The sequence below is a fragment of the Musa acuminata genome, chromosome BXJ1-6 (genome assembly GCF_036884655.1).
Source record: "Musa acuminata AAA Group cultivar baxijiao chromosome BXJ1-6, Cavendish_Baxijiao_AAA, whole genome shotgun sequence".
NCBI lineage: Eukaryota > Viridiplantae > Streptophyta > Magnoliopsida > Zingiberales > Musaceae > Musa > Musa acuminata.
Window position 1 is genome coordinate 43,509,125 of NC_088332.1, and position 121,519 is coordinate 43,630,643.

Consider the following 121,519-nt stretch of genomic DNA (forward strand, 5'->3'; position numbering starts at 1 on the left):
CCTTCCCCAGAAGATGCGTTCGCTGGTGCTGTGGCATATTCCAAAGCCTATGCGAGCAGCTTCTGTCGCTTGTCCCTGTGGAAGGGGATGCGCTCCAGTTGAGCTACTTGACTTAACCCTCCAACGGCCACATCGGAGCCGTCCACCGTGAGACTCGTCCATCACCGGTGGGTCCAGCCGCCGCACGATGACTCATAGCGGAGGTGGGGCAACGTTGTTAACGTGACAGTGGATCGGATTCGGGGCAAGTATTTTGTCAGTGAAAGAGAGTTCTGATGAATGTGTTTTTGTTGTGCATTGCATGCCTACTAGTGATGATGCGGGGAAAGCCCAGGTTGATGAGCAAGCTTTAAGACCAGGTGCATGCATCACCGCATGGCACGATGTTTGTGCTTTTAGGATGGAGCATTAGTTTGAGGAACAAAGGAGTATGTTTGGATGTTCATCCCACACACCGCATGGCAAAGAAACTGTACATTGAAAATTAGAAGGTCTCCAGTGGAGAGTCTCAATCATTGGATTAGTCTAGGATGGTTTAGAACTGACAGACTACGATGAATCAAGCGCTATACGATTGAATGTAATCTAACGTGCTAAATGTGCAATGTTCTCAACAATATCTAGCTCGCTAAGAAAATATGAGACAACTGAAAAAAATGCGTATAAAATCTCATTCAACTGCATGAAAAATTGAATATGAGAATTCAGCATGCAAATCTATAAATTGCAGTCCTACATCTTTTTTTTTTTTTTATTGAGTTACAACTGTAAGCCAATTAATCGAATGCAAAATTGTGATTACGGGATCCCTTGCTGCAGCTTAACCTTCGTTCATAACCACCAGGCTCGATGGATGCTTTGATATCCCACAGGCAAAACCACCACACCATGGAGTAGAATGCTTCAGTGTGGAATCTTTGTTGTAGCTGCAATAGCGGAAAGTAGATTGACCTTTATGGTGACGATGCAACTTCAATGGCGCTACCGAGGGGCCATGCTGCCTCAACAACCGCATCGGCATATTTGACCTTCTTTACCAGTGTAATATCGTGATCTGGATCTACATCTGCCATTACATGAAAGGATGAATCAATATCAGTCGTAGAACTAGCAGAATAACGACTCCTGGTACTACTTGATAAATTGCACGTACCAAACCCATCTACCAGCAAAGTGTACTGGTACACGAGATCCATGCACAAATAGGGAAGGTTATCATCTTGGACAAGAGGATATTTGGTCTTAGCTTCCTCAACACTCAATTGGCAAGCCAGCTTTGCAGCCTTCTTGAAATATGCAGGTTTAACCTTAGCAGTTGGCTTCTCGCTATCTACAAACCCAGCCTGACAATGATCCAGAATGAGCTTTCAGTGGCAATACCACGATGTGGAAACAATATAAATCTGCTGAAACACAAAAATAGACATCTGGGTCTCAAAGAAGTCACCATTCAGCAATATTACCTCGGCAGCTCTGTCAAAGAAAAAGGATGCCACAAATAGATGTTTCTGCCCATCTCCACCTCCGCCATTCCAGATGCCACCAAATGTACACTTCATGTGAGCGCATGCTGGTTCATCAACTTTGAGAGCCTTAATTGCATCATCCCTGCATTTGGAAAAGCTGGCACCAGATGGTGATGCTGATGCTTTGTATGCCTTGCCACCGTACTTGTATGACCCTTGATAGTAAAGGAATGAAAATGTTTAGAAGCAGCAATTACATCATATAAAGCTATTCGTGATATACATGACAGGCAGATTAAAAATTTTAACTTGAAAATATGACGCGGGAAAAAGAGGGCATAGACTATTGTTGAGACCTTTTTTTTTTTCTAAATGTCAAGATGAGATGCAAAGATATATGATTATGTGAAATCTCCTCAAGTGAAAGCTATTGGTGATACCAACCATCAGTGTATATAGGTAATCCATCATTATCAATGGTTTCTACAATGATACAATTTTCAACTGCCATGTAAAAGACCAGAGAAGAAACTCCATCACCAAATTAATTATATTAAATACGAGATTGATCTAACTGTATGAGTCGACTCTTTTATTCCAACATAGTTTTTCCAGTGGTTTTGGAATATTACACGAGTTTCAAAGACCAAAGAAATTCAACTTATTGACCATTTAGCCGGTCGTATAAGAGATACATATGGTTAAGCACAAAATTGGGCTTGATTCCAGTGTCTGGCTGAGTTCTTTACGTGAAACTTTGGTTTTGGTTTTAAGGTGAAATGCTAATAAACATCAAATGAGATCACACTGTCCAGACTTGTGAGCTTATATTGTCCTGTGTCATCTAATCACAATATACACTCTGGCAATCCAGCAGAATGCTGGAAGATACAATGAAGCACCCAATCCATTAGTTCTTCCTAAAGGATGACTCAAAATCACCCAAGGGGCCCAAAAATATCATGGCACAGAATGCTTTTTATGATTTACTGGTAAAAGAAACTTGTCCTGGGCATGCAATACAATTCCATTGACCTCAGATTGGCAACTGGTTTTCTCAGTGGAAAAAATAGAGAGCAAAGGAAGCAAGCAATATTATTAAAGAGACATGTAGTTGTCCAAGTTACATGTACTAAAAGATTCTGAAAATTAACATCTACTCTCTGATAATAAGTCCAGAGTAAAACAAAGAAGAAGCTATGGTAAAGATCTGGAGGGTTAATTGTGTGCATGAAGCATACCATCGTAGCCACCCAAAATGCAGTTGCTGCGATCCTCCGTGATCTTCAGAATCTCTGCACGAGCAGCCAATAGACCATAGTGCAAGTAACTACGAGGGAGACCACAAGTCAGTTTACAATCATTACCAATTGAATTCCAAATTAACAACAAAAAATGAGGATTTCAAAAGCAGAAAAGATGCCAAACCTGTGGACGTATAAGTAATATCTAGTTCCCTTCAGAAACAATTCCTGAACATATGAATCCTGTCCATCTGACACTTTCGGAGCATTTGCAGCATCTTTTTCCGAGATGGCATAAGCCATTTGAACAGATCCACCCCCCAAGTCAACTACTCCAACAGTCTTTGCATAAGACTTTCCAAGTTTTCCTAATAGATAGTTAATAGTGACCTACATGCACATGCCCCTTTGTTAGACTAGAAAAAAAAAAAAACAAATCAACTAAGAAAACTATCTTAGACAGAATTCATGGTCTCAAGGTGTAGAATGTGATTGGTAACAAGCTTGTAGGAATAGATAGATCTGGCATGCCATAATGTAAAATTATAAGAAAGTTGACACTAATGGAATGCGATAAAGTCAAACATCTAGCAGCTAAAATGTACGAACAACTTCATACTATATCTCAGATTTGATTAAGAAAAAACTTCTAGAGAACATGAAAGTGGTCAAATATTACATTGATGAGCTACTAGCTAACCAAGTAATTGTTTAAGCATTAATCTTCCAAAAGTAAGAAAATGGGAATCAGCTTGCACTTAGAGCTTATGCCCTTCCATACCTCAACAAATTGTAGCTTAAGGGTGCAGCTTAGGATTTCCAAAGATGAAGCTGAAAATCCTATATAACTTTTGGATTACAGAAAAGGGACATGGATGTCATTTAATATCGGTTTGGTCTGTTCACTATGTTCTCTTTTTTCAAGCATGTCAGATTCTATTACCATGTTGAATTATAACATTCTTTAGAGTCTCCTACCTATATGACACTAGATTTAATGACTCTACCATGCATTAAACTTGTAGTATCTTGAATGGGCTCATGTGGGGCAGTACATCATCCATTACCTTTCCAAGATCTAGTTCGTGACCAATTAAAAGTAGCTACTGTGTACATAAAATTCTCAAAGTAGTTTTCTTCACAGGAACCCTGTGAAATCCAATATTCAATTAACAAATAAATTGCTTAGCAAGCATGACACACCAATTTCACAAAAGTCTTTAACGGTAAGTCATCAAGTTCACCATTAAGCATAATAAGGCTCCGGAAGCCAACATAGAAAGTTGTATTCAAAGAGCTGATGCTTCTTGATCTCTCTGCTAAGTACAAAGTTATTTAAACTAAACTAATTGAAAGACAACTGGTGATAGTATGTTCTCATATAACATTCAATATATTATTAAAGTTCAAGTTGTATACCCATTGGAAAGCACCTTCCTGAGTTCCATCAAGGACAGTCACCCAATCTGGATTGAACTTCAGCGAGCTCTTGCGTTGAAGGAGATCTCTTACCTGTGTAAATGATCCCCCCCAAAAAATTTATATCACATCAGTGTTATGGTAAGAATTGTAAATGTGGAAATAAACCTCAACTTGATCAGGATATCATATTAGAAGTTTAGAACATCTTTCCAAATAAGCATTAACATTATTAAGGAATATGGAAGGATTTCTACCGCTTGCAAAATTTTTTCAGATGTTTCAGCTCCCAAAGCTCGCAGACCTGCAGTAGCCTGCATAAGCATCACACTTAGACAATGAGGCTCAGCACATGCAATGTTACATAAAACAAGTTTGCGTATGCCTAGGGACAGCCACCAGTCCAAAGTAGTATAGTTTACCCCAACTCTGACAGGTGTTTTCTGTCGCAATTCCACTGGAACAACACTTTCAGCTTTCTCCAACAGAGGAACAAGAGAATTTGCAGCCTCCTGAGGATCATTAGCATAGAAGCTCAAGCCTGGTTTTTTCTGCATGCAAAAGAAGATACAGGTAACCAAGAAAGTTGCAGATTGGATGTTTTAGCACACTTGAAATTCATTTTTATTAGATAGATGATTAATATGTCAAGGTGCCTGGTTATAGGGTACACAATTAGATGAAGATGATTCTGAATATTATCACAAATGGTGAAACAAGCTATTGTTTAGGAATCCATCAAATGCATGCTTCTTGTTTAAAATTAACAGAATTCTGGAATATCATTCAGTTACCCCATTAGGTAATCAACAACTAAGCATACGATGTTTTATCTGACATCCCTGGTGTCTACTTGTTGTATCTCAGTATTTTAGCTTAATTTAGAAGATCACTCCAACATACAACTGGATGCTTATAGTTATGCACCACTGGCAAGTAATCAAGTCTGTCCAACCATTAGGAAGTTCCAATTAGGTATAATATATAGAATCTTCATGCCTGTCAGCATTGTTCCAAGTGACAAACTAGTGACTAGACATTACAGCACACAACCTGTACTGTCTTCACCTGAAAAGGTAACAAGAGACAATAGAACATCCCAGCGACCTATATTCCATGAGTGCTGATTCATGTCATGACCTAAGATGATTCAAGGCAGTCAAGGCACCGAAAGCAAAATGAAGCACATAACAGGGGTGAGACTTGATGCTGTGCTTTTGAATGTGCTTGCCACTTGAGTCTTTTGGGTCTTGAGTTGTGGCTGAATTGCGACAGTCATATACAATTATGTCAAATATAATGGCAGCACCCCTCCCAATTTAATAATCTCGCTTAAACTCTATGGTCAATATTTACTTCAATAACTTCTTTTCTATTGTATCACAGATCCAGGACACATGGAACTTGTATGTGGTGACTTTTTGTCTGTCAATTTCAATTATGGTTGCATATTGCCAATATTTTGTGCTTCATATGTTCAGTCTCTAGACTCTAAGTTTCATTTTATAATTCTTAGTGTATAATTTAGCTCTAAATCTCCATCTTAAAGCTTACCTCTGCTCAACCATAATTATGTCATCAATAAAATACATATACCACAAATTCATCTTGAATGCTCTTTATTACTTTTCCACTATGGGTGCAAAGGTTTAGAACTTAAAGTTGATTCCTCAAATATCCCTATGATGATAAGGAACTTCTAGTTTCATATGTATTGCAATACAAAAGTAGCTAATTCAACATATATTCCCTTAATTAGATCACTACATCTACTGAAGCTCCATTTCTTTTCTAAAATCTATCACATTGTATCTATTTAGAATGTTCCCCTTTAATTCAATAAAAACCGTGAACATGCTTTTTATTTTTCTCTATAAATCGAAACAACAAAGTCCATCACATATTCATTAGTTGTAGAATAAATTTCCAGCTTATTGTATTCCTCTTATTACTTATATATGTAATCAATGTTGAGCAAGTATCAAACGTTAAAATAATGAACCTTTGGATCTATCCGATTTAACTGGATATCAATTGAGAAACAACCAGATAATAATAAAACATATCCAGTACTAAAAACGCAAAGCCACTGATGAAATTACAGTAAGTTCAAGAAATATCAACAGTTGTACGCTCACCTGTATAAAGAGCTCCAACTCCATCCCTATGTGGAGAAGATCCAAGTTCTCATCAAAGCAGTAGACGTGAACCCTGCTCCCCGAACTCCCCGCGTCAAAGATAACAGCATAACTCTTAGATCTCGGCTCGCCGCCGCCGGGCATCGCCTTCCTTCCGGCGATGGAGATCGTCGCCGGAGATCGGGGCATAAGGAAGAGGACGAAGGAAATGAGGAGGAGGGGGACAGCGACGACGAGGATGACGCCGCGGAAGCGCTGGATCTTGTCCGGGAAGGACTCCTGGCGCGCCCGTTTCATCTTGGCTTCGAGCTCGGCCGGGGCGCGGCTGAGCTCCGGGGCGGACGGCGACCGATAACGGATCAGGCCGTTGGACGACGACGACGGTGTCGGCGTCGGTGGCTTCAACGGCGTCTCTTGCGACGGATCCAGCTTACTTGTAGAGAATTGAGTTCGAGATCGAGAGAAGGGTTCGAAGGCGACAGAACGCAGTGCGATCTCCCCCAAGACCTTCCTCTCTCTCGATCCTCTCTCCCTCCTCGATCGCAAGAGGGGAAATTAGAGGCGAAGGGAAACAGCCGGTAACTGTATATAAAATGACAATCCTACAGATACACTAGGAACGTGTACGGAATCACGTGACGAAAAATCGACCAGCAGCCGTTCTGCCGAAGCCTCATGCGGTGTTTCGTTTTAAATGGTGGGTAACAAACCGGGTACTTTCCCAGATGAGGCTTTCAATTTAAGTTGTCGTTCTGTGCTTAGCTGTCACGGGAGTGGTTCCGTCGGTTACCGAAGTTAACCCTCACGGGTGACGTCGTGAGGGGCAGGCCGCAAGTGGGACCCACAGTGTGCTCGAAGCAGGAGGTTTACGGTGTGGGGCCCGGGGTTTTGTTCCAGTGGGTCGGTGGTTGTTTTGGTGCGGTTTGTGAAGAGGGTTTGCTCGAGTGATCCAACGTTTGCAGACCCGTTTTTGGGCAAATTTGGAAGGCGTCGACTTGGAAACTGATGCTGCCAAATCGGAGAAGTTGATGTGGATATTTGGGTCTGCAACGGCAGTTAGGCAGTGAGGAAAGGAGGAACGATCTCGGTCTCGTGCCTGCCTAATTGGCTCGCAAAAAGACGGAACAACTCGTCGATCATCTTGTTACTTTTATGCAACCGCTTCATCCATCTGGTCCTGAGATGGTTACCTGTAGGATTCGGGTTTGGATCTCGGGTGGATCCGACCCGATTATTCCGTTGCCAGGCTTCATTCGATTTAATTCGTGTGTTAAGCCCTTACCAATGGCGTCCCGCTCCAAGTCGCTTCATCGCATCTCGCCCACCGTCATCGCTCGGAAACCTCAAGAAACCGACCGCCGAGGAATCTCGTCGCCGGCACGGTGATTCCCACCATCTCGTCCGCACTATCAGACGGAGCTCTTCCCTTCGTTGGGCCTTCCTAGGAGCTCGCCGTTCTTGGACGCGGCGGACCGTGAAATCTCCGGAAACCTCAAGAAAACCATCGCCGACGAATCGCGTCGAGTTCACGGGGATCCCACCATCTTGCCGGCGATATCATGCGGAGCCCTCCCCTTCGCCGGACTTTCATAGGAGCTCGCCGTTGTTGGATGCGGCGGAACGTGAAATCTCCGGAAACCTCAAGAAAACCATTGCCGAGGAATGGCGTCGGCGTCACGGCGGATCCCACCATATCACTGGCACTATCCGGTGGAGCCCTTCTTTTCGTCGGACTTTCTTAGTAGCTCGCCGTTCTTGGACGCGGCGGACCGTGAAATCTCCGGAATCCTCTGCGTCGGAGTACGGCGGATCACACCATATCACTGGCACTATCCGGCGGAGCCCTCCTTTTCGTCGGACTTTCTTAGGAGCTCGCCGTTCTTGGACGCGGCGTTCCGTGAAATCTTCGGAAACCGCAAGAAAATCACCGCAGAGGGATCGCATCGCCGTCAAGGTGGATCCCACCATCTCGTCGGCGATATCAGAGGGAGCCCTTCTCTTCCGGACATTCTTAGGAGCTCGAGTTTCTTGGATCCGGCGGATCGTGAATTATCCTGAAACGTCAGGAACCCACCGCCAAGGAATCGCGGTGGCAGATCCCACCATCTCGCCGGCGATATCAGACGGAGCCATCCCGCCGCCAAGGAATTGCGTCGCCGTCACCGCGGATCCATCATTTCACCGGTGCTATCATCTTGAGCCGATCCGTACGGGTTTCTAGCCCATGGTCGGATGTGGATGTTGAAACGCTTCTTGAAGTGCACAGATGGGGATCCGGTGAACAGGGCATTGGGCTCAATGTTAGATTGCAATCGCTGATATGTTGAAGGCAATGATGAGAAATTTGATTTCGCTGAATCCGAAAACGTAAGTGACATTCTAACAATCTTTAGGTCATCTTGGAGTTTGTTTGGTTCTCAACACAATCTGTGCCATGAGTGATGTTATTTGTGTATTTTACGCAGTGATCCGTCGCCTAGTTTTCCTGTGGAAGGCCTTTGTGTTCAGATGGATCTGACTTAGTTGGCTGGCATGAGATGCATAGATACCAGAAGGTCTACCCTATGGAGAGTTGTCATAACAAGGTGAATTTATCATTTGTTTCTAAATTTCTCATCTTCATTTATGCTTGATTTCGATTTAATTTGCTACAATGGTACTTCGTTATCACAAATGCATTGATACTCATTGAGATCCGGTTCTTCGGGAGCCCCTACTTTATTTATGTATATTATGTTATAGCGGGGTCTATGAGGAACTGGTAAACTATGTGATAGACTGTAGGATTTTGCAGTCTATTTTGGTGGGCTTACACATTTCCTGTTCCTTGTATCTTTGTTTCATAGACTGATGTGCATAGCTTCGAATACATGTCAATTTTGTTTGAAGTTATATAAATTACAGTGAAAGGCATGAGGGTGAATGGTAAGGATGTTCGCTTGTGAACTATCCTCCTCTTATTTTGCATTGGTGGATCCTTATGCATTGTGATCAACTCTTTTTGCTATGTCAGGCACCCTTGTTGGAGACAATATCATTTTGAGTGCAGGTCTTTCTTTGCATGCATGGTCTTAGGACCTGGGTTCTTACGAGGTCTATTGGGAAGGAGTTGAACTTTACAATGTTTTATGTTGAGCATGTGGCGTCAGCTTGATACTGATCTAGAAATCCAGATTTTCATGTGAAACTGATGTCAATTGTCAGGCATTACCTCACAGCTATAGGCTAGTTGCTTTTAGCAAGAAAAAAAGCTTTTTATGTTTTGCTATACTTATTAATTGAATTTTTTAAGCTACCTTATGCATTTTAATTTCTTGTACATTAGCAAAGCCACATATTTCTATAACTGATTAAACTATGTTTTTTTCTAAAATAATTTTATCATAGAAACAAAATCATAATGGGGAATCTGAAACTTTACTCCAATATTCATTTGTATAGGATGTTGTCCGTTTAGTAAAATATATGCCATTTTTATGTTTATTTGCTTTTATCCAACATATGGCACACTCTTTGTTCTATCATTTTAGAGGTAATAAGATATCTGCTGTCTTTTGGAAACAAAATTATTGTTATGGTGTCCTGCATTTACTCAAACCCTAAAGTATTGAAGATCGAGTTTCTTAGTCGGCCTAGCTTTGGGAGGCGAAGGGTTTTAAAGGACATTGATAAGATACAAATCCTTTGGAACTCCATTTAATACGTGTTGCTACATTGTGATTCTGTTCAGTTTAGAAAACATGGTGTCACTTGCCTTACTAAAAGGGCTACAATACATACATACATACACACACACACACACAAACACACACACACACACACACACACACACACATTATGTGTGTGTGTGTGTGTCCAGGTGTGTGTGTGTGTGTGTGTCCGGTGTCCGGTGATAAAGATTGGGCTCAACAAGGATGGGTCAAGTTTGGGTTCAACAAGGATGGGTCTTGTGGGAAGGGGCAGTGTTGGTCTATCAAAATAGTCTCAGTTTAGTGTTAGCTGGATTCATTGGTCTATCAAAATAGTTTCAAAATAGTCTCAGTTTAGTGTTTTGAGGACTGAGCTGGATTCATTAGTCCATGCCAATGCTGATTAACATCGGTATAAAGTGTTATCATCATTATAACATTGATCTTCACCTCGGATGCCATTGTCGAACTAGCAATGAGCGTTTTTCCAGTTTGCATTGCCTCAAAGTTTTTTCTTGTTACCCCAAAAAAATGGTCCCTATAATTTATTTCTGTTTGATGCATTTTGTATTTTATGCAAATTTTCCGATTGTGTGGTGAGGTTATCCTATTTCTGCTACTTCAGAGCAACTAATGTCTGCCTTTTTCTTTTCTTATGAATTTTTATTGCTGAATTGTAATATGGTTACCAATCTCTCTCTTGCTTTTCTTTACCACTATATGCAAGTTTCAGTATCCATATCTTGGCTTCTTTTTTTTTTCCATTGAACCAGATCATAAGCTAGAAAAAGATCTGCTGAAGCAGTAGTTTCTTTTCATAAATTGATAGTAGCTGTTGAAACTACTGTTCCCATCATTTAATGAATTTTTTGGTTTGGTACTTTAGCTTACACATTATGCTACTCCATTTCCTTTTTGCCTGTCATTGACTCCCGTAATTATAATTATTTACATTTCATCAAAGGATTTTACTATCTTCGGAACAATTATAATCTGCTTTGTGCATGGATTTTTTCATTATCTACTGACCGACTCAAATTAGAAGAGCATGCAAACAATTATAACCAGTTTTTGTCTAAGTTCCTTAGATTGATCCTATTTACAGTCAAGGGGCACCATTGGGTACAGAAATGAGTTTCAAAATGTAAGTTGCATTATTGCTAATAGCCTGACTGTTGTTGAGGAGCATTGATTATTTGCCAAAATAGGCCCTTGAACATAAATTCTGTCTGTTGTCGAGGAGCCATTTGATGCAGAGAATTGGGATGAGCCATCTGATACAAAGATTCAGGATGCAAAATATGGCACACTGTTGCATAACAGTTATATGGGTACTGAATTATATCATTGTTAGGTAGCTTCAAAAGTATGCTGTAGCACTCTTTGTCGGCTGGATCCTTTTTTTTTTTTTTTTTTCGGGCACCACTTGTGTGTATCAGATCCTGCTTGGCAGAAAGATCTAGTCACTGAGCACCAAAATGGTAATGGGCACACAAGGTGCCAACCTAGCGACAGTTCGAACCTTCAACCTTTGAGAATGAGATCCAAAGACACACTTAACTGGTTGAATGTGTTTGTCAACTGGATCTTGATGCAGGGTTGTTGAAGATAAAATCAACAGTCTCTACTCTTTAGTATTAATTATGATAGCTAAGGTAAAAGACACGTTTTGGATTGAGAATTTGCAACCAAGTGTTGATTGTAAATGATGGGACTATTGAACTACATGTTTGGGCGTTGTTGAGGTTGTTTTTCTTAAGTTCTTCTTTAACCCTTTGATAATGGAGCTTGGCAGTCTTTAGTAACAGTGTCAGATGGGCCAAGACAATGATGATATTAATGGACTAGTCCTTTGGTTTTGTAAGCCTAGTGTTTGCCAATTGAAAGTGTCGAACCTCGTAAAACAATAAAAGCTGGGTATGAGATTAATAGGATATAGATAAGCTGTAACTTTAAGTAGCCGCAATTAATAGGAGCTAAAACATTTCTCTTAGTTGGAAGAGAATTAGGAGACAAAAGATGACTCATGAACAAAATGTGGAACGTCACAAAGAAACTAAATTTTATTGTAAGTAATCAGTGGAGAGTAGGACACACAGCCGCTTGGAAACTGATTGGACTGCCTTCGGGGAAAATAATTTTATCCCATTGCTGTCCATTTCTTGTCACTGCCAAAAAACACTTATGGCTTTGGGTTCTCTGTTGGCTTTGAATCCATTATTCAGTCCCTTAAATCATTGGAAGAAATGTCTTTTATATGTCTCCGGTAGTTTGTTACCCCATTCACATGACGGTGTCCTCGTCCTTGCCTTCATGACTTTCTTCTCTTCTCCTAATCTTGTAAAGCTCCCTGCCTTCATTTCCCTTCTTCTTCACCTAATGGATTGGTAAAGGTAGGGATGGCCCTGCAACCGTAGGGATGTGAGCAGTACTATAAAGCAGTAATCTCTTCTACTCAACTGTTCACGAGTGTGGTATAATAGATAGGATTTTTTTAAAAAATTAATAGATAGGATTTTGATTCCTACCAATAAGCAGGTGTCTGGAAGCATATATCACTCATGTCATGGCACATCTCCTTAGAAATTATGATCAAAGAGGGCATCTTTGTAAGGCCTCGAAAACATTAACCTACAACTTATAAGTGGGATTACAAGGGTTTTTGCTTTTTTGGAACCTTAGTTTCATTGTTTACTAATGGAGGAGATTTAGGACATTAGATATAGTCAGTGCAGCTTTTTGTACAGGGATGATTACCTTAAAAATGAGGAGGCACACTAACAAATAGGCGGATGGAATCATAAGCTGAAAAGCTAATAAAGTGGGAATTATGTATACGGAAAAAGCAAATCACAATATTAGCTAGCACTAACCACCATAGGCTGGCCAATCTTTGTTAGAGATTTAATTAAGCTGCAAAAGCTGGGAATATGAGCACTTTTTGATAGTCATATCAAAGGTGAACCATAGTAAGACACGGCGGCCCCACAGACCAATGGGCATCATATTTGTATTGACTTTGGCCGTTTATGATCTGATGATTCTGTTCTGATTTAATTGTCCAGTTACAGAGAGAACTCTAATGGACAATAAACCAATTGGAGCCACCAGAAGATGGATACAAGTTGTTTGCACAAAAGCAGTGTTTTCAAGTAGCAGAGCTTTGTAGGTTTCTTCAACCCATCCACCCCCTCCCTCCCTGCAGGAGAAAGGTGAACAAGAGATAAGGGAGAAAATCAATACCTATTTTCACCGTAAAGTTGGGGTGTGATTTAGAATCTAGCTGATGCCTAAATGAGGAGGTAAGTTTGGCTCCCTTCCCCTCCTAGAAAGCACTTTTCTCACCTTGATGTTGTGCTCTGGCCCCTAAAAGATGTTTTGATGGATGGTAACCTGTTCAAGGAATCAACAAGAGAATTATTACACGTGTGTTTGATTTATTGAACTTCAGACTCCTTGCTTAGGTTACTTTTGAGTTTCTAATGAACGATTACGTCACCCAAAAGAATCACTACCCATCTTCTTGAAGATCATTTAGCTCAATTGAAAAGTTTCTTTCGGTTGCTTGCTTGATGATTACACTGTTTTGAAGTAATTGTCCAACATATAAATGTTGCAGAGAAAGATGATAGACTCATTTATATGAGAGGACTAGGAGACGATCCAGAAAGGTGAGTAGAGTAATGGGGTTGGCCTTAGAAAATTTGTTTGGTTTTCAATATTAAAATGACTGAAGGGTTTAGTTCCATCAATTGTTTTGTTTGGCCGTGGGTTTTAAGAATATTTACGTTGGGTGTACGTAGTCTCTTCGATATCATTTTATTTTAAGAAAGTGGGCCTTTTCTTTAGTGTTTGGACAAATGACATGTTATATATACTCTGTGCCGTGTGCGTCTCTTGGCATTTGTAAATCACTTATAAATGCTAGATCGGGCATAGTGCAGCTTCTCTTCGCGTTCACTTCTATGATTGCTCCAATTACTTATGAGTGTGGTAGAGTTGTTGTGAAGGACAGACACTGACATTGTCGCATGGAGCTAAATCGGTGGAGAGTCTTTGGTGGGGTTTGGGAGATACAGTTTAATCATAACATCCCTAGTATATCTATATATCCACTGCTTGTCGATAAATTATGATAGGATATGAATTATGAAATTCCCACTAGGAAAAGAACTTCTCATGCACATCAGGACTGGGAATAGGGAGTCCTTTTGGAGGACCTGGAAAACTTTTTTTTAAATCTTTTTTCTTTCATTAGAGTTTGATTCGAGAAAAGTGAGGGATTGAAAAAGGCAGCCACAGTGATACTAGATAGTAAAAAGTGATGCCAGATGCCAGTCATGTCAGTTCTTTATTTTCTTCGAGTCCTGACCAAGACATTGTCCGTGCCACTAAAAAATGACCGCTACCATTAGCTGTGAGCCCACCCACCAGGACAGACAGCTGCTTGGCCCCCCAGAAGGTAGATAGATACACAGGGGTGACAATAATTACTGAAAGCAAGATAGCTTCTTATGACGATTTTGGAGTTCACTAATTATAAGTAGGCTGCTGCTCCACTGTTTCCCTTTAGTTCTGTGACAAATTTACACTGAAGGCACACTCTGGAACACCATCTGTTGGTGTTATTTAGCAGTGCAAGCACAAATCCTTGTAGTCCTCTTTTACCAGTCAGTAGCTTTTCTTCGTTGGCCCTATTCCACCGCCCCATGTTGTCATGCGCTGGCAAGCAGCAATAGGGGGTGACCAACCACCTAAAAGGGGATCGAGGATTGTACTTGTTCATCATCAATTTCATTTTCTTTTGAACTTGAAAAGAAAATGAAACCTTCCGTCCATATTTCTTTTGGATCGAAGACATCCATATTTCCTATCTTTCAACCTTCCGTCCTTCAAGCCTTCTCTTGCAACAGTTAATTGATACGTGCCCCCACTTAACTGACATGTGAGAATTAGATGAAGAATATAACTTTTGAACGCTGTAAGTAATATCCTATGAAATCAATTTTTTTTTTCTTGGTGGTGAACTGGAATTTTTTTTACTCATTATTGTTTCTCTCTCTCTCTCTCTCCTCTTCGTTATTATTATTTTCTAATTTTACTAATTCACTTTTATATCATTCTTTAGAGAGAGGATCGATGAGTGGCTCTGGTGTGACGAGGACATATGGGCTTTACAAAAGGATTGCTCTCGACTGCTTCCAGAAAGAAAACCACAACCACAGCAATAATAGCAACATCTGGTCTTCAAAAGTTGGCCGACTTTTCACTCTCTCGACATTGCAACAGTTGCGGTTGGCCCCAAGCAATAGCATTTCCTCGTCACATTTGTGAAGATTACTACATCGACGCCGCCTTGTGTTTCCATGTCTCTCTCTATATAAACCCGGGAGAGGAGTCGCAGATTCTACCACGAGCTGTTTGTTACTAGGAGCAGATAAGCTCGTGATGTTGGAAGCATTATCTCCAAGGTCTCACGTAAAAGACACGAGGTATTCCGGTCTGACGATTCCATCACTAGCCATAGTCCTGATCAGACAGCTTTGTCTCTCTGCTCGGTTCACAGAGTGCCAGTTATTGTTTTCGACAGGGATAAATGCATTGTCATTGCTGCTGTTCCTGAAACACTGGGTCTGCTGCACTGGGCCATTTACCACGCTGCACCTATGTCCACAGCCTGCAGGCGCAATAACTACAGACAAGGTACGATGGTACCTGCAAGTTGCCACGGTGCCGTCTGATGATGGGCTACAAGTGATGCATGAGAGTTCAGTCCCAGCGAGCTTTCATCACTTTTTGACAGAAGGGAGATCTCGGTAGGTCACAAGTCGTGTATAGCCAGCCTTAGATCGGAAACATACATCTTTTTCTTGGAAACGTATAGTGCATGCATGCTTCTTTCATCCCACTCCAATCATATAGGTTGGATGCTTGACAGGCTAAACACAACTTGGGATACAGGTCGTACTAACAAAATTACCAAACTGGGGCGATCCGGTGGCGCGCACTCAACTTGCTAGCCGTGGGGGGGTCACGAGGAGAAAGCTTATTTTGCGGAACAGTGATTGCAGCCTTGGATTCCAGCGGTTTGGTCTGAAACGGGAACAGCTCAGTGATCTGCTTCGGTCTCCTGAAGATGACTCACCTCGTTGCTCGCTCCCCATACGCCACGATATTTTCCCTGGTATCTCTCTCTCTCTCTCGCGTTATACTTTTAAAGATTGCCAGAGGCTTGACAACTCACACGTGCCGAAGCCATGGGCACGTGAGAGTGCACACGGGATAAATAGATGGCGTCCGTGTGGGTTGGGGGATCTTTGGGGTAGGTGACCAGGCTGACACGTCCCTTGTGTCGGCCCCCGCCGGCCCCACATGCACGAACATGGATCCAGTAGTAGGGATCTGTGAAGTCCAAGTCTCACCCTGCTTCAGAAATACATGACGGGCTAAAAGGAGAGATCGAACCACAGCGTAGACAGGCTCTGCGTGGGTTTATCATAGTCGAATGCTGGTGAATGAGCTGGAGTATATTCTTCATCATCATCATCATCATCATCATCATCATCATAACAAGGCAGCTGTGGCTTGGGAGTTCCTCATCTGCTTGTCTTAAAAAACTGATTAGGAAACAAGTATCATGTTATCGGGGTGCGTGAGCTCCTGCTGCGGAATATCTATATGAAAAAACACCATATGGTCGTCTCAGTGAAAGTTGGCGGAAAATGACAACCAAAGACCAGCCATAAAGCAGGTGGAGGGGGAGTGACCGGTGTGGAACACCATATGATGATGGCCGTATAGCAGGTGGAAGACGGCCGTAAAGCAGTTGAGGAGCGATGAGAGAGAGAAGAAGAAGAAGAAGAAATAGGACTCATCCATGCTCTCACCACCATTCTCCTCTGTGACAAAAGCATGGGAGAGAAGTGTGGCGAGGGGAGAATCGAGGACCAATCGTTAAACGGTGCCAAGCGATGCTAGGCGGTGTCATACGTTGCAGAGAGTGGCGTTGCAGCCGAAGAGGGGCTCGGCAGGATGAAAAAGGCTGTTCTCGTCTTCTGCCGGGAGCTTAAGTCCATTTAGAGCTTAAGTCCATTTAGAAAAAGAGGGTTCAAACCTCTTAAAAGAGTAGGTGGCCGAGTAGTACTAATTTCGAAGAGGGTGGCGCGGGGCTCTCCTTTTGCGTTTGCACTTCATTTCTTTCTGGTTTCGTTTAATGGCAGCTCCACCGAGTTAGCATCGGCTTTTAAATGTGCGCCCGCCCCACCCTCTCTCTTTTTCTAACTGGTACTTGTTTCTTTGCAGTGGTGTGTTGCTGCTATAAGCGGAGAAGCCAAGGGGTGGCATTACTCCAATCGATAAGTTCAATCATGGACGCCAACGAGGCGACGAGGATGGTGTTCTCCAAGATACAGAATCTGGACCCGGAGAACGCCCCCAGGATTATGGGCCTTCTCTTGCTGCAGGATGACGCCGAGAAGGAGGTCATTCGCTTGGCCTTCGGCCACGAAGCCCTCCTCCACGCCGTGGTGGTGAAGGCCAAGGAGGAGCTTGGCCTCGCTCCGCCACCCTCTGCCGGCGGCTCCGCAGCTCCCCCCTACCTCCTCCGTCTGAACTCCGCCAAGCGCCTGCTCGCCGTCTCCTCCCCTTCCTCGGGGGCCCCGAACTCTGTGTTCTCCCGCTCCGGCAGCAGTCTCGGTGACATTGGTTTGGATGGATCGTTGGAGCAACTCCAGAACTCCGACGAGCTCATTAGCCCCAGCAATTTCAGCTCGTCCCCATTCCATGGCAGCGGCGGCGACCACGTTCCGGACCAGTTATCCTTCCTCGGCGGCCCCGCCGCGGCCCCTAATTCCAGGTCATCGAAGCCCAGCAGCGGTGGTGACGTGATCCACCCGGACGTCGGGTTCTGGAGCCCGCGAGGGAACGGTGACGGTTCGCTCTTCCCTTATGGGTTGGGATGGGGACTCGACGGCTACCAGCATCAGCGGAGCTGCTCCGCCGATGACGACCTCTTCCTCGGTGCCGCCCCCACACTGGAGTTCGGTTGGGATCCGTGCCTCTACTTCGCGAGAGGCTACTGCAAAAACGGGACAGCGTGTCGGTTCCTCCACGGGCTACCGGAGGAGGCCGCGGCGACCGCTGTCACCGGCGCCAAGTTGGATGCGGTGATGCAGCAGCGCCAGGAGCTTCTAATGAGATCAAAAAGCCAGAGGATGGGCGGCGCTTCGCATCTCATGGCCGCCGGGTTCCCAGACTCGCCGACGGGTTCGGTGCGGACTTCTCCGTCATCCACCTCGAGCAAATTCCTGAGCTTCTTGCTTCAGCAGCAACAAAACGAGAGCCAAAGGTACCATCTTTCGTCCATCACGATGCTTGGAACCTCCTCCAATGTAGTGAAGCATGTATCTCAAATTGCCACAGGGCGGCAGCTGCGGCGGCGCTGATGCTGGGCGGGGACGAGGCAAATAAGTTGATGGGCGGATCAAGAATAGAAAGAAGCGATTTGCTGGGAAATCATGGTTCCAGGCAGATCTACTTGACCTTCCCCGCTGACAGCACGTTTCGGGAAGAGGACGTGTCCAACTACTTCCGGTAGGAGTTCACACTTATGGCACCGCCCTACTTTCCCCGCTTAAAGAATCTTTGATATCTGGCTAATGATTCTTGGTAGCATCTACGGGCCAGTGCAAGACGTGAGGATCCCCTACCAGCAGAAGAGGATGTTCGGCTTCGTGACCTTCGTCTACCCGGAGACCGTGAGGCTGATCTTGGCTAAGGGAAACCCACACTTCGTCTGCGATTCCCGGGTTCTCGTCAAGCCATATAAGGAGAAGGCAAAACTCGTCCCCGACAAGTACAACAGGCATTCCTCCGCCTCATGCCCTTGACCAGAAGATCCTTTTTCTTTTCTGACTTCGTGTGTGCGCCAATGATCTCTTTTGCCCTCCACCACTGACTACAGGAAGCAGCAGCAGCAGCAGCAGGAGGCTGAGAGGTGTACGACTTCTGCAGCCCTGGATGCTAGAGAAGCCTATGACCTTCACCAGCTTGGTTAGATCCTTGTTGCCATCTTCTGCTCTTTTGTCCTCCGTCTTCATCATTCAGTTGGCAGGTGCAAAGATGTTGTACAGCAGCACCAGCGCGGAGCTGCTGTGGAGAAGAAAGCTAGAAGAGCAGCAGCAAGCAGCGGAGCTGCAGCGGGCCATTGAGCTACAGGGGAGGCGATTCATGGGCCTCCAAATCCTTGACCTCAACAACCAAAGCTTCCCCACCTCAGCCACATCATCCTCCATCGACTCCCTCATCATCACCTCCGCTCAACCAATCAGTAATCTGGACAGAAGCAGTAGTCGGGTAGCGTCGCCAACCGAGGGTAAGCCATGATCGTTTACTTAGGTGTTTGGTCGAGCCTTCCGGCTGATTTTAACTTGACTGGTCGTGTAGCTGAGAGCCTCAGCATTGCAGAACCTGAAGAGAAGGTTAATAGCTCCCCTGGATCTTTACTCCAGCAGCAGCACGAATCTGCCGATGAAGATGGTGACTCCCGTGGGAGGTAATTCGACAAACATAGGATTCGAATGTGCCGTCTGTTCATATAATTTTGCACATAACGTGCTCATGACATGGCTGCAGGGCGGATCCTAACTTGCCCGACAGCCCATTTGCTTCACCCACCAAATCTTCCTCCATGCTCGACTCGTTCTCCACCGGCGAAGACATGACTACTTGCTGCATCGCAAACAATGGCAGCAGCGGCAACAACAGCTTCGTCACTTGACGTCCCCACCTCCGGTTCATACTTCTTCCAAACGCCGAGGTAAAAAAGCACCCCACCCGTCACTGAAAAAAGAAGCTTAGGGGACATAATGAGCCAAGTGTAAGCCTCATTGCCCGCCCCTTTTTTTTTTTTGGTCACTTTCAAACTTTTGCCATGCCTCTTTTTTTGGTTTTTGAAACAGCAAAAGCATAGTGATACGCAGGGCAGGGTGAAGTGGATTCCATGGATGGCCCGAAAGTCTATGGTTTCTTCCTTCTTTTCTTCTTATAGTTTTCCAGTGTAAGCTTTACAGGAAAATCTTCCCTTGCCATCGCTGATTTCGCCTGTACCCCGGTTGCCATGACATCGTGTCAGTAAGGAATGCGTACCATGGGAATGCAGCTGGAACAATGGGGACTACGGCTCAATATAACTGGAAGTTCAATGTCATGCAGGTCCATTTCCACCAACATCAACACCAATATATCTGCAGATGTTGAAGCTATCGTTACGTCAAGACAGAAAGCCGGAACTGGTTTTGTCATGCAGGTCCATTTCCACCAACATCAACACCAATGTCATGTTTTGATATAGATTACTTTTCTGAATAACCTATAGATTACTTTTCTCCTTGTGGTGACGTTTGTTAGTCACCAGTACTAGTTTTACAAACTGATGGCAACTGAAATGTGAAACTAAAGGTCTTATCGAACTTTGGGTATATATATATACTTCCAGGACAAAGGAAGCAGAGGAACTGCCACAACACTTTTGTACCAAGTTGGTTTCTTATATTTCTCACTATTGATGCAACAACAAAAAAACAAAACACTCGACCATTGCTGTTATCATATCACCAGAAAAAGTAATGCAGATAGGTGCAGATCATGTTGGTACTGAATTGTGCAGATCATGTTGAGACAAAAAAAGAATATAGTAAATGTATAGAAAAAAAAAGATCAGAGAGATTGTGCACCATTATTAAGCAAAAGAAAAAGCAGAACGAAATGAATTGCAATAATCATCATTAGCATTTTGGTACTACATGCAGGAAAAATAGATCAGGAATGATATGCAAAAGAATTGGAGACAGACCAAACAATTCTTCAATTCAGACCAAACGGTGTATAACTCCAAAAAATTTCCAGCAGTACACACAACTAGAATAACATTTCAAGTGGCATATATCCAAAACATTCAGATAGGATTGGAGACAGAAGGTAATAGCATAACTTAATTAAGCGCAAAATCCACCTAAAACAACAAACTGTAAGATCCCAGCTATTTGGCTTGAGTCCCTCTTTCCACCATTTCTTCCCAAACCAGAGTTTATTTTTTACCCTTTACAATAGTGGTTAGATAAGATATGCACAAGCATGCAGTTTTGTAAGGGGTGCATACACAGTACACAAAATAAGCAGCAAAGTTTAAAAACTGTGCCAATGTAATTGTCAGGCTGACTACAACCATACTATTCTATAACCTGTAATAGGAATTAACCACCCCCATAGTAAGAAAAAGACATGCAGTTTAATTTGCTTAATCTGATACACCATATTAGAACAGTCCACACAACAACATAAAGGTAGTGACACTTCTTTTCTTTTATGGTTGTCCTCCCAACGCCTGTATGAATGCTGTAAAACCTACTACACGTTTCAATTAAGAAAAAACACTCCCAATGTCAGTGAGCTTCAAGTACAGGAGGTGAATTCATATCCTACCTATATGAGTCAAGTCCTACATCTAAACATTCGGCTGCAAGGAAAACTGTGACCGAGTTGGTAAAAACTGGGAACACTGACTGCTATGTATAAAAATGAATAGATTGGATCAATTTATTCTAACAGTAACAAGATATGTTTTACATAGGCAAACTTTTAGGCTAGGTGAGGGCGATCAGAAGGAAGTATGGGTTTCTTCTCGACAGCCTCATAGTGCAAAACAAAGTTCTCCTGCAACCCAACAAGAAGAGACACTCAGTAATTGACAACAATAACAACAGAATGCTTGATTGGATTGTTTCAAACCTTCAGAATTGTTCCCCATGTGTTAGGATCAAAACAAACGTAGGTTCCTCTTTCATATGTGAGAGTCTTAACAAGAGGTTCCACATTTGGAACTCTTGTGAACCACAACTGATGCTCTTTGTGGTACAGCCATCCACGAGCATATCTGCAAAGAAATTCTAATGAGACACTTTAAAGACAATTAAACGCACATCAAGGCAAACATAAAATTTAATAAAATTCCCAAGTCAAATGGAATCACAAGAAAACAAGCTGGAGATTGTATATTCATTTTAGCAGAAGGAAAACACATAAACAGCAAGACAGGCACTGCATAAACATAATCACTCAAGATCCTGCATGATTTGTTTGATAAGAAACAGTTAGCTTTATTTTCTTTTCTTTTTCTTTGTACATAGAAACAACCTCAAAAGACAACTGCATAACACCATCTGGTTCCTTCATGATAAAATGGTGCCAAATTAGCCACAGAGGGACCAATGTTCAAGAATAAACTTGGAAGATCAATTTTGGGAATGTCAACACAAATAATAGGGCTAGTTTCAGCAACTTTACAAAAAAATTAAAAAAAAAATACTTAGTTTGACTACCAAACCCAAAGGCAAAACCAGCAAGAAAGGCAGGCAACAGTGCTACCTAAATTGTACAAATATATAGAAAAAGACTCGACAACCTTCCAAACTGACACACACATGGAGCAAGGGACAGAGAGATTACAGTTCAGAAGCCGCATAGAGTTGAGCTTCATCCTTTGGCATACTGGAAGATGACAAAAAAGGGCCTTAAGCAACAGCGACTGTAAAGAAATACACACTAACAAAGAAGATGAAATACATACCTATAAAAGATGTAAAACAGTGTTGATACCTGAAATTTTGAAAAATGCCCTTGCTACATCCACAGTAACAGATCTAATAAGATGATATACTCAGTCTGTACATTCATATCTCACAAGAAAATAAAAGCTTACATGTAGAAGGGGTGGTGGTTTGGAATAATAACAAGTTGGAATGCAATAGTCAGGCTCTCCCTTGGCAGGCTCATCGGACCATGGAGAACCAAATGTTTTATAAAGATCCTCTGAAGAGTTTAAATTTAGTCCTAATGTAGTTAAATCAATTCCCAATGCAAGAGATGTCAGATCTGGATCATACATCCTAATAACACTCAACAAACCCTGCAAACCAAACCGATCAGGAGCTACTTGTGACCCTGTAGAGGACTTCAAGTTCTGATCTCTATATGACTGACTAACATCTGACATTGGCAGCCGAAAATGAGATTGACTTTGTGGATGCTGATACTGCTGAATGAGCTGCTCATATGCTGCTCCAACACCAGAAGCTGGAGTTGGAGAGCTCAGGGTTCTCAAACCAATGCTAGGGGCTCCACTGTTTTGAATCTGAACAAAGTCCATGGGAAACCTTTTTGTCAAGGACATTCACTTGAGAAATCCAAAGATTAAATGGTCTACTAGATAAATGCAATAGTCAGTAATAAACCTGTGAATGATACGTTCCATGAGAAGAAAAGAAGTCAGAGTCATGTAATCGAAGAAGATCTTGATTATTTCCAGGTGTAAAAGGTAAACCACCACCACCGGCTGAAGTAGAATGTTGTTGTTGCTGACGATTAGGTAGATAAGTTCCTCCCAAGCTAAACCCAACAGATCTTGACATCTACTTGATCACATACCAATACTCGATCTTGTCAAATTATTAAGGACATGTAAATCAAATAAATTCACCATGACTCGACTTACAGGTAAATTTTGTGGCTGCATTGTGGAAATATTTTCATGAAGTTGTTCCTTTTGATGCAAGTCCACGGAAAAGTCCGAACTACCACCTAAACAGGAACAAAAATGATACTAATTTAGCTAAGCCTCTAAGGTATTATTATTATTCTTTCTAAGGCCATGAAATATGAATAATCAAAGTCCAGAATAAATTTCAATCAAATAATTCAACTTTGATTGAAATCCTCTCGCTTCTTTACAGTACTAAAGCCAAAGGATTTGAAATAACATCAAAAGCTGTTACATCATAGTGAGTGACGATCAGACCCAGATGGATTATATTTCATTTATAAATAGATCGAAGTAAACATTTTAGAAATTCATCAAAGAACATGTTCTACCAGAATGACAATCAGATAAGATATAAAAACAGATTAAAGAAGTAAAAATTGCTAAAAAGAGAAAACAAAGAAAGCAGAAAACAATGCAGAGAAAGTCCAGATGAAAAGAATCAGAACCTTTACTTCCTGGCAAAGCTGGAAAATCTTCATTTTGTATACTAAATTCTTGACTTTGCTGGACAATGGAGCTAACACCTCCTTGCTTCCGTGTTGTACCTAAGAATTTACATATCACCTGATGCTCCATTCTAACAGACAAAATTTGGAGAAAATAAGCATGTCTATGAGACTCATTTACCTACCCAATTGCCCTTGTGGACCGCCGGCTGAACTTGGTCGTGAATTTAATTGAGGAAAATCACTCATATCAAAAGGAGAACTGTCAGCAACATTTAGATCGTTCAACACTCCCATAGAGCTTAATGGGTTATTCCCACCTGGACTTTGAGATAACTGTCCTCCAGATGTAGGATAAGAATTCCCAAGCATACCAATCATTTGTGGTGCTGATAATGATGTCAATGAAAACAATCATACAGTTATTTTACAACTATAAATAGAAGCATGAATTTTGATGAGCAATTCATAATATTAAACATATAGTCCAAATCACAAAATGCATATGCATATACTCTAGTGCTACAGAAAAAAGACATTAGTTAAAATTCAGGACAAAAGGTTGCATAACTACAATTGATACAATCATTACAAGATGAATCAATAAACTAAAAGTACTTGTAAGACCAGTAACTGAAAATACAAATTCTGTGGTTCCTAGTAATGTCAATTAATCTTAGATTTGGATAGGATTTTTCTTCTAAGATAGGACTTTCCTGCACAAATTTCACTCTCACAAGCATGATTCATTTCCCATGCATGAAGCAATGAAACAAGAAAGCTTCATGATCACTTCACAGCATGGTAAGCAAGCTACCACAAAGGATATTCAAGTGCTGCTGATGTTTCCTAATGTCTAAGCAAGAAACAAGAAAGCTTCCTGATCACTTCGCGGCATGACAACAGAAACATTGCTCTCACAAAAAGCTGTCTATTGGTGACAGAAACCTTAGATGCATTGGAAGTATGAACTGCAATAGTTAGAACTTTTACCTAGAGAACAGTAAACATTCATGTAACTTGCCACCAAATGATACTCAAACTGCAAAGAAGTTTTTCTTCCAAAATAGACAACACTAGTAGTCTAGTAGTGCACTAAGATAAGATTTTTAAATCATGCAAGGTCAAAGAGATTCAAGGAAATAATAAGAGCTACCCTGCTGAAGCATGCCACTGATCAGTCTGTTGGGTCCTTGTACACTGAGGCTTCCTGCTCCACTATTGGAAGTTAAGTTTATACGTGAAGCTAGTCCCGGAATGGATATTCCTCCAGAGCTAATGCTTCTTCCCATGTTACCAGCGCCAACAATGTTTCCCATAGAGTTTGGAATTCTTGGGCCTACATTACCCAATACTGGAGAAACTCCCAAGCCAGGGACCGAATTACGGTTGCTAGTAGCAGAATTTGAGGAAATACCAGTTATTGACCCACCAACTCCGTTCATGCTATTACCAAAAGCATGATTTCCAACAACATTGATACCCCCTCTATTTGTGACACCAGAACCATGAGACATCTGCATAAAAAATGGGAATATAAGGATCAACTGCAGATTGACATAAAGAAAAAAGTTAAAAGGAAATATCTTTAGACTAAAGAGTAAGTTTTAATATGTCACTAGTTGCAGCAAGAGATATGCATCTAGTGAAGCAAACTTTTACCATACGTAATGCAACCAAAAGATTGTTTAAAAAAATGAAACAATAAGAGTTAAAAATAAATAGATCCCAGACCTGAGATAACGCAACCAAAAGATTATTTGATGCAAACCGTCCACTAGAAATACTTCCCCCTGGTTGCTGAACACCTCCTGATGGGACACCACTCATTGCTGCATTTCTTGATGCAAATGAGCCCGGCATGTTTGGCAAGTTAAAACTTCCATGAATGTTATGAAGTCCTTGCAAACCACCTACTACCATTTTAGTTAGCAATTAAGAAATTTCACATGTATCTGTTCAAGAAAATTAATCGAGAAACAGACTGGTTACCAGAATGATGAAATCCAGGAGATGTAGCAGACTGAGCAGAGAACGACGTGTAGGGTCGACCTGTCGAGTCCGTGAGATTTGATGCTGAACCATTAAGGGTTGTCTGAAACCAAAAGCTCTAGTTATCAAGAAAAGCAAGACACGCATCCATCCACATGCATACTGGTGTAGAATAAACCAAAAGAGAAGGCACAAGCACATAGCCTCATTCAGTTGCCTCAATACAAACTGCCAATGAGCACAGCATAATAACAAACAATCATTTCCAAAAGGATTACCAATCTGACCAGAATTCAAATCCTTTCCAGAAAAGAAATAATAATGGACTTTGCCAATCAACAGAGTTAACACTATATATAACTAGAGGCGAAGAAGGTGCCTCAGAAAAGTTGGTCAAAATTACATGATCCACCATTAACTAAGAGTTAACCCCAGAAACTGATCTAAAATTCCTACCCACGTAAATTTAAAAAAGAATGGGAGTTAAATGACAAAAATAAAAGACCATTTTGCAGACAGAAAGATCTACCTTAATGATCACAAATAAGGCTTACAGAAATTATTTACTGAAGTGGCAACATTTACAGCAAAGTGATCTGTGATTGACTAGAAAATGATGATTCCTTCAATCTGGCAAAATAACCAAGAGAAAAACACAAAGATTTGCAGGTTGCTAAGTTTGAGTCAGAAAATGTGATGTACTAGCATAGTGTTCCATTCCCTTCATGAATTGCTATATAGGACTTAAGAAAATATGCACTTGGCATCACTAAGAAAGATGAGAAAAGGTAAAACAGAAATGGAATCTTTAAATACAAATATACACAGCAAGATATCCATAATATAAGCAAACACATACTACAGTTACATAAATATTGCCCTTCAAAATACATGTCTAAGCAATGTACAGCTTGCAACAAGTATTTGTAATGCATAACATTAAGCTGCAGATAGCTTGGGAAAACACAAAGTTTCTAGTTTCTACAATACCCATACAAGCAAGCAATAACCAATTTATGTTTCTACAATAGTTCCATCTGCCACATAAACAAAATCTTCCACATAAACAGACATATAAAGATATCAGCACAGGAGTCTGCTACCCATCAAGGAAAAAATTGTATCAAATGCAATTTAACCAAAATAAAAAAGGCTAAGACCTTTCAGAATTTTGACATGCAACTAGGCAGCATACAAAGTTTCAAGCATTATAAGGATCAATATAATGGGAACTGAAAAAAATCATGTGAATTACAAAGTGCATAGAGTACTGAAACATTCTATATGAATAGATGTATGTGACAGATAAAGGGTTTTCGACTGAAATGGCTATGCTTCAGAATTTATAAGGTCACACTGTCACATCAGGGGTCAAAACTCATATACAGAGGTATGAGAGGATTGGCTGGCATATATCTAGAATCTTGAAAGAATATCAACAGAAAAAACCTGCAAAGCATTGTAATTTACTTAATAAAACTTGACAAAACCAAAAAAATAGAATTCGGAGTCAAAACATTATAGCTATGTTTAATGTGAGCAGAAAAATTGTCAAGCATCACAGGTGGATGAACAATAGTGCATATTAGTAGTCCTTTGTGAATACCAGAAATTAGTGTGCCTCATTAGGTAAATGACAAAAAGAAAGGCCAACAGGTGAGCTGGACACCAAGGATTCAAATAGCAGTCAAACCAATACACTCCAAAATGACAAGAAAATAGGCCATCAGGCAAGCTTCATGCCAAGGTTTCAAGTACCAATTGGACCAATACATATCAACCGGTATCTACTGGTTCATCCAATAATCAACATCAGTCCATATTTATTATTTTCAGTGATATTGGCCCATCCATGTCAGTATACCACCTGGTTGTCAGTACCATATTGATCCAATAAAGAATTGAAATTGATACCACGCTGAGATTTTCAACCTTGCTTGACACTACACAGCTTTAAAAAACGCATGAATTAGACAAACATGTACGAAAGCAAATGCTTCTCATGGTACATTGTCCATGTGCTTGAAACACAAGATAAATATAGCTTAACTTATCAAAGTCATGTCAAATAGAAAATGACGAGGAGCAAATTAATTAAGCAAGAACTGTAAATATTAGTGCAAAGTGTGACTTGGTATATAGAAACAAGAGGCAACTAACAGAATTGAAGATTATGATTAAAGGCCATCTGAACTTTCACTATTAAACCATGCAAACAAGTCATGTAATGCAAGTAATATGTACTGGCAAAGTCAAAATATGTAGAAATTACATTAAGTAGCCCAGACATTGAAGATTTTGTTAGAAGCACTCAAGGTGAACTCAATTCCAGATGTAGCTATGCTTCATTATGCTAAACATTGATTAAAAGCTTCCCAGATTTCTAATTCTTGTTGCCTGCTATCCTTGTCTGGAGCTGAAAAATTAAAGCAATTTTTAATTAGGAAATTAGAAATGAAACCCCATGAAGCAATTTGAACAAGCAATATCATTGTAAGGAATGGTGACAGTTTACAAAAGCTCCAAATTTACAGAATTAAAAATTTAAGTATCTCAAGTAATAATGACTGAAATTTACAACTACAGAATTAAAAACTACTGCAATCAGCAAGAACTTCTGTGGTTAGTTTTATAACTAATATGTTAGTTGTTCAGGTACATTTCCTCTTCTTTTTCTTCCAAAAGAAAATTAAACATAAATGCAGGAAAGACAGGTGATTTTCCACAAAACACTTTTGTCCATTCCATCAATCTCACATTTCTTCAAACAAATATAGGATGCATTTTCCAAGATGCCTCATTAGAACCTTTTTTCTTTTGATCAGTCAAATCATAAAAGAAATCCATAAAATCAAGACTTGAACAACCCAGAAACAAGACCAGGAACCTTTAACCAACAACAAATCTCTATGGTCTACACGGATCTTTCCCTATCATTAAGATCTGCGGAGAACAATATCACTAATTAGATTAGATTAAGCATTGTATTTCTATTAAAGTTCTCTGAAATCTCTCTATCTTTGCAATAGAGTACTAATAGTCCTACTTGATTCATCTTATTTAACTAGGACATTTATACGTCTCATTTGAACATGCTCTTAGGATTTAAATGATTTTTCTTCTACATTCCTTGTACCAATTTACTTTCATAAATATAAAGATATCAATATAATTTTTAAAGTGTAAAGATCAAAATTCTAAACATAACTAATTACATGTGATAATATTTTTCATATGTAATTACCCCTACCTTTAGTCATGCCTACCTCTCAATCTCCTCAACTGTAATCGCACTCCTTATCTTTCATCATATTCACCATTCCTCTCCTCGACGACTACTATCGGTTCATTTACAACCTCCTTTTTTCTTCTTTTTTTTCTCAGTTAATCTCACAATCTCACCTCCCCCTCTCCTCAGCCATCGCCTCCTTTGTTAGGAACGAGTCAGCACTAAGAGGGGGGGAGTGAATTAGTGTAGTGGTAAGTAAAAATTACGTCGGTTCAAAATCTCGTTGCGATTAAACTCGTTTCGGAAGATGTTAACTTGAAAGCATATGAAAGAGTGTAGTGGATGTAAAGCAAGTAAAGAAAGGTAGTTTGTAGTAAATGTAAATTGCAAGAAGTAAATACAAACCGAGTTATAGTGGTTCGGTCGTCGTGACCTACATCCACTCCACCGATTCCTCTTTCGTCGAGGCCATCGGCATCCACTAACTATTTTCCTTTAATAGACGAAGAACAACCTCCTTCTTACAACTTTATTCTCCTTTTGCAGGCTCAGAAGAGAACCTTTATACCCTCTTTTTACAAAGCTTCCCTCACACTCTCCCTTAGAACGATTTCTAAATTTTAGGAGGAGGAACTCTATACTTTACAAGGGTTTTCAACTCTAGAAACATAGAGTTTTTGTTCACTTTTCTTACTACTCCATGCAGGAATAGTTGGGGTATTTATAGACCCCAAATGACTTCAAATCTTCGAGCCAAAATTCAAATCCCCAAAATTTCGGAGTACCGGCGATACCACCGCCTGCACTGGGCGATACCACCGCCTAACACAGTTTACCTTGCATTTGTCTTATAGTCTAAAGGCACATGATGATCACACAAAACTCTCAATAACCAGACCCATTTTAATTATACTATTTTAACTTTATGAAAAATATCTTAATTGATATCGCCTTCCATCAAACCTTTACTTCCACAAACTTTCTAGTCATCCATCTTAACTGCGCCTCAATTATTCTCTTAATATTGCTAGAATTGCATTTCATATATTTCTTAGTCCTATTTAATTTAAGAACTTTATTTTCTAACATTATTCTAAAATAATATCATCAACAAATTAATATGCACCATGAAGCACCAGGAAGGTTTATCTTGTACATTGCTGGTATCTTCATCCTTTAAAAATATAAAAAGATAAGGACAGTGTTGGTGTCACCTTATTATTACAGGCAATTTGCTACTTACATTACTACAGTCCTAATAATAATAATAATAATTAATATGCTATAAATATTATTAATAGTATTAATATAATCACTGGATACTGGTTATCCAAAACCTACTGTACTAAATCTTTAGAAACTCTATTATAACCATTTCTGAAAACAATAAAAATATATGCAAATCTTCCTTATTCTCTCTATATTTTTCCATTAACAGTCTCAATAAATAAACAGCTTCTATAATTGCTGTTTGAAGCATAAAATCAAATTAGTTCCCGGATATACCCTTCAATCGCTCTTTCTTGAACTTTCAACATACATCTGAAATTGACAGATAATGAAGATTCGACATTCGCTTCCCAACATAAATCTTACTCTAGGTTCATGGGATATCAGCTTTCAGCGCCAACGAGCCGGTTCAGATGCGTCGCTCGAAATAACCTTCTGCCGGAATATTTCATTAAGAATCTGTTTACCTTTCATGGTGGTTGGATAAACATACGTGAAAGACTGATCAAAATCAAAAAACGAGTACAAAGATCCGGAACTTTCCAATGCCTACATCTCTCAAATGGGGAAAAGAACGCGAATCACGACCGACCGAGGGCCAACTTCTTACCTCACGAAGCATCCCGAAAAGATTCAACGCGTGCAGGACCACTCTCGATCAAAACCCTAGAGCAAGATCCATCCACAAAGAACCATCTAACCGCCAAGAAAGAAAGAAAGATACAGAGGAACACGGAGAAGAATCGATTCATACCCAAGAACGCAAAGAAGAGTAGCGAGCGCCTCGACGAAGGAGGCGAAGACGAAATGGGAGTGCCGCGGCAGATCGACGGGCAACCGCCTCTCTCTCTCTCTCTGTCTCTCTCTCTCTCTCTCTCTCTCTCTCGTCAACAAAGGAACGAAAGGTCGTTTAAAGGAAACCCCCTTCTTTAAAGACCCGGCCCAAGATCTGTCCCGGTTGCTAGCCTAGACCAGCCCATTCACGGCTGATACTGGGCCGGCTCGATCGGCACCCAACCCAGCCCAACTACACCTGAGCCGTGCTGTTGTGTCACGTATTATAACATAGGAACACAACAACTGTTACAGACGTTATAAAGAAGGTTATGTCAATCGCAAGCTATATAACTGCTGCTTTCGTCGATCTTGTTGGGCTGACAGCCCATATTAAGCTTTAATAGTCGATAACTTATCTCTCTTTTAATCTAAATCTAGATCTAATAAAGGGGGTGTTCTCATCTTATGTTACATCAGATCTATTGGTGAACTGATGCGTCGTGGCTAATGAGTCAGCACGGTCTAGTCCATGGGTCGATTTCAGGAGTCTTCGATCGACTGAGCTGGTTGCCAAGGTCGGTCAAGCCCTCGGAACCAGGGTGTCAACGTCGGAATGTTGATCAGTGTCTCTCGGCCTGGACGTCGGTTGGCGGCTCGTCGTCGGGATGCTGGTCGATGGCTCCCAGGTCGGAATGCTTGTGGCTTGGGGGTGGCCACTTTTCTGCAAGGATGGCCTTCGTCGAGTAATTATCGACTTTAGCCCCTCCGACGAGCGTCAGTGGGGGTGTTCCTCTTGTTGACTTGGCTGTAGCGTTGCAGGGCATTGACCATGATGTGGCCTAAACCCAAAATATGCCTTATCAAAATCTACAGTAGATTCTTGCTGTGATTACTTGGGGAGATTTTGGATATTATGCATAGTGATATAATCCTTATATCCCAATTAATTTTGAAAGAGAGACTCTAAGATTTATATATTTATCCCAACAAAACTTGCCATCATGGGTTTATGTTTTGATAATAGTAGGAAAATTAGTGTAAACAAATCATGATTGGAGGGAAACAATTGATTTATTTAAACAAAAGTAGATGATTGACAAAGCTTAGCGGAAGCAGTCATGATTGGCACCTCTGATACGATTCAATTGACGGCCAAAATAACAGTGTGGTATAATCAGTTGAAGTCGACACACACATCCTTCTTTGCCAAACACCAATTGGCCACATACTCACAAGTAGACCGATTTCTCGGTAAATTCAATCCCACAATGAAGAAATGCCTGAAAAAAGCAACTATCATTTCCTTGAAGACAAAATACTACAAGTTTTGACATTGCTTTCAGATGTAACGAAGAACTAAAGGAATAAACTAATTGCATCCGTTGAAATTTCACACACATTATTACATCTGTAAACACAAAAAAATGAAGTTGTATTGCGGACGAAAAAGAAATAGGCGCTGCGTTCCATTTGTGAATTTGTGGCACGAGGAAATGGTACTTGCGGCACAAGGCTTTGTCTTTGCTCTCCATGTCGTTGGATCTTCCATATAATTGTGATCGTGGCATGCCGATAACTGCTGTCTTCTTGCTCATGGTTTCCACGGTGCTGGAGGTGGTGGCGGAGTGGGAAACATCGGTGGAACCGCAGAGAATATAGTGTTCTTGTCCACTCCATTGCCCTCACCAGACAAAGCCACCAGGGCAGCAACTAAGCCGGCATTGCCTGCGATCGTTGGCTCGGTGTAATTGTAGTTAGTGCGAACATCTCGGAAGCCATCATGTCTATCAGGGCCAGCGACCATCGCACCGACGATTGTGTTGGGATTTGGCTTTTTGGTATCCCTCCACTTCCATCCACCTTTGCAATTATACTTTACCCCGTTCTTAGGGATGGATGCACCTCGGTGATGAACATGCTTAGGATAACGTGCTCCAAATCCAACAACGTAACTCATTTTTTGAGGATTTTTTCCCAATATATAGTCAATCTGCCACATACAGAGAAAAGCTTATTGTATGTGATGCAGAGCAGAAGACTATATATGGTTGAAAGGAACGTACCTGGGTCCTAGCAAAATCACGCAGAACCCCCGTAGAGAAGAAATTTGGGCCACAATACCATCCTGGAGTATCAGCAGCTTCAAGATAATCACTGTAGATGGCCGCAAGAAAAGCTGCATTGACTGCGTACTGAAGGGGCTGCGGTCTTCCGTGGTTGAGCTGTATCAAACCCCCTGCCCGAATATTTTCATGAATAGGTTTGTCGGAGAAGATAGAATGTAAATGTGCACACGCATCATCGCAAACCTCGTGTCCTGTTGAAAGTGGTAAAAACTGGAAGATACGAGCACATGATGATTCCAGTCTGATTGTGAAAGGTTCTCAATATTTCTTCGTAAGGATAGCCTGGACTCAGGAACAGCCTCAGTCTGCTGAGAAGCACCTGGATGGAGAATAATAGGAATGTGAGAACGCTGAAGATGGTCACATGAAACTTCACGCGATGTTGAAGCTTTCGCAGAATTCGATCGAGTTATCCTTAGACAACAGCATTTTCTTGATGGAGCAAAAACTTCAGGCATTGCATAGCAGACCACAAAACTCAAAAACAAGATTAAAGAACAGAAAAATGTACAAGTTCATGCTTACTTGAGCACCGGTGAGCTTGTTGTCCCAGCTGAAGACTCCATAATCTGGACCACCCCAGAATGCACCTGCATGCTTTGCGAGGGTCGGATGAGTAGCTAGTTTAAGGTAAGTGGCATTGCCCGTCGCAAGGTACATCCATGCTCCACCCCACACGAACTCGTCCCAATAACTAGTGGAATTGTAGAAGAATGATGCATCAGAGCCACCGGAGGTGTACCGCCCCCTCTGATCCCTCGAAAACTTGAAGAGCGTCGTGGCACCGTGGACAAGCTTCTTTGAGTAGGTCTTGCTGTCCTTGAACACAATGGATGCTGCCGCCAGAGCAGCCGCCATCTCGGCGGCGAGATCCGAGCAACTGTGGCACTCGTAGACTGGCCTCGGGTAGTCCATGTCCTCTGGTCTCATCCAGCAGTAATGGTCGTTCGGCGTTGTGCCTCCCGAAGTATCCCCCTCACCAACCTGTCATAAATTTTCCATGCATTTATCAGATTTACTCAGACTTTCTTTTCGTCAGATTAAACCATGTATTTGCCTAGTACCATTTACAGAATTCGATCGCAAAAGCTTCTGCTTTTTTGCTACCTGGGCAGCGATCCGGTCGATTGTGTCCGCGGAGGCATTGAAGGTCTTGAGGAGGTAGTCTGCGCCCCACTTGATGATTTCCTTCACATGGCCGAGTTCTCCGGCGGCCTCGTACTTGGCACTGTACTCGATCACGCTCCAGCTGAGCATGGTCATGGCGAAAGAGGCTGGGAAGTTGAACTTGATGGCGTCGCCCGCATCATAGTATCCGCCCACCAGGCTCTTCCCATAGGACGGATCGGAGAGGCCATCCCTCATCCCGGAATTTCCCCTCCACGACACATTGTTGTGCTTGGGGATTGGGCCGGCTACAAAGAAAAGCGTAATATATCGCATCAGAGTTTGATCTTTTGTTGACATAGCACATCAAGATACGATCTTTGGGAGAGATCACTGCACGCATTGGGGGGAGGAGGGATGTGGGTCGGGTCCTCACATCTCTGCGCGTTGAAGAACATGAGCGCCTTGTGGAGGGCGAGCGTGTAGTTGTCCGGGGGCGGGCGGGGCCGGTGGTGGCGGGGGATGGTCTTGACGATGAGGGTGATGAACCCGGCCAGCACGGCGGTGGCGACGACGGTGCCGACGGTCCAAAGAAAGAGCTTGCGGCTAACGATGAGGCACCCCAGGTCCACGTACTTGTTCTTCTTCTTCGTCCCCTGGTCCCCGGGCGCGGCGAGGAGCCAGCTCTGCTGCGTCTCATCCAGCTGCCGCGACGTGGTCGACATCGCCGCCCGGTCCGAGTCCAGGTTCCGGCTCCGATCGTCATCGGTGGCGGAGTCGGCGTGCGAGATCTCCAGTGGCCCGCCCCATGGATCACGGCCGTACATACTCATCCTTCCCCTGCCCTCCCTTCTTCGCACCTCAAAATGGCAACTTTTCTGCTCCCTCGTCTTCCCTTCTCCCCCTCTTTAAACGTTCGACACCAGACGTTTGTTGGGTAAGAGAATGAGGAGAAGACGATTGAAAGCAACGCAACCTGAAACAAAGATCTCTCCCTACTCCGAGAATGAAGTCAGTGACGAGATCAATAGATATCTGGTGGGATGGGGTGGGTGTAAGGGAGCTTTCGCTCCGCAGTTTGGATATCGAATGGGAACGGCGACACCAGGCAACAGAAGGAGCAGTGACAGAGCAACAGTCAGTAGTATTACGTAGAAGAAAAGGAAGACATGGATTGGGACAGGGGCTCTCGGGGGGGTCAACGACGGGTAAACGCCGTGGAAGGCTTGACGTGAGGATGTTTGGCGTGCCGTGGAGTGCAAGAGAGAGCTGAGGGGTGCGGTGGTAAGGGGACCAGCGGTGGAGATCACATGGGAATGGGGCAATCTTGGGAGGGAATGGGAGTTCGTTAGTCTACATAATATTATTTATTTATTATATTAAATTTAAATATAAAAATGTTCTTTATATGGATTAACAAATGTATTAGGCACCACAATTAAGATATAGTTAGAACTCAATAAACTCCAAGGAAACAATGTAATGTGATGTACAAAATTGACAAAAGAAATAAAGGGATTTTTTGAGTTAATCAAGGGTTGTCATATGGTAGGATACGAACACAATACATAGTAGAACAGAAAGAGAAAAATGGTGCAACAAAATGCGGGTCACACAAAAGATGCACCACCGGATAAATGTTGGTAATTTTATTGTTTTATCTTTTTTTTTTATTTGGTACTAAAGACCATACTCTTTTTGGAAGTGAATTTAAAGTCCGATCCGAATTTAAAGTCCGATCCGATTTCTAATTTCTAATTTTATTGCATTTGGATTCTATTTCTAATCCCATCCGATTTATCTTATATTTTTACTTAATTGATGGGAACGATTGATGTTGTCTCCGTTAGCTCGACTCGATCCTGGGTCATTGCGTAGGTGCTTAAGAATGTCCGAGAGATTGGTTCGAGCACTTATATGCTTGCTTGACAATCGACCTATAAGAAGATCAAACCCCGATAGGGGTGCTTGGTTCGGTCACTCCTATACTCAAATTAGGATCAAGGTGGGAAAAAGTTCATGTAGTCTTGTGTAATAATAAATAGACTAGCCATTGTGATAAGCCAAGCCTAAGGAACTATTATGCCATGTAAGCCAAATATCCTCTTATGGGTTTATAACCATTGCTAGGTTTAGGTAATCGCCATATCACCCGAGTCACGTCGAGTGGTGAGTTATGATTAAGGGATAGATATTCTTCTTCCCATCATTTGCTCAAAGAAAATTGATGAGCTGCACTTGGCTATGCTCCTCGAATGTTGATCCGATCCAACTTGGCTTAGTCCGATAGCATCTCTTGGAGTGACTCAACCAGCTCAATGTGAGGGATCAACTTAGGTCGTTTTCTATGGTCCATCAATATTGACTCAATGTATAACTTATTTTGTAGAGACATTATCGTGAGGTAGCATTGTTGAGACTCTCTCATATTATCTCTCAATTCCCCACCTCTCGACCTTGTGGGAACTTCATGAACATGTGATAAGTGGATACTATTGCCCATAGCTCATTTAGTATCGACAAACCGATGATTATGTTATGTCGCATACTAAGAGAATGTCAACCACCGTAAACTTGATCAACACTGTCTTAGAGTGAAGTTTAACTCAAAAGGTTAACGATGCCGAGGGTGGCGATGGTATTGGTAGTGAATCCCGAGAGGGAGGAGGACATGGGAATCAAGTTGTTAATAACAAGACCCAACTCTCTATTTGCTCCTTCAGATCATGTCAGTCATTATTATGGACAAGATCTTCATAGAAACTACAATACTTGGATTTGACTCTTCTTGAAATTGGCCTTAGAGGTCAAGAATCTTAGAACATCCCTTTTTTTCTAATCCAAAGGATAACTTATTTCCGAGACATGTTGATGGGGTGAGGTCGATCCTCGATCGACATAATCTCACCTAATATTTTATGCGACATTGAGGAGATCTAGTTACAGTTGAATAGGAGGGGCACTCCTGTATTCACTTACCAGATTCATCCCACCTCTTCGTTACTAACGTCTTAAGGATAATATATTGGTTGATCTTTTGTAACATCTCAAGCATAGTTAGTGATCGAGAGGAAGAGACTAATATACACATGTAATGGTGTTTGAAGTGCAAAAAAAAAAAGAAAAATCACCATAAAAATAGGCTTTACAAACAGAGCCTCTTTGGTGTCTAAAATGATGAATATATACGTATGTCATTACCAATTAAATCGACGATGTTTCTCGTTACTAAATCAATCGCAGATATGTGTTTGTTTGTGATGAGGAATCATTTACCATATCGAATCGCAGTTCCAGTAGCCATGACCGTCAAAGGATTTCTTCTTCGAAAGAGCCGAAATGCCGAAAGAATCTCTGCACCTAATCACCAAAGCGGAAGCAAAAGAGAAGAAACAAAGAAGTCTAACGGAGATCAAAGCAGAAGCAGATCAAGAGATGGAGAGGAGATCGGTGGAGCGGGGCAAGAACCTACCGCGACAGGGCTTCTCCCAGATTTCTTGATCGCAATAGCGAGAGCACCGAAGACTCGAGTTTTCTTTCCGCTGCGGGAGCGATCGCCAGGAGGAGAGGCACAGCCGTCGGCATCGAGGCCGAAAGGGAAGGAGAGATTCCCGCCCATTCCCTCCGCCTCGGAGAATTTGAACGACCCCCCTTCCTTTAAAGACGACGGAATCGGCCCATGATGAGTCCGGGGGTGCCAAATCACCCTTGAAAATGTCAGGAGTGATTCAGTCTAGCTGCGAACATAGCTTTGTCTCAATCAACACTACACAGTCACCCCTTCAAATATGTCAACTGACGTGTACTCTAGATATTATTTTATTTGGCAATTTACTCTTCGCAGACACGTAAGCTGGGCGCCACATAGGCAGGCTTGTGAGAGACGACCGACCCCTTTAATGCCTCAGGGGTGATTCATTCCGGCCATGCAGTGGAGCAGTCGGCCACAAAGGCAAATGCGGTGAGTAAACACGGTGGACGGTCGTCGTCTTCCACCTCATTTCAACAAACAGCTTTCGGTCCACGATATCCTGACGCTCTCCCTGTCAAGCCAGGGCAAATCATCCCCTCAACGCCATCGACGTCGAAGCCGCCGACGCTGCTTCCCGGCGTGCGTTGACACCGCTTCGGTCGATGCGGTGCAGCCGACGACCCAATCAGCTCACCGCTGAACGCGAATCTCCCCATCAAGCCTCGATGTTCATGCGACCGCGCCTCTGTTGAGAAGTTCCCCTGTTTCACGTGGAAGAGAAGAGATGAGCACGACATGTACTGAGGAAGAGATGAGTACGTTAGGTATTGAGATGGCTGCTTTTGACGGTAGTGTTCTTCTATATCGTACGTGAGACAATCGTCTACGTAAATGTCTTGAGAATCTTAATGTTCTGTGAACAGATAATAAAATCTTTACCTTTGAGCGGAGGCCACAGTCGAGTCCATATTAAAGTCAAACGAAACCTTACAGCTGTGTGACTTATGATGATTCAAGAGCAACATCTGCCTTTCTTCTTATCACCTCTCTCTAAAGTTCTCGCTTCTGTCATTGGACCAGAGAGCTCGAGTCCTTCACTGCACCTCCCCATCTCATTCAGCCTTTAGTCCTCGCAAGCTGCGCGGTGACATGCTCCTGCAGCTCAGTCTGTCCACTCTACCATCTTCTCCACTCGATCCTCCCCATTCCCTGTAAAATAAGGTCCAAAATGCTGAGGCAGAGTTGTCCACACGATACGATAAAAGGAGACAAGAGTGTTGGATCATCAATCCAACTCCATTGGTGTTTTCCTGCGCCTGGAATCAAAAAGTCTCCCATCGAAGAATGGATCATTCGGTCAGTACGATCTTTTCTCCTGAACCAACAAGACGTGCTTCATTTGCCGTCCACTTCGTTGCCGCTGCCCATGTGTTCTCTGAACCATACGCCTACAAGCTCGGCCCCTCGACAACAATGGCCATGTTTGAATCAGATGAACCAATGCGGTGATGGAGCACTGAGTTGTGGAAGCGGGTATCTGAAATCTAGTTCACTCATTCTCTTCTTTCCCATCTGCAATTATTCGAGGTGCGGTTGTGACGTCCATGAAATCCTTTCCAGGCCTTGAAAAGGTTGTACATGTGTTGGCAATTGAAAGCTCGCTAGCGATTGGTTCCTTCCACAAACACAGTCAATGGTGTTAGCTCCTCAGCCTGTGATGCCGACAAAATCTACATGACTTGGTAGTGCTGACAAGTTATCTGGTCAAGCAAGTCGGTGACAGATTCTGCAACAAGATGTTGTCTGCGTTAGATATTTTTCCTCATCATTTTACTCTCCATCGGATTATAAGATCCATTGATGCACAACAAGGAAAGAACGACCAAAATCAATCACCTAAATGTCTTCTAGTCGTTTGCATCTCTCTCTCTCTCGCTCATGAAGAGAACATGTCACCTCAATCCATCCATTTCACCAAATATTCGCAAGTGAACATAATTTCTGCTGTATCATATATCAGAGGGATCCCAGCCATGGGATTGTGAGACCATCTCGATCTTGAGCATGCTTCCATTAGGCTTCTTTTGTTTCTGCTTCCTTTGGCAAAAGTTGGAATCCACCTCTCCTTTTCCGTCTTTCCCTGCCTTGGAATATGGCCTGCATTATTACATTGCCTGCCTCCTTTTCCGAGGGACATGGTAGAGACTCGAGCTTGGGCGTGGGACGGGTCCTGTTAGGGTCTCTATCCCAATCCAATATGCGGCAATATATAACTCTATCTCTTTCACATGTTTATCTAAAAAAAAAATGGACTAATTAATTATGTATTATCTTTATAATTAATTATTTTGATATTAATTTTATAAAAATAAAATATTTGAACCCGTTACTCCAACAAATCATTCATTCTTTTCATTTTTTAACTCTCTCTCTCTCTCTCTCTATCTCTTACTCGTATTTATCTTTAAAAAAAATTAATTATATATTATCCTCTATAATTAGTTATTTTTTATCATTTCGATTCGTATATTTTCAAAAATTACATCAAGATCTATATACTTACGAAATAAATTATTTAACTTCTTTTCTCTTTTGTTTTTTTAATTCTATAAATTATTTTTTTAACTGTATCTCAATATGTTTAACTCCGAATCATAATATAACTTTTAAAAGTGTAAACATCGAAATATTAAAAATAACTAATTATACGAATAATATATATACTTAATCTCATTAAAATACTAAAAATATCATATTCATTCATTTAAATTATAATTTATCGAATATGAATCATCAACATTATATTACTGTTCTTTATAATTAATAGTTAGGGGAAGGATTGGACTTTGTTGCTTGGGGGAATGGGGTGCAAGTCGATCAAAGTCAAATTTTGAAGTAATCAAACTTTCTAAAGCATGGAGATCAGAGTGTAGCGTAGCCATGTTAGGTTGGGAGCAATGAATTGTAATTCGTGCATTTTGCAGGATATGGATGAAGATCTTTGTTTATATCGGTCGAACATATCCTTTACGGTCAACGCTTCTAAGTATCAACGATGAATTGCTCCACATACAGCCTAATTCAGTACGGCCTCATTAAATTAGTCCATCGTGACATCACAAAATAATTAAAGTATTATTAGAACGATTGATAAGACAAATGACTGAATCAAAGAAAAGACCTCTCATCGTTTGTTAATTGTATTTCTCGTCCGACATATCTCGATTTTTTGCGATAAAAAAATCTCTCAATTTTAGTTAAACACCGACCCGTTGAAGCCATCCACTGTCATTAGCACTAAATAATCTGCCACGTGGCTTCCTAAGAGCCACGACTCCCGATTACGGTCGAATCCATGGAAGGCTAAACGCCGCAATTACTCTAATCGGGTTCTAATACCCCGTCGACGTCACGGCAGCTGCAGCGCACGTGCGGAGATGAATTCTCTAGACTGCCCTCCGTGGGCTTTTTTGGCGGACGACGCTATAAGTAGAGACCGCGGCTTCCTCCTGCGGCTGCCCAGTCCTCGCTTCGGATCCCGGCGATGACGAAGGTCCACCCGAACGCGTCCTCCGGCGGATGCGAGGCGGCGGCGCTGACGGTTTGGCGGAAGTCGCTCCTCTTCCACGGCGACGGGTTCACCGTCTTCGACGCGAAGGGGAATCTTGTGTTTCGAGTCGACAACTATGCCTCCGGGAATAAAGGGGAGATCGTCCTCATGGAGGCCGACGGGAAGCCCCTGTTAACGATTCGAAGGAAGGTAGATCGCTCTTGCTTTCGTTTTGATCTAGTCTGAGAAGAAGAAGAAGAAGAAGAAGAAGAAGAAGAAGAAGAAGAAGAAGAAGATCCGATCTTTGTTGTTCGAGCATAAAAAAGATTCGATTTTTCTGCGTATTGTCTCTGTTCTTCGTCTGATCGCTCGTTCTGCGCGCAGAAGCTTAGTCTGGGAGAACACTGGCTGATCTACCAAGGGGAGGAGGTGGCCAACCCGCGGTTTGCGGTCAAGAAGCAAGTAAACCTCATCAGTTCCAGGTCGGTGGTGCATGTGACCCCGTGTTCCTCCCGCGCCAAGTCCTGCCGCGCCTACGAGGTCGAGGGCTCCTACTCGCGGCGATGCTGCGCCGTCTACGACGACGGGCGGCGGCAGCTGGCGCAGATCAAGCGAAAGGAGCCGGTCGGCGGTGTCGCCTTCGGCGCCGACGTGTTCCGCCTCATCGTCGAGCCGGGGTTCGACGCCACCCTCGCAATGGCCATCGTCATACTGCTCGACCAAATGTTCGGGTCTCGTGGATCGCTTCTGAGAGTCTGAGTCTCTTCTGCTGTGTCTTCTTCTATGGCTTGTGTGCATGTAGTGGTCCGTAGAATGGCTGTAAAAAGGATAGCAAATCATGTAAAAGAAGAAAAGGGAAGGAGAGATGAGAGGGTAAGGAAACAAAACTCTCTTTTTTGATGCTTCGTTTGGCAGATGTTGTCCAAGGTAGCAGTTTGAGAGACTGTTTTAATCATTTCAACATGTTGTAGTGTAATGAAATGATGGATTTGCTTCCCATCTCCTCCATCCTCGGGTGAAATTATGCAACACTTGATTTTTTGTAACATCATGTTTGATGTTAGATCTGAGTTGACTTTTATGCCAACTCCACGTTTTATTTTGTGAATTTGCTGGATATTTTATGCAGTAAGGTAATTGCATGGCCTAAGTAAATGGATTCATGGCCAAATTTGATCATGAAAATTAATGAATGGGTGTTTGACAGGGCATATTTTGGTATTTATTCACTCGTCACATCAGAACTATACGAGATGGTCGATTGCGCCTGCATCGCCCGAGGCTATACAGGGCGCCGTCGTATAGTGTAGAGTCGTTTGGGAAGGCGCAAAGCCATGTAGGTCGGTTAGTGCTTACGTAGAGTATATGAGCCCGTTGCCTGGAGCGTCGACGAGCATCAACGAACCAAGTATGATCGATCCTCGACCGCGGATATAAAAGTCAGTCGCCCGACCAACCCAGGGGGTCGAAACTCGGATACTTAAAGCCACCCCATCATCACTATGCTAACTTAAGCTTCGGAGGGATTGAGTCGGGATTCCCCCTTCTGACTTCGACTTGTGTGTAGGAGCCCAACGATAAAGGAACAACAACCCCTAGCTCTACCTCAGATTGGCTCGGTAGACGATGTCCCAACCTGATATGATGTCGACTCTCCCGTTAGGAAACCGTGTTGACGATTTTGCACACTCGGATTGAATCAAGCCATGTTGACGACTCAGCAATGAAATCATAGAAGTCATGGAACACGTGTTTTAGTTTTCCCGATCATCTGTGCGAAGTAAAATTATTTCTCATTTTTTCAATAGCTTTTGTCAACAAAAAGGAATTATCTCTCAAATCTGAATGAAAATATCACATTATTCTTTGCACCAGAATTGCACAAGTAGGAGAACTGCAGAAGCTAATTAATAGGAACAATTCAATCATCTGTTGGTGTCTGACGCCATCAAGTTCACCAAGGACAAAAGTTCTGCTAAAAAAGATTAAGCACAAAATTGATGATGGATGTTTCTGAAGAGAGAGAGAGAGAGAGAGAGAGAGAGAGAGAAGGAGGTGCGTTGAGACTTCTGCTAAGAGAAAGAAATATCTGTTGACCACTTGCGCAACATAACCAGTATATAGATGTATATGTATAGAGAGAGAGAGATGAGATCAGGTAATGCCTTCCAAACTCCCGTAGTACAGATAATGGTGGCGTATGAGGGTTTTAACTGAGAGAAGAACAGAAGTGAGAGGCATTTAGTGGCTGTAAAATGTTCTTGAGCTTTGATGCATACAATTACTTTTACCCACTTTACCTAAACAACTTGTAAACCCAAGTAAAACAAGTATATTTTGATTGAAATATATATATATATATATATATATATATATATATATATATATATATATATATATATATATATATATATATATATATATATATATATATATATATATAATCAGGTTAGGCGAGTCATCATGTCATGCCTTCTTCACCATGAGCTTCACTCCGAACTCAGGCTCTACAATCAATCTCAAGGATGGGGAGTGGAAGTAGTTCGGTGACAATGAGAAGCTGAACCTAAGGAGGATGAGGGAGAGGATGACCTTCAACTCGATCATGGCGAAGTTCTGGCCCAGACACGTCCGTGGCCCGGCCCCGAAGGGCAAGTACGTCTGTGGGAGCTGACACGCCCCCATGATGCCCCGGGAGAACCTCTCGGGCTTGAACTCCAGCACGTCTGCACCCCAGATGGTGGCGTCGTGGTGCAAGGTGGAGACGGGCACGTAGATGTTGACGCCTTTGGGGATGTGAATCCCCCCAAACTCCATCTCCTGTAGTGCCTCTCTCGCCACGAATGCTCCGGGAGGGTACAGTCGCAGCGTCTCCTGGATCACCATGGTTAACTGCAGCCCCAGTAGGTGAGATCAAGTGCAAGGGGAAAGTAGTGTTGCTGCTGCTGCAATGAAGAAGAGGATTCAGTGCTCACCGTCTTCATCTTTTGGAGTGCGTGGGCGTCCAGCGACCGGCCGCCGCAGACCTCCGCCGCCTCGGCGCGAGCGCGAGCTTGCCACTCCGGGTGCAGGGCGAGCAACATGAGGCACCACGTCGTGGCCACGGCAGTGGCCTCGTGGCCGGCGAAGTATATGTTCTTGCAGTTGTCCACTATGAAGCTGTCGGAGGCGTGGGTGTAGGTCAGGCCGTTGTTGGCGCTGCGGAGGATGGCATGCAGCAGGCTGTGCTGCGACGTGCGGTTCTCCCTTCCCTCGCCCTCCTCCTTCACCGTCTTCAGGATGAGGGAATTCACTTCCTTGTTCAGCCTCCTCACCTCTCGGCCTCTTTTCGTGGGAAGACATCTGTCAGGACGCCAGCATACTTGGCATCTCAGAAGCAACAGAGACGGCGGGGGGGATGAAAGGGGGATCATATATAGATAGCAGCAGCACCTTAATCCGGTGATTTCAGCGAAGAGATTGGGTCTTGAAACAGCCTTTTGCAGCGCTCTCAGCTTCTGAAAGATCTCTTTCCCCCTGATGTAGTTGCTCCCGAAACATGTTCTGGAGATCACATCTGCAGAGTAGCACCTTAAATCCTCATCAACCTTTATTTCTGCAGTTCCTCCTCCGAGCTCCACTGTTTCCTCCCACGACTTCAGCACAGGGATGGCAGAGTCCACCATCAAATCCACCATGCCCTGCATGCATTTTCCACACACATGCCAGCCGGTGTGAGTCCCCGGTCCGATGAACCGAAAATGGTGTGTATTCAAGGAAGGAAGCTGCGTTGACTACCTTAACCTTGTCGGAGAAGAACTCGGGTGCTATAATCTTCCTTTGGTGAGACCAAGACACCCCATTGGATTTCAGAATGCCTTCACCGAACAGAGGCTCATGGGTCTTCTTCAAGTAGGTGGCCTTTCCCAGGTCCAGAGATGAACAGAGGCTGATTTCCTTCACAAGATCCGGATGGCTCACGTGCAAGGCGACTACATTGCCCATCGAATACGAGAACACTGGACCTGCATGAATCGAAACGATGCATCATCATCATCATCATCATCAAACACTGGATCTTTCTCTTCTGTTCCACCCTATTGTATCTAATTAGTTATTGTTGTTGTTCCTCTAAGTTGATGCGGTAAGCTCAAGCTCGGTGAATTTGGCTTTGTCATGGTTCCTGATGTGACCACCTGTGGAATCTTTACGGTGGCCGTCTTTAATTGGACATGCCATCGGCGATGTGTATCGGACACCAAACACGACTGGATGGAGATCTGATCTTAGGCTGTGCGTCACACTGCCACTGTTCTGAGCCACAGATTCATTTCCTCGAACGCGTTCATCACAAGAATCTTATGGGAATTCTAAGCTTCATCAGGCGGAAGACATCACCAACACCACTTTCTGCAGAGACGTGTGGAGATCATGCTCCGAAAACTGCGTCAGTCAGACAATGTCTCCATGAGGATCCTTCTTCCTGTCTCCTCCCCATCCTTTTCATATCTGCCTCACTCTTTAACCTTGGGTCTCTTTCCATAAAGCACAACCTCTCCTTCTCGTTTCTCCTCGCAGCGGCTTTACCAGGCGAAGGCGAAGGCGAAAGGGAGAGGCAGCAATCATGTAAGTCCTCGCCTCTGGGCCCAGTTTGAACTCCCACTGTCCGCTTGCATGAACAAGGAACGCAAGGCAAGTGGTGCAGGCGAGACACGACCAGTCACGAGAGGAATCCCAGCTCATTTCAAAGCGGATTCACCGATGCGAAAGAGGAGGAGGAGGAGGAGGAGCATAAACAAAGCGTGCAATCGGATCGTACCGTAGTGTTTCCTCCACCGCTCGAAGTAAGGAAACACGAGGGGGGTGTAGTCGTGCTTTATCTCCACGCCTCGCCCGCCTCGAGATCGCTCCGCCATGACGAGCTTCTTCATCTCGAGGGAGTTCCCGTAGAGGAAGGACGACGGAGGGCCGGTGATGCCTTGCTGCCGCAGCTTGTTTCGGATGCTCTCCGGCCGCAGCCAAGCGACGGAGTAGAAGTAGATCAGAAGCAAGCCGCAGACGCCGACCGCCCACAAGGAAAGCCAGACCTCCATCTCCATCTCCACCTCCACCTCCACCTCCACCGCACTCTCGCTGCTATTTATATGACATGTACATGATTCCTTCTCCCTCACCCTAACAAGAGTCGAGTTGCATGGGAACAAGAAAAGGAGATGGAATCCATGCTAGATTACAAGACCACTCCCAGCAACCGGGCTCTCACTCTTCCCCACCCCCTCCATCCCACTAAAAGCTGTTCCGAGTTACTATAATTTCCTGGGATGGACCACTTGTACAACAACAACTCACATGAATTCGTGGACTCCCGCAATTATCGTTATCGTCTTCTTACCTGCTCGCCATTAGTGTATTCTTTGATCAGGACTGGTTTGTCTCCACGCAGCAAAGAATCTCTTCTGCCCGCTTCGGGGGGATTATGCTCGCCGAGACCCAGTTATCCGGCGGGATGCAGAGCAGCAGCAGATCCCCCGGTACAATGTGTAGCTAGACTCTCTCTTAATCATGGCTATGTACCTCATAGGTATATGTGCCGTCAAGGGTTGTCCATGTCATACAGTTGTCTTGTAAGCTTGGTCTCGACGCGAGTACTCTGAGGAGGGAGGGAGGGAGGCGTTCCCGAAGTCCATGTGAAGCTGCTGCTCGTTGTAGCTGAATAAAGCTGATTCCAGAATTGAGACAGCCTTGCCACCCAGTGGCCCATGGCAGGTTCAGATCACTGCCACTCGTTCTACTTCTTACACATCCAACCAATAACAACTTACCTAAATCCGCGTCTGGAACGCTTCAGCTCAAATTCAAAGCAACCGTGCCAGGAACAGTCATTACAGCTCAACTCTCCTCTGCTGAAGAAACAGAGACAAGAGACTGAGACTGCCCCAACTCAGCAGTGTCCGCTGGGCGGACGGTCCATGGCATTTGTCCAATACGAAGGCCCCTGCAGTCACATCAATCTTCACTAAATCCGTTTGGTGGCAGAGACTATGATGAAGGGTGATGCTTCTTCCAACAAAAATACAGGGGATGTGGGAGGACGGACAGAGGAGACGACAAGTCCCCTCCTCTCTCTCGCTCTCTCTCTCTGTCTCTCTCTCCCTGTGTTGCTGCATTCAGACAAGAAGCAGTGATTGGTGCAGGCATCGTGTCGTTTGCACATAGCCAGCTGTTTTGGTACTGCTTTTGTGTAACGCCTACGGCCAAGGCCATGGCTTGCTTGCCTGCCTTTTTCCATGCCATGGTTACAGTGGGAGCAGCTCCACCTCACACCAACCTCCACCCATCTGTGTGCCACAGGAGGAACACTTTCGCTTCTTATCATGCTGTCTGCGACTGCGCTGCACACCAAAAGCCAGACTTGAGGCGCACGTAAAGCCGACCTTGGAAAGAGGAACAACCCACTGAGCTCTTCCTCTCTGCAAAGCCTGCATTGAAATGCTGGCTTTCTGCGAGACGAAGAGTTAAGGACTGCTGTCGAATGAACTTTTCTGACGTTGAAAACAAGGATTGGAGTGTTCTTAAACACGCAGAACCAAAGATGAGCTCCATCTTAAATGTGACAGATTGAGACCTGTGTCTTGCTAGCCTTCATCTTAAGATTCTCAAAGTTCACTCTCAAGTCTTTGCTTGCATCAAGATCACATTATTTTTTTACAAACTTATAGAACCCTTGAAGGTTTATCGAAGTTGGAAAATTTCAGATGCTCTGATTCCCCATTACAGCAATCATGATAAAATAGCAAGATCATCATGTTGATGCATGCAAAACAACTACACTTACCCAATATTGATGTCACTGAACTGAAGATTATATGTATATATGAAAATTAGCATTTTAAAGACCTTCTAGCATTTAATATAGAAAAACAAAACCCTATTTACCAGATAGTTTTCTCTTCACAAGGACTCTTTTTCATTCTTTATTTACTGAGACTACCAAAACTTTATATGATTGCATCTTTGATGACAATTACTAACCTTTATTGGGTGCTGATATTTTTATCTACAAATCAGGCACCATGCGGAAGTTTGATTGGTTGTCCGCATGACCGAATGCCCGACTTGATCATCGTCTCTGATCGACAATGACCATCAACTAACTCAATGAAAAATATATGCTGCGGACATTTTATTGACAATAATGTGAGGTAGATGCGTATTTATACTGTAAATGCCGTCAAACTTCTCTTGCTTCTGTTTCATGATATTCCATACTGGGCATATATAGATTGGTTACAGCAATCAACTCGAGCAGCGGTGACATTTACAGAAAGCTTCAGCTGCTGTCAGAACACCGTAACATATACACCACAATGCGGTAAGAAGCCTGCTTGCTAATTCCTGGCCATAATGCTGTATCCCAGGCTCAGTATATGTAGCTGATGACCTGAACTAGAACAGCTGAAAGAACAAGCTCGTGGAACCATCACCAAATGACCGGAGATCTGCAGGTTTGACCAGTGCCCTGCACAGAGGACACGTCCTTTCTCTCTCAAACCTGAAAAAGGGCGACATCCAAATATTTAATAAGCAACTTGTGGAAGCTTCTTCCCATACAAGCACATGAAAGAGAGAATTTACCACTCAGAGACACAGTCCTCACAGAAGATGTGTTTACAATGAAGTAAGATGGGAGCGTGCATTTTCTCTTGGCAAATGGCACAAAGATCACCAGCTGCAATCACCTGTATCAATTCCACGACATGTGAATGCATCGCATGACAGAAACCTTCTTAGTTATAATTTTGCTGCGAGAGATTCCATTCATGTTGCTCTAGGTACAAAATCAAGCATAAAGATGTAGACACAAATGAAGAAAATTCTAAGTGCAAAGTGGTTAATGCTCGCACCAAAACCACTGGGACTAGTTCCATAGTTTTACGCTCCAAAAATTGAGACAAACTAAGTACTGCTCTTTTTCTACGCGTCCACATTGTTTTGCTATCTTCCTTCAGTGATCATCATGTAGTAAATCAAGTTCTTGAGGACGTTTCCTTTTTTCTGAAGATTTCTTGCAGGCTCATTTGTCCCACAGGATCATCAGAAAATCAATTTCTTTTCCCGTTCTAGTTGCCATGGTAAGGCCAGTTGCTTTGAGTTTGAAACATATGTCGTCAACTAGATAAAAAAACATTTGAATGCCTCAATCAAATAAATTTTAGTAGAAAAGAATGTATCTTAATTTCATTGCATTTGCCATGCAAATTCCTTAGTATAGAGAAGATCCTATTCAATGTTAAATAAATTCAAAGTTATATTTTAGTCTCATTGCCGCTACAACTGTTTGGAAATTTCTTTCTCACATCTGTTTGTCATGATTCCATAAAAGATTTCTGTGGTATTTTTGAATGAATACCAAGTGTAAGGATTCTATACCATGCTGACCTACATGGTATGCACATGAGCATTTTTGAAACTATCAGGTTCACGACTTCCAAGGTAGGATTTTTGTTCATTTCTTCACAAAGCTGATATGCCTTTTTCCTTTAAAGTGAACCAGTTCCAATGTTTTCTAATATTGGCTGTTTCACAAAATTCCTATAATTAGATTAATTAGAAATAAAATCAATTAGAAACCAAATATAACCACTACGTTTAAGTTTGGTTTTGTTTCCCAACCAAAATGGATTGGCTTGCTTTAAGTAATTTCCAAGCTGGAGTTTACCAGTTTGGTTTGTTCTCATCTATAAACCAGAACCAAAGATTCATGTGTGGAACTAGCAATTTCTTCCTCTGAAAACCAAGAGATCGACTTCCCAAAATCTATATTTTACTAGAATGATGTCTCACCAGTTGAGAAAAATATTCTTCCAAATCCATGAGAAGGGCTAAACATCTTCCTTGTTGCAACGGAAGGAACTGCTTGAAATGAAATCCTAACAGAAAGAGGACATCAAAATCCAACTTGAGAATAAGAGGAAAAAGATCCATGCTTGATGCTTGATGTCACTGGTATTGGTAGCCCACTTGTTTAGTTTTACAGTAGACTGTCGATTAGTTTAATATGTGCTTTCTCCCTTGAGTGTTAGAGTAAGCATCAGTCTTATGTTTCGATAATTAATGTTAATGGAGAACAAGTTATAACATGATATCTTGACAGATAGTCATTTTGACTACTCATTCTATTTTAATTCTCTATTTCTTACTTGTAACTCCTTTGCTTCCTCCTCTTTTCTCTCAATTCTGTCACTTTTGGCTGAAAACAGAAATCCAGGAGTAGGCTGTCTAAACCCTAATGTGACTCATGTTCATACCATTATCAGTATACCCAATGAACAAGGTTACATCTTAATTAATTTTGATGTGATATTTCATGAGAAGAAAAGCAAGGAAAACGAGCTAAAGATACAAGAATTTACTCAATTGATTACCCTTTAACAAAGCATTGGTGGTACAAGTACTAAGATTTTACCTGTTCTGTGGTTGCATAAGACCCATAATGTACCTTCCGTGATAGCGCCTTCAATGCAGAAAAAAACGATTGAACCTGGAATCACAGGTTTGCTAGTGTCAAAGAACTGTGGTTCAAACTTTAGGAAAGGCCAAACTTGCATCTAGCATGCTAGAAATTCCAGCTTGTTAAGATTTGTTATCACACTCTAGAAAAGGTAACCTTGTACTATGAAATTTCAGTTTGTTAGTACTTCCAAGATTAAGGAGAACAGATGCTTGCTAGCAGAGAAGAGACGAGTGACATACTTTCTCCACCACTGATGTCAGCTTGAAAGTAAGGTATAGCCCTGTAGTGAGGGATGAAAAGAGGCTTCCATATTCCTTGTTCAGGAAGAACCGGTACCAAACAGGAGTTGGCAACAAAGCTCGGTACAAAAGAAGGAAGTATTCAACAAGCGTCAACATTTGTCCCTAAAAAGAAATATTGGAAAATTAATGTTTAGTTTACTGATAACCTGTACCTTTCTGTAGATAGCATTTATGATGACAAACAATATTCGTATGGTTTTCTAAACCACTAAATACTGGTTTGAGCTTAAAGAAGTTAGAAACATCCACAAGCATACAGAGAAGACATCATGAAAGAAGCTATAGCAGTTAATGATAAGCCTTTGCCCTTTAATCATGCCAACCATATGGTTGTCAAGATCACAATTCCCAGTGTTGCTGCAAAATCTAAGCATGACCGATTGATTGTAATCCAGTGATTTTGCTGCAAAATCTAAGCATGACTGATTGATTGTGTAATCCAGTGATTTAAAAAGCGTTAGGCGTCAAAAGATGCTAAGATCCAAAAACGCCCAAGGCACTCATCCGAACGAAGCGAGGCGCTAAAATATAAAAATATATAATATAATTAATAAATATAATTATTTAAAATTTTAAATAAAAATATGCTATTAAATTAAGAAAAATTAATAATATTAAAATCAAAATAATATATTATTAATCTAATAAATACAAATACTATTATTAGTATACTGTTAACAGTATACAGAAGGAGAAGAAGGAAAAGGAGTGTAAGGGGGTGCTGACTGAGAAAAGAGGAAGCGGCAACGGCAACGGGAGTGTAAGGAGGCAGTGGGAGCGGGAGCGATGACAGCGGCTAGTAGCGGGAGTAGGAGCGACGAGCGGCAGCAGCAACGGCAGCGGCAGCGGCAGCAGCACCGACAGCAATAGCGAGAGTGGGGACGGGAGCAGGAGCGACAAACAGCGGGAGCGGCGAGCGACAGCGGTAGTGAGTAGCGACAGCGGCGAGCAGTGGGAGCGGGAGCGACAGCGGCAACGAGCAGGGTTAGGGTTGGGCAGCGACAGCTGATATCAGTTTTAGTTGGTTCGATCGAACCAACTAAAGCACCAGAGACCGAACCAGACCTAAAATCCTAGTTCGGTTGCTTGGTTTAACCCAGGCGCTCGCCCGAAGCGCCCAGTGCCTGGGCTCGGGCGAGCGCCCAGGCGGTGCCTCTTTGAAGCGCGCCACCTGGAAGTGAAGCAAGGCGCTCGGGCCTCGCCTCGCCTCGCCCGAGCATCTTTTTAAATCACTATTGTAATCAATAAGAAAGGCACCTTTATTTAATATCTGCTACATGTTTTTATATTCTCTTTATTCGCCATATCTTCTCTCCCGACATTCACATTAGATCACCATCAGAGCCTCAAGAAGTGCAGTCAAATGAGTATGGATCAGATGACAAAATATATCTATATTGAACCTTACTCTAAGTTGTACATGTTACACTTCAACTGGATAAGTTCCTCAGTCATTATGGTGGTATCTTATCTAAATTCTGATTGAAAACATAAAATTAAATATACTTAACTGAGACTAGTGGAAAATGAAACGAGCTGGATTACCTGCTTTCGATAGTTGTGTCCCCTACTGTTTTTGTAGTACATCAATAGAAAACACTTAACAACCATAGCTGCCTGGCGCACCATAGTATCTGTAAAGTACACATAACAATAGACCATCCATAAGCTGTGACACCAGGAACTCTTAAACTATCATATTATGAAGAAGATATGAAAGGATATACAAAATATTAAAAATCTACAAATAATTTCATAATCTGTAACTAGATTTTAGTAAAAGGATGTATTAAGCTTGAAAAACTCGAAGACCAAAAAGACACGGAACAGATTCTGGAAAATTGGTATAACACAAATTTCTTTGAAGTCATCCTAAAAATCTTAAAAAAGAAAGGGAGGGCACGAAAGCTGAAACTGAACAAGCATGAAAAATCCTAATGCTTAGAAAGATATCTCTATACGTCAAGTAATTTGCTTATGAAAGTGTGAAGCAAATTCTAGATTTACAAATATTAACAAAAATCTAGACAAAATAGAGCAGGCTACACAGCTGGAGGAAAATGGATGCGTATGGCTTTAGCAAAACTAAAAGGTTCTAGAGATGGAATGTTAGATGACAGATTTATACTAGTGTATGACAGGAATGAAGGGTCATACAAGCCGTAATAACTGAAGATATTAATCATAAAGCAAATACCATTGACCATGATGATAAAAATGGCATGCCAAAATGGCAGTATTTCCTTTGGGGGAAGCATGACCAGAGGGTATAGAAGATCATCGTTCCTGTACCACCAGTAGACTCCAAATACATGAATCATGAAGACTAGTGTGATTGCAATGAGGACAGATATTTTTCTCTCACCCTGCAGAGACCAAAACTAGCAAAATTATAGAAGGTTCCATCCGTAACAGAAAAAAAGTGCTAATTGCTCAGCAAAAAACCAAGTACCTACAAGACACTAACGACGAGAAAACCTAGCCAGATGCTTCCAATATCTCATGAAATTGCATTAAAGTCTAAGATATGAAAAATATTTGCCCTTACTTGTTCTGATCTTGAACCATTGTTCAGAAGTGTGTGATAAATGAATGGTGAAGGAATTAATTTGCATTATTAACTTTGTAGAAAATAATTCCAGAGGTTACACGGATCATTGGAGCATAACATATTTGTGCATGATGTACTCGGATAGCAATGTCTGATTACACAAATTATTGGGGCGCAAAATATTTGTGCATAAGTAGTTGGATAGCATGTCTGGCTACCTTATAAGACCAAGAATCAAAAATTTTGTGCACTCGACCTAAATATTGCTCTGAATTGGTTGACACACTCGACATATCGATCCTACCTTTGTGAATGCTATTTTCAGTATTCTAGTTTGAACTAGATAATGTTAGTCGTTATTTAATACAACAATCAAGTACTTGCAATTATTATGCAAGCACTGCTTATCATGATCCCCTTAAGTGATAAAGCTATAGCAGGAGAAATTAGATCAACATCTCAAGGCACTCATCATGTGCTGGATTAAAAACAAAACCCAAATACACAGAGGAATAGATTGCATGGTATATTTGTATCATGCCTAAGCAAAATGTAGCATTGTTAATTTTAACAAGACTTAAAGGTAATCTTAACACATTTGGAAGGATATAATTGTATTAAAGTGTAGCATTGTTATTCAGCAAGAAGTTTCACAAGATCCAGAGTAAATTGCATCTTTAAAAGTGTCATAAAGTAGAACAATAACAAACCTTTAAAGCAGTCTGCTTCCTCAAAATATCATTGGACTTAAACATCACTGCTGCAATCCAAATAGTGACAAAGAAGCCTGTGTATGTAAAGGTTGCACACAAAAGAAACATATGATAAAGTTAAAAAAGATAAAATGACAAAGGAACCAGAAAAAATTTTCTTAGACTAATGGTTCAGAAGCAAAAAAAAAAAAAAAAAAAGGTGACATCAGAACAAGTAAAAGTTATTGATTCTACATATCTACTTCAAAGATTATCTGCTTATCATTACTGCCAAAGTTTTACAAAAATAACATAAATGACAATGGCTACAATTTGGAAGAACCAATTCTGAGAGAGCTTACCTTGCAAATGTTGCCTGATGAAGACTACCAGTAGCAACAACGAGAACGGTAGTATCTGTTCGATCCACCTTGCTATTTGCTGTATATCATATCTCTGGTAGGTTGAATCTCTATTATTGCCTCCTGTGATGTTTGAGTCTCCATCCATGCTCCTACTACCAACAGGCGGTACAGATGCCGACGCAGAAGAAGATGACGAAGCTGACTCACCAACCATAGTATCACTCCCTCCATCTCCTCCTCGCCTCTCCGAAAAAGTAGCAATGGGCTCACCTGAGACGCCAGAAACATTAGAACCTCCCTCTCTTCCAGACCCCACTACCAGAGGATGTGGCTGGGTCGATCCCACCCGCAGACTCTCCTGATCGCCCACTCCAATAATCCGTATAGACACTTCCCCACCGCTGCCGGTAGAGGCCGCAGACCCACCAATCCGACCGGAAGCATGGACGCGAGACTCACCACCGACCAAGCCCTCGGCCTCCGCGTGACTCGCCCTGGGTCGCAAGACCCCAAAGTGGTCCAAAACGTCGGAAAGACGCGACCGGATGAAATTGGACGCCAACAGCTGCACCCGATACCACCTGGAAGAACCGCTGCCGGAGGAGGCGGACTGGCTTCGGTAGGGATTCGAGCTTCTGCCGGAGGCTTCCATCATCGGACCGCAAATCGGAGCAAGAGAAAGCTTAAAGAAGGGCAATCGATCGATCGGACCTAGTCGGACGGAGAATAGGGTTTCGATCGATGCGGAAAGAGTTCTCGAAAACCCTAAGTAACCCGATCGACCGCAGAAGAAGAAGAAGAAGAAGAAACCGGCATAGATGATGAGCGCTGGGAGTCGCTTTCTCTATCCGCCCAGCTGCCGAAGGGAAGAGATCGGGGGACAACAGTGCAGCGGTAGGCAACCTTACTTACGATTAATAATAAATAAGTAAGCTTGAAAATAACTAAGTTTACTTATCCGCATTATTATGTTTAAAATTTAATTGATATTGCTATATACATACGAATGATTATAACTTTTTAGTAAATTTAAATTGTTCGAATGATTATAATTAATAGTTTGACTTATAAAGCTCCTTTTTCTTTTTTTCTCTTTTTCTCGTGTCCTTATCATGATAGCTTTTATGAGTGGAAAAAGAGCATTATAGTACAAGACACAACGCACGATCATGGAAAAAGAGCATTGCTGACCCAGAATATGGAGAACCCTTTTACTTGATGAATGAAGAAGAGTAACATACCGAAGCCAAGAGATGGATACCACGGTGAAATAATGCTCATAATTATCAAGAAAACATGGAACGACGAGGTTGATGAGAATATACCGTTCCTACCAAAGCCATCCGAAAAGCGGTACCACCATACATTAATGAGAATAACGTTGTTTCAAATAAAATATCAACTACATAAAAATCCATCTGGCTTCTAACTAGCATTAGATACATGGTGAGATAATAGAATGAAAAATTACCACTATTAATGATACATGGTGAGACACCAGCTAAAAAACCAAGAATTTTCTGATATTGTATCCCTGGGATAAGATGAAGAATGCAGTCAATGCCATTGTACGCCATTAAGTAAACTTTTGTGTTTCCTCACAAAAGGAAAATAAACATTACTTATTATACACAGCATGACCAAACCAAAAACAAATAATTTCCACACACAAGTTCTAAAATGTGCAAATTTTCAGTTGTTTGCCGAAGCAAATGACATACTTATTTAGACACAAAATACTGGACCCAAGGCACAATGAAGACCACCGCCCGAGAGGGAGAGAAAAGGACAACACCAACAATGTCTGATCTTTAACAATAAATATATGCTATCAGCGTGGGATAATCGTAGGCATGGCACCACTAAGAAGGTTACTGCCTGAGACATCAGATGACACATAGGGGTTCCTAGAGTCTGAGGATGATGATGGGGGTGTCGCCTTCATACCGGAATCTGTGGCTGTGGATTCTGATGCTGTGGTATCAGCTTCAGGTGTCATTCGCCATATGGTCTCAAGCTCCCTGACTACCTCTGTCATTGAAGGTCTTGCATCTGTCTCATCCAGACAACATCTAAGTGCCAATGAGACAAACTTCTCGATGCACTCAGATGGATAGGAGCCCATACGGTTATCAATGATTGAGAACACCATACTGGACTGACATGCCATGGTCACCTGGTCAAGGAAAACAAGGACACAAAAAAACAACATTTGTTCATCATTACCTCAAAATAAAATGCATGATTAATTGACAAATTTTATTTAAATAGCTGGAAACTATTTCTAATCAAGCGAATGGGGCTGGTAAATTCTACTATGCTTTCCAATCATAATGAATACAGATAATATTGGTTTCCAATATTATTTCCAATCATAATCAAATTACAAACACAAAAGGGAGAGAATTCCAGTATGCTTTCCAATCAAATTACAAATAAGTATATAGTAACATACCCAGTCATGGGAAAACTAGCTATTAATATTGGTTTGACAGGCTCAGACCCACAGAAAATATATGGGTAATAACCAGCAAATATATCATAATGAATAATGTCTTCACAAAAAAAGCAAAGATTCATGAGAATGGCATAAAGACACGCAGTAAGGTGCTCACCTCTCGGACTATGTTTTTTCCATGAGAAATAGGTTGCATCCCCGTCAATATCTCTAAAAGCACAACTCCAAGACTATATACGTCACTTTTATCAGTCAGCTTATGAGTCAAAAAATATTCCGGATCAAGATAACCCTGCAAGAAAAGGTGCATTTTTGTGAAAGAAAATATCGATGGCAGGAGAGCAATTGAATTGGGCTTATATGCCCAAGAGATTGTAGAAGATTCGTTGTAGCATAACTATTTATAGCACTAATATTAAATCATCTCAAAAAGCAATCCATTTTTCTTAGAGAACAATGTCAGGCAATGCTATGCCTCATCCCTTCATGCATCACCTTTCAAGCCATTTCTCAATTTAGAGATACTGCATACAATAATTTTGACTTTAACCACAATTACAAGTGTAATATTTAGCCCAAATAGGCCTCTTGATGTCCATCATGTTGATGTGACCCAAATTATTCTAACCAATCCAACAACAATGACAAGCTGTAATGGCCCAAATATTTGAGGTCGACTAGATGGATCAAGAGAGTTTAAATATTTATTTATAATTTCTAATCAGATTAGGTCTCTCATTACTTTTTATTTTATCATTAACACTAATTGTCTCAACTCTTCTAACTACAACATCCATAAACCTCCTCAGCACATGTCATCTGATTCTCTTATTTTATTCTCTATCTAAATTATCTAAATGTTTACAAAAAAATTACTCTCTTCTGTTTCTTATTAACTCCACATTCATCTCAACAATACAATATTTTTATATATATTTGTTCTTAATCGCCCAACACTTAAATCTATAGGCATTAACAGTCTGACAACTGTCTTACAAGTTCCCATAAATGGGTCATTCTCATGTATTAATCTCAATTAACACTCCCCTAAATTGCATTAGTATCCCCCTAAACATGCATACTTTACCAATTTTGACAATCAAATTAAAATTGTTTATCCAAGCTCTATGCTGACTTCAATTGATTGCATCAATTTCAATTGACCAGTTATCATAGCAACTGACCAACCTTTAACATATTGCAGATTCTCATGTCTTTGTTGCAATCAAATGCTGATAGTAACTTTCTGCTTCAGAACTTCACCGGGCAAGTTCATTTTCATTAACATGAAATTATGGTGGAAAACAGGTTCAGCTGTTCAAAGGATTCAGAAGTTTATGATAGCAAAGTATATTGGGCACTTAAATCCCTAAAATTGATTGACAAGTTTATTATACTAAGTTGATCCATGAAAAGTATCACCAAGATTGGTCAACTAAATGACATCCTCAAGAAATTCTTCAATCCAATAAAGTAAAAAAAAATGGATGAGACCACGAGAGATTGAAAGTTGAGAGATAAAGGTATACATTAGGATGACCATAGTTAATAGAACAAGCCATTATCCTCTTTCTACACCAATAAAATATTGACTTGAATGTTCTGGGCACCAGTATTAATCTTCGGTATCATAGGAAGCCATCAAAGGTTGTCTCAGCTTTAGAACTTTGCACTCAAATAAAGTTAAGCAGGCCACCATCATAAAATTAATATAACAATTTAGTTGAGATATGATACTTGATATCGTCAAGCAACTTAGGTTTAAGAATATTTCCTATGACCGGATTTCACGAGAGTGTGGCTTAAATATAACCTTACGAAGCTGTTAGTACTTTTCACAGCAAACACTGGACAAACAAAGTCTCTCAGACTATCATTTGAGCACTTTTCAAAGCAAAACAATCCTCATTGGACAAACAGAATCTCTCAGACTATCATTTGAATACTTTCTAAAGCAATACAATTCTCATTGGACAAACGTGGTCCCACATACTATCATTTGACAGGCATTACTAGATTTCAGATACTAGGCACGTGATCCAAACATCAAAATGTACCATGTTTAATACAGATTCTGCTTAGTTACAAAATGGATGCTCAAATAGTTAGGTTTACTCCTAATATCAAAGTTTAGATGGCAGTCTGCAACTCTGCATGACCACTTCCCTATCAAAAGCCAATTAATATATAGGTTGTAAAAGAAGCTCATACAGGAGAAATTATTTGAATCGAGCAGGACTCACCGGTGTGCCCTTCACCACAGTTGACACATGACCAGGTGCAGTACCTTCAGACTCTGGAACTGGTGCAAGGCGGGAAAGTCCAAAATCAGCAACTTTAGCAGTAAACCTGGAGTCCAGTAAGATGTTGCTGGCTTTTATATCTCGATGAAATATAGGAGGATCAGCTTCAGTATGTAAATAGAGTATGCCCCTGGCAGCACCTAGAGCAATGCGCAACCTCGTAGGAAAGTTTAGAGGTTCTTTGGATCTAGCTGTTACATTACAAATTCAACAATAAGATCTCAACAAACCTACTGGAAAAGAGTCATGACACATAACAACAGCAAAGAAATCAATAACATTTTAAATATATAAGGAGCAAGTTGTGACATAGAAGATGAACATGGCCATGAATAGTAAGCAGTTGATCATCAACTGTATAAGTTGTCAGCTGTTTCAAATGAAGTACATCTTAAAGTTCAACATTGGATACACATATGTTTGATACGCAGTTCAACAGGCATATATCAAATTATTTTCCTGGATATACAAGTCTTTTGATTTGCTGACACGAATGACAGACTGAACAGATCTCTTTTTATCTTTTATTTCCTTCATGATTCTTGTGGATATTGTACAACGTTTCATGTATTTTTCTTTTTTTAATAAACTTTATTTAAACATGGACATAGATGTAAGCAAAATATTGTAAACTTATATTACCCGGTAAACATCCAAAATGTTGATAGATCTATCAAAAACAAGTTCTAAAGTAACCAATTCTTTTCTGATTTTTCATTTCATCCATATTAGCCTTGGGTCTTTAGCAATTATAATTATTTCAATTTAGAACTGACAATCATGGATTTAGATGTCAGTCCCATACTCAGAAGTGTTGGCTGAGATAATGTTGACACAGACTTGCACTTTGCTGAGGACATACATATGCTGTGTCGGTGTGGGCAGCATTCTTGTTAGCTAGCATGAAATCACGCTGGCTTGTGCCAGTCAGCATATACCACGCTGGTAAACCAACCCATTGTGTAGACCATATTTTGGAGTTTGGATCATGGAGTTTTGACGCCAAAGAATTTATCTATTACAAAAGGCTAAAACAAACAAAGAAAAAGATAAATACAAATATTAAAAAAAATCTAAATTCTAGATGTGTTGTTTCAAGTCAACTGAAAAGATCAATAGAAAGGGGGATGATAAAGACACAAATCAATATTCAAATATTTGTCTCCCTCATGAGTTTTGTACACATTTAATTTTGAAGGGTTATTTGAGTTGTTACTCCAGTTAGTGATGTGGTAACCGATAATAACTAAACATGTTGCTCAACAGATTAAAAATTGTTGGAATTTGTCTGATGGCAATGACTTTGCTGGCCTCCTACCAGTGAAGACAGATCAAATGCTGCCTGTCCTTTAAAATCACCACAATATCATTGTGACAGCACCAGCATGTGACATAAGCAAGGTATACAGTTTCGAACAATACTGTTCGTACCGGGCGGTACATACCAGTCCGTCAGCTGACCGGTACACGGACCGCCCGTTATCGGATGGTATATATATATAAACGAGGCGACATCGCCTTGACGACGTCACCCCGGCCTGGGGAAGAGGGGGAAGAGAGAGGCGACGTCGCTTCGGCGACATCACCGAATTATATATATATATATGTCGAAGGTTTGAAATATCGTACCGCACCGAGCGAATGTCGAAACGACGGTATGATACGATATTTCAAACCTTGGACATAAGTGCTTCCTGTTAGTAAATAAAGTTCCATAGCATATGTGCTACATATCCTGTTGCTCATGTTACCAACATGTGGCCATATTTTGCATGCCAAGGTGTGCGAATGACACAAAAATAAGGTTTTAATGCATCAACATACTATGTGGGCCTAGAAATGGCATGCAATGCAATGTGAACAAAGGCAAAATGCCAAACTTACACTCATGCTAAGGCCAAAACTTATAAAGCAAAAGCCCACTATGCAACCACAGACACGCAGAAAAAATGTAAGTTACAGAAAAATTAAAAGACACTAAAACAAACACCAAACATCATCATATTTTTCTTGTAGAAGATGATTTCAATCTACCGGTAATAAGGCCCATAAAAAAGAAACACAACATAAACAAAACAATCAAAAAATCTAAACAACCAAGTACCAAATTATGTCTTTAATCCTATTTATTTGAGGTTAAACTTGAATGAGGTGTATGCATACTTTGTCGCATCAAATGCTTTAGTCTCCTTTGCGGTCATGTTACAGAAAGGAACATGTCTTGCAATTAATGTCACTGCTAATAGCTAAATGAAATCAGAACTATTACTGACCAGAAAGGTGATCGCGTAGTGTACCATTAGGCATGAATTCATATACTAGCATCTGCAAGACAAAGACAATTGTAGATTTACCACAAGGTATATACATTACTGGTAGAAAATGTAAGTATTCGACAAGATGCAAATATATACAGTACAACATCCAAATGGCAAACAAGTAAATTTGCACGTTACAGGATTTTATATTGTGCATGTAGTAATGCTTGTTATTTCCTGTTTCATCTAATCTTTTCCAGAGTGCATAAAGTAAAGACAATTAGTTGCATGAGCTAAATTTGCAATCAATAAGGTAGAAAATTCTACCAAAAACTCGGCCTTCAGGTTTTCAGGCAAGTCCAAATGAGCCTTGGAGCCAGATAATAAGGATGTTCCTAATACAACCTAGAACAGAAAAAATAAAAAAATAAAAATCTCATTCGCCTCGTCTGGGCAAGGCCAGGCTAATTGATTCTAGCAGGTGCCTTCAATTGGGCAGTAAGTGGTCCAGGCAGGTGCCTTCAACTGGGCATGGCCCAGGCACGCACCTGAGCCAAATCGGATTTGGGTCGAGCCTAATTGAAGTTGGTTCGTTGATTCCGGTTCGATCAGACCAGTTCAACATATCGGCCACTCCTCCTCCCTTCTTATTTCTTCTTCTTTTTCCTTCTTTCTTTCCCACCTCATCTCTCCCCGAGCAAAAACGGTATCATGATACATACTAGTATATCGTGTGTTGATCAGATTAAACCCATAGCAGTCTGGCCATCAATCTGTATGGGTCTGGCATCCGAAATATCATTCCTTGATTTCAAAAGGATATCAACGTACATTCTGACCCATACCTTTCTCTCATGGTACATTCTGACCCATACATGACAATCAATCAGTTCAGAAATGCATTATGGCATGCATACTAACATAATATACCTTGCATCCTAAGTACTAACAAGTCTATGCAAAATTTACTAGAGAACATTTTCTTCCGAGGTCATTTCTCATAATTGTGTTTGTAATGCTTCAAGCACAATGGTCTTTTACAGATCGAACTTGATAATTAGGCATGCCGGTAGTTAATTTGAGTCACAAATTTTCTAATTCTGCTTAGATTGACTAGAAAAACCTCTTAAACAGATAAAGAAAATGCAAAGCAAAAAACAATAAACCATCTTTTTCCAAGAGGAGTTCTAAGCAAATGAATGAAATCAAACATTACCACTTCTCAGCATCCTACCTTACATTACATAATAAGAACATAATATTCTTAAGTGTATATGAGATTTTCATTTAGTTGTAGGCAGCCAGCTTGTGATTCATGATGACATAAAACAGGAGATAAGAAAAGCATCAATGGGTCATAACCATACAACTTAAAGTCCAAACTATTCTAACAAGTCCATGATATAAGAAGTCATCTAGAGACCATGTTCACATCAAAATTGCTCTATCTGCAAGTTCAAACCTGTTCATCTTCTTCATCACAGTAACCAACCAAAGATACGAGATTTCGATGATGCAACCTTGACAATAATTCTATCTCCGTGAAGAATTCTTTTGAGCCCTGCAAAGAATCTTGTTGTGCACGTTTTACAGCCACAATTGTTCCATCAGCTAAAATGCCTCTGTAAACTTTTCCATATCCTCCTTGTCCAACTTGAGTAGAACTGCTGAATTTGTGTGTTGCCAGTTCCATTTCTTCATAAGTAAAGTCCTTTACTCCATCAATTTTAATTGGAATCTTTGATGCTGTTAATATGAACAATAAAAAAATTCACAATAATATAATTTAAATTGCAGAATGAATTGCTTCGAGTTAGTAAACAGGTCACATGGAATTCATAATGGCTCAAACAACTACAGATAAGGAATTGTAGAGGTCATGATATATCATTAAAAGTTCAAGAGTGTAACCATTTTCAACAATACCCAAAAAATTTGTAAATGAATAATATGTAAAGTGTCTGAAGAATCATTATATTGGTACATAACCTACATAATATGAAATTACCATATAAACAATATGAATTATTTATGTGAAGAAAACAAAGTCAACTATAATTTGTTTTCAATTTTCAAGCACATAACTTATATCTTCATTAAACATGGAGACTCAAAATATAACACCCCGATTAGTTCCACATCGAAAGTGGGCAAGATTAAGATTGACTTATAAAGATCTGATGAGTGTACTACTATCAAATTCAGTTTAAGCATTTTGGCCAATGGCTTGAGCCAAACAAAATTGATAGATAAGTTAGTCCATCAGGCCCGAGTCATAACATTTGGTATCAGAGTCAACCTAGTATTTGGGCATGATGAAGGGGCTCGAGTAAGAAAGGGCTACCCGTAGATGGAGTCAGAAGACTCGTCACGACATGAAACCACCATTGGGCTACGCCTCGTGTGTAACATGCTAGGATTTTATTTGGGCTATGCTGGGCCTTAACGAGGACGTTAGACCCTTGAGTGGAAAAAATTGTAATACCCCAATTAGTCCCACATCGAAAGTGAAAAATATTAAGATTGACTTATAGAGGTATGATGAGTGTACTACTATCAACTTCAACTTAAGCATTTTTACTAGTGGTTTGAGCCAAACGAAATTGATAGGTCAGTTAGTCCATCAGGCTCGGGTCGTGACATAAAACCTCACAACAAAATAATAGAAGTTTGTTTTTTTACACCACAATCGTCCAAGGAAAAAGAATCTCATATAATCTCCACAAATGGTGACTCCTTGCATAAACTAGAAATGACCTGTGTTTATAGTTCTTCAACAAAAATGAAAGGAAGAAAGAAAAAGTATTTAAAATCTACACCTTGATACAATCATGAGATGTGGATTTGCCTAACCTAAGTGTCCAATTGTCTTGCTACCCTCTAAAATCTAGGACTCTTGCAAAATTAGCCCCATAACAATTGGAGTTAGCTTAGAGAATATAACCATGGTTTATGGGTACGTTGTGACCAAGCGTCACAAAGAAGTTAAATGCCCTTAATATCATCCAATAATGATTAAAAGAAGTGGGACGCTAAAATTAACTAGCACCTCATGAAGTACTATTTTAGCAAACAATAAAAAAACTTAGTGATGCTCATTAACAGTTGTGTTTACAATAAATTGATCATAAGGCACATTTGGAAGCAATTTTTCATTGAAAAAAAATATTTGGAAGCAATTAACGCATGAAAATTGTTGCAAGGATTCTAAATTTTAAAGGGTAATAGGATAGAATGAAACTGAGAGTTGCAAATCCAATTTTGTTACGTTAACTAATGTAAAAAAGAAAAGAAGAAAGAAAAAGTTCTAATCCAACTATTTTGCATGGATGCATCATGTTTGGCATTAGATTAAATTAAACCACATCAACATTGATTATCTAATACGTCAATGGTAATAGTTATAACAAATTTATTGCCTAAAAAAAAAGATATAAATTTTTTCTGAGAACTTTATCACTTGATATATTTACACAATCAATTTCATGATAATCATACTGAGAAGTTCCAAAAAGAGTATTAATTTAACTATCTCATAAAAAGAATTTTCAGTTAATGTAATGCATCATCAATATATTTAATTACTTCATATAAAGCATGAAAAAGATTTAAACGACCACCATAGGATTGAGCATATTAGATTATTTCAAAATATCACATAAGAGCGACCAAGAAGATAAAGCATATCCCATGTTCAAAAAAGGCCATCTTAAAAAATGAAGGTAGATCTTCTAGTTTGTGTAAGGTCTGAGAGCCTCTCGTCGACATGAGAACTGCCCCCTACCAGGCGGTACCAAATTTTTGGCCCCGTATTGCCCTATCGGGCAGTAATAATCAAAATTTCGACCATTACCAATCTATACTGGGCGGTACCGATCGATTTCGATCGTTACCGACCTGTACCCGACGATAACGGTCGATTTCAACCATTACCGACCTTTTAGCTATTTTAGCTACAATAGCCGAAATAGCTAAAAACACTAATATAATATATATTAGTGTTTTCAACTATTTTAGACATATCGCTTGGTACGCCCAGGCTATCGTCGATACGCCTCGGTACGCTAGTACAAACCAAAATTGCGAACCTTGGGTAAGATAATAAGACACACTGTCATTTTCCCACTCAATTGATAAAATCATTAACCACAGAAATTTACCTACTATACAATTCTTACAATGGTTCAAGGACTTACACAGGCGTTTTTTGGAAACCATCTGACTTTTAGAATGCCTTCTCATTATAAGAATTGTAACAACCGCGGATAAAATAGCAGCAACAGCAACTGCCCCTAAAATAATGCCAACCACGGCACCCGTGCTTAACTTGGATGATGAAGGATTTAAAAGCTCTGCAGCAGACAAGTCAATTGACAGTCACTACTAAGATACTGAATTAAAAAATAGCCAGCACAAATTTGAACATGTATGTGAATACAAAATTGTTGCTTTTGTGAAAGCTTTGAAGTTTGAAGGTTATCTGCAAACACACAAATAACTTTTGGAAAACAAACTCCCACAAGGTAGGTTAGATTGAATAGGTTGATAAAATTCAATTCAGCAAATGTAGAAAAATATTTAATGAGAAAATGTTTTTTTCATCTTTTCAAAGTGAAAGTAAGCAAAAATGTTGATTAGTCCAGTTAATTAACCTTCAGTCGAAACCCTGGGGTGATTATTTAAGAAACACTCAGAATTGCTGCATCGAGAAATAATCACAGTTGAGAACATTAAAAATTATTGTGTTCAAAAGCTGATCCTTAGAAATTAAAATCCTGACTAATTTGCATCTGTTGATACCATCATTGTGTTCAAAACCCGATACCATCTGTTGTCACAATACAGAGAAGGAAAGTGGAATATACTCTCAAACAATAATTTGCATCTTTTTAGATGCAGTTGTTGGTAAAGAAAGAGTATTTTATAATTGTTGAAAGAACTTTTGTTTCCACATTTTTACAGCTTTCATGTGCAAACTGAATTTCAAGGTCCTCCACAGGTTCTAGATAAATGTGTCTGCCAACGAGGTTGATGAACTCTATTAACACTAAACATATGCATGGATTAAAAAAAGGTACCATCACTGATAACAATTGCCCATGCAAAGAGAGAGAGGATAACAAATGTTGCTTGCACTACAAAGTTATTTTTCAAACAAAACACATCACAGTTGCCAATGCAAAAGGAGGATAACAAATGTTCCTGGATTACAAAGTTATTTTTCAAACAAAACACATTCATTCCAAAATAGACAACAACCAAAGATTAGAGAAGATAAACAGAACATTATGGTGCGGTTAAAAAAATATCATAAAGAAAATATATATTCTGTTCTTAACAGTATTACATATATGGTAAATAATGTGGTGCACATGATATACCATTGTTTCCATAGTGTCCCAGCTCAAAGTCAAGAAGTTCATAAGGTCCAAAAATATCAGAATCCGGTATCTCCCACCCAGTGAACATGTTTCTGATTCGCAGAACCTCACTTGAATTGAATATTGTACTATCTGTAGGAAATAATCTCAGTTCCATCTTTAACCTTGGACCTTCTTCCCAAACAAAGGAGATAATGTTTAGTTGAGATAGAAACAAGCGAAGGCCATTTGTTAAGTAATGCTCAAAATCATAATAGTATGGTTGGAAATATGAGAACCCTGGACTCTTTAGCCGATATTCAACATTAAGTGTATAGGCACAGAAACATGGAAGAGGAGATAACGGATTATATTCATAACCCATAGGACATGTACAGATTTTTCCTGTATTTGTTGCAGTATCATTCATCTGTACACTCTGAACCTGACAGAACCGATCAATCTGGAGTTGATTAGCATTTTCACATACAGGATTCCCGGTTAACCTGAATATAATGTGACAAGAAAATTAAAATTGTTAAAAATATTTTTTTTAAAAAAGAATTAGCTTAATTTTCAAAATCCTCATGAATTAAAATTACCAAAAATAACACATACAAAGACTTAAAAAAAATCAAGGTTCAACACTCTTGCCATTCTTTTTACAAAATTTATGAATGAACCAGATGAGCTACAAATTGAAGTAATGCTACAGCATAAAAATGTCTTAAAATAATTGTGTTGGTAATACACTTCTTTGTGTCCATGTGCCTGAAGGACTAAGGCTAATAAACAGATGTATTTGGAAGATGTGAACAGGGCATCCGCATTAACAAAATATTGTTTAAGTTATTCCAAACTTCATGATTGATCAAATGCACCAAAAGTTCAAAGCACATATGGTGACATGAGATTATGGTCCTAGTATGAGTCTCAAGCAAAATGAAAATAACAGGAAAATATTCCAAGAAAAAACAGTCACCAAAAATTGATGCTCGATGCAGTAGTGCACCATCCAGGTTGATTGGCCATAAATGTATCCCATGTACTTCAAGCAAATCATATCACACAAGACATTCAAAAAGTTTGGGCATTTTCACTTGTTCAAAGTACATGTTTATAATAACACAAAAGTTCATTATGTTAATAAAAGGTTACTCAACTCAACCATATTTGATTGAGAATCAATCAAACCACAGAGTTGTTCAAGATTTTTGCTTCAAAAATTCATCATTTCAACCAAACCATGAAGTAGTTTGGAGTTTTAGTTCAGAAATTCAATTTTTGATACCCTCATTAATGGTATATGAGTTACGATGAAATATACACAATAACTAAACATTCCTAAAGGGCACTTTGGAAATCCAACTCCCATCGAGTCCATATCATGACAAATATGGTATAATGCAGACCTAAGACCAGAGATTTATAAATTGTCAATCCAAATGGGAAGAGCTGCCAGTGAGACAACGAAAGAGAGCATCGCATAGTGATACCATCAATGTAGCATCAGATGTCCCACATAATGCAAACTAGGTGGTGAATCTATGATATATGTGAATCTTAACAAAATTGACAAAAACTTGAGCAAGATTGTAATATTCTCAATTAATTCACATATGATCTTAGTATGTAAATATTATAACCACAGTGCAGTATCCAAGTGCTCTTTTTGCAGACAAGTTGACAGGTTTCATATCTGGGTTGCAACACTGAGATTTTAGACATTATAAAGAACACGGAGCTTCACTATTCAGTTTGACAATAATTAAAGAAAATGATTGGGGATCAGATAAAACATCATCACTGTATAGTTCATCTGTTCAAATGCCTTAGCGTATTATTACAAATTATGGGACACTATGTTCAACATGCAAAACAAATATATGATGAAAAAGTAAATTGTGCAAAAATTAGAAATAAATATATATGATGAAAAGGTAAATCAGCTGTCTTATTTGTAACTATTATTCAAATGACAAAAGATTAGGAATAAAGCACAAAATAAAAACCTACAAGATAGTGACATTTGCAGGAGGGTTAAGAGTATCCGACAGATTTGTGAGATTATTAAACCGAAAATCCCTGCAAAATTAAAGCAGGAAGCTTCAGATAAAATAAAAAATTATCAACATAGAACAATCATCTACCTTTTAATAATATCTTACAAGATTAGACTTTTGTTTCCTGTAAAATTCATGTTTTGCCAAATGTTGGATGGAACAGAACCACTTAGATTATTATTCTCAAGCAACCTGCAAAATGGAACAAAATGGATAATATAGTGTTTGTTAAAGCACAGCGTGTCGCTAACTTGCAGCTCTGACTTTGCAAGATCTTAAACCGGTGATTAGGAACATAGCAACTAAATGAAATCATGAAAGAAAATCCAGTAACTACAACCATATATGTGACAAGGACTATGACTCTTACAGTTTTTGAAGATTAGGAAGGCCTGAGAAGTTTGAAGGAATGGTTCCACTAAGATGGTTGTTTGACAAATCACTGCATTCATTCCAACATATCAGATATAGGAGACTGTTCTCATGACAAACAGATCAAAAGAAGAGTTCATAACAAGACACTATAAACCTTAAGCTACATTTTTTATTCAAGGAAAGAATTCCCCATACATGTTAGTTATATTATTGGAAAGCCTGTTAGATGGTATATTTCCAGTCAAATTATTCCCGCTAAGATCTCTGCAAAATAGCAAGTTTGTTAGATTTCATCGGCAGCAGATGGACACCAACTTAAACACAAAATCTTACAAATATCCAAGTTGAGGTATTTGACTGAAATCAGGAACAGGTCCTTGCAAGCTACAGTTCCTAAGACTCCTGGTAAACCATAATAAATCTACATAAGTTCATATGCAACAAGAGCTTGACAAATTATAACAATCCAACTAGAAGCAACAAAATAAAACAACAACAATGTGCATGCCCTATTATGTAGAACCTAAAATATACAAACACTGTAAAAAGTAAAAACCATATTGAGCTGGCATAGAATTTATTAGTTAATCATGCATCAAGCGTTTTCAATAAAATTTACTATGAATATAACAGCCAGGCAACAAAAACTACAATGTCAATGAACGAGTGATACAACAAGTCAACAACTACAACAAACCGTACGATCCCAACTATTTCAGATCAGCTACATTGACTGTTTGCCATCATTGTGCTCTGTCAAGAGCAATATTTCTATTCAAACTAAGAGCCATCGAATGTATGAGTTTAAATAAGTTGGTCACAAGAGAAACTGAAAGTATAAAAAATAATTCTTATGGAAACAAAAACAAGATGTTAAGGAGGATAATCTTTGGCAAACTGAATTTTGTTCACATGACCAAGGATCACGTGATAATAAGATTGTTATCATAAAGAATTGATACCAATACTGCTATTGGAGATGTCATGAGGGACAACTTTTCTAGATTAATAAACAAGAGGCTACTTTCACCATTTCATGTCTAATTTTTAGTGCGATGCTAGCTCCTGGATTTGAATACTTTAAAACTTCAATGCAAAGAAATATTTGTTCCTTGTTTACACTGCATATAGACTTTACATTGAAAAACCAATTGAATATAACTCTTCTGATAAAAGCAGCACTGTTGATAGACTTTGGTTCCTCGAAAGCACTGTGCGAATTGGAAACTTAGTTTGTTGGAGCTCCTAGACCAGCCTGTCATAGAATTATTGTAATCTCCTCCCATACTGACACTAAACTTGCACATTAAGCCTCTCCCACAATGTCATTCAGAAATTTAGTTCCTTGGCTATTACTCTCTTTACATGTTTTTCCTTTCAATTTTAGCTGTTACACAGGCCCTCTTTGGCTCCTGTGTTTACAGCAGATGATTACGTATGTTGATCAGTTGCTTTTGGTTGGACAGATAACTGCATAACGCAGGTGAGTACCTGCACTCTAACAGCGTGAATCCCCACAAATATAGAGGTGTTTATCACATTTTTTGGGTGTGTGCCAGGCTATATAGCATGATACATTTTCAGAGGAACTTTATAGTTCCCAAGAAAAAAGAATAGTATAGAACTGGATTTTCTTATTGTCAACAAAATATAGGGAAGGATGGTACTACATTTTCAAAATAAAATATGTTCTAAAATTTGTGAGAAAACACTTAAAGCAAATACAACTATATCCCTAAGCAATAACTTGCATCGCTTTTTTAAGAGCAGGCATTTCACCAATTAGCTTCAAAAACAGCAGCAATTACTTCTATTTCACATAAAGGAAAAAAGGAGAACCGAGTTGATTATGTGCCTTTAGGTAAAAATATAAATTGTAAATGAGAATTTGTCACATTTGACTTATATAAGCCTATCAAAATGCAATTAAAACCAAGTTAGTTTTCAGTTAAATGGCTTTTTCCAACAGCAAGAAGAGCTTACTAAGATTCAGGACAAGATGTTATTTAGTTTCTACTTTCTACAATAACCATTCATGAAATGTTGTAGAGCCATCAGAACCAACCATTTTGTATTAAAGCTATGTACAAAAAGTTCCTCAAAAGCTTGCAAATAAGAAGAAAATGCACTTACAACTTTAACAGTTTAGACATGTTGACATAAGAATCTGGAATTGATGTCCCATTGAAGTTATTATTGTCCAGTTGACTGAGACATAAAAGAAAAAAATTACTTGATAGATAATTCACATCCAAAGGTGTCAAATCTACAAAAATAAAATTGAGAAAGGTTATAAATAAACATTTGGCGAGATTTATGTGACTATCAATAGTTTGTGATGAGTTCCAACTACAGACAAGTGATCAATTCAAGATTTGCAAAAAGTATTCAGTTACCAAAACATGCCTAAGAAGTCGACACGACAATTCAACAAGGTATATATACAGTCGGAAAGATTCATCAAATGAGATGCGTGAAAATAAAGAATGTTAAATTATTCATTCTACACCATCTCATTTTTATGCCAATCCATCTAGGATGTTCTCTTTTTAATGTTATTTAAATGCAGATATCACAGCCAACTGAACTTAGATAAGAAAGGGGAAAAGAAACTTTACCTTCCATCTGTGATGGTGTGGAGTTATTTAACTTTGCAGAATCATATTGCAACAAAGGAAGATCATGGCTTTGTCTCAAGAAACAAGTGCATAAAGAGAAAAACACTATGCAATTATAATTTTGGCATGTCCATTTAATACAAATATAGTATTGATACCTACAGGATTAACAATTCAGGAAGGCTGGAAAATTCTGGAGGAAGATGTCCAGTGAGGTTGTTGTTGTCCAGCAAACTGCAGTACAGTTCGTTAATGATAAAAAAAAAGTTCACAGTCATTGAAAAAAGATCTAGGTCCACTTCAATACGGAAATTGCTGTAGAAGTGTCTAACAGATGGTAAGATGAGAAGGAAAAAACCAACGTAACTTACAAATGCACAAGTTTTGGTAATCTGGCCAATTCTGCTGGAATCTGTCCGCTTATTGAGTTGTTGTTCATGTGGCTAAGGAAAAAAGATTCCAAGAAAATATATGAAAATAATATAAAGCCAACTAAATGGAGGACATCGAAGCCTACTCACAAATGCTTTGTTTTGTTCAAGTTTGCAAATGATTTTGGAATTTCTCCTGATATATGGTTTTGATCAATTTGTATTCTGTCTAAGTTTGGGAGGTAACCGATCTCTTCAGGTAAAGAACCAGATAGTCGGTTACCATTCAAGAGCCTGCAAGAACATAACAACATGTGAAAATTTATTGTATAGATTATTAAAAAGGTGACATATATGTTCGATTTGTGGAGATGGCATTTTGAAATGTAACGCCAGAATTAATAGTTAAACGTGATTAATGAAAGATGCTTATGATAGTATAAAAGTTATGTATAAAGGTCTAAAAAGAAGATAGAGAGATTTGCTTCAACTCCAAACAAAAATGACCATTATATAAAAATGATGAAACATTATCAACATATTTTTACAAATTAGTCATACTAATCATCAGGTTCACAAGGAAAACTGCATCTTTGCTTAGACCTTAAGTATAACCAAAGTTTCCAAACAGCACATACTTGCAAATTAATGCAACTTGGTGAGTAGGATGATACATGGACCCAAGGATTCAGTTTGTTTCTTCAGTCAACTCTAGATGGCAACCTGAATCAATAATTGCCTATGGAACATTTAAACGGCATGAAAGACCGAATTATAAATATATGCTCTACTTCTCCTAAGGAATTTCATTTCTTATACATGACCAGTATACTATGCATGAGCTGTTAATGTATAGCTTGGCCATTGATGCACTAACAGTTCATTTGAAATACAGAACTACATAATGGTATATGCTCCATTACCACTAGATGCATAAGAATAAAGCAGTAGATGTTCTTATCAACAAATTCAAGCTCTGGTCCAAGATACTCAGGTGATAACTATGTACTAACACATCTAAAATTTGCATTAGCATCAGTAAGAATAAACACATAACAGAACTATTTAAGTCAGTGTTGCTAAGAATATGTGGGTACCAAATATGTGTATCAGCTCCGCGGATCCATTTCAGCCATTATATCTATTTATTCCATATCCTCTATTACTCTCCTTAATAAATCTATTTATTCTTCCTCTTTCTTTCCTCACCATTGTGTCTTTAAGTGATTGAGTCCTTCCTGGTGCATGACTATGCTGAACATATAGAAGACCACCTTAGGTGATTTTTTCCTTTCGTTGATGCACACAAAAGATGGTTCACCTTTAGATGATTTCAAGACTAATTGTACCTAATTAACTCTAGAATATGGTCCCATGTTGAAAAATACCGAGGCAACCAACGGTACCAACCTGTCCACGAGGCCTTGAGTTGAACTTAAGTATTAGGGTCATGTTGGCAAATTACTGGATACAAAAGTTCATGAGTAGGATTTTTCAATTGAGCCTCACTACCTCAAGAAGTCAGTTTACTAGCAATCTATTTGAATTATAACCTCGCCAACTTGTAGTATTCCAAACCAGCCGACTAAAAGACCACAGTCGATGACTAGATCTGATGGCCTAAATGAAACCTTTCTCTACTCTCACAAACCCCGCTTGAGCATATGCTGATCATTCTTAGGTTATGTCCATGCCAGTGGAACAGAAAAAACATTATTCCAGTCAATACTTTTTCAAAATCTGATCCGATAATTCAATCCTCATCAAAAATATGCATCCACAGTTAAATTGGCAAATCAGGCAGTCCATGTCCCAATACATAACCATAACGGTGGTGAGCAACATTACATCCCTGATTCAAGCAAAAATTACTAAAATCTAATTAGTAAATACAACTTCTAGAATGATACTGGATTTTGTAGATGAGAATGTCTAGCAGAAATGTCTTGCAGATATGTGTTACATCCATTCTTGGTTTGTCATTCAACAACTTGACTAACTCTACGAAATTTATCTTGTTTCTCATTAAATTATTCGATTAGATTCATCAAAAGAAAATCTCTAAATAATGAATGTATTTTTATAACGTAAATTAAAATTTTATTTGAACCACCAAAAAAATATACAGCTACAGGTGTAATCACAAAACTAAGATAACCTCGATCAGTCACGCTAACCTGACGAAACCAGTCATAACAACATGCTTAGCATATAATAATTTCATGAACAAATTCAAAAAGGCAGGAAATATAGAAAGCATCTATTCATAGGAGAAAATAATTAAGAACTCACAAATGTTTCATAGATCTAATCAGAGTTTTGTTCATACTACATGACTTACAAGAGTTTCAAAGAAGTAATGTTGCCTATCTCCTTGGGGATACTGCCATTTATGTTGTTCCACATAAAGTCCCTTCAGAAGTATATACAAAAGATTTAGTTGGTGCTTATCAAAAGAAACATTTCGGAAACAACGCACCATTACAGTGCAAAATCTAAAGCACATACTGAAAAAACTTCATGTGAAAAAGATATCTTGTTGACTCACAATATCGTCATACGTGAAAGGCGGCCAAGCTCAGGAGCTAAAGTTCCAGATAAATTTCTTCTAAAAAGCTGCCTGTAAGAAGAACAAATCAGCTCACAGGTGTGAATGTTCAAATCCATCTTATTTAGATCTGAAACATATATATATATATATATATATATATATATATATCATAACCAGATGACAAAGTTCATATATCATCAAATTTTAAGGGTTCTTTTAATAAGCATGCCATAAAATTAATGGTTGATACCAATGCACTAGTCCACTGTATTACAAATTTACAATGGTTTTAAAAAGAAATTTGTTTCTAAATACAGATCCTTTTCATAATTTCCTTTTTATATCCTCTATCATGGTATTGCCACTAATGCAATCACACCGCCATGCTACATTTCATTACTAATGTAGTGGAAGAAAGGAAACCATGTTTTGCTTGGACCCTAAACAATTTAGCTTCAACCATGTTGATGGTCTCACATTATTGGTTGACAGGGAATCAAAGTGGATTTACCAATAAGCCACAAAGTGCTATGGTTCTTACATATGATTTCTAAATTTATTCAGAAGTAATTCGCCGAGACAGTGCACCTTTTTTCCAATTTCTTCTATAGATACCATAAATAAAGTGCACATAGATGGATCAACCTATTCTTGAAATATGAAAATAAGCATTTGCGAGAACTGTTACAATTCTGTCTCAACATTTAACCATGGACAGCTGGTAGAATGAAGATGGATTGAATAATCAACTTATCACTGAGCAACTCCTGCTAACAACTTGGTGCAGTGAAATGCATTATAAGTAACAGAGTACTTGCTTTTCACTTGCAGATTTAATATAAAGAAAATCTATAATACCATATGCAAAATAGATCTCACAACAAAATTACACTCAAAGCTTATCATAACTAATATTTCATGCCAAACATAGTCATTTGTACTTGGAATAAAAAACTCAATAAAAGAACAAAGAACAATCCTTGGTCATACAACTCTATGACATGTAGATATCCATCGCTTAATGTCAAATTATAACATATCACCCCTGTCCAATTTGATGTGCAAGGATCTCCAACTTCCCAATTGTTTAGTTTGCCCAGAGGATCAATCAAACGACTCCTAATAGCCTTCAAAGCATTAACTGCAGATCAAGATAAAACAAGTAAATCAAATTATATTCTAGGCAAGTACAAGCAACTCTTAATCTACAATCAAATTACTCTAAGATAATGTGCACATGGATAATATAATTAAATATATTTAATTCTTGAAATAATTTTCGTTGTTGTATAAATCACTAGGAAATACTTTCAATTTAAATTTTAAACAAACAATGATGACATTATGGGCTTTCAGCACAGCAGTTCCACATGATCCATGATCCTAAAGTACTAGCTAAAAGTTAAAGATATGCACAATAGGTAAAACAAAAGATAATAATAAGAATTATAATAATTATATAAAATGATATAAAATATACTGTTGTGTCATAATCAAGAAATATCAACAAAAAATTAGATGCATACGAGACAAGTCCTATTAAATGTATAATACTGATTTCTTAAATATAGAAATATAAGGACCATTATATTAAACAAATAGCAAGGAATTACTGAAGATATATTTACAATTTGTTATAGATAACTCAGATATATACAAAATAAATGCTGAAGCTCAAATAAAAATTACCTTAGTTTTCAACACTTTGACAGTTTATAAATATAGTTATGAATCTCCTATGTTCCCTATATCAATGATGGTTGGTGAATTGTTCGGAGATATACATTTTAAGTGTGAGTTGGATAATTTTTAACACAGGACCTTCCACTTGATATCATAAATTTATGATCAATGTCATTGTGTCTAAAAGCTTAAGCCTGTAGATGAGACTTGATCTGATTTATATTCTTAAATCTTATCACAGAAGGAAAAAAAAAAACAAACTTTAGGTAACTATGGTAGAAGATCCACAACCAACTTTTGAGGTTAGAATCCTAGTTCAGTAAGCAATATCTCATAAGAACAAGCTAGAAGCCTAAACCCAAACCAACAAAATCTAACGAGGAATCAAATTTCTTTGAACTAGCAAGCAGAAGTAAATCAGGGAGCACTCTTCATGAACCCCAAACACACGTTGGTCATGTGGCAAATCAAGGTTTCCATCTTCAACAAGAGTGTCACTTCTACAATTGTGAGGAACGTCAATTAAGTACCATGCATAATTATTCATGCTAGTTAGTTTACAGGCTCTACTGTGCTGGAAGTTTGTTGATAACATTGACCAATTCAACTTAATTTTCCAATGGCAAACTGATATAAATTAATCATGCCTGTATACACAAACCAAATTTGTATTTAAGAACAATTAAAAACTATTACTTAAATTTAGTATAGGTATTGATATTCTGCAAATAATAACTTTAAGGCTTTCAAGAAAAAAGAAAAAAATTATTTTCAAATTCTTCAATTCAATCCCCCAAAACAAAGTCAAGAACATGGAACTCTTAGTACCGTGGTACATAACGGCATATCGTGCCTCGATATGTCGGTATGGACCAAACTTGTATCAGTCTGATACCCAAATCTGTAATCATCGTTCAAGATATAAAAATTCTTTCATAGAGAATGTTTCAATTTTCAACATACCAATCCAGCACGACTATTTTACAATTATAAGAAAAAAATAGCCTTTCTAACCGAGTTATTGCACCCGAAAAAAAAATAGTTATTGCACTGACATAATCAATTAATGAAGTATTAAAAATGACATTCATAATAATAAGATTATACACGCATCTTTGAATCACCAGGACATGGATTCACCTTCTGATGGATCAGTGAGTTGTGCTCCTGTAAGTTGCAGAAACTTAAAAGATAAAGCAGCCAAGGCAGCCACAAAGAAGAAATATTTAGTGGTAGACATCTTAATGCTTCCTAGAAGAAGTTTTGAATTCCCCAGAAATCAGGTTCATCTGCAATATGTAAAGATGTTGCAAATTAGTCTGGCAGATACTAAGCTACATCTTTTATTCGAGTACACTCCACTTTACTGAACAAGTCAATAGGACAAGAAGGCCAAAAAATAAAATTTTGAAACTCACAGCATAAAGTGTAATTGATTAAAACACTATTAACAGTAAAAATTAGGACTACGATTAATTAAATTGATGCAAACAGTGCATAAAAACAATTTGTAACAAGATGTTAATATTTACAATCTACTTCAAATATAGTATGCAGAGGGTGGATCTTGGTACAACAATAAGGTTACTCCTAGGAATCAAGTCATGGAAATAACATCTCTAAATATATTTTGGAGGTAAGGTCCATTGACTCTCACCAAACCTCATATTAGCGGGAGCCTCATGCAATAGGTATGTCCTTTTACTTAAAATGTACTATGGGTATTTAAAACTATTTGATGTTTATAGCAAAGGGAAGAGCAAGAGGGTTTTAATAACTAATTGATGTTTCCTTCAAAGGGTAGAAGAAGATGGATGTCGTACCGCTTCAAGACTTCAACATGTTACAACATAAGATATCTACACACTGGACTTGTATTAAACCATAGTCAAGACTTCATATAACAGAAGGAAAACCATAATCAAGACAAGTCATCAATGACTTCCAACAAGACGTCAAGACCAATTAGCAGCCTGTGTAAATTTTAACACTCAAAGCTAGATAATGATCTGGATCATCATCCTCTTGAGAACTGTCCCTGATTGCACCTCTAGATGTAAGTGCCAACAGTGAACAGAATGCGGTGTTTTAGAGACCATTGGCAATGTTAAGAAACTTTATCATTATACAGGGTGTGTCATATTGGTAAATTAAGGAGTCGTTGTAATTGAGAATGACTTTTAATGTAAATTTTCAAATTAAACTTAAAATTACATAAAATATAACTACTTTTAGTGTGTGTGTGTGTGTGTGTGTGTGTGTGTGTGTGTGTGTGTGTGTGTGTGTGTATATGTATATGTATATGTATACATATACATACATATATATATATACATATATGTATGTATCTGTATACATACATACATACATATATATATATATACACACATATATACACACATACATATATATATATATATATATATATATATATATATATATATATATATATATATATATATATATACATATATATATACTTGTATGTGTATGTGTATGTGTATGTATATGTATGAGTATATATATATATACATATATATATATATATATATATATATATATAACTTTTTAATATAGGAACATTAACCTAAACTTATATAAGCCCTATTTTTAGGCATAATTAAAATTTCCACCAAGGCACTATGCATTTATGTACTTTATTTTAGCATATATCACACATAACACATATATTATAAGTTATATATTATATATTATATTTAGAAAAAGTTCTTCCAAAGCTTTCTTTTTTGGAAGGTAGGACAACTTCCTCTTCTCATCTAGGTTTCCATCCATGCAAATTTGGTGGTGGCCATAGAGGAGAGGTGGCATCGATCCCGATGCAACCGGCAAAGGGTACAGCAACATAGAAGGCAAGCCCTCCTACTATGCTTCTCTCCTCTCCACTTCTCTCTTCTTCCTAGGATCACCGAAATCAAAATTGGCAGGAAAATTAATGATACAGCCAATTTCCAGCTAATTCAGATTAATTCCCTTCGTACACCCGATTTCATGAAAAAAATTGGATCAGTCAACATCAATTCCTGGTATACTCATGATTTCTACAGGAAACTATTTATTTTAGTAATCACTTCCAGAGTTAAATTTGCATCATCTAATTCAAATAACTATTTACAATACTAATCAATAATTATGCAGCAACGAGTTGCTCCTCTTATTTCCAAACAACCACCCACATGCAGTAATCAGAGAGACAAACCACAGAAACTCATACAGATCACACAAATTCCACCAAATAACTCAAAGCAAATACTTCATATTGTGGGCCCTACCTATATATCCACATGTTCGTAGCAGCAAATCATTACTTATTTTAGTAATGAAGAAAAGGGCAATTCATTTTATCTCACAAACTTCATCAATGCAACCTTTAACAATGGCAAAAACATGGAAAAACAAATATAAATGCAAGAAAATCTTCAGAGAAAGCATGTTATTTCTTCAAATCACTCCTCAAGCATCACAAATCAACAACCAAAACCACAACAAAAACAAAAACAGAACTCAAAAACTCCCAAGTTATAGCAACCATAAACAGTGGCGTCCTTCCCAATCCAAACCCTACAGAAAACCACAAAAGTCCTGGAAATATTTGTATATACAAATAAGTTCTCAGACAAAGCATGTTATGACTTCAGATCACTCTGAACCTATCAAAGTTTAACAATCAAAACCACAAAACAATAAACCAGAATCTAAGGCTCCATGCCAAATTCAACTTGAACGGCGACATCCTCCCGATCCAGACCCTACCAAAAGAAACCGAGAAACCCAAGAAACAAACCTAAATGCAAAAAGTTATTATGGGAAGCATGTTATGTATGACTATAATCATTCCTCGCCTTTCGCAAATCAACCACCAAAACCACAACGAATAACAAAAAAAAAAAAATCCAGAAACCAAAAACTCTACGCCATAGCAGCCTTGAACAGTGGTATCCTCCCGAGCTAGACACTATAAAGAAACCCGGAAAAAACTAGAGCAAGAAATTCTTCAAAAAGAGCACGTTATGACTTTGAATCACTCCTCTGGTACCACAAATAAAACCCATGAAAACCACATTAAAAGGAGCAAAAGAAAATAATCCAGAGCTCAAGGCCCCATCAAGAAACCCAAGAAAGACAGAGATATACATAAACACAAGACTTTTTCTTTAGATGACTCCTCAACTACCACAAATCAACAATCAAAGCCAATAAAACCATGACGAAGAAAATTTTTAATCCAGAACTCAATTAGCCAGACGAACAATAGCGTCCTCCCATTACAATCCCTTACCAAGAAACCCGGTAAAACACAGAAACTTAACTAGATACGAGAATTAAGCTAAGACTTCGAATCCATAGTTCAAGAAATCCAAAGCTACAATCTCAGGCCAAACGGCCCCAAGATCGCAAAATTAACGAAGAAACCACCACAGTCCACACCGAACTCTAAAAGCCATAAAAGAAACCAAATGCGATAAATTCTTCATATTACCCTTCGTCTACCAGGAATCGGCAATCAGAACCCTTAAACCCATAAAACTAAGAAGAAGAATAAAAAAGAGATTCAAGAAGCGCCAATCACTTACAACGAGGCCAGGCCGCACAGCGGGGAGATCGCAGCATTCACCACGAAGCCAGAGAGACAACCCGAGCGCCAAGAAAACATGGGTGCCGCGGAGTGACGCGACAGGCAGTAAAGAATGACAGAAAGAGTGGGGATTTGCGGGATTCGTCTTCTGACCGAGTCGAAGAGGAGGAGGAGGACCGAGGAAAAGGTCCGATGGTAACATCCTCCTCTCTACTTAACTCTTTCGCGATGGCGTGAGGTTGACTTCACTGCCGCAGGGCAGTGAGTCCAAAACCTAAAGGCACAAGGGAATATAATAAGGACCGGCGATCGGAGACAGCAAAAGAGGGAGAGGGAGAGGGAGAGGGGGAGGGCGAGGAAACGAGCGCAAGCGAAGAGATCGACCAAAATTACGAGAAAGGACAAACGTAGGCCCGCACCAAATGCTCATCAATTGGGTCACCTGGAAGTTGCACCTAACCACATAAATGATATATATATATATATATATATATATATATAGCCTACTATTTTAGTAAAACAAAAGAACTCAATAATAGTTATGTAAATTACACCACTTAAATTAAGGAAAAATCTTAATTATTTTTTATAGATAAAAAAAGAACCGATATGAGTTAGATGTTATCCGTTCATTAATTCTGAAGGTTGTGTTTTTATCAATATCACTAAGTAAAATTTAGTTTTCTTTTAGAAGAAACATTGGAGTTTGTGAAGGGTGGTGGAGCCACGAGGACCTTAAATGGGTGAGAACTAAGTTTACTTACCATGATATTGACATTAAGATTCAAATATAATGTTGTAGCAGGTAAGTCATGGAACAATCAAGGACTCAGTCCTATGACTTTTCCAGAAACTTGTGAGCACACAGCAAAGAGATGTTTGATCAAACCATCCACCTTTGGCCAATCCATGAGCTTCCATGGACTTTTGCATGCGGTAAGACCAGTCCAAAATATGATGCTGTGTGATTTGGTGATGAAAGTTGTAGTCTCCCACTCGTCATTCCACCACATTAGTCAATTTTTCCGGTGAGCTGATATCGATCCAAACCAACCTTCTTTCTTCTTCATGTCGAGACATTGCGAATCATTGGTAATTACAATAGTGATGAGGACTCGGTTGGCAGAAGCCTTCCGACGTGTGAATCGAATCGTGCCAACTCACCGGTCACAATATATTTGTTCACCGATAAATAGTATTCAATATAATAAATACAAACTCATCCGGATATGAATGCTTTTTTTTTTTTTTTGTCTATGCCCATGTATATATATATATATATATATATATGTATATATATATGTATATATGTATATGTATATGTATATGTATATATATTGATATAATTGGTGATGTGATTTTTTGTCGAACGATGGAAATAAATTAAGAAATAAAGCATAAGGACGAAAAATTTGTCGCAGTTATCATCTTAGATGGCTCTGCCACAAATATAACTTACTAATGGGCCATGCAATTGAATGTTTCATTGGAGCCCAAATCCTTTTGCATGGGCTTCGCTGTCGCCACTACACATCTCACACCACTTAGTCCATGCCATCTTCGACCAATGTACATCTATATTGCTTTCATCATTCCAGTAGGTTGCCTTGTTTGCTCCTGAAGCCGTAGATCCGTCCCGAGGTTCATATGGAGGTGGACGAGGCGACGCAAGCAGGCAGTCGGGGGTGGCAAGTGGACTATCGAGAAGTTGCTAGCTCATGGTGATTGACTCACGATCGTTTCATGGCTTGTCTGTTCGGAGAAGTTTAGGGTTGTCCAAAAGGATGCCTTATTTGTTGGGGGAAGTTTGGGGTTATCCAAAAAGGCATATTGTCTTTATGGAAATGTTTAGGGTAATCCCGAGGTACGACATGTTTGCTAGGGAAAGTTCAGGATCATCTCGAGGTATAACTTGTGTGTTGGGGAAAGTTTAAGGTCGTCCCAAGGGATGTCTTTGTCTTATCCAAAAGTGCTTAGCATTGTTTTGAGGTATTTATTAGATACACTTGGACTTTGCACAAGTGAATGATATCGAGAGATGTCCTGACACGACACTTTCGATGCTTAAGTTAGTGATAGAGGTGTAATAATTATTTACTTCTTTCATTGTTCCATTAGTATATTTTAACAAAATATCACTATATTTCATCAGCGTATATAATTAAACAAATAAGAAATTTGGCAAGTAGATAACTCGAATGATCTATTGGCATCTTTTCATTTGACCCAAACAAACAAATAAGTGGAATTTTAATATCTATACGATCTTGATAACTTTGAATTTGGTTTGAACCAATCCTCTCTCTCTCCTGAATAGTGAATATTGATTCGATCAATTTTGACATTATATGTATTTTTCTTTCATCGAAATCCAATCTTACTTTTTATGTGGTCATAGAATCAAATCATTCATACATCAAAGCAAACTCGAATTTATTGGACGGGAACAAATAAGTCAATCAGATGACGTGGCACATGACGACGAGAGTAAATCGGTTGACATGATTTATTTTTATAATAAAATAAAATATATTTATATTTTTAAGGTTAAAGAGTGTTGAATAATAATAATAATAATAATAATAATAATAATAATAATACAAAAAAAGAAAAAGAAGTATTTTCGAGAAAGCAGTGACGTCAAAAATAAATACAAAAATAAATCCTGCGTGGGTTTGGTGTCCTTTAAATATAGCGCTGAATCGGTCAAGACGTGGACGGTCGACGTGCGTATCACAACGTGACGCGGCCGACATGGTGACGTCAGTCGACGAGGCATCCCAGTGCGCGCTAGTGGCCGGCGCTCTCCTGACCCGACCCCACGTCGATACCCGGTGGGGCTCGGAGACGGGATCTCGACGTTCTCGTCGTCCGCGTGGTCGTCGTTGGCGCGAGGATCGTCTCGTGTGGGCCCATCGCCCTTTCTCTTCGCGTTTCTCCGTCCCTTCTTCTGGAGGCGCATCCACGTTTGCGCGTACCACACGAGCTGCGGCGGGCGGGGAGACGTGGTCTTCGTCGGCCGCATCTCCTCATTGACATATACACCCTCGTCCCTTAGCCTAATTACCAACCACTCTCCGTCGTTTTACACGAGGGAAAGCCGAAGTCGGCCGTCATCTGTTTATTGACATATACGCCCTCTTTCTTTGTTCTATTTACTAACCAGTCCTCAAGATCCGAAGTGCGCAGTGCTGTCAGAAGGTCTTCTTCTTCTGATCATTGGCATGTACGCCCTCGTACTTTGAACGAATTACTAATGGGTCCTCATACGCACGAGTCACGGAGGCTCTCATCTGGTCATTAACAGATACATCCTCGTGCTTTGGACTAATTACCACTAACCATTGTTCATCTCATCATCATATTACGAGGCGGCGGAAGCAGACCATCTCTGGTTATTAACGTATACGCCCTCGTACTTTGTACTAATCACGAAGTAGGCCATCATCTTCTCAATGACATATACGCCCTCGTGCTTCGGACTAATTACTAAACAATCTTCGTGTCATCATATACTACGAGGAGGTCGAAGTAGGTCGTCTGGTAAATAACATATACGAGGACTAATTATGAACCGGTCGTCATAAAGAGGTTGCATTTGCTTGGACTCCAAGCCAAGTTTGAGGTTGCATTTAGTCAAAATTTCTAGTTATTTTCCACACTAAAAATTATCTGATATTACCACCAATATGCAATTGGATGGGTGATAATATGGAATTAATAATATATATAAGAAAAAGAATTGTGGGATTGACCAGCTGTGCAAACGCGGACAGCTGAAGACTTTCTTAGTCAAACTGACCACGTAATCGTGGAAACGGTCAGTCCTCTCCTCATTCTTATTCCTCGTGTGTCCCCCTTCGGATTCTCAGACGCCTCCCTCCGCACACGCACGCACGACTCGAGAACTCCGCACAAGCGGTAGGAAGGAAGGAAACGAGGAAAAAGGGTAGCAAGGAGCAGAGACAAAGGAGGAAGAAGAACAAGGTTGCAGAGAGCGTCTGATCTCCCAGGTACTTTCCTCTAGCTAAGCTACTCCTTTTGCGTAAATGTTGACACTTTCTCGGTATTAATTTGATTATTGTCTGTTTGGACGAGTGAATTCTTGGTTTGGTTTGCTCGGTCCTATTGAATTCTTTGGGTCTTTCTGGGATCCCATGTTCTTGATTGAGTGATTCATTGATTGGGCGACCAGAAATGGGAAAAAAATTGATCGAAGATCATCTCTAAACAGATTCAAGAATCCTCGAGCAGGTTATTTAGCTGCTACTCTAAGTGATTTGGATGGAAACAGAACGAGAAAAATCTTTCATTTTCCTTTGTCGTTCGATTCTTTTGTGGTTAATTTGAGCTTGGAGTTTTTTACTTGGACTTCTAGGGTTCCACTTTTCTTGCATTTGGATAAACTGGGTATCTCGCAGTTTGACTTCGTCCAAATTATATTGTAGGGGCAACTAGTGGACTTCAAAGTTTGTCCCTTTAGTACTCCTTGTACATCTGATTTTTTAGGGTTTGGTGATTTCTTGGTCCAGTGGATTAATCTTTGCGGGGTTTCTGCTAGTATTTTTGTCTCTACATGAATCTTTTTTCTTTTTGTGATGAATTACCGGTTCTGATCATCTTCTGCATAGTAGGATCCTAAATTTTGTTCTGGGAAGCATTGCTTTTGCTCTTGCACTGCTTCTTCCCTTTCTCTTGTTTTACATCATAACTTGCACTACTTTGTAACTTCACTTAATTCATTTCTTATGATATTTACTGCTACTACATGCCATTTGTGGTTTAAGAGGCCCGTACTATTAATTGTGATAAGCTCCAAATGCATTTGTTTGAGTTGATGTTTTCTTGTTACTTTAAAGTTAAGCACCTTGAGATAATTTTATGACCCCGAAGATGTACCGACTAATCTTGTACATTGATTCTATGAAATAGGTCAAGGATATTTATCTAACAAATAAAAGCTAGCCGTTCCACAATCTGAAAGAGTCTAGAGATTCTGGGGAAAATAATAGGAAGAAGGCTGCTTACAGTAACTTCATCAGTCGAATTCGGTAGTTGTTTCATCATGTGAGGGTGGCACATCGCAACAGATCCTGCACGCCTTACTGAAAATCTCTGACTAGTGTATACTGGCGGCCATGGCCAGCACCGTCCCACCATTCCGCATCGTAAGATGTCCAAGATGCAAGAAGCTTCTTACTGAATTTGCCAATGTTCCCGTGTACCAGTGTGGCGAATGTGGCACGACTCTGCGAGGTTAGATCTTACTACTAAATGATCTCTTGTATTCCTAGAAAAGAATTCTGAAAATATTTTATGCTATCTGCAGCAAAGCACTACAATGCTACCAGGAAAGATATCATCGTCCCACTGCCGGAGAACAAATCGGAGAACCAACCAGATTGTGGCTCCTTGGACAATGGATTGCAATCTAAGAATGAAACGGCTGTTTGTGCAACAAATGATCGAGTACAGAGTGCGGACTCTCCAAATCCACAATCATCTTCTGTGGATGCTTCAAACAATTGTTATAAGAAAGGAGATGAATTGGAGAATCAAGAAGAGAGAGGCTTGGACTCGGAGTCTCTTAAGCATAATGAGAGAATTGATCTTGATCACTCTCTGAATGAAGTAGATAAGTCTTCAGACGCTCGTCAACAAGGCCATGAAAACTTGAAGATGAGTGAGAGGACACAAGATTCTAACGAATCCTCTAGCCTTAGAGAAACTGCATCATCGGAGGACAATTGGAGTAACAGGAGTGATCATGACAGACATGGCAATATCTTAAGATCAGCTACCAGAAATTCTAATACAAATGATGACAGTGTATCTTCCGCCAAAGGTGTCTCCAAAACTGATGCTCCTCATAAGCGTATACCAGTATCTAGAAGAACTTTCAGACAAAGGAAAGTTCAGGATTCGGAAGATACTACCAATGCACATAAAGGAGAAGAGGTTAATAGGATGAGAGCAGGCACACAAGTTCAAGTTCAAGAACTTTCACAAAAGCCATCGATCGAGAAGTCAGCTGATGCCGACAGGTTTGATTCAAACGCAAATGAGTTGTCTACAGAGAACAAAGGTTATGTAAGCAAAGATACCTCTCTTAACTCAGAAGACTTCCATTCGGTCCAGAACTGGTTGGAACCAGAAAATGATGGGCATTTGAGATCGCTTCCAACGGATGCAGAGTTGCTGAAGGGTTCAGCCAAAGAAAATGATCGGCATTTGAGATCGCTCCCAATGGATGCAGAGTTGCTGAAGGGTTCAGCCAAAGAAAATGATGGGCATTTGAGATCGCTCCCAATGGATGATGCAGAGTTGCCGAAGGGTTCGGCCAACGATCAAAATGGCAGCCCACCGGCTGAGCTCAATTCGCTTGAACACATTCAAATGGAGATACTGAAGAAGGTTGACGAATTGAGAGAGGAAATCAACGGAATATTCGATAAATCCGACGAAGGCAAGGGAGGATCTCACCAAGAAGAAATCCATGCAAAGCAGCTTGATTCAGCTTTAGTCCGGCTTCCTCCGAAACCACACTGCCATAAAAAGGGTGTTCCTCGGCCACACAGATTCAATGACATCCCTTCAGTCTTGCCTCATCTCAGTCCCTGCTTGCATTGCCAAACATCGATGTGCCGCCGCAACAGAGGTTACAGGTCTTGCCACCATAACACATCTAGCATACCCTGTAACACATTGAGTCCGGGAGTGCATACACCATGTCATCACAAGCCTCAGATCAAGCATGAGCCAGAGAAGCCATCCAACGAGATGAGAAGGCAGCAGCCCAAGCGACATTGTCGTCCCATCGTAAGTGGTGCTCCCTTCGTCATCTGCTACAATTGCTTTCAGCTACTTCAGCTTCCTATCAATTTTCTCGTAGCGAGGAAAGGATTGAACAAGCTGCAGTGCGGTGCTTGCTCCAAAGTTCTTGAGTTTTCTTTCAGAGCCCGAGATCATGGAATTCCTCATCCTGCCAACGATGTTGACAATCTTACAAGCAGTGAGGTGGATAGCAGTACGGACACTACTATCAGATACAAGGTATCTAATTCTCCCTCGGATGATAGATCTCAAGGGGAGCCAGTTTCCTACTCGGAAGACTATGGGCTCTCTCTTGGCATCAGCTATACTACTGATGCCGAACCACCAGTAAATATCCAGATAAATGGCAGGCATAGAACAGCTTCGCAGCTTCATCGGCTTATGGGTTATGGTTCTGCTAGTGAGCTGCTGTATCGACATAGCGATATCGACGAAGAATCTGAGTTCACAGAGCTCACAGAGCCAACTCCACCACATTGCAATACTCCTGACGAAACATACGTGGGAGATGGAATGAGTGGAAAAGCCATTTACATTTCTGATCCTTCCGCTAGTAGCCGATTTTAGGCATTTTGCGGAAGCTAAAAAGGGTGATGAGAACTGCTTCGTGTATTAAAGATCACGAAGCTCAAAATCCACGAAAGGAAGAGGTAGTGTGTCGTGTTTGTACCTGTGAGAAAAGATCATGGTTGGATGTTCTTCTGTATTCTGTACATGTACAGTGTATTATTCATTATAGTCCATGTGGCTATCGTAGTCAATTGTTTAAGGTGGGTTCTCAACCCTTCTTCTCATGTGTCGTCCTGTCCTGTCCTGTAACAATAGAACACACCTTCAGACTGCTCCACAGCAAGATTCATTCAATTGACAACTTCCGAAATTAAAATTAAGTTGATTAAACCATCGAACAAGGAAATGCATGCATGATTTGAAATCAACTCGACTGATTTGGATCAAAATCGCAAGTTTCTCTTTGAACATGGCTTGATTTCAACACCACCACCCTTACGACCTACTGTTACTATATTTTAATTTAACAATATATTAAGCAAAAGGAGACATCAAAAACAAAATTTCTAACAATTAGCCATGGCTGAAAGGATCAAAATTGGGGATCCAATAATTTTGGCTTAAATTTGGAAATAAATACAAAGCTTACAGAAAGAATGCCACTTCAGAAATCCTGGCTTAACCTTGAGAATACTGATAGGAGTCGGATTAGAGAAGTATTAAGCTTCCACAAACTACATAAAAGAAATTGAATTGGCATGCACTATGATATAGAGCTGGCTGTTACACAAATAAAATAGTTTAGCATGATACTGGTATTTAAGTATAAATCCAACAAATTCTACTTAACCAGTTCTTGAAACTTTTTTCAGTGTATCATATTATTCCACATGGGTTACAAAGCCGAAAAACCGAGAAGTTACAAGGAAATATGAACATTGAGCATCATCATCAACTATCCCTCTTGAAGGAGTTTATAGTGTAGGCTCCACATTGAGTGCTCAGAGAGTACAGAACAGCATTTACCTGCCAAAATATAACCATACATCAGAGTAAAGACCATTTCATGTGACTGTTTTGAGTTTCGATCATGCAGTATATAACCATCTATATGAGAAGTTACACTTGGCCTCCAAGCAGAGAGGGAGCAAGCTAAAAAGTAGGCCACCACATAAGTATGATAACAGCCAAATATCCTGATGCGATTAGAAGAATGCTTCATGCAAGGGATTTTAAAGCGTCATGCAACGATCTGACGACCTGAAAACCCAGGTCACTGTCTTAGAACTTAGAAGTGATCAAACTGCTGTGTATATGACAGGTGAAGCTTGCACGCATATTTGGAGTCCAACATGGACAACAATGCCAAAAGAAAAGCATTCAGCTTTTTGAACGCAGCATAGGGAAGGGAATTTCTTTACCATTCTTTGTTAAAAATGCATATCCAGTGACAATGCAATGATCTAGGTATCTGCACACAGAAACTGCTATTGAGAATCACTGACATTAAAGAAAACGTATACAGCTTAGATGATCTAATTATTTTCTAGTGAAAACAACCTCCTTACTCACGGAGAAGGTTGCGTATATTGTGTGCAGGAACATACTTTTTAATTCCTTAGCACTTAGGAGAATATGGATATTTCACATTTATAATAAAAAAACCATAATTTCAGGAATGTGAGTGACCACATGGAAAGAACCAGTCTTTTCTTTTAAAAAAAAAATCGAATTATATGATCCCTTACCTGATATTAGTTTTCAAAACCTTGAGCATAACAGTAAAGACCTTGTAAGCAGGGAACCAAAAGGTCAAATTGTCTATCAAGCAAAATTGTATAACTACCAGATAGGCCGACAGGTAATAAGATTTATTAAATTTCATCAAATTGCTTTGATAAAGCACCCTCGCATATTAGTCAGGTTACATTGATTCCATTCCTAAAATTTATGTGGACTACATGGGTAAAAAATCATGATAACATTAATCGTTTGCCAACCAACCAGCAACACATGATTCTGAACGATAGCCATAACATGCTTGCGAGTAAACAGAACATTTTTTATAAAACGTGAAAATTGAAAAGTGAATATATGACATACCAGGACAGAGAAATAAAGATCAAAACCCCATGCAGGGGAAGGCATCTACTACTCTCGTTTATCCTCCTCGAGGTCATCTCCCATCCCAAATACATGATCCATGTTCTTCCTTTCCTTTCTCTCTAGTTTGCTCAAATTGTCACCAATTCCTCTGACACCACTTCCCGTAAGGGGAATTCCCTCATCATCAAAGTCATCATTTGTGTCCTCCGAGTATGCATATCTGAAAGCAATCCAACAGTATAACCATGTAGGACGAACAAATTATCTGTTCATTTTATATATCACAATGAATTGAACAGACAAAAACAGCTTTGATTTAGAACAGAAAAAATTTCATTCAATCATGATAATTAAGTCCATGTGAAAGTTGTGGCATACATGCAAAAGCCAATGACCATATTAAGGCTAGCAGATAGGAACAAAGAATTTTGACTGAATGTTGATTACAGATAGGTCACTTATATTAAATCCACTAGCACAAATTTCTATCTATATACATGTTACAAGGAGACTTGGATTAGTAATAACCCACACCTTGTTAAATATTTGATGGCAGTAATGGAACCAATATTAAGTTTAGTCTATCATAGTATATCACTTTATAAAAAGACACTCAAGAAACACCTTCTTTACCAGTTTATCAGAATCTGGCACCAAAACAAGTCATCCTCCGAATTGTTTCAGATAGGCTTAAGCTTAATAACATGTGACCTTTATGCAACACAAAGAAAGAAAAATACAAATTAAAATAAATAATGGATTTGACTTATCGATAAGTACAAGTACACTTGTGATATACTAATCTGATATAGAGCTACTAATCAAAAACTTGAAAGCTACAAAAATAAGCAACAGAATGCTAAAAGACCAATTCAGAATGAAGTCATGAACAACCATCCATACAGCAAAACATCTTCTGATTGTAAATTAATAACAGAAGTTTCATATTTCTACCAGTATGGAAATGGAATTCAAAAGGATAAAAAAATGCTACCATTTTTTACGAACATCAACCTATTCGATATATTTACAATTCATGCCAGACAGTCATAAGAATTTCAACCATGAATACAATCTATTAAAGAACCTGATGCAACAAAGAAACACACAGAATGATCAAGATATTACCTAGTTGGGTTATGAGATGGAGCCCATAAGATGCAGATAATACCGAGGAGTACATAAGAGAGGACATTCCAGAATGCGGAGACAATCCAAGACCTTTGCCAAAGTTCACTTAATGGATCAGTTGCATTGAAGTACAACTGCAGTCACATATAATCACATTTCAAGGACATTAGAAAAATTTAAATCGGATGAGTTGCTTTTGTTAAGTTAGAGGCAGTGAACAATGCATCATCACCACCTAAAAAAAACACATGCAACAACTTGCAGAGGCAATTGGCCAATTGCTTGCAAAATGCAAAACTACTTTCCATATTAAGAACTTTAAAATATAAAAAAATTAAACAAGTTATACTTCAAACACTTGGTTCTTTCGTTCAGTGTATAGGATTTATCTGAATTCAGAGGCTTGACTTTGTTTTACAGTGGATCACTTCCTGTATTTGTTTATTCCTGAGTTGATCAGACTCACACTCAAGTACAAATATGTGAAAAGATCTCCAATTTCAAGAAGCAATTTGCATAGATGTGCCAAAGTCAACTAGTGGGAACAAAAGCAATGGAATAGTAGTGCATTCATCTGATTTTGTTAAATTACCCAGAATAATTCTTTACTAAATTAAGTCATCTCACACTAGCATTTCTAGTTTTGTGACAACCATCATTCCCAAGTGATTAGGTCGGTCTTAGGGATCTTTGCCACCATATATCTCTGTTACAAGAAAATCCCCATACAAGAGGATCACCTTAGATGGAATAGGAAAGGAAATTCAAGATTAGTTCATCTTAGAAACAGGCTATCACCTAACACTGCTCCCTTCAATAATTTGATTGTATATCAGAAAACTTTTCTCTGTTTAGAATTAGGTACTGTTGATTTTTCATGTACTAGCAGAACCATACCTCATAGCCAATCCAGGCAACTGAGAGAAGCACAGAAACAGCAAGAGAATTGGTAAACTTGCGATACAGCTCCAGTTTTGCTGTGCTTTTCCTTATCTGAAGCAAAAAATGAACATAGAAAGTAAACTCATTTGTGGGGGATAAACATGGGCTAGAATCATAAAAGAATGAAGAAGTAAAATTAGCAGCTTTCTCAATTGTGATTATCTGAGAAGCCATTTGGTAGGTTATATAACTAGATGAAAGTGCATTTTGTAAATGCATGCATCATATAATGTGTGCTTCACAGAATGCAGGATGAATTGATCTCTCTGTTCTTTTGGTGTTCAGTAGCAACCATTGGGATTTACACTGCAAATGTATGCAAAAATATAAGCATTTGGTAGAATGTGTTGTGGTCGACCTCTATTTGATATGGTGTGGTTGACCTTGCCATTTCACATTTTGCCTACTGATTTAACATAAAGAATAATAGAGTGACCAGAATAAAGAATACTAATAAATAACTATAAACATAAACAATATTTGTTAACATTAATCCACCAATAACAATATAAAATAATAATATTTATGTAGAAAACATATTATTCTGCAATATCAGACTACCCCATCTAAATCTGCAATATTAGGATACAAGCATTATTATGCCACAAATATAACAAAGGCTCATAGCGAAGAAGTAAAGTCGAGGTTCTCAAGTAAACAGACCGAGGAAGAGAAGCCCAGGGACAGCAACCAATGAAGCAAGCCAACCACAGAAAGGATGAGAAACAAGCCCACAGAAGATAATAAATCTATTAAGGTAGAGGCTGCTGGAGACAAAGAAGATGAAGGTAACTGAAGAGGGGAAGGAAGAGAAGGCTAGGCATAGCCAAGGGGTTTTGAAGGAAAGAAGAGGTTGACATAATAGAGAGAGGCCAGAGAGGCACAGGTTTCAGGGTGTGCCATTTGAAGCAACATAGGCTTGACGTTTTGTCATGCAGAGTCAGTGACCACATGACTTTTTGCAGGCTTTTGGTCCAGGCTGCATCATATAATGCATGAATTTGGACCCCCAGTCTGCTGTCAAATAAGTCGTGCAATACCAAAGACAATGCAATCCATTCCTGGTGCAAGCTACCAAACAAGTTTTAACTACATAGATAAATGCTGAGAGTATTCAACATAAAATACCAAAGGAACTAATTTCTCAATATTATGTAAACATGATTTCTCTAAAATTCTTATATCTTTAGCTTAATATAATAGCTACTAGCTAGATATCCAGAATGAACAAGCAACAAGTGTTCCAAACACCGACAGATAATTAATTAATTAATTAGATAGAAGACCAGCATAATAGTCAGACAGATGTCAACAGAGATTCAAATATAAAGAGGTGAAAAGTATTGACCAGCTTAGGGTCATTATGCATGGTGCCAAAAGATTACAGACATGCCATACCGATGCAAGTCAGAGGTACCAAGACAACCAGCAATAGGGGCATGTTGACCAACAAATACTGAATCATCTCATGCCAAAGAGATATCAGCACATACCCACATGCCACAAAATGATGATACTTTATGGTCATTGCATCAGCTCTTGCATATATAGCACATGTTTGATGCCAAATTTCTGAAGTGATGAATACTATTAGATCTATAAGAAGTCGGCAATACTTCTCATTATGGTTTTCCTTACTGGTCTATAGCGATGTACCGACCAACTATCGGTACGGTATGTATCAAGCATACCGAGCGTACCGACACATGATATGATGGGGCGTACTGATGTACCACCCATACCGATCCCCTGTTAGACCGGTATGTACCGCCCATACCAAGCGGCACATCTTGGTATGACGAACCTTGTCTCAATCATTACATCACTCTTGCATATGTTGTATGGTAACTGATTTATTACCATGATAAAAATCATTAGATCTAGAGCTTAACATTACTAGGTCACCCAAAAAAAAAAGCAACATATGCCAAGGATCACAGTAATTTGACTAAATTTTTAAGTACGATGCGATAATTGTGCAAAACTTTACCTGAAGCTTTTCTAGAGTTTTTGACAATGATGAAAATATCCAGACAATGAAGGTTGCATCCAAAAGAGCAACAGGCAGCACCAGGAACAGCCTTGCTTTTCCAGAAAAGTCGTTGATGTTTCCCAAATGCTCAACAAGCTCAAGTGCTTCTGAGGCAACGAAATATACCAACCCAAGAAAAGCAACTCTTGAAGTTATCCCACCCAATGTTGGCCGGACAACGCCATATCCCATTGAAACTACCAAAAGCAGAAGGCGAGAAACAGTCTTTTTAACAGCAGTGAAAGTGACTGCCCAAATGGTTATGCCCATAGGTCTAGATCCAGTAGAATTAAAATTTCCATACTCAAAATACCAAAAAGCCATTTCACACATGCCTAGGGCAATTACAGCTGTGATGTGATAGTGAAGCTGCAAAGTATGCTTCCAGTATCGCACAAATTGTAGAAACCAGCAGAGACCAAGTAAAAGATATGCCAATGACATGAATCCATAGAATGTCATTAAGGGTGCCATTTTGCCAGGAAGATAGCCATGTGGATTTCTCCAAACTGTTCTACCTTTTATGATAGTGCCCTTTAGTTGCGGGTCACAAAACATAAAATAAAGGTAGTACATGCCAGTTTTTCTGATAGGAATAGCTTGAGTTACCATAGTGATCTCTTCACTGCTACCATCAAAAAATGTCTGAATGCGTTTTGGCCAATCTGAGTTGTCCTGACTTGGACGAATTATTACTTCCCCTACCTTACAGAGATTCCGATCGTGAAGCTCACGCGTGCAGCATATAGCATCAGTGTTTAAGTATCTACCACCAATCTTGTCCCTGTCTTGGATTTCAACTACTATAGCTTCTACCAATCCAGTCTTTTGTTGCATATCACTATGCATGGATGCTGACTCTTTTGTCCGTCTGAATGTGACAGATTCAAACCTGAGGACAAATTTATACCAACTATTATAATGGGCTGCATTTTGGGAAAATACTCATATAAATTAGAACTACATCTCATATATATCTAATGCCCAGACCTGATGTACCTACTTACAATCAAGTTCTTTTAACTGATGACAGTTCTACTTCCTGGCATGTACAAACTTCTTTTGTAATGTATAAATCACAGTTAGAATACTATAGGTTATTTAAATATTATAAAAATTGAATATTCTCAATCATACACCAAAATGCTGATACAGGATTGAAGGGCAAAATATTGTATTAACAAGCCTGATGAAGCAAGTAATAGAATCATCATATAAACTTTTATTATAACCCAGTCATTATGCGACTGTTTTAGTGCTTCCATTGTGTGCTTCAAGAACATTTGAGTACATGGAGAAACAACAAGATGCAGACAAGGTTTCCAACTTTTCAGATACAAGGAAGAAAGAAGTTGATAATAGCAGCTTGTAAAACAATATAAGTTTCTTCAAAATTCAACAAAAATTGGAAAAGAAAAACAACTACTGTGAACTTCGTTTTTCTTTTGTTTGATGTAGCTATTTAAGCAAATATGAGAAAACAAATAAAAATAAACACAAGATAGTAGAAATACTATAGATCTAGACTACATTTCTGAATGATATGTATACTCCAAATTAGAAAACTTGATTGCCACATAATAAAAAGAGTGCATGAGTCTTCCACCAATATAAATCTCCAGAGGGTCCATGCAGGTAGCTATACACGTGCAAGTAGAAAGACATTCCCTATGACTCAAACCTTGGTCACCCAAGTTACACAAAGGCAAACTTACAATCATACCAAAGCTAGCCCTCTAATTGACCCAAACCATAATGTGTCCTGATTTCAAAAGAAATTCAGCTAAACTGACAGAAAACCAGTCTGCTGTAGAGAGTTAAGAGTCAGAAGGTATCATATATACATTTTTGTAAGAGTCCCAATAGTACTTTATAGTGACGATGGTTGCATCGGTTTGGCACTCTGGCTTTTTACCTGAGCGACACAGAATGATAAATCGGCTACCAAATGCATTTATCCTAGTCAGTCAGCAACAATCGGTGCCATGAGGATGATCGATCAACTAAAACCCTATATGCATGTATGATGCTAAAATCTTATAGTTGAATCACACCAATAACCGCATTGCGCATTCTCCGCTCATCCCTCCAAAACATCAAAATGCTATTCTTTAAGCACCCATCAAAGCCCTGTATTTGAACAATTAATTCAACCAAAAGAACGGAATTCTTGAATACAAATTAACCAAATCAAGCAAGACAAAAGCAAAATTAAGGCGAGAATAGAGCAAACCGCATCGTAGCACGCTCAGATCAGATCAAAGATATGTCGTGAGAGATCGGAGGAGAGGAAGAGAGAGGGGGCTCACTGGATGAAGGAATTGCCATCGGATGCTGGGGCGGTGATGTTGACCTCGGCGGAGGCGTAGAGGCCCTCACTGCCGCCGTGGAAGAAGAAGGAGTTGGAGCGCGGGATGAAGGCGCCATTGTAGTATTCGTGGATCGAAGCCCCGGCGTGGTGGCAGAGAAGCAGCCCTAGCAAAAGCCCTAAGTGGAACGGATCGGGACGAAGACGAGGACGCATCTCCGGCCAACAATTTCCCCTTCGGTTCCCGTGGGTTTATACCACTACAAATCTTTCAGTCGATGGATCGAACGAAGTTTTCTTAATCACAAACCAGTTGAATGAATAGCTCGCAAATAGAGGATCGTGGGAAACGCGTTGAGGTCTCAGGGAAACGTCGCTTGGGGGGTCAACAACGCAGTCTCTTAATGGGCTGCAGTCCAACAGCGTCGGCCCACCACTACAGCGTCTGTTTTGCCGACACGTACCCACCTTGCGGTCGAGATACACGATATATATATATATATATATTGTGATTTATGAAATTCCTTTCATACCCTTCTTTCCTTCTCGTCTTCTCGGCTTTTTCCACTCCTAGAGCAAATGCAATCAGTCCACACCCTGGGCTTGCACACCACGGTGGAGTGCATCATAATATGGAGGCTGAACTGGCCAGCGTTCTCGGCGGTGTCGATCTTGTCCCGCCCCCGCGGCCGCAGCAGCTCGAAGTTCTGCACCAGCCGGCCGAGGACGATACCGATGATGGGTAGCGCGAGGACGATCCCAGGGCAGCTCCAGCGGCCGGCGGGCCCAAGGACAGGTACCGGAAGTCGTTTCCGCAGGGCTCCACCTCGGCCTCCTCCTCCAGGATGCGCTGCGCCCGGACGGGACATCTCGGGGTTCCTCCACAGGGTGGGGTTGTTGGCGAGCCACCAGGCGTTGACCAGGATCTTGCTCTCGGCGGGGACATCGTAGCCGGCGAGCTTGGCGTCGTGACTACGGCCTGCTGTAGCGGAGGGCCTCCTTGACGACAGCCTAGAGGTCGGGCTCCGTGTCTTGGTACCTCCAAGGACGGCGTCGAGTTCCAGGTGATGCTCGCGCTGTCCCCGAAGGCTTCTTGCGCACGTAGATCTGAACGAAGTTGGGCTGATGACCTATGACATGTTTGGCTAATGCAAATCAAACTTCAATTCGACCCATCAAAGTTTCATATTAGATTCAGTCAGACATAATCTGAACTACAATTCTTCATGAATTAAATGCAAGTGAAAAGGACATCAGAGGATGTTTGAGATGAGACTATGGAGACAGGCGAAATTAGAGGACAATCCTCCAATTTACACCAGGTGGGTTTGGCTGCATAATTGCGTAGAAATTTCCCGCGATTGTCGGAACATCTGTTCCTAGCCGTTTCCCTCGCAGTAGACGCCTGCATAGGTCTTCAGCCTCATCTTCCAGCGTTCTTCCCTCGTCAGTCGGTCAAAATATCGCCGGAGAGTTCCTTTGTCCTTGGAACTGTGCGTTAGACTTCTGTATCAATAGAACAAACGTCCTTTCTGGAGATCGAATTAAATATTGGACGTAAATCTGTATTGATATTGCTGTTCTATAGCTTGGGTATGTGATGATCGTGCATGCGGAAGACCGACTCTATAGAATACTCCGCGCGGTCAGCCGCAAACATGAGTTCAAGCAGGCTTGTGGACGAAGAAGGTCATCACAAAGACCCAAGAACGTGCCCCACGACTACGACCAAGTCTTCTTTTCCCTTCCCAGCCCATTCAATACACTTTCCCTGCTCCTTAGCGTCTAGAATATGAGTCGCTCGATCTTTTTAATGCCCTCTTTCTATCTGTATTTCCATGCAAACGAGTTCTACTGCTCCCCCATCTTCCCCTTCTTACGCTTCATCTGTGTTATGCCTCACTGACTCGGACCCAAAGCCATGGACGACATCCTGTCTCAAGTCTTTGACGCATGCAGGCTCGCCAGAGAACTGGAGACCAGCCTCCGCCTGTCCAACGTCCCGACCGATCCCCACTACCTCTTGGGCTCCTGCGAGGAGCTCGTCGGCGCCTTCAACGAGGCCATCCGCCGGTTGCACGCCGGAAATCTGTCTTCCTACCCCTCCCAAATGCTCTTAGGGGAGGCCCCGGGTTCCCGGCTGGACCCCGGCGCCGGAGAAGGAAGCTCGCGCGGCACGGGTTACATGCAGGTGGCCAATGGTCTGAGAACACCGGTGGTGGGGGCGTGGGGGCTGGAAATCAACTCGGCCGCTCCCATGGGGCCCTCGATCTATCCCGGCACACCGAATACGGGCGTGGAGTCATTCGTCGGCGGCGGCGGTGAGCCTCGATTGGGTGCGGAGAGACCGTTGTCCGGGCGGAGAGCCGACGGGTCTTTGCCGCACAGATCTTCGAGGACGAGGTGGAATTCAAACCTTGAAAATTAGATTCGTTCCCATTATTGCTAATTCAATATTGGAAAGATCAAGGAGTCAGATTTCCTCGCACTTGAGTTCATGCATGTTTACCAACCTCAACCATGTTCTCACGCAAGGTTGAACAAGACGTGAAACATGCGAACCTCTGCAGACACATCAACAGTAATCGAGGTCAGCTGTTGGAGAACTAATCGTTACCACTCGAATTGCCAGGATGGACGACGGCACGGTGACGAGGAGGGTGCCGGCGCTTCGGACGGGGAACTTGGAGATGCCTCCTGACGACGGCTACACCTGGAGGAAGTACGGACAAAAAGACATACTCAATTCCAGGTTTCCCAGGTAAGCTTTCGCTTTCGATCCCCTTATCTGCAATCTACAGTATCGTGATTAGCTTCATCTCCTTGCATTCATGGCAGGAGTTACTACCGTTGCACTCACAGGAGTTACTACGGCTGCGAGGCAAAGAAGAAAGTGCAGAGGCTCGACGACGATCCAAACACGTTCGAGGTCATCTACTGTGGCACTCACACATGCCAGACCTCTCCGACTCCCATCCTGATCCCCACCCTCGTACCCAGCGCCATCGGCAACAACATGAACGACAACGACAACGACGACGGCGGCGGCGGCCACCAGCAGGGAGCGTCACCGCAGTCTGCTTCGATTCAGCTGCGCAACTGGCTCGAGGGCAATCCGAGGAACACAGGAACCCTCCTAATTCCACGGAGTGGAGCTGGTGGCAGCACCAGCAGACAAGTAGGACAGCAGCAGGGTGGTAGAGACATAGACGGTTCCGTGGCAGAACTCGCGGACGCCATGTTCAATTCTGCGAGCAGCGGCAGTAGCATGGATGCCATCTTCTCGCCGAGGCAAGGAAGCTTATAAGCGTGATCCATCATGAAAGCTATAGGATTTAGATAGCAGACGCATTCTTTTTGGCCAAGCTTTCCTTTTTCACTAGACAAATCTATGCTAGATTTGTTTTGCTGTCTCGACATAAATCCACACCTGAAGTTCTTCATATTTAAAGCATAGTTTTCTTTGTCTTTTCATTGAACGCATAATTCGAAACCTAGTTACTGATTCTTCTTCCCAAATAGAAACTGTGGTTGAAGCTTTCAACGAAACTGACATGCAAGAACTGGTCTTTTCGTTCTGCTAACCAAGCTCTTCCATAGAAGATTCTCACGGTTTGACGCCTGTCGTAATCTTCAAAGTCCACGGGCTTAGTGTATTGTTCCCCAAGAAGCTTCACCTCCCTTCCTCTGCTTCTTCGTTGCCCATCATGCACTTCATGTTGCCCAATAACAAGACAGAATTATATTCTACAGTACTAGTGATATTGTTCGAGAATTTTCATGTTCTACCGATTTGACCAACGACCAGAGAATCATAACTTAGACTAAATCGATGACCGATTCGGTGATGATTTGAGGCGCAGAAGACGTAAGAGTGGCGGAATAGAATTAACTTCCACTTGCTCTTAACTTTGGAAAAAGTCGAAACCACTCCTCTGGTCAGCCTCGGCGGCTTTGCGAGGTGATGTGATCATCAAGCACAGCATGCGTTCGTCGAAATGCCGGGCTATGCTTATGTAACAAGGAGAGCTGTCGTCATGCCGACGCGCAAAAGACGCAACTTCTCCGCGGGCGACAGGCAGACCGAGGCCACCCACCATTTAATACCATTTGAAGCGTCTCAGCCAGTTGCTCGCCATCGGCGCTCATCAGCGAACACACAGACGAGCACAGGAATAAAGGCAACAAAGTAACCTCTCGAGATTTCGATTCGGTTTATACGGATTACGTAAATCGATATATCCAATGAAACCCGACCAATCGTTGTCCCTTCCACATGAGACATCAACCCTCTGAACCCGGTTCACGTGGATCAGTTAAATCGAGATATCCAATTAAACCCGGCCGGAAACTCGCTGAACCCGGTTTTGTTAATGCAATTTTGGTTACGCTTAGATGCAACACAATAAGAGATACCGCCTTTTTCAAAGAAGGCGGTCGGACTGGGTGAGGGCCGTTGTCTCCCTCGACGACGATCGCCTAGCTCCGACCTGTTTGCGATTGCTTCGCTCGAGGAAGAATAGCGATTCTCTGACGAACCCGAAGCTCGATCCGTTCTTGATCATCCGATCGTTCTTGGTGGTATGTCAAGAAACGATCGTTGGTTGTTATTCATCTTCTTAGCATGTTCCGCGTGTTTTCGAACTTTCGGGGTTTTGTGATCCTTTGGAGGTCGAGATGGGCATTGGGTTTTCCTTCCATCTTTCTTGATGGTACATCAAGAAACGGTCATGAATGAAACGTGGGACGGGGGGTTGTTCCGTTGGATTTCTTGGGTTCTCTCATCGTTTCTTTAACTTCCTTGTGACTGATGAGGAATTAGGGTTTTCAAGGTAGGATATGTACGTTAGGGTTTCTGTCGGTCATCAGTACCTTTGAATTGGTCATTTGGAGATAAGAATTTCAATATCTCGCGGGTTAGAAATTAGGGATGTAAGAAGATTTAAATTGGTTTGAATTCACGATCCATGAGCTTCGGAGCAATCATTTCTAGTAGCATAGCTATTTTCTGTTAGGTTTCTTGCGGTTCGTTTCATTTCTTGATTCCTGTAGGAAAATTGGTGACAGGTAGTAACGGTAATTTCTATTATTAGGCCCTTCATTTTCCTCCTCTGCTCTCCCCCTCCACCTCCTCCTCTTTTCTTGATTGTGATGGCGGCTAACGCTTTCGGTGGTAGGACCCAAGAAATCGGCAGCCTCAGGACTAGCCAATTTGAAAGTCAAAATTGGCTGGATCAGATGTTGATTGGCTGATCTGTTTAACATCATCAATTATGGTTCATTTTATCTGGATTTCATGTTATTTATTCTTTAAGTTTGGTGAGTTAGTGGAACAACGCCAACTGTAAATTGGTTATGGGCAAAATTATTTTAACTGTAAATCAGTTTCCTGCAAGGTTAAGGCACAGTTCATAGTCGGACCTGCGATTGTAGTGAACAGAAGCATGCACATAAAATTTTCCATGTTGTCATGGAAATATTAATTTAATTACACTCCCAATGATATTTTAATATTTCTCGGATTGTTTTACAATTGCATGATAACACTATACTACTAAATAATCATTTGATACTACCAATATATTCTATATTGTTTTTTTACTTTTACTTATTTATGTGCAATCAAATGATTGTACCTTTCTGCTTTATGGAATATTTCTCTTAAATTTTACTTAAAATTCAGATACTTGTTATAAAAATCACTTAATTTTGTTAGGAAGCAGTTAGTCTCTCATTGTATTCTTTTTAGGGCAAATTGCATCAACAAAATGTTACAGTGGATGGGAGGCTCACGGAGGAAGGTGAATACTGTAAGTAGATCATCACAGCACTTTGACCAACTATCATTTTTTATGATATGTTAAGTGTAGGTTCAGCTATGGTTTATCAATAGCTAGTTTAACATTCTACATTAAATTCTCTGAAAATGTAAAAAATGGAGAAGTTCATATATTTTTATTATGCCTACTGTCTGCACTTTCACACTTTGGTCATCTAAGGCTGCTTCCATACTTGATAGCTTTTTAACTTGTAAAAATATTCTACATTCTCATGTTAATTCTGTGCTTTATGTCACATCGCCTTTCTTATTTTTGTCCTAAAGTGGGTCAAGACTTTTCACGTGGTTTAGTAGGTCAAATCTGAAATAGTTTAAAATTGATTACTTAGTTAAATTTTAGAATAATTTCATCTCTGAGCATCTGTGTTTCTTTCTAATCTTTTGCTTATTTGGTTCTTGCTGTGGTAATACAATGGTCGGATGGTGAAATCATCAGTCCAGGAAGTCAATGCATAATAAGTAAGTCACAAACCCGTATCATTTTCTTTAACTGCACTTGGTCCGCTTCATACGTTCTTGATAATTATGCTCCTTGCTCCTAATTGCAAGAAAGTTTTAATCATGTTTGAACTTGTGTAATCATTTACGGAAGGCAAAAACATTACTTTGAACAAAGGAAACGTCAACAGCAGACAACTGGACTGGATAATCATATTCATGACAGTAGCAAGCGAGCACACTATCCTGAGGAACCTCGATCACTTGATATACTAAGCTTTCTAAACTTGGCAACAGTTGCTCAACAAGGTTACTCAAGTCACAATTCTTGTAAGTTTAACATTTTTATGATTGCAGAAACCTTTTTTTTTTCTGAACCTTAAATTTAGCATTCTAAATTATAAAAAAGTGACATGTATATATTTGAAACTTTTGTGAACTAACTTTTTGTAAACCTTATAAAAGTCGGTATCTGGTGGACTGGAAAATGCAGCTGGTCTCAAATTAGCTTTATATTGCATGATCAAAAGCCTAATCACTTATAGAATATTCCCAGTAATTGTGTCTTCATGCAAAACTTTCATTTCCATTTGTCCTTGCTAACAACAACTTTGTTGATCCATATGCTTGTTGGTGACAATCTGAAACCGATCTTAGGTATACTCCTACTGTGTATGAATTTTTTATTCCTCTTATCTCATTATTCATTGCATCTTTGTTGGATACTTGGATGTACCTATAAACATGGATTAAAGAACCATGGTCCATCAATTGTATTGTACTGATCCAACTACATTTGTATGAAATACTGTACCATTCTATTATATTGGTACTTACCACCAAAGGATGAATCTAGTGTCTGAGGCTACTGTCAATGCAAGATCTGGGGAGAGCCAATATTTCAGTGATTTGAATCCCCTACAACCTTTTCCTCTATATATAGTATACATATACATATATGTATGTAATGTATTACAGGATGCATTAGGGGAGGCATGTGCACTATTGACATTGAACCGTTAACCTAGAAACAAACCCTCACGGGTACCAAGCATCCAGTTTCTTAGATGCATATATTTTTGTTTTTTTCAACAATGTCCGTATGCATACGTACATGCTGTAGTGGTTTGACAGGAACTTGTATAGGAGTAGTATCTGAGATTTAATTCCTTGCTCTGTATACTAATTTGATCTTTTATTACTAGCTCTTCACTGGATGACACTATGACAACTTCTTTATTGTTGTAAAACCGATACATATAATTTAGTATCAAAGAATATCCCTTCAACAAGTAGAATACTCATTATCATCTGTATATCTTGTTAGACAATTTTAATTGCTTTGAACAACACTCTATACTATTGCTCTTATTATGCTGATTTTTATTTTCCTCCATTGATTTGTTCTTTTAGTTATAACCATGTAAAGGAAAAATGATAAATTAAACATCCATATTGAAAATTAGTTTGGCCGTTTATAGTTATGAATAATCGTTAACTTACTTCTTTTAGTCTCCATGTATGAACATCCATATTTTCTACTATTGACATATAAAATTGCCTTTTTTAATACCATCTAATTTGGAGGCACCTTATTTGAAGGCAATCTAACTAGTCTTGGTGGTAAGAAAAAGATCTAATTTTATATTAGATAACATGTTGGCTCATCATATAAACACATGGAAGTGAAGTTTTGTTGACTTCTATAATTGCCTTGATTGAGGATGAATGTAAAATGCTCATATGCACTTCCTTTGGAACTCTAGATGGAAGTGTGCTATTTAGTGGTTTGCATGTTTGAGATTTTAAGGTTTCCTTTGATGCCAATTGCAATTGGTATTAATGATGACTTGGAAAAGGGAAGGGTCTGAATATAAATCTTTTCCTCAACATGCAAGAGTTGTATATATGATTCTTAAAATGGAATAGAAATATACTTGACACTGCCGGTACATAGACATATGAACTTGACAATTTCTATCTTGATCGTGTAAGTCCTGGTTCTTTCTAGGTCGGACGTACTTGGAACTTACTGACATGTTAGTTGAATTATTTAAAAGCATATCAGCTCTGTTCTGCCAGAGTTAGTTGTGTCTTGGTGCATTACTGGATTATTGTTTGGCTCAGTGAGAAGGTAACTGTTGGTTTCTCATTTGATTGCCTCAACAAATTCTTTGCAAAGGATATTGACTCAGGAAGTGGCTTGGGGCATATTGCATTACCCCTAATCTTCTATAACAAATGAACACGATTGTCAATAACCTTAACTCCTGAGGTTGTATCCATGTGTAGGTTTCAGTTTTCATGTTTTCTCATGAACTTCAGTTTCTACTCATCAGAAAATTGGTCATTTAGAAGTGACTGTCAGTTCAACAAAGCTTCCCCAGAGCTTATCTGAAGAAAATAGCTTGTCATTATTCTACAGATTGGAAGAAGGTCATTAGGTTTCAGCTTTGTCATATATCTATATTTACCTTACATCAGTTTTTCTGTAAACAGAAGTCAAGATTAATCTGGATTGTATATTACTTAGTGATTTGATGGTTTTCTTCCAGGTTTTCAACAAGAGATTTTGTTACCAGATAAGTAAGTAGAAAAGTCTTTGGTTTTTCTTTGCAACGTTCTTATAATGTCTTGTCTTGCTTTGAAAGACCAATAAAATTTTGTAACAGGTGTTCTGCAGCCATCACTGAAAATGCTTCAGCAACTCAAAGCCTTAGCAACAAAGTGGAAGGCTATAAGACATCGGCATCTTCCTGTAAATTTAGTCCCATTTCTACTCATTTGAAATCAGAGGAAAAACAGGAGGATATCCAGGATGGTAAGCAAACTTGAGGATGATCTTGTCAATAGGAACACACCTGGGAACTCGGTGGCTCAAATAATAGTTTCAGTCATCTCCAGGGTTTATATATTTTAAACAGCCTAAGTAATTCTTGTATTTTATAGGGGATAATATGTGTGATAGTATTTTGATTTTAACTACTCTTTGCAGAGGTCTCAGTCCTTGATCTACTCAATGATGACAACAAAAAAATTGACTGCAGAGGAAGAGTAGTTCCTGAAAGTCATGTTGCCTTTTCAGTGGGAGGTACCAGAGTTGTCTTTACTTTGAGAAATTTAACAGGCAAATTGGTGTAGGACAGAATGATGGTTGCCAAATTGCATTGGGCTCCACAGGTTCTTTTACTGATAATTCATTTGTCACTTGCCATTGGTTGTTTGTGCACTTTAAACATCTAAACCGGATAGTTTTGGACATGCTAAGATAATATAGTTTTAGGTTAAACTTGGAATAATTGGTATCCACTTCTGCCTGCTGAGGCAGGCTAAAGGATAATTGATAATTAAATTGAATAAGTTAGATGACTAGCAGAACATCGTTATGCTATAAATTTCCACAATTTATCTGGTTCGTCTCTAGACGAATGCACGAAATTTTTATGGAAGAAACCCCTTAATATGTAAATGTGGCTGTTTGGTACTATATAATTTTAACTTTTAAAGCCCATCACTATATATATTGAAGGAACAAATAATACTAGTCTTTATAGCATGATTATGTATTTTTGCTGTCTTTTAGTCAATTAGTGCAACAACCTTTTGATGTTAAGTTTGTTTCTTCTTATGTGTCAGGTCTTGGTAATGTTGGGATGGAAACTCCTGCTCACTCACCAAGAACACAAATAAGGTGACTTTATAAAATTTGTGGTTGAGTTTTGCAGAATTTCTGTAACACCTAGGAAACTAGGATTTAATCTTGTTGTCACCAAAATATCTTCATATCTCATTCAAATTTATCTCCCTTGGTTGGGAAACTTCTTTTAAGTTTGTTTTAATCTTGGTCCTTGGTCTAACTTGGTCCTTGATCTTGATTTTATTTGTTGATTCAATTATATTCTATTTTTAGTTTGTTTGTTTTCATGATCGATTTCTACTTATGTCATGACCAATTACCAATATCAAAGCCATGTGGACCTTGTTCTCAAAACAGTGCCCCTAAAGTGATCTTTGGTGGTGAATAAAAACTAATATACCATCCATATAGTTGATTTTATTTGTTGATTACTTGATTTCAACTATATTCTACTTTAATTAGCTTGTTTTCATGATCGATTTGTATTTATGTCATGGCCAATCTGAAAATCATGTGAGACTTATTCTTGAAACTGTGAATAACAACTAATATACTATCCATATAGTTGCTCATATTTCATGTGAGATTTAGACACATGATCTCCCTCATTTAAATGTCTGATGTTCTCTTCAAGGCAACTCATTACATCACTAGGAAGTAGGATCCCCTGCAAATAATGTGCAGTTCTGAGGCATTACAAACAATCACAAGATGTTGCTGACATTGTCCATGGCACCCTATTTCTTTGTTGGAAAGTGGTCGGCAAGGATGTTTGTTAAATAGTGTCTTGAATATTATATTTATCATTGCCCAAGCCTAAGTTCATGTGGTGCTTTCTCCCTAAAGTAGCATTTATGGCTCTTTTGTTCGTGATTAATAACATAGGATTTACGTCATGGAATTGTATGCCATGTAAGACTAACTGGGCTATCATTATTTATATGAATCCTAGATGGCCTCTTTTTTAAGTACCTTGGGAACCCATATCATCATTGACAAACCTTTCTGATTATACATCATATACCTTTTTTTTTTATCAATGGCAAACATCCCTTGAAACTTTTTTGTGCTTCTTTTAGTTGTATTGATCCAAGTTCTTTAGTGATCCTACTAACACTTTCAGGATTTTAATCAAGGTAATTCTCGTACTCATATTCTTGTTCTCGTATATGACCTTTTTTAAGTGTTTGAGAAGATAGCAAGAGTACATTCTAGTTATCGATTTAAAATCTTTTGCTTGTTGGTCATGATACGTTCTCTTGCTTATTTGAGCGGCACATTGGTTTAGAGACATAGAGAAAGGTTATGCATTTCTATGAGCATATTTTGCTATTAAAAATAATATATAACTGTATTCTTAACCTTCATGATCTACATTAAAATCTTCTACAGGAGTTTCGTTTCACCTCTAAGGATGTCAAAGCAAGTACAAAATTCGGCAAATCTTAGGTCCATGTCTTATGATCTTGGGATAGAACTGGTGATAATTCTACTTGTTTCTTAGCCTTTCCCATCTAATGTTAACTATTCATTTATTATCTTCTCATTTCTTGCATTTTAAATGGTAATCTATACGTCAAGGTATCTTCTGGATCTTCATGGCACTCGGTGTTTATTTATGAAGATCATTTTCCCCATGTATCTCTATCTGCATACATTCATTTTGAACAGATAGATATGAAAATAACTTTCCTCAACTGTTTATGATGTCAATTCTCTTTCAATATTGGCAATCAATATGGAGCTTTTAGCAGTCTACCAACTCCTGTGCATAATATAACTTGTTGAAGCTCCTTGTTGCTGTCATATTGTGGTTCTTTGTATCTTTGTTATACATTTTATAATTGAAGGCTGCCCATTTGTATATCATCTCCAGCACTTGTTTCTGTCGCTAGCTTTAGTAATGTCATTTGCTTGACTGTCTCATAAATAATAATACATTCTTGTGTCTGTTTAATTTTCAAGTGAGAGATCTGTGCTGCCACATATAAATTAATGTTGAACACAGTGCCTTGTTTATAGTAATGTCGTTTTCCAAAGTATTTTTAGTAAACTCATCTTCAGTTTTTCAAGTATCTTTCTTTTACGGTTTTAGTGCTAAATAATTCATTTTGACTGAGAGTAGAATATGTTTTTGGAACCTAGTTAGTGCAGAATATGGTACCACATTCACTTATCACTCTAATGGTTTCATTGTGCTGGAACAAGTATAGTTTCTGCTTCTTTTTTGTAGGTGGGTGACGATGGTAAGGTAGGGTTGAAACTTGAAAGATTTTACCTTATTTATGTATTGTGAATTATATTCATACAATCTCTGTCGAAAACCTAGAGAAATGTGAAAGGTCTCATGGTTCTTGATTAGTAGCTGGAAACTTTGTCGAAACAATATAATACACATGAATATTTGCCTAATGCAGGTAGGTCTAAGTTGTTCCTAAAATTGGCCTATTGTATCACGTTTCACTCCGTTGACAATGTAGCTGAAGAACTATGAATCCATTAAAATTTGCAGAGAGGGTGTTCTGAAGCCTGACACATTTTGTTATATTAATTAGGAAAATTAAATTAATTATCAAAGTAGTTATATTATACAAGCATCTGCTTACTGCCAATAAAAGACCAAATCATTTGTTCAGAGTTACATCAGCATTTACTTTAGTATTTACAATTTTTTTCTTATGACTTGCAGAGTGCAGCTATGTGTGATACTGAGAAGCCAATACATGGGCATTCTGCTGGAGTAGCTTGCAAACAAAAGGGTACTTTTGAAAAGGAGAATAGGACAAGTATGAAGTTTATTGACTCGTGTATCTACTCAGATGTGCTTGATGATCTATCTGATTGCTTTGGTAGTGGCAATGAAAATTTTCAAGAATGTCGAAATGAACTATGGGAATGTAAGTTCTTCCTTTAAGCTTGTCCTTGAAGATTCCGGCTTCACATTCTGGTAAATTCTTTTTGGCATCTTCTTCACACATTGAGAACTATGAAATGGTTGTGTGTCTAATTTATTAAGTATTGGATTTATTATTTTGTGGGTTTCATTTAAGTACTTACTATGTGACTTTGGAAGTGAGTTCAATTACTTCCAATGTTTGGGTGGTCACAATGAAATTTAAAGTGAGTCCAAGACCTGAAGTAACCTGGCTAAAATCAGCAAGTTGTTCTCTGTTCTGTAGCCACTATAGTTACTATACTGGAACTGATTCTGACTTCCATCACTTACATTATACCAAACAACCCCTAGAATTAGGTATTCGGTTTCATCATCATTTGGTTTTACAGTAACAAACCAACTTAAGACAAATTAAATCTATGAATACTTGTCTTAGAAAGATCCAATAAGAAGACAACCCTTTGAACAAAAAAAGTACTACGTGAGATAATAAAACTTGAGTTGTGCATTAACATTTTACTTGTTGTCAGCCATGGTTGTGTCAGGAGGCTTTCCCTGTAAAAACCAGTACTTATTGCTATATCAAGGTTCAATTATCTTTTGGATTATACCATTTTGTAATTATCATATGGCATGATTTTGTTCTTGAATGCTAACAATTGGTGGTCTGTAAGCATGTGGTTGAAGCTGGCATTGGTTCCTTTGTTTCATGGGCCCATGCGACTATGTTGTACTATAATGCTAACTAGTCATATTTATGTTGACTATTTGCACCAATCTTGCGTGTTCCTTTCTCTTTCATTCTTGATGCAAAACATTGCACAAACTTAAATCCCACCATTTGATCATGTTTTTCAGTTAGTAATGGCATGCCGGATGATGATTTCGTCAGTATAAGGGAGTATGAGACAGTAAGGCAGAATAAATCATTCTATTCAGATAGTCATGCTTCCATCTTGTCAAATGCTAAATTTTCTGACGCATATGAGTGTGGCCTTGGAGATTTCTACTTAGACAGCAGCAGGTTGACTATCTGAGATATTGCCTTTCTATATAATAAATAACAAATGACTTTATTATTTCGATCTCTATGTTGTACTTCTCTAGATCTGAGGCAAAACAACAGAAGAGATGCAGCAATTCAGGTTGACTTATTTGCCAACAGTTTTTCGAACATGTATACTTGTTTTGTTGTCTCTATGCTTCAAGATTTTGTCTGTTTGTCTTATCTATGTCTTGATGATACACAAGAAAATGGTTGAAGAGAACAAACGAATGGTGAAAGTGAGACAACCATGCAGTTCATCATAATTATCCTGTTTTTTCCTCTGATGATCTAATCTCATTGAAATTGACTGAAAGATAGAGGTTCTGCCTAAGCCATTATTTGTTATATTCTAGGCTACATCTTCTACATCTAGATTATGTTCAGATCAATCTATCTTCATGGTTTTGCCAAAAAAAAGTATTATGGCTTGGTAACGTCCATATATCCTTATCTCTGCATGCTTTAATTTGAAAGTCTGCACTTTATAAGTCAAATAAAGTCCACAGTAAATACATCCTGCTTCTGCTCCACGACCTAGTGGGGACATGCCCTAACTGATAGAAATTATAACTTCCAATTGCCTAGTTTGAAGTTTGGTTAAACTTCCAATCCCTACTTCTGGGGGAGAAAATAGGAGGAAACCTGTTTATCTGTTTCATTGAATATAAAATAAGGATTGAAAGTAAATAGAAGAAAGACTCATGTCCTAGAAATAGAAGAGGGGAAAGGAGGGAACATGTAGTATGGTTTTAGGACAAAGACTATCCAAAGGGACAACATCTATCTGGAATGTTGATTTTTTTTCAAGATTAGGCCTTACAGTATTAAGAAAATTTGCAATTTCTATAAGGATTCTAGTTATTTTTAGAAGAAATTCTAGTTTCTATGCTCCAAGTAGGAAGACAGTCTGTGCCTTTTTCCAAGACAAAATATTAGATCAGTGGACATTTTACAGCTAATGCATCAGTGGCTATTTTCTTGGGAAGTTTGTCCCAGAAAAGAAGGCTATGGATATTGTTTCTCTTGTTCATTTTAGTCTCTTTTGTTCCCCTGCTGGTCCCTGGCTCTTAATTATCTTTTTCCCTTTCCCTTTCTTGTAATCTCTATATCATCCTCTCAATAAAATTGGATTAGTAGGTGCTGGCTCATCCTGATGAAGCTTAATAAATTATTATGATCTGCATCATTTTAGTTTACTTCATAATATGATAGGTTGGTCAGTACTAACTCAGGTTAAAGTTAAACAATTAGTTATCTTAGGTGAGTAATATCTAGATAAGATATTGTTTTTCAGAGACTAAAACTAAGAAAATTTCAGCTAACCATTTACTTGCTATTCTTTATTAGCAATATCTGCTACTTTTGTCTTGTTTTTTGGAGTTTTGGATAGTATCGTTTTGTGACTATCGCATGTCAGCAAAAAGTGGCTCTTCATTCAATCTTTCGGCAGTAGGAAAAGACTTCAGCCTTGTATCTCCTCACAAGGATAGAAGGTATGCTAATGCAAAAAATTTCATTGTTGTGCTGTGTAATATGAACACATAGATACAATCTGGTTAACAGAAGTTAAAGATTGGATCCTTTATGGACAGTCTGTTTGATCTACCTTCTTGGTCTTTCTCACAAAAAGAAGACTTGCGGGACATCATAAGTTCATCAAGGTAAAGCCAACCTATTTTCAATCATCTGCGACCTACCCTCTCTACCTTTTCTATTTCAGGTTCTAACACAGTTTATTATTTACATTGATGAAATTTTCTCAGCGAGGAGTCCTGCTCATCTACTGCAGGTCATTCATTGTTTGTTAACATATCATACTGACTGTAGGATGGTAGTTGATTTTGGCATTTTCTTTTGCAAAAGGGAGTTCTATCCATATGCATCACTTCTAATCTTGCAGTGGGGAAAGGTAAAAGTTATGACATACTGTCACACTTAACACAATTGAAAGAAAGCAAGAAAATCCATTCAGATGATCTGGATATAAGCTTAGTGAATCTGAAAGGACGCAAGAAAAACCACATGGATGAGCTGGATATGAACATAGGTAGTGGTCAATGAAATGAATGAAGCTTTTTATTTAATGAATTTAGGAGCAGGAAACTTTTAGGTGCATGTCAAAGTAGTTGAATTCTATATCTTGTTATTTCTTAGACGTATCATCTCCAGTTCAGAGAATTCCAGATCCTGACTGCATTTTCCCCTTCAAGGAGGACTTTCCTTCAGGTAAATTGGCTTCTGATTCTGTTTTCTGGTTCCAAAAGTTTGACAGGAAAGTAAAATGTTATCTGATCACAACTTATTGCTTGAATCTAATATTTAATCTGCTTGCTGCTCCAGTACTGAGTCCCAGGACAGACTTCACACGGGGAAGATCTAAATCAAACATACCTGTTGACCATGAAAGTTTTTATGACTTCAACTTTGAGAACAATATATCAGGAGAGCTATCAGGTTTTGCCTTTCGGCCCCAGAAGCCTCACGCACATACCCAGATGTCAGAAGGTTGTTTACCATATTCATTTTCTGCTGGGGACAGTCAACATGACACTCAATTGTCTGATTCAATGAGGCAAAGGAATGCTAGCAAGACCAGTGGAGAATCAGAAGGAATTTCAATAAATCTAGAAAACAAGATCCTTAGTGAAAAATCTTTGTATTCACTAAGCGAAAGAAAGAATAACAATGAGGCACCAAGTGAACGTCTAGAACTGAACAAGAGGAAAGCATCATCCTGCAGCTCCAAGGCCTATGATCCTCCTGAAGAAGCTGAGGTTCCATGGAAAACCAAGGAAGTTTCTGAACTTCAGACTTACATTAATGACAAAGTGTAAGAATCTCCTCCTTTGCTCACAACTTTATTCAGATTTATGACAGCCTTAACATATTTCTTATGTATTAATAAAATCAAGGGACTAATGCCCATTGCTGCTGTCCTCTAACTTGATTGCAGTTCTCTGGATCCTTCAGATATCAGAAACAAAGGTTTCTTTTTGCTCGACTCAGCCTATCTTTTGATGTATCTGTCTTGAAGTGTGCAAATAAAGTTTGATTTTACATTTGATAAGCATTTTTTAGATGAAATGACATTTTGATTTCTCTCTCTTTTCAGAGTCTCTTAAAGAAAATTTGGGATCCGAAGTGACATTGTTGGAAGCATTCCAGGTGAGGTCTCTGATATGTCTTACCAAGTTCTGCTAGAAAGATATGTTCTTCAACTTCTCTGTGTACAAAAGGTGCTTCTTGAAGCTTGACAAAGTAATACTGGGATGCAGTGAAGAATAATTTTCATTCCCCAGATCAAGTAAACTGACCCCTGTATGATAGGATTGGATATAACCGAAAAAAAATGTACTTTTTCTGTAATTGAGGGCAAGGATCTCTCTGAACAACAAGGAGCAGAGACAGCAGTGAAGTTTAATAGTTTTACATCCAAATCTTAAACAATGTCTCTGGGAATTGAACAATTAGGCCTTGCTAATCCCTCTATAGACCATTTATCAATCATCAATTTTGTTGAATTCATTCTGCCTCTTTGGATGCCTGCACTCCTTAGCCAACATATTTCCAAAGAGATCATCTCCGTTATGGTTTTTGTGATTTCATTTGATTGATTAGATATGACTTTATACATTTTTTAAAGATTTTTTTTTGTACATGGTGAAATTTTCTTTTACACTGTTATTTAATGGCTTGTCCTTTTTTTTTTGGTGGGGGGTCATATTTTCTTATAATTTCTTCCCCTAGTACACAGGTAAATAATTGAGAAATGTTTTGATTCCCTAATAAATGTTCAGTCCTTGATCGAGGAATGGCCAGTTGAACGATTGGGCCATCGGGCCCATGAAAGAAAGGAACCATCCGCCATCATTGGATTCTCGAGCAACATAGAAAACGTAGAGGCGGATGTCCCGGCGCAACTCTCATGATGGTGTCCGCGTTGGAAGAGCCAAAAGTATCCCTAAATTTCGTTTCGCGCATGGAGCCATACGTTGTTAGTTCTGAGAGCCAACCTACACCTCGTTTGGCTTGTTGGTCAGGACAAACTATGTGTACCTCACAGCAATCACTGCGGTGTGCGTGCATTAAATGAGCCATAAATACGCCGACAGTTACGCGTGTACCTCAAAACAGATGACCGGCACGTGACACTCCCCTGGAGAAAACCGCCACACACACTGCGTGAGAGGGCCACAAAGTAGCGTTCCTGCAGTCGCATACATCAATGTCGACAGTAGAATTTTGGTGAGTGTATTAAATGATGGGCCAAAATCATTGCATGCATTATGATGATAGAATAAAGCAGAGACTTGCATGCTTGGAAGGTAGATAAGTCATTTTCCTTCTATTCCAAATTCAATGTGGTGTTTTCAGGATAACTCATATCTGCCAACAGATTCTTCCGTGTATATCAACAAGTATAATCTGATTAATATTTTCTTTTCTTTAGAAAATGTTATGATGCTTTTATGGATTTATGAAATCTTGGTATTCTGTTCTTGATAAAAGGTAAAGGTATATTTATGCCTAAATTTTCTGTTCTAAAGAAATTGCTGATTGAAAACTAGGATTTAAAACAGGCTTTAAATAGTCCACTTACTTGTCAATTCTACCTTGAGAGGCATTCATTGACCTCATTATCTTCTGCCACCTCTTCCACCTCACTCCCCCTCCCCCCCCATGTTCAAGTGCTACCTTCCCTTCCACCACCTTCCTCCGGCTTTAGCTGTTGAGGGCACAAAAAAGCAGCAAAAGCTGTTCGTTTCCAGAGACAAAAGCCAGGACCCATCCTCATTTCCCTCACCTCCTCCTCTCCATCCCATAACCTAGTGGCGTTCTAGCTCTGCAAGCGATCTATTGCTTTCTTCCGCGGCTTCTGTGCCCAGAGCAAGTGCGTCTTTGTGTCCTCCGTCGATTTCCCGGTTAAGATCTCTCCTTTTCCTCATTTTCAATCTTCGAAGCCGGAAAAAATACGTCTTCTTTGAGATCGAGGTGCTCAATCTGATCTTTTTGGTTGAAGATCGAAGCGGAAGTACAGGGATTTCCGTCGAAGATGAAAAGCCTTCACCTTGGAGTCATTTACCTCCTCTCAATCCTTCCCCTGCTCGCCGAATCCGGGGCTACCACCTTGAACGACGACGTCCTTGGTCTGATCGTCTTCAAGGCCGGCGTCGAGGACCCCCGGTCGAAGCTGGCGTCTTGGAACGAGGACGACGTGGACCCTTGCAACTGGGCCGGCGTCAGATGCGACGCCAAGTCGAACCGCGTCACCGAGCTCGCTCTGGATGGCTTCGCCCTCTCCGGAAAGCTCGGCCGCGGCCTCCTCTGGCTTCAGTTCCTCGAGACGCTGTCCCTCTCCATGAACAACTTCTCAGGTAGCCTCAGCCCTGACCTCCTCCGCCTCGAGAGCCTTCGAACGCTGGATCTTAGCGCGAATCACCTCTCCGGTACCATCCCGGATGGGTTCTTTGGGCAATGTAGGTCCATTCGAGACATCTCCTTGGCAAAAAATTCCATCTCGGGGAAGATTCCTCCGGATGTTGGCTCTTGCTCCACCCTTGTGTCGCTGAACCTCTCGTCGAACCAGCTATCTGGCTCTTTGCCAAGTGAAATATGGTCTTTGAACGCCTTGAGATCGCTCGACCTCTCTGATAATTCTCTTGTTGGCGAGATGCCGCTTGGAATTAGCAGGATGTTCAATCTGAGGATGATCAGCTTGAGACGAAACCGACTCACTGGCCAGTTGCCGAACGATACCGGAAATTGTATGCTGTTGAAGTCTCTTGATGTCGGAGAAAACCATCTGTCCGGAGACCTCCCATACTCCATGAGGAATCTTTCAACATGTACCTATCTTAGCTTGAGCTCAAATTCCTTCTCTGGGGAACTTCCGGCATGGATTGGAGAGATGAACGGTCTCGAGACTCTGGATTTGTCGGGGAATAAGTTCTCCGGTGGCTTTCCGAGTTCATTAAGCAATCTACAACTCTTGAAAGTGTTGAAGCTTTCTGATAACAGTTTCTCCGGCGGCATGCCAGATTCACTGGCTGCTTGCAGGAGCTTGCTGGATGTGGATCTTAGTCGGAACACATTGACAGGGAACCTTCCCTCATGGGTTTTTGAATCAGGTTTCACACAAATTTTGCTATCAGGGAACAAATTTAGTGGACCGATTGTCATCCCCTCGGTCACTGATTCGACTATCCAAGTGCTGGACTTATCTGGCAATGCCTTCTCTGGCAAATTTCCAAATGAAGTTTCAAACCTTAGAAGCTTAGAATTCTTGAATCTTTCGTTCGACTCGCTATCAGGCTCCATTCCCGCAAGTGTGGGCGAGATGAAGTCTTTGCAAGTTCTGGATGTTAGTGGGAACCGGCTGAGTGGGAGTATTCCATTAGAGGTTGGCCTAGCAGCATCCCTCAGAGAGATGAGGCTGGAGAAGAACTCTCTCACCGCAGAAATTCCGATTCAGATAGGAAGTTGCTCTTCGCTCGCATACCTGTAAGATTTCTAACTCTAATTTCTTTTGTCACATCTCTAATATTACTTTATTTGGATTGCATTGTCTTCCAAATGAGAAGTTTAAGGTACCTAGAAGGCTAGAACCTTACAAAATATCTCGAATCCAACTCCTATTTGCTTGTTTCTGGTCTAGAATTAGCTGGATAGCAGCTGTGTTAGCTGCAGTCTGCTAGGATTTCTATGGTTATTTATCTTATATCTAGAAATTAACTTACATGATATCCCATGTTTGGATTTTTGATTTTTGGTACAGGGATCTTTCACAGAACAACCTTACTGGTCCAATTCCTGAAACATTAGCTAATCTCACCAATCTCCAAGTTGTTGATTTCTCCCGCAACCAGCTCTCAGGAACCATCCCTAAGCAGCTCGCTGACCTCCCCCACCTCCTTTCCTTCAACATCTCCCACAACCAACTCTCTGGAGACCTCCCCGCGGGAAGCTTCTTCAACAAAATACCTCCTTCCTCAGTAACAGACAACCCTGGTCTTTGTGGATCTGTTGTCAACCTCTCTTGCCCTGGAGTCCTCCCAAAACCCATTGTACTTAATCCCAACTCCTCGTCAGGTGATTCATCATCAAACCCCGTGCTCTCGCCCAGCAACCTCGGCCACAAGAAGATAATTTTAAGCATCTCTGCTCTCATTGCCATTGGAGCTGCTGCTGTGATTGCTCTAGGTGTCATTACAATTACTGTCCTAAACCTCCGTGTCCGTTCCTCTACCTCCAATTCTGCTGCAGGATTGGCATTATCAGATGGATACCTAAGCCATTCTCCAGCTACTGATGCTAACTCTGGCAAGCTTGTCATGTTCGCTGGTGGTGACCCTGAGTTCAGTGCCGGTGCCCACGCTGTCCTTAACAAGGATTGTGAATTGGGTCGCGGCGGTTTTGGTGCAGTCTACAAGACAGTTCTCAGAGATGGTCGATCTGTGGCAATAAAGAAGCTTACAGTTTCAAGCTTGGTGAAGTCGCAAGACGATTTTGAGAAGGAGGTCAAAAGGCTGGGAAAAGTGCAACATCCCAATCTTGTGGCCCTGGAAGGCTATTACTGGACTCCTTCTCTCCAACTTCTTATCTATGAGTTTGTGCCTGGTGGTAGCCTATACAATCACCTCCATGAGTGCTCTGCCTCCGACACCCTCTCATGGCAAGAGCGTTTTGATATAATTCTTGGTATTGCAAAAAGCTTAGCACATCTCCATCATCTTAAGATAATCCACTACAACATTAAATCAAGTAATGTTCTCCTTGATGGATCCGGTGAGGCCAAGGTGGGGGACTATGGGCTGGCAAAGCTGCTACCAATGCTGGATAGGTACGTGCTTAGTAGCAAGATACAGAGTGCCCTTGGGTACATGGCACCAGAATTTGCATGTCGAACAGTGAAGATCACAGAGAAATGTGATGTGTATGGATTTGGAGTTCTGGTCCTCGAGATTTTGACTGGCAAGAGGCCAGTGGAATACATGGAGGACGATGTGGTGCTGCTGTGTGATATGGTGAGGGAGGCACTAGAGGAAGGGAGGGTGGAGGAATGCATGGATGGGAGACTTTGCGGGAAGTTCCCTCTAGAGGAGACTATTCCGGTGATCAAATTGGGTTTGATATGTACTTCCCAGGTACCGTCTAACAGGCCAGACATGGCTGAGGTCGTGAACATACTGGAGTTGATCAGATGCCCTCAGGATGGCCGGCAAGAGGAATTTTGTTGAACATCTGGGCTTAAATCTCTTTTTTCACCGTAAGAGTCTGTGACATAATCAGTTGGCATATGAAGACATGGCATAATGACAGCATGGATGTTGACTCTGTCTGCTTTGCTTGAAATGAGAAGAACAGAAGGTCTAGAATCTGATGAGCAAGAAATCCTTATGAAATTTTTGTCGTTAGAATTCTGCAAATGGAGGAGGTTTTCCTTTTCTTCTTACTATTTTTCATGTGCGTCTGGAATTAGGATTTCCTTTCACCAGGTTCTTAAATTGTGAAACCCTTCTGAAGATACATATTATTGCATACTACTTTGATGTCTTTTTGTTCACTGCTAAGCATGGTATCAAAGAAGCTGGCAGGGCCAAAGGTGTCTGAGTACCATTTAGGATATTAATCTTGATTAATTTAGCTTTTGTTTGCTCTTTCTTGCTTATGATAGGCATCCAAAGAAACTTTTTTCTTTGCATGGTGTCGCTAACCAAGCACTTCAGTTACTTTTAGTTACTGTTTCTTGTAATTCTCTTTCCATCTTTGGCATACAATGTTCATAAATCCATTATGTATGCACCACAAATGTGCTTTTTCTCGGTAGTAACTGTGCCGTACTCCATTTGAAATGTTCCAGTTTCATGAGAAACCTGGTCCCTTGATCCTCTAAGCATCAGCAACTAGGGATTTTAATCTACATGTTTCCTTCTGAACATAGAAATGTATGAGGTCTTATTCATCTTCAGAGCTTAGTTAAACTTGTTCCTCAGCTTCCTATTGGAACAGTAACCAGCCTTTGTATACCATTCCCATTCTTCCCCTGAACGTCTTCCTATCAATGACCATCAACATAGAAAATTGAATTGCTTACTCTATCAGTCTTAGCTACCCTCATCGATGCAGCAGCGTTAGGTGAGTGGCTGCTTTTCATAGCCAAAGAGAATCCTGCTATCTATCTGTAGAAAAAAATTAGTTGTTCACCAACTAAACTTGTCCCTAACCTCAATTCCTCTCTCCATGTGACTGTAGAGCTGGTCTTCTTTTCATGACTTTGGAAGGAGATAGCTTGTACCAAATAGATAACAAGCTGCCTCAGACATCAAAGTCAAAAGCAGTTGGGGCATAAGGGCCTCAACTGAGATCCTAATCACTTCAGTAAAGGAAAAGGATGATGTATTAGTCAGAAAAATAGAAGTACTTGGAGGTGGCAGATAGAATCAAACAGTATGATGATGTCAGAGCAGTAGCACTTGATGAAACTCCTTGCACCTGCAAAACCCTTGAAGTGAGATCCACCACATGAGAGAAGTGTTAGTTTTCTGACATGACTCAGAGAACCTCTTCTTGTGTTTGATAAAATATATAGAGTTTGATTGGTTTCTGTATTAGAAGATGCATGAGAAGAAGCCTGATAGGCCTTGTCATAATAGTTGCTGGAAATAAGTTTTTGTTTAGGAGACATATGGGTTGTACAAGATCTAGAAGTTATTTGAATAATAAGCAAATCACTGCAGGTCTAGATGATAATAATGTTTATGAACTTGTCTTTACCATTTCGCCTCGACGACATTATTTTTCTTTCCTGTATGTTTCATGCATGCAAACTACATGTGTTCTGAGCCTTCTGTATCAGTGTTTTGGTATCCCTTATAACTTGTGATGCAGATAAATCCTTTGATACTGTGAAAGTAACAATTCTAGGTTTCAGGTGGGCTTACAAGTTCTTAATTCTCTCACTGGGCCACCTAAAACCTTCCATATGATGTATAGCTTAAATACTGATTGCAGATTCTCTTTATTTGATGCCTCCTAACATTATTTTGGGGTGTAGCCAGTGTTTCCAAGTCTGAGTAAATGGAATACACACTGGTCCCTTGTCATGACATCCATATGTTCATCTTCTCTGAGACCCACATCATTCTCTCAATAAAGTCACACAGCTCATGTTTACTCATTAGATGGCCTCAAAGTAGCACATTGTTGCTGGTGTTTGGTGTATCTAATGATAAAGGAAATTGGTGACTGTGTCAAGAGGGCTTAAAGAAAAGGACTCAAG

The 121,519-nt window shown here is 39.9% G+C and overlaps 14 protein-coding genes and 1 non-coding gene across 33 annotated transcripts; 7 read left to right on the forward strand and 8 right to left on the reverse strand.

Annotated features, from left to right (window-relative positions):
• Window positions 1–648: 648 nt before the first annotated feature.
• LOC135677182 (probable apyrase 2) lies at window positions 649–6,850 on the reverse strand. The gene is made up of 9 exons (XM_065189200.1): window positions 6,268–6,850; window positions 4,552–4,680; window positions 4,387–4,443; window positions 4,130–4,222; window positions 2,895–3,100; window positions 2,708–2,796; window positions 1,464–1,681; window positions 1,154–1,343; window positions 649–1,066 (listed from the first exon to the last, which is right to left on the reverse strand). The coding sequence occupies exons 1-9, from the start codon at window positions 6,562–6,564 to the stop codon at window positions 954–956; spliced, it is 1,392 nt and encodes a 463-aa protein (XP_065045272.1). The 5' UTR covers window positions 6,565–6,850; the 3' UTR covers window positions 649–953.
• A 723-nt stretch (window positions 6,851–7,573) lies between these two features.
• On the forward strand, window positions 7,574–20,479 carry LOC108953181 (zinc finger CCCH domain-containing protein 53-like). 8 transcript variants are annotated; one of them, XM_065189199.1, is made up of 12 exons: window positions 7,574–8,634; window positions 8,733–8,852; window positions 15,085–15,448; window positions 15,547–15,772; window positions 15,918–16,140; window positions 17,259–18,303; window positions 18,378–18,548; window positions 18,628–18,819; window positions 18,919–19,007; window positions 19,069–19,329; window positions 19,401–19,509; window positions 19,590–20,479. In XM_065189199.1, exons 6-12 carry the CDS (start codon window positions 17,324–17,326, stop codon window positions 19,732–19,734), a joined length of 1,947 nt encoding a protein of 648 aa, XP_065045271.1. In that variant the 5' UTR covers window positions 7,574–8,634; window positions 8,733–8,852; window positions 15,085–15,448; window positions 15,547–15,772; window positions 15,918–16,140; window positions 17,259–17,323; the 3' UTR covers window positions 19,735–20,479. The 8 variants fall into 8 exon arrangements, 7 of the variants coding, with proteins under 7 accessions (XP_065045271.1, XP_065045266.1, XP_065045267.1 ...); XR_010514573.1 differs by lacking the exons at window positions 7,574–8,634; window positions 8,733–8,852; window positions 15,085–15,448; window positions 15,547–15,772; window positions 15,918–16,140 and having other exon boundaries at window positions 16,722–18,303; window positions 19,590–19,833; window positions 19,916–20,479; XM_065189194.1 differs by lacking the exons at window positions 7,574–8,634; window positions 8,733–8,852; window positions 15,085–15,448; window positions 15,547–15,772; window positions 15,918–16,140 and having other exon boundaries at window positions 16,722–18,303; window positions 19,590–19,773; window positions 19,916–20,479.
• A 1,042-nt stretch (window positions 20,480–21,521) lies between these two features.
• LOC103989661 (probable NOT transcription complex subunit VIP2) lies at window positions 21,522–31,345 on the reverse strand. 8 transcript variants are annotated; one of them, XM_065189201.1, is made up of 16 exons: window positions 31,205–31,345; window positions 31,061–31,116; window positions 30,817–30,882; window positions 28,264–28,407; window positions 25,992–26,094; window positions 25,734–25,915; window positions 25,156–25,516; window positions 24,185–24,388; window positions 24,000–24,098; window positions 23,506–23,591; window positions 23,246–23,422; window positions 22,714–23,145; window positions 22,582–22,634; window positions 22,461–22,502; window positions 21,744–21,888; window positions 21,522–21,668 (listed from the first exon to the last, which is right to left on the reverse strand). In XM_065189201.1, exons 4-16 carry the CDS (start codon window positions 28,279–28,281, stop codon window positions 21,594–21,596), a joined length of 1,977 nt encoding a protein of 658 aa, XP_065045273.1. In that variant the 5' UTR covers window positions 28,282–28,407; window positions 30,817–30,882; window positions 31,061–31,116; window positions 31,205–31,345; the 3' UTR covers window positions 21,522–21,593. The 8 variants fall into 8 exon arrangements, with proteins under 8 accessions (XP_065045273.1, XP_018683741.2, XP_018683740.2 ...); XM_018828196.2 differs by having other exon boundaries at window positions 30,817–30,885; XM_018828195.2 differs by having other exon boundaries at window positions 30,817–30,917.
• On the forward strand, window positions 25,992–26,066 carry LOC135677965 (small nucleolar RNA snoR35). Its single transcript, XR_010514794.1, has one exon. It is a non-coding gene; the product is annotated as a small nucleolar RNA snoR35 (small nucleolar RNA).
• Window positions 31,346–32,508: 1,163 nt separating the features above from the next.
• LOC135677183 (endoglucanase 9-like) lies at window positions 32,509–38,084 on the reverse strand. 2 transcript variants are annotated; one of them, XM_065189205.1, is made up of 7 exons: window positions 37,933–38,084; window positions 34,897–37,820; window positions 34,461–34,768; window positions 33,879–34,337; window positions 33,537–33,672; window positions 33,291–33,463; window positions 32,509–33,217 (listed from the first exon to the last, which is right to left on the reverse strand). In XM_065189205.1, exons 2-7 carry the CDS (start codon window positions 35,291–35,293, stop codon window positions 32,819–32,821), a joined length of 1,872 nt encoding a protein of 623 aa, XP_065045277.1. In that variant the 5' UTR covers window positions 35,294–37,820; window positions 37,933–38,084; the 3' UTR covers window positions 32,509–32,818. The 2 variants fall into 2 exon arrangements, with proteins under 2 accessions (XP_065045277.1, XP_065045278.1); XM_065189206.1 differs by having other exon boundaries at window positions 34,897–37,814; window positions 37,933–38,076.
• Window positions 38,085–41,455: 3,371 nt separating this feature from the next.
• LOC103989663 (protein LURP-one-related 8) lies at window positions 41,456–42,479 on the forward strand. The gene is made up of 2 exons (XM_009408585.3): window positions 41,456–41,692; window positions 41,867–42,479. Exons 1-2 carry the CDS (start codon window positions 41,477–41,479, stop codon window positions 42,239–42,241), a joined length of 591 nt encoding a protein of 196 aa, XP_009406860.2. The 5' UTR covers window positions 41,456–41,476; the 3' UTR covers window positions 42,242–42,479.
• Window positions 42,480–43,906: 1,427 nt separating this feature from the next.
• Window positions 43,907–47,316, reverse strand: LOC135677184 (cytochrome P450 714B2-like). Of its 2 annotated transcripts, XM_065189208.1 has the most exons (5): window positions 46,281–47,316; window positions 45,260–45,486; window positions 44,915–45,162; window positions 44,458–44,824; window positions 43,908–44,374 (listed from the first exon to the last, which is right to left on the reverse strand). In XM_065189208.1, exons 1-5 carry the CDS (start codon window positions 46,558–46,560, stop codon window positions 43,949–43,951), a joined length of 1,548 nt encoding a protein of 515 aa, XP_065045280.1. In that variant the 5' UTR covers window positions 46,561–47,316; the 3' UTR covers window positions 43,908–43,948. The 2 variants fall into 2 exon arrangements, with proteins under 2 accessions (XP_065045279.1, XP_065045280.1); XM_065189207.1 differs by having other exon boundaries at window positions 43,907–44,374; window positions 44,458–45,162.
• A 1,304-nt stretch (window positions 47,317–48,620) lies between these two features.
• Window positions 48,621–55,782, reverse strand: LOC103989666 (uncharacterized). Its single transcript, XM_009408587.3, has 8 exons — window positions 54,883–55,782; window positions 54,539–54,615; window positions 53,475–53,643; window positions 52,823–52,911; window positions 51,215–51,379; window positions 50,928–51,002; window positions 49,097–49,200; window positions 48,621–49,013 (listed from the first exon to the last, which is right to left on the reverse strand). Exons 1-8 carry the CDS (start codon window positions 55,538–55,540, stop codon window positions 48,908–48,910), a joined length of 1,443 nt encoding a protein of 480 aa, XP_009406862.2. The 5' UTR covers window positions 55,541–55,782; the 3' UTR covers window positions 48,621–48,907.
• A 655-nt stretch (window positions 55,783–56,437) lies between these two features.
• Window positions 56,438–81,903, reverse strand: LOC135586387 (probable LRR receptor-like serine/threonine-protein kinase At1g06840). Its single transcript, XM_065189209.1, has 21 exons — window positions 81,518–81,903; window positions 78,066–78,214; window positions 76,233–76,383; window positions 75,240–75,311; window positions 75,033–75,104; window positions 72,842–72,985; window positions 72,692–72,763; window positions 72,483–72,554; window positions 71,836–71,910; window positions 70,036–70,104; window positions 69,898–69,966; window positions 69,698–69,769; window positions 69,433–69,519; window positions 69,281–69,349; window positions 67,286–67,770; window positions 66,101–66,256; window positions 63,367–63,650; window positions 61,920–61,971; window positions 59,587–59,837; window positions 57,501–57,635; window positions 56,438–57,061 (listed from the first exon to the last, which is right to left on the reverse strand). The coding sequence occupies exons 2-21, from the start codon at window positions 78,163–78,165 to the stop codon at window positions 56,717–56,719; spliced, it is 2,832 nt and encodes a 943-aa protein (XP_065045281.1). The 5' UTR covers window positions 78,166–78,214; window positions 81,518–81,903; the 3' UTR covers window positions 56,438–56,716.
• Window positions 81,904–85,375: 3,472 nt separating this feature from the next.
• On the forward strand, window positions 85,376–89,147 carry LOC103989668 (uncharacterized). Of its 2 annotated transcripts, none has more exons than XM_065189210.1 (3): window positions 85,376–85,532; window positions 86,452–86,775; window positions 86,849–89,147. In XM_065189210.1, the coding sequence occupies exons 2-3, from the start codon at window positions 86,658–86,660 to the stop codon at window positions 88,918–88,920; spliced, it is 2,190 nt and encodes a 729-aa protein (XP_065045282.1). In that variant the 5' UTR covers window positions 85,376–85,532; window positions 86,452–86,657; the 3' UTR covers window positions 88,921–89,147. The 2 variants fall into 2 exon arrangements, with proteins under 2 accessions (XP_065045282.1, XP_009406864.2); XM_009408589.3 differs by having other exon boundaries at window positions 85,400–85,506.
• A 455-nt stretch (window positions 89,148–89,602) lies between these two features.
• Window positions 89,603–97,761, reverse strand: LOC135677186 (uncharacterized). The gene is made up of 6 exons (XM_065189211.1): window positions 97,384–97,761; window positions 95,033–95,966; window positions 92,998–93,093; window positions 92,098–92,234; window positions 90,967–91,189; window positions 89,603–89,889 (listed from the first exon to the last, which is right to left on the reverse strand). The coding sequence occupies exons 1-5, from the start codon at window positions 97,596–97,598 to the stop codon at window positions 91,015–91,017; spliced, it is 1,557 nt and encodes a 518-aa protein (XP_065045283.1). The 5' UTR covers window positions 97,599–97,761; the 3' UTR covers window positions 89,603–89,889; window positions 90,967–91,014.
• A 148-nt stretch (window positions 97,762–97,909) lies between these two features.
• LOC135677567 (trans-cinnamate 4-monooxygenase-like) lies at window positions 97,910–98,720 on the reverse strand. The gene is made up of 2 exons (XM_065189931.1): window positions 98,700–98,720; window positions 97,910–98,512 (listed from the first exon to the last, which is right to left on the reverse strand). Exons 1-2 carry the CDS (start codon window positions 98,718–98,720, stop codon window positions 97,910–97,912), a joined length of 624 nt encoding a protein of 207 aa, XP_065046003.1.
• A 500-nt stretch (window positions 98,721–99,220) lies between these two features.
• LOC103989893 (WRKY transcription factor 55) lies at window positions 99,221–100,847 on the forward strand. The gene is made up of 3 exons (XM_009408836.3): window positions 99,221–99,785; window positions 100,015–100,143; window positions 100,221–100,847. Exons 1-3 carry the CDS (start codon window positions 99,304–99,306, stop codon window positions 100,687–100,689), a joined length of 1,080 nt encoding a protein of 359 aa, XP_009407111.3. The 5' UTR covers window positions 99,221–99,303; the 3' UTR covers window positions 100,690–100,847.
• A 533-nt stretch (window positions 100,848–101,380) lies between these two features.
• LOC103989894 (uncharacterized) lies at window positions 101,381–114,671 on the forward strand. Its single transcript, XM_065189932.1, is given in 17 exon segments — window positions 101,381–101,571; window positions 103,132–103,192; window positions 103,658–103,680; window positions 103,814–103,989; window positions 106,215–106,245; window positions 106,332–106,480; window positions 106,655–106,750; window positions 107,296–107,350; window positions 108,689–108,776; window positions 109,986–110,207; window positions 112,804–112,901; window positions 113,004–113,029; window positions 113,141–113,287; window positions 113,395–114,070; window positions 114,194–114,225; window positions 114,353–114,408; window positions 114,411–114,671. Coding segments are annotated over 17 exon segments (2,211 nt in total). The 3' UTR covers window positions 114,495–114,671.
• Window positions 114,672–115,893: 1,222 nt separating this feature from the next.
• On the forward strand, window positions 115,894–119,803 carry LOC135677187 (probable LRR receptor-like serine/threonine-protein kinase IRK). Of its 2 annotated transcripts, XM_065189213.1 has the most exons (3): window positions 115,895–116,162; window positions 116,261–117,741; window positions 118,016–119,803. In XM_065189213.1, the coding sequence occupies exons 2-3, from the start codon at window positions 116,294–116,296 to the stop codon at window positions 119,475–119,477; spliced, it is 2,910 nt and encodes a 969-aa protein (XP_065045285.1). In that variant the 5' UTR covers window positions 115,895–116,162; window positions 116,261–116,293; the 3' UTR covers window positions 119,478–119,803. The 2 variants fall into 2 exon arrangements, with proteins under 2 accessions (XP_065045284.1, XP_065045285.1); XM_065189212.1 differs by having other exon boundaries at window positions 115,894–117,741.
• The last annotated feature ends 1,716 nt before the right edge of the window (window positions 119,804–121,519 follow it).

Coding starts and splice junctions, on each gene's coding strand:
- LOC108953181 (XM_065189193.1), top strand. CDS start 17,204: ATGTGCGCCCGCCCCACCCTCTCTCTTTTTCTAACTGGTACTTGTTTC. Junction 19,008..19,068: donor CTATGACCTTCACCAGCTTG/GTTAGATCCTTG, acceptor TTCAGTTGGCAG/GTGCAAAGATGTTGTACAGC. Junction 19,510..19,589: donor GATGGTGACTCCCGTGGGAG/GTAATTCGACAA, acceptor ACATGGCTGCAG/GGCGGATCCTAACTTGCCCG.
- LOC103989893 (XM_009408836.3), top strand. CDS start 99,304: ATGGACGACATCCTGTCTCAAGTCTTTGACGCATGCAGGCTCGCCAGA. Junction 99,786..100,014: donor CACAGATCTTCGAGGACGAG/GTGGAATTCAAA, acceptor TCGAATTGCCAG/GATGGACGACGGCACGGTGA. Junction 100,144..100,220: donor CTCAATTCCAGGTTTCCCAG/GTAAGCTTTCGC, acceptor CATTCATGGCAG/GAGTTACTACCGTTGCACTC.
- LOC103989661 (XM_018828194.2), bottom strand. Junction 25,517..25,733: donor TTTTGGTTGCGTTATCTCAG/GTCTGGGATCTA, acceptor TTTTTTATGCAG/ATGTCTCATGGTTCTGGTGT. Junction 22,635..22,713: donor AACCACCACCCCTTCTACAT/GTAAGCTTTTAT, acceptor CTGTGGATGTAG/CAAGGGCATTTTTCAAAATT.
- LOC135677183 (XM_065189205.1), bottom strand. CDS start 35,293: ATGAGTATGTACGGCCGTGATCCATGGGGCGGGCCACTGGAGATCTCG. Junction 34,769..34,896: donor GTTCTTCAACGCGCAGAGAT/GTGAGGACCCGA, acceptor TTTTCTTTGTAG/CCGGCCCAATCCCCAAGCAC. Junction 33,218..33,290: donor GTGATTTTGCTAGGACCCAG/GTACGTTCCTTT, acceptor TGTATGTGGCAG/ATTGACTATATATTGGGAAA.
- LOC103989666 (XM_009408587.3), bottom strand. CDS start 55,540: ATGATGGAAGCCTCCGGCAGAAGCTCGAATCCCTACCGAAGCCAGTCC. Junction 49,201..50,927: donor CTTATGCAACCACAGAACAG/GTAAAATCTTAG, acceptor GAATTGATACAG/GTGATTGCAGCTGGTGATCT. Junction 49,014..49,096: donor GAGGACTGTGTCTCTGAGTG/GTAAATTCTCTC, acceptor GCCCTTTTTCAG/GTTTGAGAGAGAAAGGACGT.
- LOC135677187 (XM_065189212.1), top strand. CDS start 116,294: ATGAAAAGCCTTCACCTTGGAGTCATTTACCTCCTCTCAATCCTTCCC. Junction 117,742..118,015: donor TGCTCTTCGCTCGCATACCT/GTAAGATTTCTA, acceptor TTTTTGGTACAG/GGATCTTTCACAGAACAACC.
- LOC135586387 (XM_065189209.1), bottom strand. CDS start 78,165: ATGTCTACCACTAAATATTTCTTCTTTGTGGCTGCCTTGGCTGCTTTA. Junction 67,771..69,280: donor CCTGCAAATGTCACTATCTT/GTAGGTTTTTAT, acceptor CATTATATTCAG/GTTAACCGGGAATCCTGTAT. Junction 61,972..63,366: donor GTGATGAAGAAGATGAACAG/GTTTGAACTTGC, acceptor TTTGTCTTGCAG/ATGCTAGTATATGAATTCAT.
- LOC103989668 (XM_065189210.1), top strand. CDS start 86,658: ATGGCCAGCACCGTCCCACCATTCCGCATCGTAAGATGTCCAAGATGC. Junction 86,776..86,848: donor ATGTGGCACGACTCTGCGAG/GTTAGATCTTAC, acceptor TGCTATCTGCAG/CAAAGCACTACAATGCTACC.
- LOC135677182 (XM_065189200.1), bottom strand. CDS start 6,564: ATGAAACGGGCGCGCCAGGAGTCCTTCCCGGACAAGATCCAGCGCTTC. Junction 4,223..4,386: donor CTGAAAAAATTTTGCAAGCG/GTAGAAATCCTT, acceptor TCATTTACACAG/GTAAGAGATCTCCTTCAACG. Junction 1,344..1,463: donor TCTTTGACAGAGCTGCCGAG/GTAATATTGCTG, acceptor GATCATTGTCAG/GCTGGGTTTGTAGATAGCGA.
- LOC135677186 (XM_065189211.1), bottom strand. CDS start 97,598: ATGCGTCCTCGTCTTCGTCCCGATCCGTTCCACTTAGGGCTTTTGCTA. Junction 95,967..97,383: donor GATGGCAATTCCTTCATCCA/GTGAGCCCCCTC, acceptor ATTTGTCCTCAG/GTTTGAATCTGTCACATTCA. Junction 91,190..92,097: donor CCATCTCATAACCCAACTAG/GTAATATCTTGA, acceptor GATTGCTTTCAG/ATATGCATACTCGGAGGACA.
- LOC135677184 (XM_065189207.1), bottom strand. CDS start 46,560: ATGGAGATGGAGGTCTGGCTTTCCTTGTGGGCGGTCGGCGTCTGCGGC. Junction 45,487..46,280: donor GCGGTGGAGGAAACACTACG/GTACGATCCGAT, acceptor CGATTCATGCAG/GTCCAGTGTTCTCGTATTCG. Junction 45,163..45,259: donor TCTTCTCCGACAAGGTTAAG/GTAGTCAACGCA, acceptor AAATGCATGCAG/GGCATGGTGGATTTGATGGT.
- LOC103989663 (XM_009408585.3), top strand. CDS start 41,477: ATGACGAAGGTCCACCCGAACGCGTCCTCCGGCGGATGCGAGGCGGCG. Junction 41,693..41,866: donor TGTTAACGATTCGAAGGAAG/GTAGATCGCTCT, acceptor TTCTGCGCGCAG/AAGCTTAGTCTGGGAGAACA.
- LOC135677567 (XM_065189931.1), bottom strand. CDS start 98,720: ATGCAGCCAAACCCACCTGGT. Junction 98,513..98,699: donor TGCAGCCAAACCCACCTGGT/GTAAATTGGAGG, acceptor AACATGTCATAG/GTCATCAGCCCAACTTCGTT.